Source organism: Bos taurus, chromosome 4 (genome assembly GCF_002263795.3).
Source record: "Bos taurus isolate L1 Dominette 01449 registration number 42190680 breed Hereford chromosome 4, ARS-UCD2.0, whole genome shotgun sequence".
Lineage (NCBI taxonomy): Eukaryota > Metazoa > Chordata > Mammalia > Artiodactyla > Bovidae > Bos > Bos taurus.
The window spans coordinates 119,609,367-119,752,240 of NC_037331.1; the positions used below are offsets into that span (position 1 = coordinate 119,609,367).

Here is a 142,874-nt window from a genome sequence, read left to right on the forward strand (position 1 = left end):
AGAGCCAGCCTGCTGTCCTCCTCCCCTCCCCCGGTTTGCTCCTGTGTGTCTGGCTCCTGGTCCACGGCAGCTCGGACGTTTGGCTCTCGACACAACGCCACCTGCAAAGTTAGGCAACTCCCTTCAGTGCGCTCTCGTTGCCCTGTCTGTGCAGGGCAGAAAAGGACCTGATTTTTAACATGACTGTATTTCAGATACTTTCACGTGTTCCAGGTTGACTGAGTAGGTGGGAAGGTGAAGGAATCCCATTTCACAGGTTGTAAATTGAGTCCAATTTGATGATTTGCTCAGGGTCAGGGCCACAGCTCTGGCTTTAGGGGCCAAACTTCCCAACCAAGCAACAGGGCCTCAGGTTCTGAAGGAAAAGTATTTTTGTGCTCTTTGTTTATTGAAAAAAGTTCACTGTGTTTGTAGACAATCTCATGTGGTCATGGCTTTCACAAGCTGCTTTATGAAGACACCCGAGGTGTTTGGTGTTAGCCCAGGATTTTCTCTGTCCTGCTGAGGAGTCCACACAGTGAGGTTGTATCTGTGGTTCCTGTTCCTGAAGAGGGAGACTAGCTAGTGTCCAGGTGGCTGGGATGGAACCACCAGCAGATCTTTCTGGGAAGGTGCTGAGTCAGCCTACTAGTGAAGGCTCTTTGGGAGGCCAGCCCCTCCCTCTTCTGGGGGTGCTCATGGTACCAGCTTCTCCCCCTCCCTGCCCCTCTTTCAAAGGGGGAGCCAGCCACATACACATGAGGTTAGTCCAGCCTTTCAGCTACTGAGGGGTGCTGTTCACATCTGCGCCTTTCTCTGGGCGTTTTCGAGGTGGGAGCTCCAGTTTGCCTTCCTCACCTGCCCTCTTCCCTGCTGCTCTGTGCCCCGCTCCCCCTTCCCTCCCCCCGCCCACCCCCCCAGCCCCTGTAATCGAGACCCAGAGCTTGGCTGGGTGAGCTGTCTGTAAGGATACTGTCCTTTCATTTAGCTGGGCCTTCCTGCATTCCGTTCCTCAGCAGGCCCTCTTTGTGTAGAAAATGCCATAACATCCTGTAAGATTAACCACAAATTAGCCACGACAGTGAACTGGCAAAGCTGTCTGCAGGACGTCTCACTCTACAGGAAGAGCCTCTTGCAGCAGCTGAAGGATTTAGGGGCCTGATTTTGGTTTCATTTGAAACGACGCTGTATTCACAACTTGCTGGCCCAAAATGTGTCATACTTCCTTGTGCTGAGTGAAGAGCTGCCTTTTGATTTAATTATAGAAGTGTGCATCTTAGAAAATTCAGCTCAGTTCTGTTCAGTCACTTAGTGTCTGATTCTTTGCGACCCCATAGACTGCAGCACACCAGGATTTACTGTCCATTACCAACTTCCGGAGCTTGCTCAAACTCAAGTCCATCGAGTCTGTGATGCCATCCAACCATCTCCTCCTCTGTCTAGAAAATTAGGAGGACCATTCATCCCAAATTCCTGCCCTGCGGGAACTGACAAGCAGGCGAGCGAGGCACCTGCCGTGGGCTGACCCAGAGACTCAGGCACGATGCCTTGGACGCCAGCTCCCGGGGCGCAGGGCTGTGGGCAGACAGCCAGGCCGGAGCACCCAGGTCTCCTGACTCCCAGCTTTGCAGCCTTGTGCTGTGGCTCTCGGTGGCAGAGGGGCCAGACCTCCCTGATGGCTCTCAGGTGGCCAGCCTCAGCTTTCAGCTGCCCTTTGCTAGGTTTCTACCAAGACACTGGGTGATGATCATCCATCTAGTCAAGGACTGAGGCACACTGTTGAGAAGTGATCACACCAATCCTGTCAGTAATGAAAAGAGCAACCCAACATCTGATGCAGCAGGAATTCTCGGCTCATTGGCCAGCTCCTCCTCTAAGCCTGGACTCAGCTTGGGGGGACTGGCCTCCCTGATGTGAGCCCTGGGCAGGAGGTCCATAGCCCCTGAGGGGCCAGGACAGCCCAGGTTGACAGGGGGACCAGCTGGAGTAATTCTGGTCTGGCAGAGTTTACCAAGACTCAGGCCATGGAAGCTTCTGGTTACTAAGACCCTAGAAAGGGCAGGACCTCTGTGGGACTGGCCCACGCAGGGTCTCAGGCCCCCCTCTCCCCCAGGAAGGGGTGCCATGAGGGTGGGGGTGGCCAGTGCACCCTGGGCTGGGGAGCAATACAGGCAGACATGGCCCAGTCTCTGGTCCCAGACGCTCCTTGGCCGCAAGTAACAGAACAACTTAGCTTAGAAAAGGAGGGTTTACTTATCATATGAAGAGAGGTCCAGGAGAGGTGGCTGCTGACTCTTAAAATCATCCCCCTGGAGAGCCAGCCCCTGTGAGAAACCCGTGCACTGGTGAACCAGAAGGACTGTATTGACTTGTTGATTTGTGCTCTGCAGCTGTGACTGGAGGTTTCATGCATTTCTTGTCTTGATTCTAGCCAGACCTGCCCTGTGATACATCTGCCAAGGGCAAGACCACCTTCACCAGCCTGGGGCAGGGGCTTCTCTCTGCGTGACCCGGACCTCCCAGCTCCCCTTGCTCCTGGGCTGCGGCCGATCCTGCCACTGTGTGGGGCTGTCCACACAGCAGTGACTCAGGAGCAGCCACAGCCCTGCAGAAGTGGGACGTCCCCGCCACACGTGAGCACTGTGGACCCATGCACCCGGGGGAGCTGGAGCTGGATGTGTGAGGGGGCCCCGCGTTCATGATTGACTGGGTCTGGATGATCCGAACGTGATGTATAAACCTCAGGCTGGAGCTTGCTAATCTGAAAATCAGCACCACAAAATCCTGGGAAAACCCTCAAACGGGATTTGAATGGAATAGAAACTGGTCACTTCTGAGGGCCTGCTCTCCTCAGACTTGGAGAGAGGAGGATGGAAGGAAGTGGCAGCGGCTGGGGGCGTTGGGCAGACCCGCCAACCCCTAGACCAGAGCCGACTCTGTGCCCGGCCCTGGACTTCAGACGCGTCCCAACGCCGGCTCCGCCAGCACTGAGTGGACCCATCCCCGCGTTGGCGGCAGAGTTAGGTGGGGACTGCAGGCGTGCATGCGGCCAGCCCGTGGACCCTCTGCACTGCGGGCCCGTCTCTGGCTGCCTTAGAGCTTGGGGACGTTCTGATGCCTCCACTGGACCCAGGCCAGCGAAGGGAGAGGGGCGGGCCTGGCCTCACACTGAGAAGCCCCACCGCGGAAGCCTGTCTGCAGCGGCTGGGCTGCCAGGTTCGGACCAAGTGTCTGCTGCTGTGTCCTGGAGGCCAGACTGCTGGGGAAGCGGGTGAGGACACTCAGCTGCCCATGATGGACGGGCCCTCCGGGCGCTGGTCGTGCACACTGCAGGAGAGCCCTGTCCAGCAGAGAGGAGCTGCAGGAGCTCCAGTGGAAGTCTCTGCGCACCTTGTCGGCCCAGTGCCTGGGGGCAGAGTGGGGCGCTGTCCAGGAGCTGGGGTGAGGGGGCGTCTCTGGGGGGGCAGAGTGGGGCGCTGTCCAGGAGCTGGGGTGGGGGGCTGTGTCTGGGGGCAGAGTGGGGCACTGTCCAGGAGCTGGGGTGAGGGGACGTCTCTGGGGGGCGGAGTGGGGTGCTGTCCAGGAGCTGGGGTGGGGGGCTGGGTCTGGGGGCAGAGGGGGGTGCTGTCCAGGAGCTGGGGTGGGGGGCTGTGTCTGGAGGCAGACTGGGGTGCTGTCCAGGAGCTGGGGTGGGGGGCTGGGTCTGGAGGTCCATCCCATCAGGCACACAGGTCAGCTGCTGGATGTCACTATTCTGTCAGGCTGCTGCCCCTCCATGGGTTTCCAGACGTCCTCCCCAGATAAACATCCCGCACTCCCCCTTTGTCTGGGGGTGTGCCCGGGGGGGACCCAAACTGAAACAAGCGTGGTCCGAGCCTGGGTCCAAACAGGCTCCCGTGGTGGGAGAACAAGGTCCCACTGCCCACAGACCTCACTGTCCTAGAAACGCCTGCCTGGGGAGAAGGAGAACCTGCAAGTCACTGCACGTCAAATCACCTTCCTTGAGGGACAGACACTGTGTGAGAGCAACAGCTGGCCTCTGGGAGGTCGCTCTCCCAGAACCCCTGGGGCCCCGGCAGACCCCCACCTCAAGGCCCCTGAGACCTTTGTGCTGCTGCTCTGCCTTCACGGTGCACCTGCAAACCCTCCCTGACTCCCTGGACATTTTAGACGTGGGCATCGGTCCAGAGCACGGACGCTGACAAGGCCCCAGAGGAGACCGGAATTGCTGGGGTGCCCAGGGGGCAGCTGGAGCTGCTGGGCATCAGACAGAGCCAGAAACACAGGGCCGGGCACTGAGAGCTGATGGTGAATGGTGTCAGATGCTCGATCTCCAAAGACAGCTTGATCACTCAAGAGCTTTTGTGTAGCAGTTTTATTAACGTGAGAAAGGGTCAGAGAAAGCCTCTGACACAGACATCAGAAGGGGGATGGAGACTGCCCCCCTTGCTAGTTTTAACAAGGGAGGTATATACTCTTCCAGTTAGCTGCTACAGTACATCAAAAGAATGTCTCAAGGCAGTAAAGGTCCTACCGGACCCACTTCCACAATTTACAGTTTGAGACAACAAGATTTGAACTAACAATAGAAAGATCTTACCAGACCCACTCCCATAATACACATTTTAAGGTGACAGGATTAGTCAGAAGGTTCTCAAGGAGGAGAAATAAGTCCTCAAGTAGGGTACACTGTTGTATATAATCATTGGTACAGATGAAAGGTTGTTGCTGAACAACACAAAGATGCCGGGATGCTTTGCCCCCGGATGAGAAGAATTTAATCTGGGGCCAGAGACGAGGCTTGATCACTCAGAGCTTTTGTGTAATAAAGTTTCATTAAAGCATAAAGGAGATAGAGAAAGCTTCTGACATAGGCATCAGAAGGGGGCAGAAAGAGTGCCCCCCTGCTGGTCTTCAGCTGGTTGTCATATAGTCACTCACAGTCTGTTAATGAAAGAAAGGAATGTCTTAAACTCAGAATGGCACCAGGGCCCTCACCTATAAGATGCATTTTGGGATAATCTTGACACCAATCTGGACCATAAAATGGTTAACTTGAATCTTGTAGAAGGACAGATTACCATACAAATAGTTTTGTTCACATAGATTAGGGGAACAATATCTGAGTCTAACATACTGGTTTGTCAAGTAGGTTCTGAGCCAAGAGGTGGAACCGACTTGAAGACAGAGTCTGGGGTAAATGCATAGCACATTAGCATAGCTTAAGACAAACATTCCCATAAGAAAAATGCGTTGGTTATCTCCAGGTTTGAGAATAGTTAACTTCAAGTGAAACCAGGTGTCATTATGGCAACACAGTGTTTTAAGAGAAACCTCCTTTTAAATTTGTATAGAGAAGAAAAAAATATTGCTAGTTTGTTTCTTCCTGCCACTTAGAAAGATAAAAATGTCTGACACTTGCAGCCTATTTCCTCTGTTTGGAGACCCCTGGCCTTCCTGCCTGTTACCCTTTCACAGAGTTCAAGATGAGCTGTTTTGTTGTGGTATCATCAGCTTTGGGCTTAAAGAAAAAATGTTTTATGGGATTAAGATGCAGGAATGTAGAAAAGAAGTTTGTCCTTTTCTCCTTCTTGAGAGCCCCAGACCCCTTTCTCCTCCTTGGGGACCCTGGACTTCTATCAACCTAAGAATTGACTCTCCCAGTTCAGTTCAGTTTCAGTCGCTCAGTCATGTCTGAGTCTTTGTGACTCCCTGGACTTTACCATGCCAGGCTTCCCTGACCATCACCCACTCCCGGAGTTTACTCAAACTTGAGTCGGTGATGCCATCCAGCCATCTCATCCTCTGTCGTTCCCCTCTCCTCCTGCCTTCAGTCTTTCCCAGCATCAGGGTCTTTTCCAATGAGTCAGTTCTTTGCATCGGGTGGCCAAAGGATTGGAGTTTCAGCTTCAGCATCATTCCTTCCAATGAATATTCAGGACTGATTATCTTTAGGATGGACTGGTTGGATCTCCTTGCAGTCCAAGGGACTCTCAAGAGTCTTCTCCAACACTACAGTTCAAAAGCATCAATTCTTTGGCGCTCAGCTTTCTTTATAGTCCAGCTCTCATATCCATACATGACCAGTGGAAAAACCATAGCTTTGACTAGATGGACCTTTGTTGGCAAAGTGATGTCTCTGCTTTTTAATATGCTGTCTAGGTTGGTCATAACTTTCCTTCCAAGGAGTAAGTGTCTTTTAATTTCATGGCTGCAGTCACCATATACAGTGATTTTGGAGCCCCTCAAAATAAAGTCTGCAACTGTTTCCACTGTTTCCCCATCTATTTATCATGAAGTGATGGGGCCAGATGCCATGATCTTAGTTCTGAATGTTGAGCTTTAAGCCAACTTTTTCACTCTCCTCTTTCACTTTCATCAAGAGGCTCTTTAGTTCTTCACTTTCTGCTATAAGGGTGGTGTCATCTGCATATTACTGTAGGAGGGAAACCAGACCAGTAACCAAATCACAGCCTCCCTGCCTCCACCTGGAATTACTCAGCACTGTATTTGCCTGGATTCTTTGCCAATAGATAAATAAAATATAGTAGTGTTTCAAGTATCATTTATTTTAGGTGCAACTTCTAAAAATAGCATGTGGTTGGATTTTGGTTTTAGATTCAGTTTCAAATTTATTCTTCTACAGAGAATTAACCTATGAATGATTTCAGGTTAGTTGCTCAGTTGTGTCCAACTCTGTGACACTTTGGACTGTAGCCCACCAGGTTCCTCTGTCCATGGAATTCTCCAGGCAACAATACTGGAGTGGGTTGCCACTTCCTTCTCCAGGGATCTTCCCAATCCAGGGATTGAACCTGGGTCTCCTGCATTGCTGGCAGGTTCTGTACCATTTGAGCCACCAGGGAAGCCTGGGAATGATTTAAAATCATATCTAATTTAAATACTCTTTCCTCATTTTAACTTAGGCTTGCATGCAGCTTCCTTCTTTTGATACTGGATTGGTATTTTCTTCTGCGTTCTCTATGTTTTACAAGCAATATGTACTATATTCAGTGCTAACTAGTGATTATTTTTAGTTTTTAATGGCATTCTTCAGCCGTATTTCCCTAATTAGTAGAGTCACTGGTGTTGACTTAAAAAAGATGCACAATTTGAGAGTTGTGAGTTAAGTTTTATTTGGGGCAAAATGAGGACTACAGCCCGGGAGGCGGCATCTCAGATAGCTCTGAGAGACTGCAGTGGGGGAAGGTTTTTGTGAAGGGGGAGTCCAATGCTGTGAAGCAGTCATTTTATGAAAGGTTTTTTGTTAGTCATGAGGATGTGATGTCACCCTGAAGGGATTTAGTGCTTCTCTAGATATGAGGAGATGCAAGGACTGAGATCATAAAATCTGTTCCTAAAAACATCCAACTATCTAAAGACCTGTCCCACCAGATTCCCTGGAGCACAGAGTGCCTCACTGTTAGGGTCGCCAGTGTTAGGGTCGCCAGCTAGCAGCATGGGGTTTGATCTCCGTGGGGGCAGATGGCAAACGCCTTTGTTGCTGAGTCATTGGCAATGCTCTTGGTAAGTGCCAATTTGCCATTGACACTGGTGACATGACCTGTCTTGAATCCCCTTCTGCTGAAGACGTGTTTGTAGAGCCCTCAGCTCTTCACACACGTGCTGTACGTATGTCCACTGCCCAGGATGAAGGAAATATCTACTGTTTTAAATGGCTATTGCAGTTATTTTATATAATCTTATGTCATGTAATTCAATATTGAGATTGCTTTTTACATTTTCATTTCATTTTAAAAGCAGTTTAATTATTTAGACCATCTCTACTTAGACTGATTCAGGGCTAACAGGTTTTATAATACCATCATTTCTCATTCTTGAAAATTTTTATTTTCTCTATTTGTTGAACTGTTGACATGCCATGTTGTTAAAAAAAAAAAAAAAAAAATTGGAGTTCCTGGGTGGCGTCTGAGTCCTGAGTCTGGCGTTTTCTGAGCATTTATGTCTTTTCCTGCCTTTACACATGAAGAGATCTGGCTGGGTATAAATCTGATGTCTAGGTTTGTAGAGAAATCTGACAGTGGCTTGATTTTCAGCCTTTATTTGTTTCAATGTTTGTAGAAGATTTTTAAATTACAAAAAAGTCAGAATATAACTTAGAAGAATAATTTGAAGCTCAATTACTACTGCCACACATACCTCCCACATACTTTGAATCTGAATTATCACAAAATCCACTTAATGGAAATCTGAGTTACATTATGGAGGCTTAGCCCTTTAGTTAATGAGCTTCCCAGGGGACTCAGTGGTAAAGACTCTGCCTGCAATGCAAGAAACATGGGAGACACAGGTTCAATCCCAGGGCCGGGAAGATCCCCTGGAGAAGGAAATACCAACGTACTCCAGCTTTCCTGCCTGGAGAATCCAATGGACAGAGGAGTCTGGTGGACCACAGTCCGTGGGGTCACAAAGAGTCGGACACAAGTGAGCACGTACTCACTTAGGTCTTTCAATTCCGTTCAGTTCAGTCACTCAGTCATGTCCAGCTCTTCGTGACTCCATAAACTGCATCACGCCAGGCCTCCCTGTCCATCACCAACTCCCAGAGTTTACCCAAACTCATGTCCATTGAGTCAGTGATGCCATCTAACCATCTCATCCTCTGTCATCCCCTTCTCCTCCTGCCTTTAATCTTTTCCAGCATCAGGGTCTTTTCAAATGAGTCAGCTCTTCGCATCAGGTGGCCAAAATATTGGAGTTTCAGCTTCAACATCACTCCTTCCAATGAACACCCAGGACTGATCTCCTTTAGGAGGGACTGGTTGGATCTCCTTGCACTCCAAGGGACTCTCAAGAGTCTTCTCCAACACCACAGTTCAAAAGCATCAATTCTTCTGTGCTCAGCTTTCTTTATAGTCCAACTCTCATATCCATACATGACCACTGGAAAAACCATAGCCTAAAGACTTAGGTCTTTAGGTAATAGAATAAGATGCTTTCCTCTTTTAAAGACATGTGCCCACAGTTCTACATGAAATTTAATATAAACAAAGTATTGCAAATAAAAAGCAGAAGTAAATACAGACATCATCGCTTCTAAAATCAGTGGAGAGCTTGTCCCTCTTTCCCCACTGAGCCTCTGCTGTGCGGGGCTCCCCTTATGCCCGGAGAAGGCCTCACACCCAGGGTGGAGGGGGGCTGCCCGGGACCCCAAGGCTCAGACAGAGGGCTGGTCCTGGCGAGGGTGGAGGACGCAGCCCGGGAAGGAATGTGTGGTTGTGTTAAAAAGCCAGCGCCTGGGGTGGAGCGCAGGTTCTGATGAATAAACTGTCTCAAGCCTTCGTGTGTGTGGTGTCTGACTGCTGGAGCTGCACCTCAGGGTGGTATGCTGACCTCAAAGGGCGGAGGCCCATGGCACACGGCAGGAGCGTGCTTAAGTGAGAAGGAACTGCCCGCAAGCCAGGTTTGTGGGGTCTCTGTTTCCACTGTTTCCTTCTCATCATAACGTCAGTGTTGGGTACCTCTGTCTTCACCCCCCGATGCTCCTGAGCCCCGAGACTGTGCAGAGACTGTGCATGGCATGACGGACCATCCACCTTCCTGACTGGAGCACGAGTCCTGGGGAGGCAGGGGTCCAATCCATCCACACGTGTTCCCAGAGCCCCACTGCGTGCAGTGCATGTCACACATGCTGGTGACGGGAAGGAAGGACAAGCTGATGAGAACGAGTGACTAGTGGCCCTGGGAGTCACCACTTTAATATTTTGTGTTTTTAATGCCTATCATATGAATTAAGGGCAGGAGGAGAAGGGGGCAACAGAGGACGAGATGGTTGGATGACATCACTCACTCAACAGACACGAGTTTAAGTAAACTCCAGGAGTCAGTGAAGGACAGAGGAGCCTGGCGGGCTTCGGTTCATGGGGTCACAAAGAGTTGGACACAACTTAGTGACTGAACAACAATAACAATATGGATTGAGGCTTCTACATACAGTTTAGGGTTTCTGTTTTCTCCTAACATCCTAAGCATTATCTTTCATCATTTCATCATCTGTATCCAGTGGTCAAATTATATCCCAGGGAACGGCACACTGCTATCTAGTCATGGCCTCAGGGCCCAGTTTTGTCCTGTGGGCATCCTTGTGCATAACAGTTGCTTAAAACCTTTGCCCCTTTTCTTGCTTAGGGTCGACTCCTGTGAAGAAGCACCCGTCTTTATTCGGCCGCCCCGGGGGGCACACAGCTCCTTTGCTGCAGGTGCGGGGTTCAGTGCCCTGACCAGGGGTGGCACTTGGGCCTCCTGCACTGGAGCCGAGAGTCCTCGCCTCAGGACCGCTAGGCAAGTGCCCCGGGATACAGTCTTCAGAAGTTAAGCTGTCAAAGTTTGTGAACATTTTTAAAGTTACTGCTGTCTTTACCAAATCGTTTTCTACAAGTTTTGGGTCAATTTAATCCTATCACTCACATTCCAGGTCCTGCCTCACACGGGCAGAGTTGAACCTCATTTGTTTCACAAGTTATTGTTAAGTGTCAGGAAATAAAAATGCGTCCCTTCACTCTCTTGTGAGACTGAACAAGCTCTGTACGTTTATCAGTCATTTTCATTCGTACTTGGCTTTTTATGTAACCTGCCTACATATTTCTTGGTGTCTTGGCAGGTTTCTTACTGATTGAACCTTAGGAATACTAACTGCTGTTTATAGTTCTTGCAAATATTTTTGTTTGCCTTTTAATTTAGTTTTCGGCTTTTTTGTTTTTTTGATGTGCAGAACTTTAAAATGTTTATGTGGTAAAATGGAGCATGTTTCTTTGGACTTAGGAAGAGTTTTCTCAATTAGTGATAAAAAAATTCACCCATATATTCTTTTTTCATGGACCTATATATTCTTGTACTATCTTTTGGTTTGGATTTTTAATACGTTATTAACTGTTTTATCTTTCCGAGGTTCATATTCATCCATAACGTGAAGTACTAGCATATGTTTTTCTTTTCTGGTTTTAAAATGAGCCTTTTTTTTTTTTCCTATTCTGAAAGGGCCCTTGAGAACCCCTGGTCAGGTGAGGTGTCTCCAGCTCCTGGATGCTGGTGGAACATGCGTGGTTCACGAGGAGCCCACAGGCACCTAGCCTTCCGAGTGGCTCAGACTTGCCCTCCCAGAGCTGTGGATGGGCAGGGCTGTGGGTGGGCCTGGCCCAGACCCTGGCCAGTGCGATGCCAGCCCAGGTCTCCAGCCCGGGCCTGGCTCGTGACCCTGGGGACAGCAAGCGTGTTCTCAGCACAGGGTGGCTGGGCTGCTGGAGGGAAACGTGGTCCGACCGTGAGGCTGGGAAACCTTTGCTTCGTTGACCTTGGCGCCAAATCAGGTCCGTCTGCTATTTGAGAACAGAACTGTCTTAATGAAAAGATCCTATCAAAACAAACCCAAAAATTTTCTGAGGAAGAACTCTGAAATTTCTGGACTGGTTACTTCTCATTCCACACTCGTTACTATGACAACAAGTATCTTTTGGTAAGGCAGATAGCTGGAGACAAAGCGACTACTTGAGAAAATCAGTTACTTTATTTAAACATTTTTTTTTTCCTCAGAGAAATAAATGCTGTCAAATGTAGTCCTAGGAAAATAAAGTGAAGGCCTATTCAGTCCTGGTCTCATCAGTCCAGGGCACCCCTGCCTGCTGACCAGGCCAGGCCGTGGGTGGGTTGGTTGCTGGGACGGCCATGTTCTCCCAGGCACCTCAGCGCCACAGCCACCCTCCAGCCCTCCTGGGGCTGCCTGCGACCTATCCTATCACCAGGGAAATTTTTAACGAAGTCCTGAATCTTTCACAGACCTCTTTCTTAAGTTACTACATCTGTGATCAACAAGCCTAAGGCGTGCCCAGGGGCTCCACGCTCTCTCTCTGCAGCTCGTCGGCTGCCTGCCTGGGGGAAGGACCATGGTTCATGCTGGCCCCCGGGGCCTGGGGCAGGGACCTCGGGGCCCGAGTGGAGGGCGTCCTTCTGTTTCAGGTGCTGCCGCCCAGCCCCTGATCACAGGTGCTGAGACCACATCCCGCAGCCCCGGGGGCCCCGGCTGCTCTTCTTCAGCCACCTGCTCTACTCACTGCCATGTGCAGATGAGCAGCACCAGATGCGCCTCGACGTGATGGATCCATAGGAGCTGGCTTGAGAATCACCTGATCTTTACTCCCTGGAGAGATCTAACACGTCAGCTCTCCAGGAATTCTAAGTTGAGGTTTTCTGCTTCCAAGCATGGAGGAAAGTCAGCAGGATAACGTCTAAGCAGTCTTTGGATGTTGCTGTCCATTGGAAGCACAGGAGACCCTCACCCATTTGATTCTTTATGTCCAGAAAATCTGCCTCCTGAGTTCACAAGTCCCAGGGATGTGGGCCAGAGGAACGACTTCTGCCCTGGGCCAGATCTCTGCAAGGAACACTTCTGTAGGCAGCATGCCCGCCTCGGCCATCACCATTAATGCAGAGCGAGTGAACAGGACCTGCTTTCTGCAGTGACGCCTCAGTCCTGGGGGGCAGAGGCGACCAAGACACCATTTCTCTTAAGAGACTTAGAGTCCAGATGAGAAGCGGCACGAGCGTGTTCACGGTGAGGCTGGTGCCAAGGGAAAGGTGGTGCCTCAGGCCCCTGGGGGAGTCCTCACTCTCAGCCACAGATGGGCACCTGCCACCCACCTCAGCAAGGATTGAACCAGGCGCCGCTGCAGCTGCCGACCCTCAACACCCCCTGAAAGGAGCTCAGGGTGGGGAGAGGAACGAGGCTCTCTGTGCTCCAGGAAAAACTGGCAGAACAGGTCATCAGATAGGTATTTTAGGAGCTGACTTTATGAGTCCAGTTCTTGTTATCACCTATCTAGAACACTAAAATCTTTCACGGTGATGACTGCTCCTCATGACTAGCAGAAACCTTCTGCACAAAAAATACATGCCCGATTGTATGTACGCCCCCTTCACTGAAATCACATGTATACTGACCTTCCCTCCTACTTCTTACGAACACTCTCAGAACTATCGGAAATGCTGTCTCCTGGGCTATAGTCCTCTTTTTGCCCCCAGTAAAACTTAACCTGCAACTCTCATGTTCTGCATTTCTGGTTAGCCCAGTCTGCCGGCAGGGAGTGCAACTGCTTTGTGGGGTGGGCTGAGAACCGGGGGTCACGGTGGTGAGGGTCCCCCAGAGCACAGTGTGACATGAAGTGCACATCAGGAAGGTCATCCTGTGGATGACTTGGGGAGAATTCGGGGGAGAAGCAGCACCAAGAGCCCAGCTAAGAAGCTGTTGGTTAACACCAACAAAATGAGGTCATAGAGGAGGGGGTGGGGGTGGCCCCCCACTTTCCTCCAGCTTCTCCATCACAAAGTCCTAAGCCTGTCTGATGAGGAGCAACCCTCCTCAGAGGGACAGAAGAGGAGGATGCTTTGCAAAGGCCCTGGGGAGGCAGCTGGGGGTGCCTCCCCGGAAATACTCCCTGACTGGCATTCACGAGTGTGTTTTGCGTGCGCACACAAACACAGAACCTGGAACTATGCTTCCAGAGATGGGCCTTCTACAGTGCCAAGAACAGAGAGTCCTTGGGTTTCAGAGCAGGCTGACAGTTTTGGGAAAATGCATTGACCCAAGCCCGGGAAAGTCTGCAGGGTGACGAGTCACCTTATCACGGGGTCTTACTATATTGTGTGACTTAAACCTGAAAGGGTTGTGATTGCATGAAGATCAGAAAACCACAAATTTTGCATATTCTGGATGCATGATCGCAATGACTGAATGATTAATACGAAAGCTTGTGTCGTTAGGCGTCCTGGGTTTACACGCCGCTTCTCATACTTTGTCGCCCATGGCATCCAGCACACAAGGATTTGTAAAACCCTAAATCGCCAAAGGTTTACCGCATGATTGCACTCATCTCACACGCTAGTAAAGTAATGCTCAAAATTCTCCAAGCCAGGCTTCAGTAATACGTGAAGAACTTCCAGATGTTCAAGCTGGTTTTAGAAAAGGCAGAGGAACCAGAGATCAAATTGCCAACATCCACTGGATCATCGAAAAAGCAAGAGAGTTCCAGAGAAACATCTATTTCTGCTTTATTGACTATGCCAAAGCCTTTGACTGTGTGGATCACAATAAACTGTGGAAAATTCTTCTATGGATGGGAATACCAGACCACCTGATCTGCCTCTTGAGAAACCTATATTCAGGTCAGGAAGCAACAGTTAGAACTGGACATGGAACAACAGACTGGTTCCAAATAGGAAAAGGAGTACGTCAAGGCTGTATATTGTCACCCTGCTTATTTAACTTTATGCAGAGTACATCATGAGAAATGCTAAGCTGGATGAAGCACAAGCTGGAATCAAGATTTCCGGGAGAAATACCAATAACCTCAGATATGCAAATGACACCACCCTTATGGCAGAAAGTGAAGAGGAACTCAAATGCCTCTTGATGAAAGTGAAAGTGGAGAGTGAAAAAGTTGGCTTACAGCTCAACATTCAGAAAACGAAGATCATGGCATCTGGTCCCATCACTTCATGGGAAATAGATGGGGAAACAGTGGAAACAATGTCAGACTATTTTTTTGGGCTCCAAAATCACTGCAGATGGTGATTGCAGCCATGAAATTAAAAGACGCTTACTCCTTGGAAGAAAAGTTATGACCAACTTGGACAGCATATTCAAAAGCAGAGACATTACTTTGCCAACAAAGGTTCGTCTAGTCAAGGCTATGGTTTTTCCAGTAGTCATGTATGGATATGAGAGTTGGACTGTGAAGAAAGTTGAGCGCCGAAGAATTGATGCTTTTGATCTGTGGTGCTGGAGAAGACTCTTGAGAGTCCCTTGGACTGCAGGGAGATCCAACCAGTCCATTCTGAAGGAGATCAGTCCTGGGTGTTCATTGGAAGGACTGATGCAGAAGCTGAAACTTCAATATTTTGGCCGCCTCATGTGAAGAGTTGACTCATTGGAAAGGATGCTGATGCTGGGAGGGATTGGGGGCAGAAGGAGAAGGGGAGGCCAGAGGATGAGATGGCTGGATGGCATCATCGACTCGATGGACATGAGTTTGAGTGAACTCTGGGAGTTGGTGATGGACAGGGAGGCCTGGCGTGCTGCAATTCATGGGGTCGCGAAGAATCAGACACGACTGAGCCACTGAACTAAACTGAACTGAAATCTCCCAAGGAGAGACTGGAACTGCTCAGCCTCCTTTTTTTGTGATTATATTCCAATAGTTTGCATCCCCTGTGGTGCAGTGCCAGTGGTTGAATATAAGCAGCTTTAACAACGATACCAGTGACAGCTCTGGGTCAGTGTTGGCACTGAGGCCTGTTGTCCCGGGCTCCAGTCAGGACGCCCCGGGAGGTGGGACTGCTGTCAGGAGCAAGGGGACCTCCGGCCACCTCTGCCCACTCCCCTGTCCTCATTAAAGCTTTAGAGAGGAGAGGAAGTGACAGGCTCTTTTCCTTCCATCTTCCAAAGAGCATGCTTCTGTATAAAAGATGCCCTAAATCCTTTGTTGATGTACACAAGCTGAGCGCGCTTCTTGGAGGGCTCATGGCCAGTGACGCAAACAGGTGACAGATGCACATCGTCCACAGTCTATGCTGAGTCTCGCCCCCGTTCCCAAGAATAAACACATTAATCTGTAAACTTTCAACAGGGCCTGAGTCAGGTAGGCCGGCCACCTGGAGCAGCGGCTGGCTCCCTGACGCCTGCATCAGTGGGTCGGGCTGAGGCTCAGGACCAAAGGAAAAGCTTTCCGTAAAGAAGAGATGCTCACCGTCCTCAAGACTGAGGACAGGCAGATTGGAGTGAAGAGAGAAGGGAAGCCCACCGATGCGTCAACCACAGCTCGGCCAGAGCGGTACTGCTCCCACCTCTTCCTGGGCCACGCCTGCCGGGAGCCCAGCGCATGCGCAGGGCCCCCGACTTCCGGGCCGGGTGTGCGGGAGTGCTGGCGCAGACGCAGAAGCGCTCAGACGCTCATGAGCGGGGTGGGGCGGGGTGGAATAAACGTGGCGTGTGTGCAACGGAGACTCACGCAGCTGTTAGGGGTGAGTCCGCACACATCTAGACAGGCAAGATCCACACACGTCTGACCCAATGGAAAGGCAAGTTGCAGAAATGTCTGTACAATATAACGTACTCTCCACGAGGAAGAGAAGAAAGAGTGTGAGAGAGGGAGAGAAGTTTGCATGGGCCCAGAAGAAAATGTCGGGAAAACACCACGCACTCATGATGGTAATATTGAGTTCCCGAGCGGTGAGAGGCAGATGGCGGATGGAATTCACAGCTTTTTCACTTTTTAGCTAATATCTGCCTCTGATGTTTGAGCTTTGGTAGCTCCTCTGAATAGCTTCTCTAGTCTGAAAATGGCACCACCGGAAAAAACTGCCGTTCTTGATAAGAAAGGAAGGCGCTGGCTGTTTTCGTCTATAGAGGTGGCGTCTTCTGCAAAGTGGCCCCTGGGCACACACCCGCCCCCACGGTGTGCGTTCATTTCAGTTCCCCAAGTCTGGGACAGACCTGATGCGAGTCCTCACGAAGGTCCTTCCACCAGCAGACATCTGACAGAGTCCTGTCACCTGGAGCCTGGGGCTCTTAGAAACCACCAGAGGCGGGTCTCCGCTCGTTTCTAAGTCTTCTCTAGCTCTGCCTCTGGAGATCGCAGGTGCGATGCCTTGGCACTGTGCGATATTCCCCTTGGAATGAGGCGGTTTGACTGAGCATGGGGTTTATTAGAAATAGATTTTGTCTATCTGTGGCACAAATGCCACAGTTAGGAGTTTGCTCGCAGAAGGCACGCACACACGCATGCACACACGCACACACACGAGAGCACGTGTGTGCTCAGCCCTGCCCTGGTGAGCAGGTCCCCAGGTTCCATGGAGCGGGGGTGTGTGTCTTGGGAGCGGCAGCCCCCTCCCCACGTCCAGGGGTGCCGGGAGCCCCTGCATGGACCAGGCCTGTAAGGAGCAGTCCCGACTGGTGCCAGTGCCCGGGAGGCGATGGCGTCCAGAGGCCTGAGCTGCCGTCCGCCCGCCCCCACCAGCCCACCCTCCGCCGGAGCTCCTCTTCACAGGCGGGAAGGCTTCCTCCGAACGTCCTCAGGATGTTGATGCTATCAGAGTCAGCCAGCAACAGACACGAAATGGGTTTTATTCAAGCGGCCACGCACGGCGGCTGGGGCACACTCCAGGCACACGTTTACAGCACTTTGCAATGACAGGTTGGGCGCTTCGGTCACCTCTGTCCTGCTAATGGGGAGTGACAGGCAGTCTCCCCCCTGCTCCCATTGGGCCGGACCACCAGTCCTAGGCTCGTGGCCTTGGCTCCGGCAGCTGACAGACCCCCGGGTGCTCATCCAGCACCCCCGCCATACGGCGGCCCTGAGAGGCTTGCTCGCTGTCTGAGCTGGGATTCCGCTGCCGGGCCCCCCGCGGCTGCCCCAGGCTCTGGGCCAGGCTCCTCTCACCGGGGGCCGGGCACACCCCCAGGGGGCCTCTGCTGGGTGACAAGCCTCCCAGTCTTGCCCAGGCTGTCCAGCCTACTCCTCAGCCCAGCCCTGCGCCCCGGCCCCGCTGCCCAGCGCCGGCCATCCTGACGACAGGCACCCACGCTCAGGTCTGTGATGCCCCAAGACAAAGGCTCCATGGCCTTGTTGGTAAGGGGGGCCTGATGTCACAGAGCGGCTGGAGAACTGAGCGCAGCAGCAGAGAGGCGAGAGTCCCGATGTGGCGTGAGCAGGGTGGGGCCGCGGGGCACCCAGGGGTGCGAGGCAAGGGGCCCAGCTGGGCTTGCAGGAGGCTCCCTGGAAGCCTCGGAGGGGGTGGAGGCCCACATGTCCCGCACCCAGCGGGGTGGACCGCCCCTGTGACTAGGGGTGGGAGACCAGCGGTGGAGGTCATGCAGAGACGGGGTAACCACGTCCCTGAGGGCCAGCGCCCCAGCTCAGGCCTGCGCCCCCCGAGAACTGGCGCTGAGATCAGAAACCCCTTCCTTCTTCCACAGTAGCTGGACCCAAGTCCTGGGTTCCACCACTGTGGTCTTTGTTAGTCTCTTTGGAAATGGGCCTGTCTGCCAAACGTGTGAAGTACAAAGTGCCCGGCTGCTGGCGTTTGACAATCGTGAGCTTTAAGTCCCGGGTGTTTTGAGGTCCCCCAGTCCCCCAGGGGCTCAGCTAGGCCCGGCTCCGGGGGGTCAGCGCCGAGTCCGCTCGGGCCCCCACTGAGGCACCCTTAGATGACTGAGGTCTCCGTCTGCAGCAGGGACGGGGCCCGGGAGCCGCGGGGGCCCTGCAGGGCGCCGTCGGAGCCGGTCCTGGAGATGGATGAGCTGTGCAGCCGGTAGTCCCGGGCAGAGGGCCGGCTGGGCCACAGGCCGCGCCACGTGCGTCTCAGCTCGCTCTGCACCTGGAGCGGGGCACGGCCACACAGGCTCAGCGGGCGGGAGCCGGGGGCCTGCAGCCCGGGGCCTGCAGCCCCGGAGCAAATCTCCCCCTGTGGCCCGCTTCTGGGTGTGGAAGCTGTGATATCCGTGGACGGAGTCAGGCGGGCTTGGGAACCAGGAGGGGACAGGGACTCGGGGAGTGCCAGAGAAGAGTGCTCTGACCTGGAGCCGGAGGCAGCTGAGATGCACGGGAGGGCTGAGCAGAGAGCTATGAGCACTGGCAGTGGCATTGACCCCGGCAGGATGACCCCCAGAAGGTGGGCCCACTCCAGATCTTTTCAAGTGAAGTCGGTCAGTTGTGTCCAACTCTTTTGTGACCCTATGGACTGTAGCTCACCAGGCTCCTCCGTCCATGGATTTTCCAGGCAAGAATACTGGAGTGGGTTGCCATGTCCTTCTCCAGGGGAGCTTCCTAACCCAGGGATCGAACCCGGGGCTCCCACGTTGGAGGTGGATTCTTTACTGTCTGAGCCCCCAGGGAAGCAGGTCCTTTAGGGGTGTTTTAAGGAATCCCCCACGAGCCGGGAGCCTATGCTTCCCTGGGAGGCCAAAGGACTCACCTCGCTGTTGAGGAAGCAGTAGAGAACCGCCACCACCAGGCCCTGAAAGGGAGAAGGTACTGGTCAGAGGCCACCGGTCCACCCCCCGCCACCCCCACCCCCGGGACTCGTGGCCCCGCCCGCCGCACCTGAAAGGATCCTAGGCACAACTCGAACAGAATCTGGTACTTGGAGGAGATGCGGATGGGAAAGACAGCGAACACCATGTAGTGGACTCCAAACAGCGGGATGAGCAGCAGGGTGGACTTGGCCAGCCTCCTGCAGCGGAGAGAGTGGTCATGCTCTGGGCAACCGAGGGCCTCCCTACGCAGCCACACTTCTGCCCATCCCAGGAGAGTGTGCAAAAGCAGGGGCAAGCACCACTCTGCCCCACAGAGCAGCAAAGCCCTCTTGGGAATCTTGGCCAATCGGAAAGGGCGGCACTGGTCTGAGCAGGTCAGACAGCCCTGTGTGTCCCTCGTTTAGAAGCAGGGACGGGGCAAGCATCCCCAGCATCCAGAGGATGGGGCGAATTTTAGTTTCAGATCCAAAGAGCAGATGCTGCAAGGCTGCCCCTGGGCACAAGTGAGACCGTGTCCCCCTGACGGCCATGGACAGGTCCTGCGGGCGACCCTGCTGTGGGGCCCAGACATCTGAGGAGTGGGAGAGCTTGGACCCTATTTCACTTCCCTGCCGGGGAGCTCTTACCCTCTTAACCAAAGAGCAGACTTTCTTCTCACTGCAGTGGTGTTGAAAGCAAGACAGCTGAACTCAGTCCTACCTGCCCCCAAGCCTGTCCCACGCCCCAACCAGGTACAGGTCATTTCCGCTAAGTCAGCATTTCCCAGGCCCCAGCACCGGCCCCGGCACCGCCCGAGGCCATGCTGAAGCGGGCCTCCTCCGACTCAGCGTCTGGGTCTCAGTGCTGAGTCCTTCTTCAAGTGCACAGAGGTGCTGCAGCTGCTGAGCGGAACCCCCTCGGAGAAACTGCTGTGAGCCAGGGACTCTCACAGCTGCACACAAGAGTCATCGGGGGGGCTCTTCAGACTTGGAATCCAAACTGCACCCCATCCAGTTACGTCAGGTCTCTTCGGGTGACCTGGCCTCTTCCCAGGGGAGTCCCCGTGGCTGTATCTGATGCAGTGACCCCACCACGGTCTGAGGGTCAGGAGCCCTGGGGTCACCGGGAGGACGGGCAGGCAGGCAGGGGCTGGGCCCCCTCATGACCCCAGCAACCAGCCACCACCCGGATGACCAGCCTCATCCTGGCAAAGTGGAGGGAACCAAGGGAGGGGTGCCTCCGGCTCCTCCCCACCTGCTCTGCTGGGTTGGCACCACCCAGTACTTTGGAAGACCCTGATGCTGGGAGAGATCGAAAGCGGGAGGAGAAGGGGATGACAGAGGATGAGATGGTTGGATGGCATCACCAACTCAATGGACATGAGTTTGAGAAAACTCCAGGAGACAGTGAAGGACAGGCAGCCTGGCGTGCTGCAGTCCATGGAGTCACAAACAGTTGGACACAACTGAGCGACTGAATTGAACTGAACCGAATACTCAGAAAGAAGTCACCACTTTGCTGACGTGTTTTGAGACACCTACAGAGTTCACAAGGGGTTTCCTTGTATTGGGTGATCTGCACAAGCTCTGCCCCAGCTGCACGCGTGACCAGGGCCTCGCTGGGCGGGGAGGCCTCAGGACCCCCCACCAGCATGTACAGGCCTGACCGTCTGACCATAGCACACGGCAGTCTCGCGGGCTTCAGCACCGCGGCCGGTGTCCACCCGGCAAGTGAGGCTGAGGTTCTGCAGGAAGCAGCCCATTAGGCAGATGTCAGAGAGACCTGCCTGGACTCCTGCAGTTGAGACTCTGCTGGTCTCTAGAAAGGGGGCTTAGAGGTGGGACTCCTGTGCCTGGGGATCTGCCACTTCTGTTATGAGATGGAGACAGAAAACACACCAAAATACAGCCAGGCGAGCATCACAGATGTGCTCTGCCTTTTTTGTTATTCTGAAAAAAGAGTAGATTCTATTATCCGCATCTTCGGGGTCTGCAATTCCCGCCCCCGTTTGCCTGAACCCAAGGCTGGACCAGCTGCACCAGCCCCTCCACACTGGACTAGTTTTAGTTACACTCGAGTCGCAGACTTTATTTTTCTTTATAAATTCTTGATAGATTTACAGAGTCTTCCAGTTCCTTTACAGAGTTCTCAGTCCTCGTTAATTAGCTGGATGAGGGTGGGTGATTACTTAAACTCTGCTCTCTTTCTAATGAGGGAGATGATATCCACCTTTCTGTTACCATTCAGGCAACAAACACCAGTTCAGTTCAGTCGCTCAGTCGTGTCCGACTCTTTGCGACCCCATGAATCACAGCACGCCAGGCTTCCCTGTCCATCACCAACGCCCGGAGTTCACTCAGACTAACATCCATCGAGTCGGTGATGCCATCCAGCCATCTCATCCTCTGGCCTCCCCTTCTCCTCCTGCCCCCAATCCCTCCCAGCATCAGAGTCTTTTCCAATGAGTCAACTCTTCACATGAGGTGGCCAAAGTACTGGAGTTTCAGCTTTAGCATCAGTCTTTCCAAAGAACACCCAGGGCTGATCTCCTTTAGGATGGCCTGGTTGGATCTCCTTGCAGTCCAAGGGATTCTCAAGAGTCTTCTCCAACACCACAGTTCAAAAGCATCAATTCTTCAGCACTCAGCTTTCTTCACAGTCCAACTCTCACATCCATACATGACCACTGGAAAAATCATAGCCTTGACTAGACAGACCTTTGTTAGCAAAGTGATGTCTCTGCTTTTCAGTATGATGTCTAGGTTGGTCATAACTTTTCTTCCAAGGAGTAAGCATCTTTTAATTTCATGGCTGCAGTCACCATCTGCAGTGATTTTGGAGCCCCCCAAAATAAAGTCTGACACTGTTCCCACTGTTTCCCCACCTATTTCCCATGAAGTGATGGGACCAGATGCCATGGTCTTCGTTTTCTGAATGTTGAGCTTTAAGCCAACTTTTTCATTCTACACTTTCACTTTCATCAAGAGGCTTTTTAGTTCCTCTTCACTTTCTGCCAGAAGGGTGGTGTCATTTGCATATCTGAGGTTATTGATAGTTCTCCCGGCAATCTTGATTCCAGCTTGTGCTTCTTCCAGCCCAGCCTTTCTCATGATGTACTCTGCACAGAAGTTAAATAAGCAGGGTGACAATATACAGCCTTGATGTACTCCTTTTCCTATTTGGAAACAGTCTGTTGTTCCATGTCCAGTTCTAACTGTTGCTTCCTGACCTGCATATAGGTTTCTCAAGAGGCAGGTCAGGTGGTCTGGTATTCCCATCTATCAGACTTTTCCACAGTTTATTGTGATCCACACAGTCAAAGGCTTTGGCATAGTCAATAAAGCAGAAATAGATGTTTTTCTGGAACTCTCTTGCTTTTTCGATGATCCAGCGGATGTTGGCAATTTGATCTCTGGTTCCTCTGCCTTTTCTAAAACCAGCTTGAACATTAGGAAGTTCATGGTTCACATATCGCTGAAGCCTGGCTTGGAGAATTTTGAGCATTACTTTACTAGCATGTGAGATGAGTGCAATTGTGTGGTAGTTTGAGCATTCTTTGGCATTGCTTTTCTTTGGGACTGGAATGAAAACTGACCTTTTCCAGTCCTGTGGCCACTGCTGAGTTTTCCAAATTTGCTGGCATATTGAGTGCAGCACTTTCACAGCATCATCTTTCAGGATTTGAAATAGCTCAACTGGAATTCCATCACCTCCACTAGCTTTGTTTGTAGTGATGCTTTCTAAGGCCCACTTGACTTCCCATTCCAGGATGTCTGGCTCTAGGTCAGTGATCACACCATCGTGATTATCTTGGTCGTGAAGATAATCTGAGTCGTTATTAAGTACAAGGCCCACATGAGGTGTTGCCTGGACCCTGTGGTCAGACAGGGAAGACAGAACCAAATATAAAATGCAAAGACGTGTGGCCAAGGAGAAAGGTCAGGGTACAAAAGAGGAGAGTGGACAGACACTTGGATACCCAGCTCTCCAGAGGCTGTGCACACTGGCGGCAAGGGAAGCACCCAGCCTGAACAATGGCCTTGGCGACGCTGCCCTTGGACAGGTCACTCCAAGTCTAGGGGTCCCTGTAAATTGGCCCAGGGCACACTCCTGTGGCTAAAGGAGACGACGTGGGGTCATGTGTGGGTCCCCAGGCCCCAGTTTCTCTGCTCTGCACACACGTACTCCAAGTTGTCAGGCCGCGTGCGGCTGCTGAGGGTGGTTCGGAGCTGGCTCAAAACACATACTCACTTGTACTGTGACTGGTCGTTGCCACCGACATCTGGGGACGTCAACTTCTGCAGTAAAATTCGTATAATGCTAACAAAAAGGATGAAATTGACCTGCACAAAAAGAGATGACATTTCAGGGTGTGAAGTCCCCCTGCAAGGGAGGCGGCGAGGCCAGGATGTCTGCAGCTCAGCCTCGCCCAAAATGGGGCTCCGGGCCCCACTGGCTCAGGAGCGCCAGTGCCCTGCCCAGTCGGGTCTGCTCCCCCTGCCCGCCCCCCAGGTCAGAGCAGGGCAGTCTGTCTGTGGCGTCACCTATGTGTTGACCCCAGGCTGCAGCAGTTTAGTTGAGAACATTAAGACGTGCATTCCACAGATGGAAATCCAGTTGAGATCCAAGGCTGCACACTTTGGGGAGCTGACTGTGCCCCCCTCCAAAGGTGCATCTCCCTCTTGCCCTCCCCTTCCTCCTGACGGTGGGCCGAGCCACCTGTGGTAGAGCTCAGCCTGGGATTCTTGTCTCGAGAGGCTGAGTGGAACGGGGCCGTCTGTATTCACCACAGGGCTCTCTGCCCAAGTGCAGCCTGGTGGTAACTCAGGTTTCCACACAGAAGTCACTTACTATAATAGAAATTAAAATTGGTGTTCGTATAACCCACCAAGGAACACTGTGGTCATTGGTATCCCAGCAACTATTGAAGAAAGAGAAGGAAAATCACATTATCACGGATTCCATCTACAAACAAAGCATAGGAGGATAACACAGGCCTGTGGCTGCACCCCTTCCGAGGGGCTTGCCAAACCAGCCGGCACCCCCCACCCCGCCACGATGAACCCCTGACTCACAGGTTTGTTGGGTGGTCCCTCCTGACCGCCACGCCCTGTCTCCGGGAGGAAGCTGGGACAGCAGGCTTGTACAACGCCCCCCGATTGCCTGTTAACTCACACCCCTCCCAGCAGAACAGACCCACCCTTGTTCTGGAGCCTGGCTGGTTCCGACAGGAGGGTGTGGAGTCCTGGAACTCAGTGTGGCCTGTCTAGACCTGCAGCCCCGGCCTCCCCTGCAGGTAGAGGCCCACGGCAGTGAGTGAGCAAGACTGAGCTGGAGAACTGCCCAAAGAGCCAGGGACAGAAGCACACCAATAAACTGGACCTGTGTGAGCGCCAAGCTTGGGGTGTTTGTTACTGGCAGGGGGCGGCTGGGAGGGGGCGGCAGGTGGACCCGGGCCTGCACGAGGCACAGCAGCTGCTGGGCTCCACGGTGGGAGCTGGGGTGCCTCAGGCTAGGCACGGCCTGCCCCACCGTGCACACAGCAGAAGCCTCTGGGCCTGGCCCAGCCGCAGGGCCTCAGAGGGCTGAGCCCGGATGCCCTCCTGCTGGGCTCCCACTTGGCTCCGGGCCACACCAGTCTCCCTGAGACGTGGCTCTGTCTCTGCCTGGCAGACCCCAGGCCCCGCTCCACGGCCAGCCCCCATTCAGCTCCACCTGCTCCGTGGCACCTGTCCGAGGTCCCCACCCTGAGTCGCCCCCTGAGCGTCCAGAGGCTGCCTTCTGCCTAGACACAAAGCTGCCCTCTGGCTCGCCAGGCCCTCTGTCAGCGGCGCTCCCCCTCAGCCACAGGCACAGCACTCACCCCGTGTCCTCCAGCAAGAGCCGAGCCACAGTCCACGCACCCGTGCAGACAGTGGGGATGCCTGCAGAGAGACACCCGGTCACCCCGGCCCGGCGCTGGCCACCTGGACCAGCCCAATGGGGACGCACACGGGAGCCTTCGTGAGCCCCCTGCCAGCAGGGACAAGGGCTTTCTGACGGACAGATTAATGGAAACTCTTCATAAATATGGAGAAGGCAATGGCACCCCACTCCAGTACTCTTGCCTGGAAAATCCCATGGACAGAGGAGCCTGGTGGGCTGCTGTCTACGGGGTTGCACAGAGTTGGACATGATTGAAGTGACTTGGCGGCGGCGGCAGCAGCTTCATAAATACACACAGGCTTACCCTCACGCCTTACTAAGCAGTGAAGATAATTAAATACGAGTTTGAAGGCTTCACAGGCCTGAAACGCATGTGTTTCTGGATGTTGGTACCAACGTGCTGGAGAGGCTGTGTCCCGACTTGGCAGAGACCTGAAGGGGCGCCCCTCACTGCGAAGGTGGGGCCCGCAGCTTCACCCCTTTCCGATTCCAGCTTAGGCAGAGCCCCACTGATGAGCATGTTAGGGGGACCTCGCTGGGGATGGTCTCCCTGCTCCTTCTCCCAGGCCCCTTCTTTCTGGTTCTCCCCTGACCCCCCGCCTCGGTTGGGGTTCACCCCAGGAATGAGAGTCACAGTGGTTTTAAACCAGGTTCTAGGGCTTCCCTGGTAGCTCAGCTGGTAAAGAATCCTCCTGCAATGTGGGATACCTGGGTTCAATCCCTGGGTCGGGAAGATCCCCTGGAGAAGGGAAAGGCTGCCCACTCCAGTAATACTTAGAATTCCATGGACTGTGTAGTCCATGGGGTTGCAATGAGTCCGACACGACTGAGCAACTTTCACTTTCATTTCCTGGCTCCCCAAACATTAAGGTGTTGACTCCCTTCCTCCGGGGCAGCCCAAGGTTTTTCTGAGCGGACAGCGTCTCTGTGGGTAGGTCCGAGCCAGGGGCACCTGGCAGGCAGGGGGAGTCCTCACCCCATCCGATCAGGAGGTAGGCCCGGAAGCGCCGGCCGGGGGCGAAGATGACGGCGAGCAGGGTGTGGAGGTAGAGCCCCTCCACCAGCAGCCAGTAGAAGTTGGCCATGATGCAGTACTGGAAGAAGACCAGGCTCAGCTTGCAGCCCACCTGCACGGGGAGGGGCCGCGTGAGCGCGCGCCACCACAGGCCCGGCTCCGGGCCCTGCTGTGCAAGGAGCGCGGAGGTGCCTCCCGGAGGCGCGAGCGTGTGCGTGTGCGCGTCCGGCGAGGCCTGCAACCTGCGGAGGGCGACACGGGCCGGGAAGACGCACACCACGCCCGAGGGGACGGTCACCCTGGGTGACGCGTGGGGCCCGGCCCCCCTCCTCCTGTCGCCTCGTCCCCACTAACCCTCCGCTCACTCCCACTTCCCTCCTCTCTCCCTCCTCACTGTGGACTCTTAACAAGAGACAAGAAGTAAAGGAAAAAACAAGAGAAACCACCAAACAAAATGTTTCCTCAGGTGTTTAGAAAGGGGAAATTTAGGCTTTAGGTCACTAAGCTTATATAAATGCACCGAAAACAACCCCCCAGCACGTTTATTATTCTGTATCTTTACAGCCTGCAGCCCAGATACATACTTGTGGACGGATGGGCTGGATACACTGAGACGTGCGGATAGACCCGCCCACGTGCACTTGGTGGGCGGGCAAGAAACGCCTGGCAGCCCTTCAGGCAGGCGCGGCTGCACATCTCCAGGCCGCTCGCTGCCGGTGCCTGGCACTAGGTTTCTCTCGCTCTGTTTCTTTCTAAGGCAGTTAAGCTTTACCAATGCCGAGTGTGGGGCGGGGGTCCGGCATGTGGAGGACAGCAGGGCTGGGCCCGGTAAGTGGAAAGAGGCACGCTAAAACCCATCGATGAGACCCCGGGACTGGCGCCCCTCGCTGGAACACTAACAGAGGCCGGCCTGGGTGTCGGGGAGAAGGAGCCCCCCATCGATGAGACCCCAGGACTGGCGCCCCTTGCTGGAACACTGACAGAGGCCGGCCTGGGTGTCGGGGAGAAGGAGCCCCCCATCGATGAGACCCCGGGACTGGCGCCCCTCGCTGGAACACTGACAGAGGCCGGCCTGGTGTCGGGGAGAAGGAGCCCACGCCCGAGGGTGGAGGGGCCCACGGTGAGCCCTGCTGGCCAGGGCAGGGGCATCCTGCACACGGGGCGCCCACGGCGACCAGCTCTGCTTGTTACAACTTAAATACACATGCCCTTCACTGCCTCCAGTCTCTCTCCAGTCCCCCCTGACCAAGTGGTGGCAGAAATAGAAACCAAGGTGTGTCTGTTACTGGCGGGATGGTCGCACAGACTACGTCACACCTTCCAGATTCAAAGTAAGAGACCCTGGGACCCTGGTAGACTCAGAGTTTCCAAGATACACTGTTGAAGGAGGAAAAAAGACAAAGTGTGTTTAACATGATTCCAATTCCTTCTTCTTAGTAAAAGGTTTAAAATGCCATGTCTGCACTTCTTCACTGCAGCTCATACGCCATCAACACACTCCAAGGGCAGAGGCTCTGGGGTGAGGGGCTGTCTGCTGACCTTCAGTCATGCGAAGGCCGAGAGGCCAGCGGCCAGGACTGCACCCTGCTTGGTTCCCAGCGGGTCCTTGGCCAGTCCTGTGCCGTCTGGGAGCCTCTACCACCCACGGCAGCCAGGCATGCAGGGCACTGAGCCCCAGGGCCTGCAGGAGGTCCTGCTGAAGGTCAGCTTCGGGTGGCCCTCGGGTCGCTTCTTTTCTCCAGACTGCAGCCAGTTTCCACGGTTTGGATGAAACCCAAGCCAAGGAGCAGCAGCGAGGCGCCCGTGTGTGGGCTGGCCTTGGTAGGGACGGAAGCCGGGTTCTGCCTCTAGGTCCACTTTATGAGCCAGTACAGCTGGCTTCTTTGAGGGCCAACCCCTTGCAAAGGACGAGAAAACTGCACCCACATCCACGACTGTCCAAGGCACAATCCGGGGTCACACCTGGGAACGCTTGCCTCTCAGGCTCTATGGGGACATAAGCAACTCCCTACGGTGCTGGGGAGACTTACAGCGTCCACAGGTGCTAAGAGCAAGCAAACAGGAGATCTTACTTAAACGTGTGGAAGTGACGGCTGCAGGGCTGGGGAAGGAGGCTTTGTCACCTCTGCGGGCCTGAAGCCCGGAGCCGTCACTGCTCAGCGAGCAGCAGAGGTGAGGGCCACGGCCACGGCCACTTTCGTGGTTTCTGGTGTCTTGTGTGCCAGCTGCCCCACACTCGAGGACGTGGGCTCCCCCAGCACCACTCAAAGCCCCTGTCTTCAGAGCTGTCCTTCCAGGGTTGGAGCCAAACTTTCTTGATGGGACAGAATGTGAAGAGTGTGTGTGTGCCTGGGTGTGGGCACACATGGCTATGTGTCTGCATGCACGTGTGTGAGCACACACTGCTGTGTGTCTGCATGCACATCTCTGAGCACACACATGGCTGCGTGTCTGCATGCACATATGTGAGCACACACTGCTGTGTGTCTGCCTGCACGGGTGCACCTGTGTGTGTTGACAGGCTCTGCTCACTTCCCTTCCTCCTGCTCCCTCTCCCCTCTCTGCCCCTCTATTCTATCCTGGGCTGTGGAGCCCAGGACCCTCGGCAAAGTCAGGCCCCCAGCCCAACCTCCTGCCCTCCTCTCTGGGAGTACCCCTGTTCAGATGTTTCAGACCTCTGAGTTTGCCCCTAACGCTCCAGGCAGGTGGGACTCGGGGCAGGGACATCCCAGTTCCCATCCCTCCATCCCCACCTCCCTCAGCCTGGAGCCGGCCAGGTCCTCTGTCTACACAGCAGGACAGCATACTGCTCAGGTCAAGGGCTTGGTGTCCATGGGTCCATCAGGGTCACTACATCCTTTAATGAAGGAGGAGCTAAGTAAGGAGGGCTCCTTGGAGCAGAGTTCTGAGTAAGGCAGAGAAGCAGCAGAAGATTTCTCAGCGGGAGGAGAACTGGGTCTCCCGGGTCCTGGCCTCTGGGGGACCCCCGTCTGTGCAGAGGAGACTCCATCCCGGGACAAGAGCCCAGGGCTCCCCTTCCACCTGGGGTGGGACGTCCGGGTGGAGGGCCGTGCTGCTGATTTTACTGTTGTAGTCAGTTCACACGCCTCGCGGAGGGACTGTCCCCAGGGTATATTAACCTGCGGGCTGGGAAACAGCTGCTCTAGTGTGGTAAAGGCTTTACTGTCTTAGAAAGACCCTGATTCAGAGTTCTTCAGTCCAGAGGAATGGAGTCAGCAGATGGGTCCATCCATGCCGGATGCCGGTGGAAAGCCGGCTCTGGCTCCGCGTGGAAGAGCCGACCTGAACGGGTGACATGAAGAACCCAGGACGAGGGAAGCACTGGACCGTGGCACGCTCCATGAATGCACCACACTGAGCTTCCTCCTAAAGCCCCACTAAGTCCACCGCATGCCCCGCCTGCACCGCACAAACTCCCAGTCCGGGCGATCCCTGCGCGGCCCATTCACCGCACTGTGTCCCGGGCAGGTGCCAGGGCCACGCTCCCCCAGGTGGTACCCGTCCTGCCAGCTGGAAGCATCCACCGCTTGGAATCCCGGACACAAGGGAGAAAATGGCGTCGCACGTGCCCACACGTGTCCCTTTCTTCCAGCTCCCAGCTGCTGCTGGTCCCTCCGGCGGTGCCCTCGAGCAAGTCTGGTTTTGCCCGCATCAGCGCTCAGGCCGTGACCTCCCAGCGGGCAGTGCCTGTGCCCCCACTTGCGGCACCTGCCGCCCTGAGTTGCTCTGAGCGCAGGCTGGACCCCACCCCACCTTGACCGGGGCCTCGGTGAAGCCGGCTCTGGACCTCATCACAGACGGAGGTCGGTGGCGGTCGGGAGTAAACAAGGCTGCCTAGAGGGCCCGGCCCCGTACAGCCTTACCCAGGAGGATGGCAGGTCCAGGCAGTGCAGCATCCCGGAGCTGGAGTACAGCACGTCGTCCTTGACCAGCACCGAGACGGCCCGCAGGATGAAGGACAAGAACAGGTTCAGGTGGATGTAGTTCCGGGTGCAGTGCAGCTTCCTGCCGAGGGGAGGTGGGGGGGGCGTGTGGGGGAGGGGCGGGGGGCGAGGAGGGCGAAGGGGAGGAAGGATGGGGGGAGGGGGAGGGGGGTGGGAGAAGGGGTGTGGGGGGGCGGGGGGCGAGGAGGGCGAAGGGGAGGAAGGATGGGGGGAGGGGGGTCGGGGGGTGGGAGGAGGGGGGTGGGGGGGCGGGGGGCGAGGAGGGCGAAGGGGAGGAAGGATGGGGAGGGGAGGAGGGGGGCGGGGGCGAGGAGGGCGAAGGGCAAGAAGGATGGGGGGAGGGGGCGGGGGCGAGGAGGGCGAAGAGGAAGAAGGATGGGGGGGAGGGGGGCGGGGGGCGAGGAGGGCGAAGGGGAGGAAGGATGAGGAGGGGAGGAGGGGGGGCGGGGGGCGAGGAGGGTGAAGGGGAGGAAGGATGGGGAGGGGAGGGGGGGCGGGGGGTGAGGAGGGCGAAGGGGAGGAAGGATGGGGAGGGGAGGGAGGGAGGGGTGTGGGGGGCGGGGGGCGAGGAGAGCGAAGGGGAGGAAGGATGGGGAGGGGAGGGGGGAGGGGTGTGGGGGGGCGGGGTCGAGGAGGGCGAAGGGGAGGATGGGGTGGGGGAATGGGAGTCATGGGAAGAGGGAGGAGATGGACAGTTAAACACTTCGACAGATGCCTGTGTGGGTTTAATCTTAAAGCTTCTTTTTTATGGAAGTGAACAATGTTGAAGACTCTTGAGAGTCCCTTGGACTGCAAGAAGATCCAACCAGTCCATCCTAAAGGAAATCAGTCTTGGGTGTTCATTGGAAGGACTGATGTTGAAGCTCCAATCCTTTGGCCACCTGATACAAAGAACTGACTCAGAAAAGACCCTGATGCTGGGAAGGATTGAAAGCGGGAGGAGAAGGGGACCACAGAGGATGAGGTGGTTGGATGGCATCACCGACGCAATAGACATGAGTTTGGGTAGACTCCAGCAGTTGGTGATGGACAGGGAGGCCTGGCGTGCTGCAATTCATGGGGTTGCAAAGAGTCAGACACGACTGAGCGACTGAACTGAACTGAACTGAACAATTTAAGTATTCCTTGTGTATTTAAGATGGTTTCTGCTTTGCATTACGGTACACATTTTTGGGTATCAATATTGCCCTTTATTTCTGACTTTGCGCCTTAGAGCAGAGTCCTAGAAACAGGGCTTTGGGATAAATGTGGACAGCACAGCCACGGCGCATCTGAGCCTGCAGAAGCATGCCCCACTTCACAGATGTGAACACCATGTGTCTCTGCAGCAAACTTCCTGCAAGACCACCTCAAAGGACCTGTCTTTGAACAACTTTATGTGGTATTTGCTTCTCTAAAACATGTTAAGAACATTTTGTTTATAATCATTTTACAACACTTAAATTCTGCTTTGGAGAAGACTTAATTAGATATTTGATTTAACTCTGACTTTTAATTGTTTGGAGACAAGCTGTTCCACACAAATGAACTTCCAAGATCATTAAAACATTAACTCCTTAAGTTGAAGTAGAGTTTACAAATTTGAAGGATATTAAAAAATATATTCTAAGCAGACTTCCACCTGTGGCTCCAAAGAGAAACTTATCTGACCTCTCTCCCATGTCATCCGTGATTTAAAAAGTTGTTTACAGAGCTCTGGAGGGCAGCTGAGGCGGCTGGGATCTAAAGGGCTGGGGCCCTGGTGAGGAGGGAGCATCAGGCACTGCAGCCTCCTCTCATCTCCTGGCTGAGGGTTAACCCAGGTTTTAGGGCACAGCGCTGATTACAGAGCGGAGGCCCAGAGCTTGTAACAGCGTCACCAGATGGAACGGATGACAAAAGACGTTAAGGGCTTTCAAGGCAACAGAGTGGAAAAAAGGAAGCCACAGGGAGCCTTAAATTCTGCAGGCAGTTACCTAAGAGATTTTCCTTCTCTTTTTTCCCATTTCCCAAGGTGTTCATTTGTTGGATGAGTAGAAGGATTCCTAGGTTTTCATCTGAAACCCCTAAAGGGCTGTGACTTAGGAATAATGACAAACCAGCCTTCAGAGAGCCTAAAATGCGGCCTTAGATTGACTCAGTCCCTGCCTGGCTCAGGCTTGTCTGCCCATCTTGCTAGAAAGAGTAAATCCTCTCTATGGTATGATACCATCTAAAGCCTCTATGATTTAATTATATGTAACTTCAATAATCAATTAATAAATATGCCAGAAATAGTACCAAATGATCAAATGCAGTTAAAAATGGAAAAACAAAAATAGAATAGATAGAGATCCAGATACTGGTATTTTAAGACATGACTATAAAATGGCTCTGATTAATATATCCAAGAAAATTAGAGGATGGTGCGCTAATAAATATTTCCCTTTACTTCTGACTTAGTGCCGAAGAATTGATCTTTTGAACTGTGGTGCTGGAGAAGACTCTTGAGAGTCCCTTGCACTGCAAGATCAAACCAGTCCATCCTAAAGGAAATCAGTCCTGAATATTCATTGGAAGGACAGATGCTGCACCTGAAGCTCCAATACTCTGGCTCCTGATGGGAAGAGCTGACTCACTGGAAAAGACCCTGATGCTGGGAAAGATTGAAGGCGGCAGGAGAAGGGGATGACAGAGGATGAGATGGCTGGATGGCATCACCGACTCGATGGACATGAGTTTGAGCAAGCTCCAGAAGTTGGTGAGGGACAGGGAAGCCCTGTGTGCTGCAGCCCATGCAGTCACAAAGAGTCCGACACAACTGAGTGACTGAACTGATACTGGCTAGAGGATGGAATTAATTGTAAAAATCAAATGGAAAATTGAAAAATTTAAAAAACCCATGAAATTAAGAATTAAATAGCTGGGTTTAAATATTAGATTAGACACAGTAAAATAGAGTATTATTATAAGTTGGAAAACAGATTGGTAGACTGTGTCTAAAGTCCTGCATGCATGTGCACTTAATCGTGTCTGACTCTTTGCAACCCATGGACTGCAGCCTGCCACACTCCTCTGTCGATGGGATTTTCCAGGCAGGAATACTGAGCAGGTTGCCATTTCCTCCGCCAAGGGATCTTTCCAACCTAGGCATCAAATCTGTGTCTCTTGTGTCTCCTGCACTGACAGGATTCTTTACCACTGAGCCAGCTGGGAAGCCCATGTCTAAGGTAGAGAGAAACGAATTAATGGAACATAGAAAGAAATAAGAGGAAGTATACAGGAAATGTTGAAAATATTTATTATGTGAAAATGGTGTTTCAGAAAGAAAGGAGAGAGAGAATAAGGTAGAGGAAATATTTGAAGAGCTGCTGGCCAAGAATTTTTGAAACTGATAAAATATAATAACAGATTAAAGGAATTCCACTAACCCCAAGAAGGAGGATTACACAGAAAACCACACTAAAGCCCATGACAGCAAAAGTGCTAAAAACCAAAGACAAAGAAAAAAATCTTCAAAGGACCCAGAGAAAAAGACTCATCCTTCAGCAGCATTATGGTGAGACTGGAAGCTGACTTTTTCAAAAGAAATAACGATGTATATCTTCAAAGTGATGAAAAAGAGTAACTGCCAACAAAGAATTCGGTCCTCTCAAAAATATCCTCAAAAGTGAAGGCAAAATTAAGATGATTTCAGGCAATCAATAGCCATGAGAATTCATTGCTAGGAGGCCTGGTCTCCTAAAAGGAGATCTTCAGGGAGGAAGTTGACCCAGATGGAAACGTGAAGATGCAGGAAGGAAAGACAGACAGATGGGCAATTCTAAACAAATACTGAGTTTGAAAATAACAAAAATAGTGATCACGCATGTGGCATTTAAAATATGTGCACAATTAGAATACATGACAATGACGCAGAAGTCATGAGGCTGAAGGGAAGGCTTGAGTTACCTGGAAGAGATGGAAATAGTAACTGGAGGTTAATGCCTGTGAGACACGGATGCACTTTGTTAACATGAGGTGGAAACCAGAGGAAGAAGCACTGAATATACGACTAACGATCCAAAAGGGAAACACTGGAATAATAAAAACACTTGACAACTTAAAAACAAACACGAATAGAGTGCAGGGGCCACAGAACAGCTGAGACAATAGCGAAGAGATGGAGGCAGACTGAAAGTGCAGCTTGCCAGCAAGCAGTCGGAACGTGAGCGGGAGACACTGTGTGCATGACTAAAAACAGACTGGAAGTAAAGAACAAATCTCAATTAAGTGGAGCTTACAGAACACGCAAATGTAAAATAGGGATGAATCTTGCAGATATCAAAGAAAAGAAGGCAGACATGGCTACACTAATGTAGACTTATTTTTAAGGCAAGGCGCGTTACTAAACATGGACAGCTTACAGGAAGACAAAACATGAAACGGGGGTGCCCCTAACAACACAACCTTGAAGTGTGTAAAGCAAACAGTGAAATAAATAAATGGAGATATAGTTAAGTCCACAATTATAGCTGGAGATTTTAATACACGTCTCTCAGTGACTATAGAACACGTGAAAGTGTTAGCTGTCCAGTCGTGTCCGCCACTCTGTGACTCCACGGACCATAGCCGCCGGGGAAGTAGTTAAGCGAAACAGTAAAATTTAGAATATTTAAATAACATGATTGATAAATGATGGAAATGATATATGTAGCACACAAACCAGTAACTGTAGGATTTGCACTGTCTTAAAATGAAAATGAAACTTTGACTAAAAAAGACCAGATTCTGAGTCACAAATCAAATCTTAACAAATTTCAGAGGATTTAATTCATGTGGTATGGTCTCTGATTACCACAAGTTAAGCCAGAAATCATTAGCAAGCTGAATAGAAAACTAATAACAGATTGGAAATTAAACTATAAAATTTTATAGTTAAAAGATAATCAAAAGAAGAGCTTAGAAAAACTATGACTAAATGATAATGAAAAACACATCTTTAAACTTGAAAGATGGGAATGAAGCAGATCTGAGAGGGAAATTTGTAGATATAAATAAAAGCAGTTTAAACAAAGGAAGGCTGAACATCTAACTTAACAAGCTAGAAAAAGAACACCAAATCGAAACCAGAGAACACAAAAGGAAGGAAGTAATGAAGATAAGAGGGCATGTCAGTAAGTTAATAAATAAGCATACAAGAGAAAAAAGTCAAAAGCTGGTTCTTGGAAGACACTGATAAAACTGATAAAACTTTATACAGTATGATTCATCAAGATACAAAGAAGGAAAGTAACAACGACCAGTGTTCAGTGTCTGACTCTTTGCAACTCCATGAACTGCAGAACACCAGGCTTCCCTGTTCTTCACAATCTCCTGGAGTTTGCTCAAACTCATGTCCATTGAGTCGATGATGCCATCCATCCATCTCATCCTCTTCACCTCTTCTCCTCCTGCCCTCAATCTTTCTGAGCATCAGGGTGTTTAGTCAGCTGTTCTCATCAAGTGGTCAAAGTATTGGAGCATCAGCTTCAGCATCAGTCCTTCAAAAGAATATTCAGTGTTATTTCCTTTAGGATTGACTGGTTTGATCTCCGTGCAGTCCAAGGGACTCTCAAGAGTCTTCTCTGACACCACAGCTCAAAAGCATCAATTCTTTGGTGCTCAGCTTTCCTTATAGTCCAACTCTCACATCCATATATGACTACTGGAAAAACCATAGCTTTGACTATACGGACCTTTGTCAGCAAAATAATGTCTCTGCTTTTTAATATACTGTCTAGGTTTGTCATAGCTTTTCTTCCAAGCAGCAAGCGTCTTTTAACTTCATGGTTTGCTGTCACCGGCCACAGTGATTTTGGAGTCCAAGAAAAGAAAACCTGTCACTGTTTCCCCATCTATTTGTCATCAAGTGATGGGACCGGATGCCGTGATCTTAATTTCTTGAATGTTGAGTTTTAAGCCAGCTTTTTCACTCTCCTTTTTCACGTTTATCAAGAGGCTTTTTAGTTCCTCTTCACTTTCTACCATTAGAGTGGTATCATCTGCATATCTGAGGTTGCTGATACTTCTCCTGGCAATCTTGATTCCAGCTCGTGATTCATTCATTCCAGCATTTTGCATGATGTACTCTGCATATGAGTTAAATAAGCAGGGTGACAATCTACAGCCATGATGTACTCCTTTCCCAATTTTGAACCAGCCCATTGTTCCATGTGCATTTCTAACTGCTGCTTCTTGACCTGCATACAGGTTTCTCAGGAGGCAGGTAAGGTGGTCTGGTATTCCCATCTCTTTAAGAATTTTCCACAGTTTGTTGTGGTCCACATAGTCAAAAGCTTTATCATAGTCAATGAAGCAGAAGTAGACATTTTTCTGGAATTCTCTTGCTTTTTCTGTGATCCAACAGATGTGGGCAATTTGATGTCTAGTTCCTCTGCCTTTTCTAAATCCAGCTTATACATCTGGAAGTTCTTGGTTCACGTACTGTTGAAGCCTCATTTGAAGGATTTTGAACATTGCCTTGCTAGCATTTGAAATGAGTGAAATTGTGCAGTAGTTTGAACATTCTCTGGCATTTCCTTTCTTTGCGATTGGAATGAAAACTGACCTTTTCCAGTCCTATGGCCATTACTGAATTTTCCACATTTGCTGGCATGTTGATTGCAGCACTTTAAAAGTATCATCTTTTAGGATTTTAAATAGTTCAGCTGGAATTCCATGACCTCCACTAGCTTTGTTTGTAGTACTGACTCCCATGGCTCACTTGACTTCACATTCCAGGAGACGACTCTACACATGGACATCACCAGATTGTCAATAGCAAAATCAGATTGATTATAATCTTTGCAGCTGAAGATGGAAAAGCTCTATACAGTCAGCAAAAACAAGACCTGGAGTTGACTCTGGCTCAGATCATGAGCTCTTTATTGCAAAATTCAGGCTTAAATTGAAGAAAGTAGGGAAAACCACTAGGCCATTCAGGTATGACCTAAATCAAATCCCTTATGATTATACAGTGGAGGTGACGAATAGATTCAAGGGATTAGATCTGGTAGAGAGAGTGCCTGAAGAACTATGGACAGAGGTTTGTAACACTGTACAGGAGGGGGTGATCAAAACCACCCCCAAGAAAGAGAAATGCAAGAAGGCCAAATGGTTGTCTGAGGAGGCCTCACAAACAGCTGAAAGAAGAGAAGCTAAAGGCAAGGTAGAAGGGAATGAAATACCCAAGTGAAGGCAGAGTTAAAGCCTTCTCAAGTGAGCAATGCAAAGAAATAGAGGAAAACAATAGAATGGGAAGGACTAGAGATCTCTTCAAGAAAACTGGGCATACCAAGGGAACACTTTATGCAAAGTTGGGCACAACGAAGGACAGCAAGGAGCTAACAGAAGCAGAAGAGATTAAGAGGTGATGGCAAGAGTACACAGAACTGTAGAAAAAAGATCTTAATGACCCAGATACCCATGATGGTGCGGTTACTCACCTATAGCCAGATATCCTGGAGTATGAAATCACGTGGGCCTTAGGAAGCATTACTACAAACTAAGATGACCAATACCAGGAATGAAAAAGGAGGTATCAGTATAGCTCTTATGCACGTGAAAATATAAGAGATATAGATGAAATGAACAGATTCCTTGAAAAATACAGCTTATAATTAACATAAAGAGAAACAGAGAATTTGAATCATCCTATGTCTGTTTTTAAAAAATTGAACCTAAAAATAAAACCTTCCCACATGACAGTCCTCCACCCAGATGGCTTTCCTGGTGAATCCACAAACGCTACAGAGGAAGCAGCGCCTTAGTCAACCTTCACTGTCCCACAGAATAGGAAGGACGGCACTTGCTCATTCACTTGTGGGCCAGCATAACCGTCAGAGCAGAGCCTGATTTTACAAGAAAGGGAGTTATAGATTAAATTCATGAGTGTAGACACAAAAGCCCTAAAGAAGACATTAGTAAACTAAACCCAGCTACATAGTAAAAGGATAGTACATAGAACAACCAAGTAGGAATGAAAGGGAGATTTAATATCAGAAAATCTCCCTATATAATTTTCACATTAAATGAACTTAAGAGAAAAAATCACCTACTTATGTCAATATATGCAGAAAAATTATCACAAAATTCATAACCCATTCATGATTAAAAATTCAGAAAACTGGGAATTGAAAGGAGTGTTCTTAATCTGATAAAGAGTATCATCAAAATATCTGTAGTGAATTTCCTGCTTTACAGTGAAATACCTAAAGCTCCCACTGTGAGCTCAGAAATAAGGGCAGGGGCTCTGCTACCGTCACCTCTAGTCACCAAGACATGAGCCGCACATGGAAGAATCCAGATGGATTTACCTAATAAGTATAAAATTCATAAATTAAGCAAGGCTGCTGAAGCAAGATTAACACACAGAAATCACTTCCTTTTCTGGAAAGTTAATACACACATGTATACAAGAGCATAAACAAGGACTTTGGCATGACTATCAAAAGACGTCCAAGACATTTACTCAGAAGACCACAGAAGAGTACTGAAAGAAATTAAGAAAGCCCAAACCAAGGGAAGGAGCTCCTAGAGTCATGGCTGGGTGATTTAAAATGGTGAAGGTGTCCAGTCTGTCCAAGCTGATCTACAGATTCAATGCAATCCAAAATGAAATCTCATCAATTTTTTTTTAATGGCTACTGACAAACTGATCGATTATGGAAGTGCAGATGACCAACCTCTTCGTAATGAGAAACAAGAGTTGACAGGCGTACATTGCTGGAAATCAGGGCTCGTTATAAGGCACAGTGGTTACAGCCATGCAAAAATGGCAGGGGAGAGAGGAAGGGGCAGACAGGACAGTGCGCAGTCCTGCTGCCGCCGCCGTGGTGCCCTGGCACAGGCTGGCTTTCCAGGCAATGGCCTTGGAGAAGCTGAATACACACACAGAGAAAGCACATGAATCTCAACCCCTACCTCACACCACCCACAAAAACAAACCACCCGTGGATCATAACCCAAACACAAGAGGTTAAACAATAAAATTTCTAGATGGTAACAGGCTTAGGAAGCTCTGACCATAATGACAAATAGTCAACAGACTTGATTAAAATGAAGAACTTTCACTGATCAAAAACCTCATCAGGGGAGTATAAAGTTGAACCACAGTGCTGGAGATACAATCTGTAATTCCCAGGGCTGACAAAAGGCTGCACTTCAGAACTCCTAAAAATTAACTTAAAAAAAAAGAGAGACAGCTGAATAGAAAAATGAGCAAACACTTGAAATGGTACTGCAAAAAAAAAAAAATTAAAAAGTTTCCAAACATGATATCATGATCCACCAGGGAAATGCAAATTAAAAACACAATTCTATATTATACAGACCCAACTGCATGGCAACAGCTTTTAAAATTGGGATAACAAATGGTGTGGGAGATGGAGTAGAAGGAATCTTCACTCAGCAGGTGTGAGTGTGCAGCACCCGGAGAGAAAGAGTGTGTGCATGGCTATGATCAGGCACGACGTATGATTATAAAACAGATGGGAATATAAGGGGAGGCGTGCACACACTCACACACCTGAAGAAGTGTCTACATGCGTGCAGGAGACGGCACATGCTGTTCACGGCAGCACTGCCTGTCGTCAAACAGCTGCCCCGAGCTCCATGAACACTGGATGAGTAAGTGAGCCGTGTCATCTTCACACAGGACAACCACGTGCAACAACGCGGGTCCATCTCCCTGCAAAGTGCTGAGTGAGGAGCCCCGAGACTGCGCATGCCTCCCGTGAGTCCTAAAAGAGTCAAATTAGCGCTGCAGTCAGAGCTCTGAGTCGCCATCACCCGCTGGGAAGTGGGAGCTAACGGACAGGCGGTGTCCCAAGCCCGGCTCTGGGGCTGCTCCTGCTGGGCCGCGGCCTGGGCGCTGAGCTCGTGGGGAGATGGGTCTCAGCGTGGGGAGCCCTACCCAGGCCCTGCTGCAGGCTTCACTCAGGGAAGGCTGTTCTCTGTGTAACAGACCACAGGGGCCTCAGTAGTGAGGTGTGCTCTGCGTGTGCAACAGACCCATGGGGCCTCGGTCGTGAAGCCTGTTCTGTGTGTGTAACACGCCCGCAGGGCCTCAGTAGTGAAGCCTGTTCTGTGTGTGTAACATGACTCAGTAGTGAAGCCTATTCTGCGTGTGTAACACGCCCGCAGGGCCTCAGTCGTGAAGTCTGTTCCCTGTGTTTGGCACACCCATGACTGTGTGAACAGATTCCTGAAGGTGAATGGGGTGCATGTGGCTGTGGATCCGACCCTGCCATCCCCTGTTCAGCAGCAGGGCCTCCTTCTCAAGTTGCTACAACTGGGATCAAGAGCACTCACCTGGTGGAGGTGTTGTAAGGACCAAATTATTAATAACGACCCTGATGAAACGCACAGCACGGGCTGGAGCAATCACCGCAGCTGCTCCTGGGCCCGTGAGTAAAGGCCCGTGAGCACATGCTGGACCCCGGGACACGGTCAGGAGCACAGCGACCGACCGCCCACGACTCCCGCGCAGAGCTGGGCCCTGCGCCGGCTCCCAAGTCTGCACGCCCCTGGACAAACGAGACGCTCCCTCTCTGTCTGCAAAGTAACGTCGTGGTGGCTCGGTCCTTTCTCAGCCTCTGGGCTGTTTTGGAGAACAAATGTTTGGTGACCGCAAAGAAGTCTGTTTCTTGGGTGTGGTGACCAAGACAATGGGGCGTGTTATTTTTATAACGTGGGTTTTAGACTCAGCTGTCTCACAGCTCTCTGGGGGTGGCGTGACCAGGCGGACAGAAACCCAGACGGAAGGCGGAGCCCAGCCTGCAGCTGTTCCTCACTGAGCCAGCGGTGCAGTGACTGCCACTGCAGGAGTGTGCTGCCCGTAACCAAGCATCTTCTCCTGCAGAGAAGATGGTGTTTGATATGCATAAAGCCACCTGAGATCCTCCTCACGGGTCATGACCGTACTTGCAATAGTTAAATAGGCCGTGAAGGACAAACCCGAGGGAGACTGTTGATGTCAGTGTTAGTCGCTCAGTCGTGTCCGATTCTTCGTGACCCCACGGACTGTAGACCGCCAGGCTCCTCTGTCCATGGAATTCTCCGGGCAAGAAAATCAGAGTGGATAACCATGCCTTTCTCCAGGGGAATGTTCCTGACCCAGGGATTGAATTTTACCAGCTGAGCCACCACGGAAGCCCCATACTGATATCAAGTATATGGTTTGCTCGAGATAGGAGCTCTGAGTTTTTTCTCATTCAAGTTACCCTGTGCCAGCTTACCTCCTTAAATTTTTTTTTCTGTATTAACAATTTCTATATTTTAAAATGTACAGTTAAATATAGAAGATAGCAGAGCAAATAGTAATAATATTATATCAGTTTCTTAAAAGTGTTTTTTATCATATACAACGACAGGTCTTCCCTACACTTTTCAAAGTGCAGTTCTGGATTAAAGGCACTGCCTCATTCTTCTTGAGAATGATCAGCCACCTGTCACACCTGAGATGCCTGAACGGAGAGAAGCACCAGCCAACAGCTGCTGGGATCTCGTCTACACGCTCCGTTGCCTCCACTCACTCATTTTCTTCCAAGAATGGATCTCCTAATTTTTAAAATTCTCCATTTGCTATGCCACTGATGTTATCTGAAGGCTGACCGACACCTGATCTACATTTTAGCAGAGAGAAAGAAGACATGTGGTGTGTGGAGGAAAAGGAAAAGGAGGGAGTCTTGCCAAGAGAGCACCCACACGGGGCTGGAGGCCTGGAGGCAGTGGGCCGCCCACGTCTCAGCCGACGGAATCTGAGCTCTGACCACCTACTGTCTGACAAAGGTGCCCAGAAGGTCTGCACAGTGTCCCCGAAATCAGGCGCTTGTGGGCCCCCGACCCTGAACAACTCGTCACAGTCTACGCCATGACGACACCATTTCCCTCTGTGTCAGGGCCAGTCCCAATTCCTGCCAGACGTCTTTAACAACCCGCGGCTTCTGCCTTTACCAGCCTCCAGCTCCTTCTCCTCCCTGGAACCCTCTCAGGTTTACCTGAATCTGTGTCTCCCAAGTTGCAATTCCTAAGACCCCCAAATAAAGCTCTTTGTTGTCTACAGATTATTTTTTGACAGGTGATCAAAACCCTTTAAAATAAGCTGGGGAACACCCATTTTACTAAGGCTAGTGATGCTTAAGACATGGATTTAACCTGAAAGTAAAAGCTTTTCTCAGGTGGAAGCGTCTACACCTCCTTCACACCCCACCACCAGCCACAAGACGTCTGGCGTTAGCTCCAGAGACAGTGAGGGTCCGGGCGCAGGGGAGGAGCAGGCTGAGTAGGGAGCGCCCCCTACACGCGGCGTGGGTCCGTCAGCCTGTGTACTTCACAGACGCACAGAGAGAAGGCAGTCTGCTCCGCATCACGCCGCTGCTATGAGACTGGCCCGGATTTGAACCTGTCCTCCTGAACACATGACACTGTCTCTCAACAGAGCGCCCCCACAGCTTCAACCCGGGCGGTGTTCTGAGCGGGGAGGGGAAGGCCAGGCTGCGTCTGTTTTCAAAGCGTGGCATCAGTAGGGGCTTCACTGGCGGCTCAGCTGGTAAAAAATTTTGCCTGCAACGCAGGTGACTCAGGTTCCATCCCTGGGTCAGGAACATTGCCCTCGAGAAGGGCATGGTTACTCACTCTGATTTTCTTGCCTGGAGAATTCCAGCACTTGAACTGCATTCTTATCCACGGTCAGCATTGTCTCCTCAAATGAGACGTGCAGATCTCAGCGTCAGCATCCTACTGTACCTTTCAAGGGAGTCTGGCCGGCTCGGCACAGAGGAGGGCGGGGGCGTGGTCTCTGCCCCCCTCACGGGCTGAGACAGCTCAGATGGATGCTTTCCCATCTTGTTTTTGGCAGAATCACTCATTTCTGCTGCTTACCTGAAGAGGCAAAGAATTATGCTTCCTGTTGTAAGGGAGATCAGAGACACGCTGTAGCCCAGGGTGTAAATGGCCTTCACCAGAATGTAGAACGTGATCTGAAAGAGAAGGAGATGCGTCCGTGAGCCGCAGCGGGGCCTCCTCCTCGGGAGGGGCTGGGGGGTGCTGCTGCTGGCATGACGGAGCAGTAATGTCCTGGAGCTCCACCTCCGCCCTGAGCCAGAAACGACACTCAACGCCCACCTGTTCCCTTCCATGGCACCGTGAACCACTTGGCCTGGTCTCCATAAGGCAAACCTGTCTGGAGGGTGCCAGCTGGGGAACCTCAGGAAGCCAGGACGGTGGGCGGCACCTTTGGAGGTAAGCACCAGGCCTGCCCAGAGCAGTCAGCCCTCCAGACGCAGGGACCCATCTCTGCAGCTCGTGCTCGCCTCTGGGGGGAGAAGCCCACCCCGGTGGGTGCTGCGCCCAGCCCGTGGTCTTCCCCGAGGTCACCCTGCCCACGGAAATAGCCACTTTCAAGCAGAACCGGGCGGGTCTGACCCGGGAAGACCAGCCTGAGGCAGGATCCTGCCTCCATGGCGCGTGGCTCCCGGCTCCCACAGCGGACCCCTGGTGTGATCTGGGTTAAGTGAATGGGACGGCAGAGGTAAGCGTGAGAGAAACGGCAGATCCTGCCTCCAGCGACCCCGAGGCTCACGGGTCAGCGTGTGTGGGATGGTCACTCTTTGTGGCCTCGAGCTGCAAGGGAGGAAGCAGGGATGCACTGGCCTTCACAGCATCCTTGGAAACCCGCACTGGAGGTCTGCCCCCTTGTCGCCCTGACGCGGGGTCACAGGCAGGACGGGCCTGTTTGGAGCAGCTGCCACCGTGTCATCTGCAGTTACAGTGCAGGCGGGACCGTTGGAAAATGACATATTTCAAGCCCACGGAAAGCACAGAAAACGAAGTGATGAGCACACACACTTGCAAACAGACCCCAGAAGCGAAGCCACAGCTGAGTAAAACCAGGGGGCGCCCGGGACCCTCCCCAGGCGTGAGGCCCGCAGTGTACCTATAACACACGTGGTCTGCTCTCGGGTCTTGGCGGGGTCGCGGGCGGTCTCCTCTCCTGTAGCCGCCTCCCTGCTGCTTGTCCTCCGCGCCCCATCGCGCTGTTTGCAGTTGCCCCGCCTCCTTTATTATTGTTCAGTCTCTGCTGCGTTTTCCCTTCTCCGCCTTTTTCTCACGTTTCCTGACTCTCAGTGCCCCCTCTGCTTTCTGCGTCCCCGGAAGCACACTCCTCAGGCTCGTCTGATGGGTCTGTGGCCGTGGACCCATCAGGCTTGTTTTCTGGACCGTCTCTTCCCCCTGCGTTTCTGAGCGCACTCTGTGCTGGATCCCGAGAGTCCCAGGCGCGGGCAGAGGCCGCGTCCGCGCGGTCTGCGGTGGGCAGCCTGTCTCAGACTCTCAGCGGCTGGGTGCTTTCCGGGCTCACCGCAGCTGCCTGGCTGGGGATGGCCCTCTGTCCACGGTGCCTGGGTGGCGGGGTCTGTCCCTCCTGCTGGGGCTCCGATCACAGTGACACTGCCGCTCATCCCAGGACCCTCCGCGGCCTGCCCCCTCACCCCTCTGTGGTGTCCTGGCAGTTTCTTTGGACTTTTCTTCCCTGTTCCAGAAATTTCTTTTCATCTGTAACTGATTTTGCTCTTTGATGAATCTACTTGAGTTTCATTTTAAAACTGAAGTGTAATTGATTTACAGTGTTGTCTTGGTTTCAGATGTACTGCACGATGACTCAGTTACACATACATGTTCGTTTCCTTTATAGGTTATTACAGAATACTGGGCATGATTCCCCTGTTGTCTGTTTTACAGACAGTAGTGTGTGTCTTAGTTCCAAGCCTCCCCCCGTCTGCTTTGTTAACCATGTTCGCCTTCTGTGTCTGTAAGTCCGTTTCTGTTTCGTAAATAAGTCCATCTGTATCATATTTTACATTTCACATACAATTAATACCACGTGACTTTCGTCTTTTCTGACTTCACTTAGTATGATCATCTCCAGGCGCCTCCGTGTTGCTGCAAATGGCATTATTCCATGCTCTCTGAGTGGCGTTCCACTGTACGTATGCACCACCTCTTCTTAATCCGTTCACCCACCGGTGCACAAACGTGTTTCCATGCCCTGGCTACTGGAGACGGTGCTGTGATGAACACTGGGATGAATGTTTCTTTTCTAGTCAGAATTTTCTCCACATACATGCCCAGGAGTGGGATTGCTGGATCATATGGTAGCTCTATTTTGGCTTTTAAAGGAACCTCCACAGTGTTCTCCATTGTGGCCGCACCGACTTACACTCCCACCAACAATGTAGGAGGGTTGCTTTTTCCCCACACTCTCTTCAGCATTTATTTTTTGTAGAATTTTTAATGATGGCCATTCTGACCAGGGTGAAGTGATGCCTCGTTGCACTTTTGATTTCCATTTCCTTACTAATTAGCGATGTTGAGCGTGTTTTCATGTGCCTGTTGACCACCCGTATGTCTTCTTTGGAGAAATGTCTAGGTCTCTTGCTCATTTTTTTATTGGGTTGTTTGTCTTACTGTTTTTGGGTTGCATGAAGTATTTGTATATTTTGGAAAGTAAGCCTATGTCAGTCTCATCGTTTGCAAATATTCTCTCCCAGCCGTAGGTCATCTTTTCATTTGGTTTATGCTTTCATTCACTGTGCAGAAGCTTATAAGCTCAAGCTCCACTTGTTTATTTTTACTTTTGTTTCTATTGCCTTGGAAGACTGATCTAAGAAAACGCTGCAATGATTTATGTCAGAATGTTTTGCCTATGTTCTCTTCTAGGAGTTTCATAGCATCCTGCCTCATATTTAAGTCTTTAAGTCATTTTGAGTTGATTCTTGTATATAGTATGAGGGAGTGTTCTAACTTCATGATTTATATGCAGCTGTCCAGTTTTCCCAGTCCCACTTGCTGAAGAGACTGTTTTTTCTCTGTTGTATATCCTTGTCTCCTTTGTTGAAGATTAATTGGCCATCGATGTGTGGGTCTATTTCAGACTCTCTGCCCTGTCTCATTGATCCATGTGTCTGTCTTTGTGCCAATACCATGCTGTTTTGATTACTGTAGCTTTGTGGTATTGTCTGAAGTCTGGGATGGTTATGTCTCAAGCTTTGTTCTTATTCTTCAATACTGCTTTGGCAATTCTGGGCCATTCATGGCTCTATATAATTTTTAGGGTTATTTGTTCTAGTTCTGTGAAAAATGTCATGGGTAATTTGATAGGGATTGCATTAAATCTGTATATTGCTTTGTGCAGTATGGTCACTTTAATGATAATTTTCCAATCCAAGAGCATGTGGTTTCTTTCCATCTTTAAAATAATGTTCACTTCCTTCGTTAGTGTTTCACAGTTTTCAGCGTGTGAGTCTTTCACCTTCTGGGTCGGTCTTTGTTGCTGTTCAGCCTCTAAGTCATGAATGACTCTTTGTGGCCCCATGGACTGCAGCACACCAGGCTTCCCTGTCCTTCACCATCTCCTGGAGTTTGCTCAAAGTCATGTCCATTAAGTCAGCGATGCCATCCAACCATCTCATCCTCTGTCATCCCCTTCTCCTCTTGTCTTCAATCTTTCCCAGCACCAGGGTCTCTTCCAATGAGTCAGCTCTTTGTATCAGGTGGCCAAAGTATTGGAGCTTCAGCTTTAGAACCAATCCTTCCAGTGAATATTCAGAGTTGATTTCCTTTAGTATTGATGGTTTTAACTCCTTGGTGTCCAAGGGACTCTCATGAGTCTTCTCCAACACCACAGTTTGAAAGCATCAATTCTTTGGCACTCTGCCTTCTTTATAGTCAACTCTCACATCCATACATGACTACTGGAAAAACCATAGCTTTGACCGTATGGGCCTTTAATACACTGTATAGGTTTGCCATAGCTTTTCTTCCAAGGAGCAAGTGTCTTTTCATTTCATGGCTGCAGTCAATTTCTGCAGTGATTTTGAAGGCCAAGAAAAGAAAATCTGTCACTGTTTCCATTGTTTTCCCATCTATTTGCCAGGAAGTGATGGAACCAGACACCAGGATCTTAGTTTTTGAATGCTGAGTTTTAAGCCAGCTTCTTCACTCCCCTCTTTCACCCTCATCAGGAGGCTCCTTAGTTCTTCTTCACTTTCTGCCATTAGAGTGGTGTCATCCGCATACCTGAGCTGTTGACATTTCTCCTGGCAATCTTGATTCCAGCTTGTGATTTATCCAGCACAGCATTTTGCATGATGTACTCTGCCTAGAAGTTAAATAAGCAGAGTGACAATACACAACCTTGACATACTCCTTTCCCAATGTGGAACCAGGCTGTTGTTCCCTGTCCGGTTCTAACTGTTGCTTCTTGTCCTGCATACAGGTTTCTCAGGAGGCAGTAAGGTGGTCTGGTATTCCCATCTCTTTAAGAATACTCCACAGTTTGCTGTGATCCTCAGAGTCAAAGGCTTTAGTGTAGTCAATGAAGCAGAAGTAGATTTTTTAGAAGAATTCCCTTGCAGTTTCTATGATCCAGCATATGTTTGCAATTTGATCTTTTGTTCCTCTGTCTTTTCTAAATCCAGTTAGTACATCCGGAAGCTCTCAGTTTACATACTGCTGGTTAGTCTTATTCCTCAATATTTTTTTTTTTTGATGTAATTTTAAAGAGGTCATTTAAAAAATTTCTCTTTCTGATATCAATATTTCATTGTTAGCATAAAGGAATGCAATAGATCTGTATACTTTGCTTTTCATTATTTTAGTTCTATTTTTTCCCCCTCAGAGCAGGTCCTTTTTGGAATATCTTGTCTTTGGTTATTTTCAATTTCCTCTTAAAAAAAAAAACATTTTAAAATGAACTTATTTGTATTCTGTGCTTGATGAATCCACTGTCTCCAATGCTGGGGATATGACTTCACTGTGTGTGACCTGCTGACTGGTTCACAGTGCTTTCTTCTTTGCGTGCGTGCTAAGCCACCTAGTCATGTCCGACTCTGTGCAGCCCTATGGACTGTAGCTGCCAAACTCCTCTGTCCATGGGATTTCCCAGGTGAGAATACGGGGGTGAGTTGTCATGCTTTCTTCCAGGGGATCTTGCCAACCCAGGGGTCGAACCCGTGTCTCTTGTCTCCTGCGTTGGCAGGTGGGCTCTTCACCACTGGTGCCGCCTGGGAAGCTGCTTTGTGCAGTTTGTACATTTAGGCGTGAGCTCATCTTTGGGGTTGGTTTACGGGAATGTGGGAGGCCTGGGCAAGGATTTCCTTCCGGGAGAACCTGTGTTTGCATCTGCCAGGCCCCTCAGTGCTGCTGATCAGGAGGGCTCTGCCTGCATGTCTCAGCTCAGAGTCTCCTTAGTGAGCAGCATAACAAGAAACCACCCTGCAGGAAGGCACAGCTGGGGTGACATCCCGGGGAAGACGGGCATCCAGGAAGGAGGACAGCCCAACAGCGAAGCTGGCAAAGGAATCCTATGGGGAGCCCGAGTCCACTAGGATCAACCAAGTCCAGTGGAAATAATAAGATAACTTTTTTTGTTTACAAAATTGGTGATAACTGAAAGAATATGAAAGTGCTGGTGAGGGTGTTCGCTAAATCACATCCATTTCCAGTGAAAATGCACATCAGCACATTTCAGGGAAAGCTGTTTGACAACATAATTAAAAACATCCTCTTCATACTTCACATCCTTTAACCAAGAATTTGAGATTGGCACCCAGATTTGTTTCGTTAAAGTAGTAAGATATTAGAAACAACCTAAGCTATGAACTAAACTCAGCATATTTATAAAACAGAATATCACACTCCCTTAACAATCTTGTTTTTGAAGGATGTTGACTGACTTCAGAAAATGTTCATGATATATGATACTTTGTAAAACAGAAGAAGCCGGGTGTACATTAGGTACAATGGCAACGTTGAAGTAAACACATGAGCGCCGGGAAGGCACGGGGGTGGGGACTGCCCACGCCTTCCTCCTGGAGGGCCCCTCCCTGTTCACACTGCCGCACCGTGCAGTAAGAGGAGTAGAAACAGGAACGGTTGCACGCTAACCACACGCATAGCAGAGGCTGCTCGGAGGTCGGTAATGGGCCGCCAGTCTTCAGTTCCCAGCAAAACTACTGGCAAGCTCCCAAGGGAGAAAATACCTATTTTCTGTCATCTGTAACACCTATAAAGAAAGACAGTGAAGTCGCTCAGTCGTGTCTGACACTTTGCGACCCCATAGACTGTAGCCTACTAGGCTCCTCCATCCATGGGATTTTCCAGGCAAGAGTACTGGAGTGGGGGTGCCATTTCCTTCTCCAGAGGATCTTCCTGACCCACGGATCGAACCCAGGTCTCCCACATTGTAGGCAGACGCTCTACCATCTGAGCCACCTTTTAACACCTATAATCTGCACCGCAAACCTCATGAAACAGAGCTGAGCACAAATACTTGGGGGAAATGCAACGAGTCCAGTGCTCACCCCCCTTCTAATACCTCTGAAATTAGAAGGCCTTGCTCCCCTTCAGGGTGAGGGACCCATCTAAACGCTCCTTTGTAGTAATTTCTTGATACAGAAAAGATTCATTCTACATGACTGGCTGAATTTAATATTCATCTGTGACACAGTCAGGATAATAGGATGACACCCTTTCCAAACTCATTCTTATGAACTGTGAATTTATAGAAGTCTTACAACTAGACATCTAGTCTAGTGATGTATGAAAAGGATGTTTTTAATTATATTGTCAGTTAGGACTTGTTTTCCTGAAGCCAATGAAAGGTGATAAAAGAACATGTAGGATACTCTGCAGTTCTTAACTCTTTTCTTTGTAACCCTTTGGGCATCCACTAAGCTTGTGGTCCGTGAAAAGTCAGCTCAGAGAATACACTACTTAGCTGATGTTTGATTGCATGGGGTTTGGAGTCAGACAGGCCACATCTGGCTACACTGTTGATGAGCCTGGTAGTCTCTGCCAGCTTCTGTCTGCACACACGGCCTTTGCAGACCCTTTCAAGTGTTCAGAATTGTGTATCACCCTAACCTGCGCACTGCACACGTTTGGACCCTTGTGGTGTCATGGGCAAAAAGCCACGGAGGGCATCTGCTGCAGGTTTTGCTGTTTTCCCTGCAGTCCCAGTAAGCTTTTCACTGTCGCCTAGCAGAAAACCTTTACGTGTGACCTGCAACGGTGTTTATGCAATTTTATGCACAAGTTTATGCAATTGAGTTTCAGACTTGACATCACATCCCCTAATCTTGACCAGGGCATCTTAGGGAGGAAGGTGACCTCTGGGGCTTTCTCTGAGGCTTCTCCAAGGGGTGTTGGAGTGAATATTGGGGTGAACAGAGAAAACTCATTAAAAACAGCAGATGAGCCTTGCACACAAGAGCCGTGGCCTGAGCCGTCCTGTGAAGTGACCGCTCTGTTCCCCTCCATGGGCAGACGTTGCTCACCGTCTCAGGGCATCTCTCGGAGGACCGGTGAGGGGGTCAGGCTGGCCCGGCTGTGGTTCTGCTGCTGACCGTGTCCAGCACGGGGCCCCTGCTGTCCGTCAGCATGTGGGTCAGAGGCCACTTTACCCTGAACCGTTAAAACCCTGTCATCCCGAAACAAGGGCGCAAACCTAAAAACCCAGTCAGGCAGCTAATTCAGCCACAGCCCTCGGTCAAGTGGCTGCTCCGCTTTGTTTTCCCTCTGCTGAATGGATGGAGTGCACGTGTTTCTGAAACAAGGGAAGGCCTGAGTTCTGGCTGCCAGTACCGCCCTGGAACAAAGTGACCTCGCCTGGCACAGAGCGGGCGCCAGGGGCCGGGGACCCCCGCGTCTCCACCAGTGATGTGACTCAGCCCAGGGAGCCCGGGAGGGCAGGCGGGTCCCTGCTGGGTCAGAGCCAGGGCCCCTCCCGAGTCAGGGTCCCCGTCCCTCCGCTGGAGCATCTCCTAGTGTGCAGACAGTAGGAAGGGAGGCCTCAATGCATCCCATTCGTATTCAATGCTGTATTGTTCTTTTCCCAGAGAGCCCTCAGATTCGCGAAGCTTGAGGCCTACAGGATGATTCCTGGGAGTGGAGAGCGGGGAGAACTTTGCTGGGGGCACCTGATCTTGAGGGGCTGAAGCTGCAAAGATGACTATCAGGGAACAGAAAGGTCAGTCCCAGTGCGGCCGAGGTGTCCCCCAGCGGGACACCCAAGGGCAGGTGGGGGCCACGTTTCCAGGGCCTCAGCATGAGCAGTACACATGTCTGCACGACTCGACCAGGGGAGATGCTCCAGTGTCACATGAAACAGGCACGAGTGTGAGACTTCAATTTACTTGGGAAAACGCTCTACAGCGTGTCACCGTCATCGCATGATCAGGCGGTGGGGGGAACACGCCAGGGAGCTTGCCCTTCTCGAAGCTTCGGGGCCTTGGCGGGGCGGGCTGCAGTGGGCAGCGGGGATGAGACCCTGCACGCTGGGCCGTCGAGGCCCTGCTGGGAGGAGATACCGCCCCTTCCCCCACCGTCACCCGGGGCGGCCTCCCGCCCCCCAAGTGCGTGGGGCCAGGTGGCGAGTGAGTCCCCCGCAGACCCCGCTGTCCATGCGCACCCGCCGCCTGGAGCTGCCGGCAGAGCCCTCCCCAAGGCGCCCCGTGGCCTGGCCTGTGTGTGCAGACGCAGAGCCCTAACTGTGCGACGCAGCCTCTGCTCGACCCGCCAGGCCTGCTGTGCATCTGCTGTCCCTGGGACTATTAATAACTCTCGTTCTCTCCTGAGAGCCCAGGTTTGGCCAATATTTTATACAGCCACCCTATTTATAACCCAGTCGTGGGTTATGCAATCAATTCCGAAGGTGACAACCAACACTTAAAAGAAGGCAGCACGGAAAATGTGGCTTTGTGGAGTGTTTGTGTTGGCTCACAGTGTGAAACGCATTTCTAACTGTGGATGTCAATCAGCAGTCGAAAGCCCCGTGGCTGGACCAGAGACTTGATTCGGGAAACTTCTGATTACAGCCTGGCCCGGCCCGTTGCCTCACCCCGCAGCTGAGGCACAAACACCCTGACGTGTTCTCTTTTGAACCTGCGGAAGCCCCGTGCTTCAGTACCTTTGTAACACAAAAGCTAATTCATTTCCGCAGACCTTTTGGTAATGATTAACCTGTGTACCTGGGGCCCTGGGAATGCAAAGGAAACCACCGTTGATACTCAGTGTCTGTCTGGGACAGGAGCCACTTGATTAGAAGGCACAACCCCTGTCTCTGGGGAACGTAGGACATACAACGTCCTGTTGGATGAACAAGACTAACACAAACCCTGAAAAATGGATGAGTAGGCGCTGACCTGCGCTTCTAGCTGCAAACTCAGACCGAGCGGCCAAGGCACAGCAGGGGCCAGAGGGGCAGGGACCCCTGGTGGCTGGCAGGAGGCAAGGGTGGGTGGGGGGCTCGAGGTGGGGGGCGTGGGGTGCTGGGGACACCGGGATGTTTCTGGATGGGGGCCGGGGCCGTCCAGGCTCCATGCAGAGGCATCAGTAGTGCACGACACTCACTCCGCTTGGCAGCTGCTCTGAACACGCCGGTCCTGCTGGGTCTCCCAGCTCCTCTGAGAAGGCACCGCAGGGACCCACGCACGCTGTCCTGTGGGGCGGCAGGTGGAGGGCGCAGTGGGCAGTGTGTGCTGCCCACGGCAGGACACAGAGTGGGCTGGCCAGCCCGGGCCTCTCCTCGTGGTGGCTTTGGCGCAGGGCAGGATTTTGGAGCCTGTGGACCAGCAGCAGGGCCAGGAGGTAGCCTCTGTCTCCCGTGCAAGGAGGTTCCTATTCTCACGTCAGAGATGGAAGCTGGGGGCTTCTTCATTTTAGAGGCCTCCAGAAACACAGCCCCGCCCGTCTTCAGGGCCTGTGGTCCAGGCTCAGTTCCAGCTCAGGATTCGCTGTGAGGCTCACTGTCACGCTGGTAACAATCTTACCGTTGAGTTTTTCTTCCTGAAGGTTGTTGGCAAATATCTTTTAAGATCCACCCATTCTGATTAGAAGATTCTAACTATAACCTAATCATGATGGTGCTTTGCAATTTACAGAATGTAGCACAGAAGTTAATTCATTCTCTTCTTCCAACGGCCTGTGAAGGAGCAGACGTGTTCTCGCCACCCTTCTCTTACTCAGGTGGGACCTGAGTCCGGGGAACAGTCGTAAAACGCGGGGCCATCGAGGTGCAGGGTTGAGACTCCACTCAGACCCTAGTGTCTTCTCCCTCCAGAGGCTCCTCCCTGAGGGCAAGTTACCCAACTGTTTCAGCTTTTTCCTTTAAGAGGAATCAGTCAGTTCTGCAGATAAGGACGTGGATGTCACCACTCTATCCAAACAAAGAGCAGAACTCTGAACACACAGGAAGTCAACGGCTCTCCTTTGGTCCACAAGAGAAGGGAGGACACAGGACAAACAGCTGTCCCAAGACTGGGGGGGACCAGGCAGCGGCAGGAGCTGGGGGCTCCCCGAACAGAACCGCGAGGCTGCCTGTTAAGCTGCAGGAATCAGACACTGGCGCGGCGGAAAGGACAGAGAAGGACGTCAGCAAGCAGGACAGAGCAGAGTCCAGTCCGCGTGATGGTCACTGGTCTTTGACAAAAACTAAAGGCAGCACCCTGGGGCAAAAGCAGTCTTTCCAACAAACGCTGCTGGGACAACTGGACATCCACACGCAAAAGAACGAGCCTAGGCACACCCATATGCTGCTGCTGCTGCTGCTGCTAAGTCGCTGCAGTTGTGTCCGACTCTGTGTGACCCTATAGACGGCGGCCCACCAGGCTCCCCCGTCCCTGGGATTCTCCAGGCAAGAACACTGGAGTGGGTTGCCATTTCCTTCTCCAGGCATACCCTTATATTTTCACAAAAATTAACTCAAAATGGGCTATAGCCGTAAAGAAAGTAGGAAGGCGCACAGTCCTATCTAACTCTTTGTGACCCCATGGGCCATAGCCTGCCAGGATCCTCTGTCCGTGGGATTCTCCAGGAAAGAATACTGGCGAGGGTTGCCATTTCCTCCAGGGGATCTTCTTGACCCAGGGATCAAACCCAGGTCTCCTGCATTGCAGACAGATTCTTTAGCATCTGAGCTGTCAGGGAAGCTCCTATAGATGTAAAGGTAAACTGCAAAACCATAACTCCTAGAAAATAACATAGGAGAAAACCCAGATTCCCTTGGGTTGTGATGCTTTTTAAAATACAATGCCTGTATGTATACCTATGGCTGATTCATGTTGAGGTTTGACAGAAAACAACAAAATTCTGTAAAGCAATTATCCTTCAATAAAAAAATAAATTAAAAAAAATACAGTGCCGAAGGCACCCTTCATGAAACAAATCATTGATAAGCTGGACTTCAATAAAATTAAAAAATTTTACCCTGTGAAAGAATTTTAGAGAATGAGAAGACGGGCCACAGACAGGGAGAAAATATTTGCAAAAGACATCTGATAAGGATTGTTATTCAAGACACATAAAGAACTCTTAATACTCAACAATGAGAAAACAAACAACCCAACTAAAAATGGGCCGAAGACCTTAAAAGCTGCCTCTCGAAAGAACGGATCCAGGTGGCAAACAGGCCAATGAGAAGATGCTCCCAGAAAGCACAGGTCAGGGCGTCCAGGTGGACAGAGGCCCCAGGAGCCTGCAGACTCGGTGGTGAGCAAGCGTGTGCGGACTCTGCACTCACCGGGGACCCCGGTGGTGAGCATCCCTTCGCTGTGAAGCGGTGATTAAAGGCAGAGCTCTCCCTCATGGGCTTGTTGGGGGATTTAATGAGCCAATCCATGTGAGAGCTGTAAACACTCTCAGTAAAAGCCCGAGACGTGATTTATGGCGCTTGGTTTGATTTTATAATAAAGACCGTTTTTATTAGGAAAGAGATCCTCGAGGTTGTTAATCCAGCACCCCTAGTCCTCCTGGGTCAGGCTCCGTTTGCGCTCACTCTGCTTCATGGAGCACCTGGAAACACCCACCGCCTCCCCACGGGCAGCGTGGTCCCGCCTCCCGCACGATCACCAGCATCGTGTAGGAAGGACTGGCCGGCGCGCTCCTGCTGACCGAAGCTCCTCCTCCCGTCTGGGGGGCTCAGAGGCGCCGCGCACCCAAAGGGGAGACACAGGTCCCCGGCTTTGTGCTGGGCCCCTCTGGTCTCTGCTGCAGCCTTCGGGGCCTCTGAGGAAGTGGACCTGAGCCCAGCTGGGCATCCTGACAGCACTGTCCTGGGAGGAAATGACCAGACCCCTGTCCCGGCAAGTCGGGGTCACCTGGGGACATCACGTCGCCCCCGAGGTCACTGTCCTCCTGAGGATGAGCAGAGGCTTCAAGAAGGAGACGGGGGTCCAGACAGTCCCCACGACTAATGCCCCCTCAGCACAGGCAGACTCCCCATGGAGACTGCAACCCTGAGCGGCCGGCAGCCTGGCCATGGGTCGGGGGGCAACCCTCCAGAGGCGGGGGCCCTGGGGTCCTGGGATCCTGGGGTCCTGGGGGCCCCATGGCACTCCAGAGACAAGGGTCCTGGTGTCCCGTGACCCTCCAAGGTGGGGGTCCTGGGGTCCTGGGGTCCCTGTCTGCACAGCTGTCAAGACTGTGGCCCAGCTCCCTGTCTTCAGTCACCGCAGGGACCGCTCCTTTGTTGGTATGGACTGGTTACAGGAGAATGCATTTTCTTTTAAAACCCAAATGTGACATTTCTGAGGTTAAAAAAAAAAGTGGTAGATATTTTTGAATGTTTTCTCCCACTGACACCTATTTTGAGCACAGGGTTTATGCTAAAGAAAAGGCAACAGAAAGAGAGGTCGGGAACCTGTGCTTTGCCACCAAGCACCCTCACGCTCAGTGGGGAATCCGGACCTGACCCTAGAGACACCAGGCAAAGCCCACAGGGAGCCGGGCTGAGGGGCGAGGCCTCCAGCACAACGAGGGAAGGACAGAGAACGGCTGGGGCGGGAGAGGCTGGGTCACTCCACCAGAGCCGCCCTGGCTCCTCGGAGGGACGCGCCCTGGGCAGGGGACACAGACAGCAGTCAGGGAGCAGCTTCGCAAAGACGTGCGGTGCTGGGCTTACAGCAGGGCTGCTCACTCCTGAGGCAGCGCGTGTGTGTGGCCAGGGGTCTGCCGCTTGCCCCCCAGGCCTCAGAGGCTGCAGGACAACCAGCCAGCCGGGTTCCTCGAACCACTCCTGCAAGAAAGTCGCCTCCAAACAGGCCTCAGGAAATGCTCAACAGCAGGAAATTTGACGGTTGAGTCTCCACTTGTCCTGACAGAGTCCGGGTGGAGGCAAATGTCACTGAGAGATGATTTGTCAAACAGCAGAAATTTGTTCTGAGGGGTCTTAAAACTATTTGAATATAGAAATAACGTATTTGCTGACTTCTGAAGAGGTAGAAAATATAACCAAACCACTAAAGGGAACACGCAGCTTCACTGTTTCCGGTCCTTCATCCACGTTTCCGGGCGTGCAGTCTCTTGCTGCCCTTGTGCAGCTCCTGAAATGCCCACGTCCCACCCCAGTGGCGGGTGGTACCACCCTAACAGTGAGGAAGGGAGCTTCTCCGAAAGCCTGTCCTCTCTTCCTAGGTCTGTAACAGATCGCAAATACCCAGTAAAACAAACATTGTTAATTTCCATATTTTCTTCAATTATCTCTTTGGACTACAGACTTTCAGTCCTGAAATCTGTATGTCATGTGGAGAAACAGACAGGATTATCCAGCGAATATCCTGGTTGCCCCCATCCTACCCTGGAGCAGCGCCTCCCTTCCTGAGGGTCTGGTGAGTACGGCTGGGGCTGATAGGCACCCAGCCCTGCTGGCAGGGCTCCCCATCCTGAACCCACCCCCCGCCTGCCTCACCTCCCAGACGCAGTGCCGCCCCGTCATCTGATGAGCAGTCCATGCACTGAGCGTGCCCTCCCGTGCCCTGAAAAAAACCCTGGGAAGCTTCCTCCCTCCACTTGATGCAAAGTGAAGCACAGACACCACCCTTGGTGCTTGATTGGAGGCGGAACGGGATTGGCCACCGTAACAGAGCTGACTGTGGGCCCCCCTGCACCTTTAGGGCTCCAATCCTGGCCTCCGCCCCCTGCAGGCCATCCCTGCTGAGCCCCTCACCCCACCCCACGCGGGGACATCGTGGTCCTGCAGGGCCTAGGAGTGAGAGATGGAAGGCATCTGACGCGGAAGGACCACGTGCTGGGGACGGGGACCCTGGGGGAGGCAGCACTAGCGGTCAGAGTGAGAGTTGCTGCGTGGTCTGAAAGCTGAGAGGAGGCTGCAGAAATATTTTTAGGAATATGGCATAACATGGAAGAAATGTGTCTGCTTGAAGCATGGGAAGGTTGAAATGCCAAACAGCTCTCTTGGCTAAATTTAGCAGAAGTGCTCTTTATTTAAGACCTATGTTAGCAAATATATAATGTGGGAGATGTATGGAGTGCCTGCCGTGGCGTGTCCACTCAGCACAGGACGCCAGCCTGTCTCTGGGACTGCTGTCCTTGGGAGGGGCTGTGGGCCAGGCACACGCAGTGACTGAGTCACACCTGGTGGCCGAGCGGGGTACAGCCCTGGGGCCCTTCACCTGGGCGGCTCTCGATAACAGGGGAAAGGAGACCTCCTGGGCCCACAGAGACTCATCACAGCCTCCGACTACAAGCTGCTGGATGTTTTGCCAGCTCTCGGGTGGGACACTGGGCAGGAGGTGGGAACCAGAGGCAGGGAGGCTGGCCAGGACACTCTGACCAGGAGCCTCCAGATGGCCTTCAGCGGAGGAGGGAAGTCAGGAGGACAGGGTCTGCCTGACGTGCTGTGGGGGCGCCCCTGGGCCACAAGAGCCCCTGGGTCTGGGGCAGGACTGGTCGGGGGCTTGGTGGGGGGGCAGGTAGGCAGGCAGATGACATGGGGTGAAGTGCCCAGTCCTGGCTGGTCCCTCCTGAGGCTGAGGCTATGGTGCAGGATAAGCTCCTTGGCTCCAGAGACCTTCAGCTCTCAGGGAAACCCTGGGCTCCCATGATAAGGGTGGGACTTCCTTAAACCTTCTTAGTGGTATTAAGCCCTTTATCCAAGGGTTAAAAGAGAAGAAGTTTAAGATGAAGATACGCAGGCCAGGCTGGAGGTGACTTTTGCTGGGAGAGGAACACAGACAGGGGAGACCTCGTCTGTGGAAGCTGGGGCACAGTGAGAGGGTGTCCCAAGATGAGCAGGGCTGGGTCAGGGTTTTGAGGCACCAGGAATGCAGGCTTAGACCACTGAGCGCCCCCCAGCCCCTCGCAGCCTCACAGTCACGGCTCCGGCTGTCATCCAAGGGCTTCTCTGGGGTCTTCAAGCCCGTGTCTCCTTCTCAGGGCTCCCGCTCCCCGTTACTTTACCTCCTGATTCCCTCACCATATGTGGCTTATGTGGAGACTGTTTTTCCCCTTGAATTTAATTAACTTTGAAACCAACAAAGGTTGCACGCGTGGCACCCAGGGTGGAGTTTGGCTCCGTGACAGCAGGAAATCCAATTACAACTGTAGAACTGGGGAGAAAGATGGGCTGATGAGACGCGGAGTGATGTATTAGCAGGAGCCCATGGAAGGACGGTGGGCTGAGGCTCTCGCTCCCCACCAGGAGGGCCTGTCCTGGCCTCGCTCGGGCAGCCCCATGCCTTGAGGCTCTCATCCTCACGGACTCGCTAAACAACCAGGCATCCAAAGCATGCGAGCGTGGGAGCTGCAACCAGGGAGAGAGTTACTCATCCTGGCTTTGTGCCATTATTTCCTTCACTTTCTCATATTAAAGTATTTTGAGTTTCTAATCCATTAGTAGGGAATATGCACTCATGATACTTGCAGAGTCTCTGAAATGTTTAACTGAGAACAAAAATAGCTTTGCACACTGGATAGAAAGGCAGTGGGAAGTCACAGGCGCCCCATCCTCGAGGGGTCTGAGCCGACGCGGTTCCCACAGGGTGTCCTCTACAGCCGTGTCAGTGCTTCGTTGCCTGAGGACAGAGGGGAATGCCGGGGTTCCTGGAACATTCATGTGTGACGTGAGCACAGGCTGTGCTTCCCCCCATGGGGTCCCGAGGCCTGGGAGGTCCACATGCTGGGCTGGCTGCGGCGGCGGGCAGGAGCTGTGGGCAATGGTAGGTGGGTGTTGGAGCCCCACCCGCCCTCCACGCTCAGGAGGCCGGGCGCTCCCCGGCTGCACCCCTGGCCTGTCTGGGAGCACGTGTGAGGTGACAGGGGCCGGGCCACTGTGGGGCTGTCCTCGCTCCTGGTCAGAACAGGGCTGGGACACTCGTCTCTACAGGGACGGTCCTCAACCTGGGGTCAATGCTACGCAGTTTAAGGCTCCCTCGTAGAACACCGACAGGACGTCTCCCAGTTTGGACACGTTACATCATAGAACAGCAGTCTGGGGCGAGTCCGGAACCTGAGATGGCTCACAGGCCCGTGAAGAGGCGGTTGGCCTGAGTTCCCTCCGTGGTCTCTGACCCGCCTGGGGGCCCGGCCTCCAGCGAGCCCACGGGCCATGGCACCCAGCCTGTCCTGGGTGGCGGGGCTGACAGTGGAGGCGGTGAATGCCGCCCAAGCCGCAGGCTCAGCACCGGGGCCCCACCTTTGTGCTGCAGCCACGGGGGCCATGGGGGCCTTCCGGCCACCCCTTCTCTGTGGGGTCCCTGCAGAGCACCCCAGGGCGCAGGTCCAGGTGGGTCTGTGGATGGGTCAGCAGCCCTGGCTTGGCTGCCCAGGTGGGTCCCACTGCATCTGGGCAGCTGCCCTTGTGTGGGGAGCGGGGGCTCGGGAACTGCCCCCGAGGAAGGGTCAGACGGACTGACTCTCGTCAGAATGGCAGGGTCCCTGGCTATGCCACACTGTTCCTCCAAACCTCAGTTTCTCCATCTATAAAGTAGGCTGTCACCCAGTAAATGAGGTGCGGGTGGGCAAGTGGCTGACGAGCACACACCTGCAGTGATTGGAGGAGTAGGCTCGGGGCCTCCCCAAGGCGGATGTGAGGGGCTGTGAGCCCCCACGCCCGGCGCACGCAGGAGAACCTCACACCTGTCAGCGAGGCGCACACAGCACGGATGCCCAGCCGCACCCCGGTCACCCTCCCTGACTGCCAGTCACGCCTCACCAGGCTGATCTTCCAGTTAGAGGGGTACACGCAAAAAAGGTGCTTCTTCTCCAGGGTTTCCTGATCCTACAGGAGAGGAACTGGCTTTAAATTACAGACCTTGGTGAAGAGAGCAAAGGAAGCCCCTCGGTCATCCAGGAAAACGACGGGCAGCAATGTTCCCGTGGGTCTCACCTGGGGACTGACATGGGGGACTGGCGGGAGGGGGGCCTCAGCCCACAGACAGGCTTCTGCCAAGGTTCTCTGGGCTCCTGCTTGGGTGGCAGGCAGCCCCCAGGCTCTTTAAATGAGCCCCACACCCAATGCATGGACTGTGTGGATCACAACAGACTGTCGAAAATTCTGAAGGAGGTGGGAATACCAGAGCACCTGACCTGCCTCCTGAGAAATCTGTATGCAGGTCAGGAGGCAACAGTTAGAACTGGACATGTAACAACAGATTGGTTCCAAATAGGAAAAGGAGTACGTCAAGGCTGTATATTGTCACCCTGTTTATTTAACTTATATGCAGAGTACATCATGAGAAACGCTGGGCTGGAGGAAGCATAGGCTGGAATCAAGATTGCCAGGAGAAATATCAATAACCTCAGATATGCAGACGACACCACCCTTATGGCAGAAAGTGAAGAAGAACTAAAGAGCCTCTTGATGAATGTGAAGGAGGAGAGTGAAAAAGGTGGCTTAAAACTCAACATTCAAAAAACTAAGATCATGGCATCTGGTCCAATCACTTCATGGCAAACAGATGGGGAAACAATGAAAACAGTGACAGACTTTATTTTCTTGGGCTCCAAAATCACTGTAGATGGTGACCGCAGCCATGAAATTAAAAGATGCTTGCTCCTTGGAGGAAAAGCTATGACCAACCTGGATAGCATATTAAAAAGCAGAGATATTACCTACAAAGGTCCATCTAGTCAAGGCTATGCTTTTTCAAGTAGTCATGTATGGATGTGAGAGTTGGACTATAAAGAAAGCTGAGGGCCGAAGAGTTGATGCTTTTGAACTGTGGTGTTGGAGAAGACTCTTGAGAGTCCCTTGGACTGCAAGGAGATCCAACCAGTCCATCCTAAAGGAGATCAGTCCTGGGTGTTCACTGGAAGGACTGGTGCTGAAGCTGAAACTCCAACTTTGGCCACCTGATGCGAAGAACTGACTTACTTGAAAAGACCCTGATGCTGGGAAAGATCGAAGGTGGGAGGAAAAGGGGACGACAGAGGATGAGATGGTTGGATGGCATCACTGACTTGATAGACACGAGTCTGAGTGAACTCAGGGAGTTGGTGATGGACAGGGAGGCCTGGTGTGCTCCAGTCCAAGGGGTCGCAGAAAGTTGGACACGACTGAGTGACGGAACTGAATACCCGAAGCTGGCAGGGAGCACACGTCTGAAGCAGGCCCAACCTGGGGCTCCTAAGGCTCATCCCTGTCCACACAAGGTCATGGCCTTAGTAGCAGGGCCCAAGGGGAGACAGTGGGCTGGTTTTTGGTAGTAAACAAAACAACCCCCGTCACGGGCCATGGCTTGGTGAGCGTGCCGGCACTGGGGAGTTTACAGGAGGCCCGGGGCAGGCTTCAGCAGAGCCGCGGTCGTTCCTGGAGGGGGGGCTCTTCTCGCCCCTCGCCTGCCCTGGGCCAAGTCTGGACCCAGCCTGAGAGCATCACCAGCAGGCACTGAGCCGGGGCAGCCCCGGCCAGGCACGCTGGCTCTATGTCTGCAAAGATGCTCCAAGCTTGGTCCCGTCCCTGCGGCTGGCTCAAGGCTAAGAAAACCGCTTCACAGCTTCTGAAGAGCCTGTATTGTGGCGACATCTCCAAGGGAACAAGAAACCCTCACCGCAGAAAGGACACGCATTACAGCTGGGCTCAGCAAGCACCGCCACTCTGGGGTCACCTTCCAGACACAGCAGGCTGGCGAGGCCTCCCTACCCCAACCTTACAGAACCGTCATGATTCCTAAGCCCATGCAGCTGGGCTGAAATACGGGCCCAGCTGGATTTGACCGGAAGTGGAAGGAGCAGCGAACAAGGTGCTTACCTTACTCTCATCCTCAGGGTCGCTGTAGCCACACGCGTCCATGAAATCCGGGAATGTCTCTGACCACCCGTCACTGGTGCAGTTCTTGCTTATGTTTCCTGGAAAGTGAACGCCACGGGTCTGATCTGCGTGTTCACCGCGTGCACCTGCGCCTCGGGGCCTCTCGCTCCCTCTGCCGGTGAGGGTCAGGGCCTGGACCAGGGCGCCCGCTGCTCAGGGCCTCCTGACCCCTGGAACCCGGGCAGTGGTCCTGCATTTCAGGGGGCCTCGGTGGCTGGAGGGAGCAGGTTCTCAGACAAAGCACGGGCACATGATGGTCGTCACGTGGGATGCAGTTAACCGTGTGCTCGGATCGCCACAGAGCAGAGTGGAAGTAAACAGGGTGTATCCTGTCAAGTGAGAAGGGTCTGCAGCCAGACCCCGATCACCGTGTTCTGCTCTCCAGACCCCGATCACCCTGTCCTGCGGCTGGAGTCGGGAACAGAGAAGAGCGATGGAGGAGCAGGGTGCGGGGCTCTTTGTAACTCATGCAACCCTGACGTCTCACGAGGAGGCCCTGCGACGATCCCTTGTTGTGGACAAGAAACCTGACGCTTAACGAAGGTGGCCCACCGGCCCAAAGCTCCACAGCCGAGAGCAAGTGGCCCGTTTCAGGACGGGGCAGTCAACTCCTCAAGTGCACAGCACGCTTGCGGCCCACCTGCCCTTGGGACAGTACCCTGAGGTCTGGAAGGCCAGGGGGCGGGGCGGTGAGGGGAGGGCGGAACCGCGAGGGGCGGGGCAGGGGGCGGGGCAGAGAGGGGGCGGGGCAGCAAGGGGATGGGCCGTAGTGATGCGCGGGGCAGGGAGTGAGGGGCGGGGCAGTGGGCGAGGCAGTGGGGGAAGCAGGCGCACAGTTAGAGGGTCTCCGCACCAGGGTCTGTGAGAACCTTGCTCTCCGGGGGCGTCAATCGCTGTGGGACCTCCCCCTGCTGTGGGGCCCCCTTATCTCCAGGCCGCTCCCTACTCTGGCCGTCTTGAGTTGCGGTTCATGGCGGGGGTCTCAGTACAGTGGTGACAGGCCCCCACCATAGTCCCCCCAAAGCTGACTGCACACCCTTCATGGCTCAGAGGGCAAAGAGCCTCCTTCTGTGCAAGAGACACAGGTTCGGTCCCTGGGTGGGGACGATCCCCCAGAGGAGGGCATGGCAGCCGGCTCCGGCATTCTTGCCTGGAGAATCCCATGGACAGAGCAGCCTGGGGGTCACTACAGTCCTTAGGCTGTAAAGGACTCAGACACGACTGAGCAACTAGCACTTTTCCCACGCTTTTCCTTGCTGCTCAGTGGATGGTTGAGCGTGACTGTCCCGTAGGGGCCATGGTCACAGCGTCTGGTCCTGAGCACTGACAGCTGGGCTCAGACCCTGCTCCGGAGGGTCCTGACTTGGGGGTGAGGCTGGAATGGTGGCGGCCTCCACAAAGAACCAGCCCCCGGGAAGAGCTCTCATCCAGGGTCACGTTCAGGCTCGAGTCAGGGGCAGGTCAGAGCCCTGCAGCCCTCTAAGGACCAGCCCCGTGGCTTCTAGAGAGAAGCGGGCAGAACGCAGGGCTGGGCCCTCTTGCTGCTGGATGCAGAGTGCAGCACCTTCCCCGAAGGGGGAGACCCCCCTTTGTCCATGAGGGCCTTTGTCCATTCATCAGAACAGATCTCAGAGTCCTTGAATCTGGCCCTCCTGCACCTGGAGGTTTGACACCACTCCTTTCAAAGACCTGCCTCAGAGCAAAACCCAGCCCAGCTCCCCACCCAGAGGCAGAGTCTCCTGCGGCTCGTTCCCACCCCCATCCTAGCCCTGCTTGGGGGGACCTTCTGCAGCCCCAGGGCCCACTGGCATGGTTGCTATGACAACGTGCACCAATGTCTGGAGAGACCACCCCCCCCACAATTTCCCACCTACAACTTTTTAAAAAAATAAAAAACAGGTGTATTTCTCACACATCGGGTTTTCACGGTCTGTGTGCAGAGCAAGCCCCAGGAAGAGGCAGCCCTTGGCCCCATGAGCGCCTCCTGCAGGTGTTCAGGGGCTGAGAACCCAGAGTCAGTCCAGGAAGGGAGACGTTTCCTGTGAGGGAGAGAGTGCGTCCTAGGCCAGCAAGGGACACCCTGGAGGACATGCTCTGAGGGCCATGGGCGCCCAGGTGAGGCAGGTGTTCCTGTTCTCCTCCTGCCTGGTGCCCGCAGCCCCTCGTCTGCACTGGACACCCATGTGCCGGGCTCCTGCTCAGGGTCTCCTGTCCGAGCCCTCCGCGTGTGCTGTGGGTGGACGGCCTGGCAGCAGGCATTCTGTCCTCCCAAGCTCTAAGGTCAGGTCAGCACAGCTGCTCCCTGACCCACCAGGTCGTGGATACCGACGCCCTGCTTCTTGTGCCTCCATGGAGAAGTCGATCCCTCTGACCAAAACCCCCAAAAAGCTAAAAAATGACACAGCGGAACAGTACCTGGTTTGCTGTAAAAATTGCTGAACAGTTTTGGACAGGGCACCGTGACGGTCTCGCCAACATCCGCGGGGCGCCAGCAAGTAATGTTGTCCCAGATGCCGCTGCAGGCTGCAGGGGAGACAGGGGTGAGCGAGGCCCACGGCCCACCGCAGGCAGCTCCCTCCGGCCCGCACTTGGCACCCAGAGATGGGGCCAGATCTGCTCTGAAACTTTGCAAATAGACAGCCTATCAGTTAGATGATTATACTGCAAATCATTCTCCTGTGAAACAAAGTCGCACCACGATATTATTGAGAACATGCTTGGCACGGGTTCACTGTGATCAGCTTTGCAGAAGTGAGTGAGTGGGAAGGGATGAACCTGAGGCACCCAGGGTGCACTGTGCACTTTTGAATCTCAGCAGAATCAGTACTTTTTCCTGATGATATGCTTGCCCCTGTGACACAGTGGGCACCACCCGGTATCTGTGTAAGTCTTGGAGATGAGGGTCCCCTGAGGCACACACCCTTGTGCTTTTATGGACTCTGACTTCAAGGACAATTTGTAAATTTAAATATTTGATAAGATTTAGTTGATTGCAGCAGTCAAGATGATATACTGGTGGTGAAATTTTAGGCTACCTTCGTGGAGTTATCTAATAACTTAATTAGCACAGTGTTAAAGCCTAAAACATTTTTCAGATCTCCTATTTTGTGTAATAGCCCCCCCCATGAGGGTAATTCATGCACGCATTGCATTAATCATCTTACCAGCAAACAGCACTGAGCCTCAAACAGTGCAAGGACCTCTCACGTCAAACAAACAGAAAATGAATCCTTGAACCCAGGGATTTTTTACTACAAGTTCAAGGTGTTTCTACTATGTTTTGTGACCTCTAAAGTTTTGCATTTCAGTTAAACTTCGGTATTGGAGGAGCAGTGTGCTGGCTTCAGTTAAAACAAAGAAACAACACTTCTGCTCTCTGACATGCCATCCAGATCTGTACGATAACTGTGATATAGTTTTGGTTTGACCACAGGAATGTTTTACTTCTATGAAAACAGATAATGAAAAGTTGGCTCCAAACCAAGTTTTGCAAAAAAGTTGAAAATATCTTTCTAAAGGCTTTTATAAATAAAATGAAAATATGTGTGCTTAGTCACTCAGTCTTATCCGATTCTTTGCAACTCGATGGACTGTAGCTCACCAGGCTCCTCTGTTTGTGAAATTCTCCAGGCAAGAATACCACCCCTCATGGGGTGGCTATTACTCAAAATAAGAGATCTGAAAAATGTTTTAGGCTTTAACGTTGCACTAATTAAGTTATTAGATAACTCCATGAAGGTAGCCTAAAATTTCATCACTCATATATCATCTTGACTGCTGCAATCAACTAAATCTTATCAAATATTTAAATCTGCAAATTGTCCTTGAAGTCAGAGTCCATAAAAGCCATTTCCTTCCTTAGGGGATCTTCTTGACCCAGGGATCGACCCCAGATCTTGCATTGTGGGATGATTCTTTACCATCTAAGCTGCCAGGGAAGCCCCAAAATGAAAATACACTCATCCTACAAACTGCATTCCATACCAAAGATTGAGCACAGGAACGCACACTACAGTAGCTCACACAAGTAAAGAGAATGCTGCTTTCTGAAAAATTAACTAGAGTAAATCATCAAGGACAAAGATGTCGGTAGAAACACTCTCCCAGTTGGGTGGACAGTGTGGCCTGTGGGCCTGGGGGTGTGTGGGTGAGCAGGGGGCAGTGGTGGGGGGTTTACCTGCGCAGTGAGTCTGAGCACAAGCCACAGATAACGGGGAACATATGCGCTTCTCTCTCCACCTTCCAAACCTCATGAAAATGACAGTCGAGAAATCAGAAAGGGCAGTTCCTAGAAAACTTTATGGCAGTTCCATAAAACTTTGAAGACAGACAGCACGTGTGTTTTAAAGACTCAGGCAGAGCAAAGGGGGCACAGAAGAGCCTGCAGGAGAAGGGAAGTGGGCAGTGCCCTTGAAGGGCCCTGGACCCCAGGACCCAGGGCTCGGGCTGACTAAATTTGGAAGAATCACACTGAGTGTGAATTCTGAACTCTGGGAACTCCAGCCTCCCCCAGCCTGCCAAGTGTCTGGAAGCTCTGCTTAGGCCACCTGCTGGAGCAGCGCCCAGGGGAGGCCCCAGACAGCCAGGCCACCTGAGACAGGCAGAGTCGCTCTGAGAACTGCAGTTGGGGACCACCCGGTGTTCATCCCGAGAGAAGCTTGTCTTGTTCTGCTGCAAAGTCTGATGCTAACTGTTGAGAGATATGGGGCTTCCCAGGTGGTGTTGATGGTAAAGAGCCCACCTGCCAATGCAAGAGACATAAGAGATGCGGGTTTGGCCCCGGAAGACCCCCTGGAGGAGGGAGTGGCGACCCCCTGCAGTATCCTTGCCTGGGGAACCCCATGGAGACCGGAGCCTGGCAAGACTTTGTTTTGCAAAGCCAGATTTCCAGACATTCCCAGCCATCATTCTCACCTCTAACTCTGTGGCTGCTTAGCAACTCACTTTCCTCGTTTTTCCAAAGCACACCAACTGGTTTTCCCAGAAACAAGTGCCTTTTGGTATCTGTCAGCTTACATTCTGTTTAACTAAGCTGGTGGTTGAGTAGCAGATGTGGGTGGTGACGATACATTGTAAGCTCGGCAAAGTGGTCCCAGAGGTTGCAGGGAGGAGGTGGCGGAGAGCCTTGAGCAAAGAGCTTCCCGCCAGGGTCACCAGAAAAGAAAGCATAGGAGCCCAGTGGACACTGGTGCTGGGCTTCCTAAGCTCCTCTTGGGAGGGCAGTTTAGTTCCCTGAAAGCAGCCTTCCAGCCCAAGTGGTTCAGGAAAACTGACCTGACGCAGTGTGCAGCCTCCAGACATCCCCGAAACTTCACGGCATCTCATACAGAACATACTGGAGGCGCTGATGAATGGTGTAGGAAGGGCCACGATCGGAACACGTACCTATAAATATGCTGGAGCTCCAAGGGGACAGCGGCAATTCACTCGCCAGACAGGAGTCTTAAGCGGGGGGTACCCACCATCATGGAGAGAACCCTAATCCCCTTGTTCCCAAAAACCCACTTTCTCTCCAAGCTATCTCCGGGCAGGTCACACTACCACAGGTGGGGTACTGGTGTTGTTTTGAGTCCTGGATTTATTTTCTCATTATTTCAATGACATAAGCATCACTTTCCAGAAAACCATGTGAGTCTCATCACTCAGGTCCTGCGGTTCCTCTTGGCAGAGCTTTCACAGGCACCGCGTTCCCTGCCCACGGGTGCACACAGGGCGGTCGGGGCCAGAACCCCATCTGGCCACCACCGCCCTGACCCCTGAAGGCCATGTCCTCACTGGTGGTTTGTGGTCGGAGCCCTGGACACAGAGCCAGAGGTGCGTCCGAGTCCAGGTGAGCATGTGGACAGAGGACGGCCCTGGGCACTCGCCCGGGGGCTGAGGGCTGAAGTCTCAGGTAGGCTCTGACCACACGGACACGGCTGCCCTCTCTGGGTGAGGCTCCTGGGGCGTTCCCAGCAGAGGCCGGGCTCTGCTCCGTCCTTGTTGTCACTGGGAGAGGAATCCATTACCCAGCCAACACCAAGGCAGAGAGAGAGAGCACAGCAGTGGGACCGCGGGTACCCAGGGACCCTGGCAGACCGGAGGTGCCCATGCAGCAGGGAGGTGCCCAGCGGGCAGGCAGGCACGGGGTGATGGAGGAGCATCCCAGACCCACCGGGAGCTCCAGGGAGTGGCTACACTCCTGCAGCCTGGCAGACCAGCAGGGGGCAGAGGGCCCAGCACCCCAGCACCCCCGGGTCAGCTTGCTCCAGACGGGGTATGGGGCAGGAGCTGCAGGAGCAGGGACGTGGGAAAAGAAAACGCAACACACCCATTCCAGCACAAAGGCGCGAGGTCTGGCAGCAGCTGGCAGCGCCAGCACCACCTTCCATTTGTAAGTTTAAAGTTGAAGTTGCGAGCGGCCGGAATCAGATGCTGCAGGCATGTGCTGGACGTGCCCCCGGGCTCTGAGGCTGGAGCTGAGCTGGTCGCTGGACCCCAGCCCACAGACGGCAGGGCCCACGAGGCCCGGGGCGTCCCCACAATGCGCTGATCTTGCTCAGGAGAAGCCAGAGAAATGGCAGCCTTGCTCTCTGGCCAGGCCTTGTGTGCAATATACACACGCCTTGCGTGGGACATACTGTGGCCAGAATGACAAGGTCTCCAAGGCTCGCCTGGCCGCCCAGGGAGGAGGCTGCAGCTCTGGGGCTGCCCTGCGTGTGCCCACGGATAACACCATCAGAGGGCAGGTCTCCCCTCGGTCCAGGCTGGCAGTGGGGCGGCCGAGGGGCAGTGACAGCATGCCAGGTCCTTCCCAACTCCCCACCCCCACCCACCCCCTGCCCTGGGACCCGCTGTTAATGCCCACACCCAGGGTCCTGCTTTGATTCTCCCTCTGGCGCGGCTCAATTTTTAAGTTTCCTGGAGGTTCTCACAAGTACCCAGGGCTCAGACCGACTGTCTTGCAGGGCAGGCGCCAGGAGGGACCTTGAGGTCATTAGTGTGGGTGTTGATGAAGGTGCTGGGGCTGCTGTCCCTGGGAACTTGTCAGAAAGTTCTTGGGTCCCATCCTAGGCCACCAAGCCAGAGACCCAGGGTGGCCCTGCAGTCCCGAGCTGGTGCTGAGCAGTTCAGGGGCTGAGGCGGCCCCATTCCCGCCCAGCACAGGAAGGGGGTGGGTGTGGAACTCCTGCAGCTCAGCAAGCCTGGTTTCCGCTGTAAACGGTGGGGCGGCGGCAGGCTGGGGGGTGAAGGGGGGAGCCCTGGTGTGCCCACGTGGCAGGTGCCAGGGTCTGTGTGGCCCAGGGAGCCCAGAGTGGCCATGGGGCACCTCCTGGGGTGACAGCAATGCTGGAGGGCCATCACTGCTCCCCAACTTGATGGCCCCCAACACCTCCACAGACCTGGGGGGCTGTGCCTGATGACCACCCCATCACATGAGCCCGCTGGGGAAAGGGCTGCTCAGGAGGAGTTGTGAGAGCAACAGGGGGCAGGATGCCACCCCCAGGGGCCGGCTCTGCCCTCAGGAGCTCATTTTATCCCCAGACCCAGGCAGCAGGGCGGGGGTGGCTCCCCAGTCTCAGCTCATGGATATGGACGTGCAGGCCAACATCTGCTGGATCATCGAAAAAGCAAGAGAGTTCCAGAAAAACATCTACTTCTGCTTTACTGACTATGCCAAAGCCTTTGTGTGGATCACAACAAACTGTGGAAAATCCTTCAAGAAATGGGAATACCAGACCACCTCACCTGCCTCTTGAGAAATCTGTATGCAGGTCAGGAAGCAACAGTTAGAATCGGACATGGAACAACAGACTGGTTCCAAGATGGGAAAGGAGTACGTCAAGGCTGTATATTGTCACCCTGCAGGGCTCCAAAATCACTGCAGATAGTGACTGCAGCCATGAAATTAAAAGACGCTTACTTCTTGGAAGAAAAGTTATGACCAACCTAGACAGCACATTAAAAAGCAGAGACATTACTTTGCCAACAAAAGTCCGTCTAGTCAAAACTTTGGTTTTCCCAGTAGTTATGTATGGATATGGGAGTTGGACTATAAAGAAAGCTGAGCAGCAAAGAATTGATGCTTTTGAACTGTGGTGTTGGAGAAGACTCTTGAGCATCCCTTGGACTGCAAGGAGATCCAACCAGTCCATCCTAAAGGGGATCAGTCCTGAATATTCATTGGAAAGACTGATGCTGAGGCTGAAACTCCAATGCTTTGGCCACCTGATGGGAAGAACTGACTCATTTGAAAAGACCCTGATGTGGGGAAAGACTGAGGGCAGGAGGAGAAGGGGACCACAGAAGATGAGACCATTAGATGGTATCACCAACTCAATGGACATGAGTTTGAGTAAGCTTTGGTAGTTGGTGATGGACAGGGAGGCCTGGCGTGCTGTGGTTCATGGGGTCGCAGAGATTCGGACACGACTAAGTGACTGGACTGAGTGATGTGGCGGGGCCCCCCGGCCCTGCCTGCAGTGCTTCTATGTGACCTGTCTGGGGTGGGGCAGGGTAGACACCCAGCAGGCGTCCAGCTTGGTGATGCTGCTTTTGCCCTGGCGGTCAGTGGCAGCACCGGGCTGGTGGTCTTGGCCTGGGCCAGGTGGAGGGTCGCTGACCCACCTGGGCCTCCTGGGTGGCGAATGGCCCCCAGGGCCCCCGACCCTGGCACTCCTGTGGGGCCACCCCCGTGAAGGCCACAAGCCCACCGCTGGGCCGAGGATGGGAGACCGGCTGGCTGGTCGGTGCTGCAAGATGGCTCTGGTGTCGGGGCCCTCTCCTCCCCTGAGTTCTGGTCTGGGTGATTCAGGCCACACTAATTACTAGACCCCTCCCAGCGGGAACAAAGCACGTTGAGAATGACTGCCACGATTCCTCACTGTGCCTGCCATTCTCCTCGTGAGCCTTTGAAAATCAGTGCCAGGGCTCTGCCTGGAGAACAAGGACTGTGGGGCAGGGCCAGCTGGGGCTCACTAAGGGGACCCGAGGACATCAGAGCTGGGAGGACCTGCTGAGCCCTGGAGGCCCTCTGCCTCACACCCGGGGGTCCACGCCTAGAGTCTCAGGAGCTTTGAGGCCCACGGGACGCAGGCCACTTCCCATGACGCCAGCCTCTGTCCACTCAGAACGTCTCAGCCATTCATGGAGACGCCCTTACAATCCTACAAAACCTTCCAGGTGTGCAGTCTTAAGCTACGGGCGCTGCACATGTGCTGGGTGTGTGTTTGCACGGGCGTCAGTCCAGGTGCGGGGAGATGTGCGCGGCGCTGGGAGGCCATGCCTGCTCCGGTTAGTTCCTGGCTGACGGCACGTCACGGCCCCCATGGCCCCTGCTCCAAGGTGTGGCCTGGTTCCTAGTGGACGCGCCTCCCTGACCCCGGCGCACTTCAGGCCAGTGGCCCAGCGTGTGGGGCCACTCTGCTGGTGGAGCTCTTCTGGGCTCCCCTTAGGATCCAGCACCTCCACTTCCCACAGCCCAGAGGCTCCTCGCCCCAAGTGCTGGCACTGACCCCTCCTGGACCCTGCTCTGGGGGCCGTCCTCCCCGGCAGAGGACGGTTACAGACCCAGAAGACCTCCCTGCCACCTGCAGCGGGGCAGCTGCCACTCACCTCTCATACCCACGTCCCCTGGGACTGGGGGCCCTCCCTTCCCTCCACAGTGGGGCAGAAATCACAGAGTATTCCAAGGTCTCTCCCCAAAGACACCTGATCCCCAAACAGTCCTGCTCTTTTGCTTCTGTGCTGTGGGTGTTGAGGAAACACCCCTCTGAGTGGCCTCCTCCTGGCCACTCATGGGCACCTGGTTCTGGCTCTCTTCGGGGCCTGAGAACATCCTATACATCGGCCTATACATCCTATACAACAGCCTGTACAACAGCCTGTACAACACCCTATGCTGCTGCTGCTGCTAAGTCGCTTCAGTCGTGTCCGACTCTGTGCGACCCCATAGACGGCAGCCCACCAGGCTCCCCCGTCCCTGGGATTCTCCAGGCAAGAACGCTGGAGTGGGGTGCCATTGCCTTCTCCAATACAACACCCTATACGACACCCTGTACACCCTATACAACACCCTACACATCCTATACAACGTCCTGTACTCTGCACCACGGACACAGAGACGTGACATGCTTTTCTTTCAGAAAAACAGGACGCCCTGTATGCTGTCTTCTTTGCTTTCTCAACAAAACACGTCTCATATTTTCCTGTTCTTTCTGCGGTGCGCCGCGTTTTTAATGGCTGGCTAATAGATCAACATCCACTTACTTGTGACACAAAAGGAGTGGTGACCCAAGTGTCTGATCGGAACTCTGGGTGGTAAGGCCTTAGTAGGTGCCCCCCAGGTGACTGGACTTGTTTCCTGTTCTTTTAGAAGGAACTGCAGTTCTTCCCCAAATGATGAGGAAAAGCTCTTCTTTACAGAGAATGCTAATTGATACGTGCAAAGAATGGTTAGAACTTTAAAAGCTGACATTTTGGACCCTGAGACAGACTGATTCGAGTGTGAATCAGGAACAGGGTGGGGGGAAGGCTGGGAAAGAGGAGCAGCTCCAAAGACCACCAGCCAACTGCAGGGAAAAAGGACTTGGTGTTCAAGATCTGGAGGCCACTTATACTCAAGTGGCCAGACAGCATAATGGGATACTGAGGGACATATCGATCACCAGTATGGGGACCCCACAGAGCACACACATGACCTGCATCCGCTCTTCCCAGAGGGTCTGATCTGAGTCTCCTCAAGCCTTCATGTCCAAGCTGCTGTAAGGAGACATGGGCTGGAAGGACACACCGAAACGCACCCGGAATATGGGACACTCTGTGAGGTGACTGATCTGCTGCTTACTGTCTGGGGGTGCAGGCGGAAGCACCCCCAGGGCCAGGGCCCACAGCTCTGTGGACATGTCCACGGAATGTGTCCTGCACAAGTCGGCCCAGCAAGTGCAGAAGTGCTGACAGCTGCTGAACACCCAAAGCCTCCTCTGCAGCACCTGACTACATGGATGTTCAGTCACACAGAAAGGGCAGCCTCGCTGCGGGAAAACTGCTCATGAAGACAGTAGGGGAAAGCCACGGTCCCTTGGCCTGCAGAGTGAGGTCCGGCCCTGGAGTAGCTGGGGCAACGTGGGATCCTGGGCCCTGGCTGGAGAAAGGCGGCCAGGATGCCCTGTGGGGGAGGCCGTGCCAGGCCTGGTGCGCCTGCCACTGAGCCCACGAGCAGAGTGCACAGGGACAGAGGTTAGCTACAGCTAAGCCTCCAGGAGAGGCCTCTGGGTACTCTCACGGGAGCAGTCTCAGAGCCGGGAAGTGCAGCCGGCTCTGGTGTAGCTTACTTATTCTTATTCCTTGAAGGTGAGGACTCTGCATTCCCACAGGAAAAGAGAAACTGCCAGACAAACCCTGCTGGGGTGGCAGCACAGATGTGGTCACCGCCGGCTGGGCTGACGGTGAGACCGCCCTGTAAAAACAGGACTGCAGCCGCCCTGTGCAGACGCAGCTTTGCAGCACACGCTGCAGGGGGCTGTGCTGACCCAGTAGGTTTGCCAGGGGTCCTCTGTGCTCTGAAACTCTGATTTAACAGTTTTAAAGAAAGGAGTTATCTTCATTTTAGCCCTCAGAGCCACTGATCTGCTTCTGGCTCCCAGCAACCCCCGTCTATTATCAGTGTAAATAATTGAAAGCTAGATGGATCGTCTCACCAACTGAAGTTGGGAAAAATCCTTTTTAAAGTGGGTTGGCCAAAATGTTCATCTGGGTGCCCCCCTGGCCAGCTTTAACTTGAATGAAATTCTTGGCCAACCCAAATAAAAGGGTTTGTGCTTCCCTGTGAACCTGCTCACCTGTTCTGACCTGAATTACCGAATAGGCCGCTTCCCACTTGCCTGCCGCCCGAGGGCCCCACTCTGGGTGCAGGGTGAGCGCCTGATTTGCTACTTTCTGCAGGTAAATCCAGGCCAGCCTTGAGACCCCCGGGGTCCGGATGACTCTGACCAAAGGGCTTCCCCAGGCCAGTGGGCACCCAGGATTCGAAAGAGGCCACAGAGGCAGCTGGGGTGGCCCAGAGCCTCCCACCTCTCCCAGGGCACGGAGCATAGCGCTGCCAGACGTGGCCATCCACGGGGCCTCTGTCTCTGGTCAAATCTGCTGTGTGCCCACGACCAAACCTCCATGGAGGCTCCAGGCTCAGCCCTGGTTGAGCCTGGCCCCTTCCCAGGGCAGCTGCAGTCACGACCAGCAGAAACATCCCCACATCCTCACTGCCGCCTCACCTTGACTGCCTGCCGAGACCACCTCTCAGAACGCTCCCACCCTAGACTCTCAGGCCACACAGCACAGGAAGGACCCCAGGGTCTGCCTCCTGAATGCAGGGTGTGCAAGGCTGAGATGCGGAAGGTACCCCCAGGGAAGCAGCCTGGAATGCCCCATGTTTCAGCCCCTACGCCCAGCGGTCTTAGCGTGCACCAAGGGAGTGGATGTGATGCTGAGTGGGTTCAGACCCCCAGCCCCGCAGATGGTGACGTGATCCCTGGGGATCCCGTGCACTGGACCTGGAGGCTCTGAGACACTGGCCTGCCAGCCCCTCCCTCAGTTTCGGAGTCACCCTTTGGGCATATTCAGTGCGACCTGTCCAGGTGTCCAACTACAAATGCCCTGTTTCCCGACGTCCTGCAGAGAACCCAGTTACCCTGAACACTAACAGTGGTGACCAAGCTCTCCCAGATGGAGGCCTCCTCCTTCTGTTGTTCTAAGGATGCATATTTACACCCTTTGTTCTCAAAATACTTGCAGTGGCGTAAGGAGTGCTATTTCCACGCATTTCCTCAGCTGGACACGGAGCCAAATGTCTTTTTAGAAATGCTGTCATCAGGGATGACAACAGTACTTGCCAAGGGTGGACACAGAGAGGAGAGGCGCCTTCAGAGGGGACAGCCCCTCAGAGCAAATAACAGCCATGTTGGGAGGTGCACTTCTCAGACATGTCATTGACATTGACACTGAAGTCGCTCAGTCATGTCCGACTCTTTGTGACCCCATGGACTGCAGCCTTCCAGGACCCTCTGTCCATGGAATTTTCCAGGCAAGAATACTGAAGCGGGTTTCCATTTCCTTCTCCAGGAGATCTTCCCGACCCAGGGATTGAACCCGGGTCTCCAGCATTGTAGGCAGACGCTCTACCATCTGAACCACCAGGGAAGTCTCAGACATGTCAGTGCAGGTGAAATCAGCCACGTGCTGGGAGCGGGCCGCTCCAGTCAGGACTCGGAAGGCACTCACAGCACAGGCTCAGGGCAAGACGACAGCCCCTGCTCGTGCACGCGGAGATGGAGCATTCATCTTCCACAAACGGACTGGACCTTCTTCATGACTCAGCACAGCTCTGGGACCAATGCAGCCTCGGACCCTTCACACCTGTAGTGATGAGTGTTCATGTCCCCCCAAAAAAATATTCACTGAGGGTCACTGGTCCTGAGGCTGCCCGAGGGGCCTGATGGAGGCGCTGGGCCAGGAGGGTCTCTCCAGGACTTCCTGAAGCAGGAACACCACAGATTCACAAGCCAACAAAGGCACCAGCTTGGGGCTGGCTCTTCCGAGTCCACACTGCAGGCCAAGCCTTCGGGCCCAGAGAGAAACCATCGGGCGGGTGTGGACCATGACCCAGAGCCACGCTGCTTCCTAGGCCACCTGTGCAGGAGCCTGGACTTTATACAGGAGCGAACCCAGGCTCCACAGCAGTGCTGCAGCTCTAAACACGTTTCCAGGGCTGCAAGGAATGTTTTACGGGGAACTCATTCTTCAGACACCTCCTGGATATCCCAATAGTCAGTATAATTAGGGTGCTACAATGACCCCAACCTTGGTAATTTGGAGGCAAACCACAAACCAAGGGCTGGGAAATGCCATTTTGGGCGACAGTGCCACCAGATGGTGTCTTGATCCAATCACTTTGGAATTTCGAATATGGAAGTGGCAAAGTTTCATTTCAGTTCAGGTGGATTCCATAGTTGGGAGTCATATTCTGGGACCTGAACTAATGCTAAACAAAGATTCAAAACCCGGAACTAATCAAAGCTGTTAACTGAACAAAATGATTTTTTTTTTTAAAGGAATGTACAGAAGCCCACTTTGAAACTATTTTAAAAATACGCTGAATCCAATCAACCCCAAATATCAAAATGTCCCCCACACTGAGCTGAGCAAATGCGGTGCCTGTGGTGGGTGTCCCAGCAGGCACGCCTGCCTGAGGGCTGACTGGAAATCCCCCTGAGGCAGGCGTCTCCCCACAGTACCAGGACCGGACCGTCGGGAGACCCGTGAGGCCCCGCAGCGAGTCAGCTCAGAACTGATGGAGAGCTAAGCTTGTGCAGACGCCACACCTTCACCTGCCGTCCTCTGTACAAATCCTCAAGAACCTTCCCTCCGAGGGCAGTGACCCCTTGGGACGTTGTTGGTGCCGCACAAGCTCCCGGGTGGGCAGAGTCAAGCCTCATGGCACGGGAGGCCGGACTCAGCTGACGGGCTGGGGCTGGAGGATGGTGGATCCTGCCATGTTACTCCCAGGGCGATCTTCCGTGGATTTACGAGCAGCACTTGGGCGCCGTCCCGGGATGGTCCCGGGACATCCATCTCGCAGTGTTATGACAAGACATCTTCACACGGGCCAGCAGCCGCTCATCCGAGCGTGCCCCCGGGGGCTGGACACCCGGCTGCGCAGACCAGCCTCCCGCAGGGCCGTCCTCCTGGCTGTGGGCGTGGCCGGGGCCAGGGGCGTGGCCGGGCGCCTCGTGCGTCCACAGGCCGCTGCCCGGGTGCACATCCTGTTGACCTCGCAGCCCGGGAGCCCCCTCTCCCTGCCCTCCTCCTTCTGGGTCACACCCTTCGGGCCGGCCCTCGGTCACTCCTCCTGTCTCTGGGGCCCATGGCCCCGCACGATCCCACCTGGTGGGCAGCCTCCAGCCTTCCTCCCGTCCCGTCCTCTCTCTCTGCCTGGCCTCCGGGATCCCCGCTGCCCCCCAGGGAGGGGCTGGATCCTCTCACCCTGCCGGTCTGCAGCTTCAGGCCTTGCGGTGCGTCTGCCTTCCGCACTCCACCCGCTCCCTCCACGCGCTCCACGGCGGCGTGCCCAGCGAAGTGGCCTCTCTGGCGGTCCGCCCAGCTCTCCAAGCTCGGGAACAAGCCTGACGCCTACCTGCCTGCCACCTGCCTGGCGACCTTTGGTGCTTCACACAAGGCGGGTCAGGAGCAGAGGGACAGCAGGGGACGCGTGCTGTCCTTGTCACGGGGCGGCAGGCCCCTGGGCAGCCTGGCCTCACCCTCCCCGTCCACTCAGACCAGCCTCAGTCCTTTCCTCTCAGGGAAGGAAGGAACTGTAAGAAGTCACAGATGACTTGAGAAGCGGGAGCAGCCCTTCCCTGGGGTGGGAAAGAGGCGACTTGTCGGTCAGTTCTCGGGCTGTGGGAGCCCCTCACAGCTCACAGCCAGGGTGGTGTCCAAGGGTAGGCATCTGGGCTGCCCTGGGCCCCGGTTCAGTGCCTGCGCTGTGGGGTCTCCGCCTGCAGCTGAACCCCAGTGGCCTCCAATGGCCCCTGTGGACACGCAGAGAACCGGGCATGTAGTGAGGACAGCCAGCCAGGAAGGACTCACCAAATCCACACACTGCCCTCAAACCCCAGCAGAGCGATGTCACTGTGAGTGGCCAGGGAGGGTCCTCCATCCCAAGGGGGTGCCTGAGCAGAGGTGCAGATAATAGATGAACAGAGGCAGCTGTGGGGGTTCAGAGGGAGGCCCCTCAGCTTTGAAGCAGGCTTGGGAGGGAAGAAAACTCTGGTCTAAAACACACCTCGCTCACTACGGTGCCAAGTACAGTTTTATGAAAAGAGCACTGGACTCAGGGTCCAGGGAGCCAGGCTCTGCCACCAGCTTGGGCGAGAGACTGAGGGTCCTCTCTTGTGTCCTCACTTCGGGGAGGTGGCTGAGGGCACCTTCAAGCATCAAGACTGGAAAGCCCTGTGCCTCCTGGGTGGACGTCGCCCTCCCTTGTCCAGAGAGAGGACTCTCGGGGCCTTCCGTCTGCCCGCCAGGTGGGGTCTGCAGGTCTGCTTCTGGGTCAGCAGACGGGATGGCCCTTGGCAGACGCCTTGGTGCTGGGAGGCTGGGGGTGTGCAGACAGGGCCCGCCCCAGAACAGCAGAGGGTGCGCCTGGCCACCCCCAGGAGGGTGGCAACACCAAGTGCTGGGCAGGACCTGTGGCTGCAGGGACAGCGGACAGCGCAGCAGAGGGGCCAGCAGCCCACGTGGGAGCCACTGCTGGAGGCCGCGGATGGCCACCCTGCGGGGAGTCGCCCCTGAGCTGGGGACAGGCATGGGCGCCTCAGGAGGGGCACGGACAGCCTTGCCCCAGACCCTCCCTGAGGACAAGTGCAGGGCAGCGAGCTTGGCAGTCGGTGCATGGCCTCAGGGCTGATCGCCATAATGAGAGGGTGTCTCTCGTGGGGCGGAGGACAGGCGGGCAGACCAGCGTCTCCCGCGAACCTGGGGTTCCCCAGCTCAGGGCTCCTCAGGCAGGACACACTGCCCCAGGCCTTCCTCTGCGGCTCGTGGGGGTGAGGGCAAAGGGCACCCATGGGAGTGAGAGCACGTTGCCCACAGCCTGCTCTGCCTGGAGCAGTCACCTACAACGACCAACCTGCCAAGGCCTCAGGATGAGCCAGGACCTCCCGCTAGCTCGAAGGGGCGCAAACCCAAACCCGCCGTGGCTCTCGATGGGTGAATCAAAATCAGTCCAGTATCCTTAGAAAAGTCGAACAGCGGGAAGCTTGCTAGTCCAGCACCTCCTGGGGACCTGGTTTAAGCTACTGCTTGTTATCAAAGCCTCCATAGCCAGGAACCTTCTTGACACGGCTCAGACTGTGGAGCTGCCCCATCCCCTCTCCCAAAATTAGGGCAAAAATGATGCAAAGTCACGGGGAAGGTCCCAGGTGCCACGGGCACAGGCGGGGACGCAGGCAGAGAGGAGCGTTGACTCAGGGCCTCCCACTGTGGTCGGCGGTGCAGGCAGGGACAGAGCTGCTGTGAGCTTACTTCCAGGCATCCGTGGCCTGAGCCTCACGGGCGGGACTAGGTCAGTCTTAGTGCTGAATCAATATTAAGTCACAAAGCTCTAAATATCTCTAAACACCTCCTAAACTTTTCTGTTTTACAAAGTGAATCCGTTAAAGAGCTTTAGAACTGAAGTTGGCTTTTCTCTAGATTTCTGTGTTGGTTTGTTTGTGTTTGTTTTAGATCCAACATGTAATAAAAAGGATTCCTTGTTAGACTTACACAAATTACCTCACCAGAATTGAAAGCTAGTGTTTTCTTTTTTTTTTTTTTTTGCCACTTCGGGTGCTGTCTCACGCTGCTTTCTCGCAGCTCCTACAGACCCTGTGTCTCCTGATGTTCACTGTGGATATGGGAATCCGTCTCATCTCACTTGGCGAGAAGGCCTTCGCTCAGCTCCCGGTTTACCTCGTCTGTAGTATCTTTATTCTGGTAACTCATTACTATTTATATCCTTGGTATTCAAGCCACACACATTTCAAAGAGCAACAAGGAAAAGATGGGAATTCAGAACACAAGCTGCTTCTCTCTGCAGAAAGCGGGGGTGCCCGGCAGGCTACCTGGCCGGCCTCCCTCCTTGGGGGCGGAGCGCTGCCCACAGGCTCTTCCTGTGAGTCAGGGTGAAAGGGCTCCGGCAGGTGTTTTTGCTGTTGAGCTAACAGTGAAATAAGAGCCTTTGATACAAGGAAACACTGAAGGACTGACGCTTGTCATTGCAGAAAGACCGAGTGACACCTTCCCCTGGCTCCTCTAACTCTCCCACATCCTCTCTGCTCCGGCCGACGCCAAGTCTGCACAGGCTGTGCCGTCCATGCTCCCGGCAGCATGTCCAGCGGGCCCTGTGAGGTCACTCTGAGGAATGCGGAGCCAGACAGCAGAGCCTAAGACAGCTGAGCCCTGAGGAGTGCTTTAAACATCCTGGCCCATCTCTGCACCATGAGCAGCTCTCCGAGGAGGCCGGCCTGGCCTGCGGTCCCTGCAGAGCAGCCTGGCAGCTCAGGCAGCGTCTGCACGGCAGCTCTGCCTGCTCCCATGGAACGTTTTAAAAAATACTGGTTGCAGACTTTTAAGAATTGGAGTATTTTCACCAACTCCATGGACGTGAGTTTGAGCAAACTCCAGGGGACGGTGAAGGATAGGGAGGCCTGGTGTGCTGCAGTCCATGGGGTCAGTCGGACACAACTGAGCGACTGAACAACAGGGACCTAGAGTTTGCTTTTCTAACGTTTGGTGCCCGCGTTTCTTCACAGCAACAAGTGGGTGGTGAGGGACATTCCCCCAGGCCCCGTGGCCAAATGTTACCCTGTCCAGCGGCGTGGCCCCGGCTCACACTCGTGAGCTGTTGGCCAGGGACCAGGGACAGACTCGAGTCTTTGGAACGAGAAGCACGAAAGGACAAGCCTTCACACTGCTTATGGCCACACTCCATCCACCTGGGCCGACCAGAGGTGAAGAGTCTCCTTATGAAAGAGAGCCGACTGAGGACCGTGCCTCCTGCCCCACAGTGGACGCGCTCACACCGCTCTCCTGGTCCTGTGTCCGTCAGGGTGATCACCGGCACAGACCTGCAGGCACCCCTCCCGACGCCCAGTGACCCTGGCCAGCTGGGAGGGGTCTCCATGAGGGAAAGTCACGGCCAAAGCCCCTCTCCTGAAAGTAAATGCTCCCTGCCTCCTGTTGGGTCGGCTTCCTCCTGTTAGCAAAATGCTCTTGGTGAGCGTGGGGGATGAAGAGTGTTAAGGAGGAAGCACGAGGCCGGCGCTTCAGGAGCCGTCCCCGAACAGAGGGGACAGCGAGGGGCGGGAGGGGCCGCCCCGGGTGACTGCCAGGCAGGCTGGGGCAGAGGCTTTATCCATGGTGAAAAACTGACTCCAGTTCAGTCTGCCCCTGTGTCAGGGGTCGCGTCCTCCCCGTTCCCGCGTCGGGAGTGCCTGCTGTATCAGGCCTGTGGCGGGGGCCTGCCAGCAGTGAGGGCTGCAGGACCTGGAGGCATCGGCCTGCCCTCTGAATGCTGGCTGATGCCTGCGTGAAGAAGGGGTTCTGTTCACAGCTGTCCCCGGTCAGTGCCAGGGAGTGGACGCCATCTGGGAGCAGCCTCAGAGCCCAGCAACCTGATGGCCCAGTGATGACGGCATGAGGGGGCAAAGGCCCACCCCACGGAGCCCGCCCACGCTCCCCACGAGGGAGGCCTGGACCGAGCGCCGTGCTGGCCGGACCTGCTCCTGCCGTGACTAGATGCTTCTAGGGTTTCGGCTCGCCTCCTATCCGCTTTTAGCTCCCCTAAGTCTCTTAATTTCCACCAAAAGGACAGAGCTCAGTGGCTGTGGCAGCTGTCTTGTCCTGAGGCTGACATGACTGGCAAGACCCAGCCTCATGGATCCTAGTAGCTGGTTAGCGGTCACATGTGGCTTTTACAGGACAACTCCTGAGTTCATGTTTGAGTCACCTGTTTTGCCTTCCTCCAGACAGAGCTTGACCAGACCTTTTGGAAGACATGGCTCTCAGGACGCTGTGTGCACTGCAGAACCACAGATCTCAAAGGCTGCAAGGAGCCCTTGGACCAGAGTCCTTGTTTTTTCAGCTGAGGAAGGGGAGGGTCCAGGGAGACAGGAAGGGGCCCGGGAGAGCTATTTTAGAACTGGTATAGAGCCCCTCTGGCTGCAGACCACCTGTGAATACCTGAAATGTGTGGTCCAAATTGTGATGCACTCTAAGTGTGAAATGCATATTGGGTTTCCAAGACAATATACAAAAAAAGCAAAATCTCTCCTCAATATTTTATATTGATCACAAGTTGAAAAAATAGTGGTTTGGGTATATTTGGATAAACAAAACCATTGTCAAAGTCCTAAGTTTCTTTTCGCTTATTTTAAAATGGCCACTGGAAAACTCAAGCTGCCCATAAGGCTCGCATCCCGCTTCTACTGGGAGGTACTGGTCTAGAGCAGCACCCACACCTGGGGCTTCCCACTCGCGGTCCTCTGCAGGGCACCAGGCTCTTAACACATGGCTGTACTTTGACTTTAATTTTTTCTTGAATAGACTAAAATGATGACACAGAACAGAGAAAAAGAAGAAAGCTGAAGGACGAGAGGTTTTTGCCACTGTTTATGATCTGGGTGTTATCCCAGAACCTTCAGAGTTTACAAACAGGAAACGGTACCCAGGGCGGGAGCTCATCATCCCAGCTTTGCTTCTGGGAGAAATAAAGTCAGTAAGCTCACTGTCCTCATAACTGGTCTGTTCTTCAAGAAAGCAGAAGTTTCAATTTCCTGTTTGATTTCTGATAAATTCCCACCGTTCTTAACTGGATCTAAATCATCTGTGATGTAACTAAAGATTTAAAATGCAAGAAATCAGATAAATAGTCATGGGAAAAGGAGTTGCCTTTGCAAAGTGTAACAACCGTCATAAATTATTTTAATAACTGTTGCTATTGTCTCAAACCATGGAAACTATTACGTAATAGTTTGTGAAGGACCCCCTTCCCCTCTGCCTTTCCCAACACACATACCCCACTGCCCATTACCCACAATGCTATAGGATTTTTGCCAGCAGTTCATTAAAAAACATTGGAAGCAGACTTTTTTTTAAAAAAAAGACACAAATGACTGTAAACACCAGTTTTCTGAGTGAGGTGCAAGCTACTTGCAAGTCCGCCTGTCCATCCCAGGGACAGTCTCACCAAGCATCATCTGCCTTACCTTTGTGTTTTTCTGTTTGAGTGCTCAGAAGCTCTGCACATCTCGTTTCTTCCTCCTGAATTTCCAGATGAAATCGGCATTCTGGGTGAACACTGCTCACCTAGTCGTGGTTAAAAGAAAGGGAAAATTCCACTGTAATAGGAAAGGCAAGCAAAAACTACATAAAAGCCCCTAAACCTCACAGTTCTAAACTGCTTCCAAACTAACACTCATTTAAAAGCAATAACCTTCATATTTTGGCATGGCTATTTTTTAAAAAAGCCTCACTATTTACTTTGTAAAGGAATTAGTAAACAAATAAGAAACTTGATATAATTTTTTTTTTTCTGGGCAGGAAAGCAAACTAACGCAATACATCGTATGTTATCAGCACTAATTTGGCAGCAATAAAGCTCTTTAATCCAATAATCTTTCAATATTCGAGTCCTCCATTTCATAGCCCTTGATTTAATCAAAGTAAATACATGTTTACTCATCAGCCCGTTCTTAATGGCTGCACACAACCCCAGACGCCAGTGTGCTTCATCTAAGGCCAGCCTCCGCCTTCACTGGAAAGCCCTAATAGAATAACTTTATTTTTAGAGGCTGCAGGTCACATTCAAAACTGAACTTTGGAATCTGGTATGAACGAACTTTTCAAAAAGATGAGGGGTGAGCAGGGAGAGGCCTCGGGCAGAGTCACAGCAACGAGGCAGTGGGGGCCTTCTCGTAGGCTTGATTACGTGAATCAAAGATGTGATAAGCACCGTCTGTCAATGTGTGCAAAAGACAAAGCTGAACACCGCTTGAGTCTTGGAAGGTAATATTCTCTGGTCTTTATTTTCACAAAGGTCCAGCATTCTCTTTTTTTTATTACCATCTCCAACCCCTGATAAGTAGTCACACGGTAGGCTGGAGCTGTGAGGCCCACTCTCATGTCTGAACAAAACTTTTGTTTTACTGAAGAGAATCATACTCTTGCATATATTATGGCCGTCTATATTTAATTGGGCTTCCCTGGTGGCTGAGGAGTAAAGAATCTGCCTGCAATGCAGGAGACAGGTTTGGTCTCTGGGTAGGGAAGATCCTCTGGAGGAGGGCATGGCAACCCACTCCAGTATTCTTGCCTGGAGAATCCCCATGGACAGAAGATCCTGGCAGGCTACAGTCCACAGGGCTGCAAAGAATCCTACCACTGAAATAAGTCAATAGAATTCTAACCAGAAATAACATTTCCCAACAGTGTTAAGGGGCTTCCCAGGTGGCTCAGTGGTAAAGAATCTGCCTGCCAAGGCAGGAGATGCAGGAGACTCAGGGTCCATCTTCCTGGGTTTGGAAGATCCCCTGAAGGAGGAAGCGGCAACCCACTCCCATCTCAGGTCTCCAAGAATGCCTGGGAAATCCCATGGACAGAGGAGCCTGGTGGTCTAGAGTCCACAAGGCCACAAAGAGTGGGGCACAACTGAGCATGTATGCAACAGTGTTAAGAGCAGAAACTTAATGCTGAATGCTTTTGCCACATTTACCCTCATTTTGGGCTTCCCTGGTGGCTCAGAGGGTAAAGCGTCTGCCTGCAATGCAGGAGACCTGGGTTCGATCCCTGGGTCAGGAAGATCCCCTGGAGAAGGAAATGGCAACCCACTCCAGTACTCTTGCCTGGAGAATCCCATGGACAGAGAAGCCTGGTAGACTACAGTCCATGGGATCGCAAAGAGTCGGACACAACTTAGTGACTTCACCCTCACTTAAAAAAATAAGACGTGAAGCATGGTCTTTTTTTTTTTTTTTCCCTCCCCATGGCTCATCACGGGGCAACAACCACTGTACGAGCTCCTGGTTTCAACCAGGTTGTATTTTTCGTACATGAACAAGTCAATACCTTAAATGTCAGAATTAGGAAAATTGTATTGACTTAAAAAATGGATTTTTGATAAGGTACTAAAAGACATCACAATACCAGACTTTCTTGGAATATGCACAGTGATGCCTTATTTTGGGATACCCTAGAAGTTAAAGCAGCATTAAGCGTAACAATTTCTGCAGCTATTTCATGCACTGAAATGATCAGGCAGGCTCTTATCCCCACAGCATTCCTCTGAGGGAGGAAGGCATCCTTCGCCTTCACTCTGAGGAGGGGTTGGCCCCTCTGAGGGGTGGGCTAGGTGCAGAGGAGAAACACCCTCAGCACAGACGACTTTCCCTAAATAGCTCCATCCCTGGCTTTGCAACCTTAAGAGGGGATATGAGTCAATAGAGACGGTGATCTGGCCGCGGTGTGAAGTGCGTAAGCTCGCACACCCAAACTGGCTCCAGGCTGCGGGAGGGAAGCAGGAAATGGGGCTTACGGTTTAAGTGTCTTCGCATAAGAGGAAGAATTAAATAGTCTATAAATGCATTCATTCAACAAACTTCCACCCAGCATATGACCTCCTCCGGTGCTCTTAAATAATGGTAACAAATCAAAGCAGTCTATTTCCAAAGGAAACTTTGGTTAGCCACATCACGTCTCCCTGACACACACTAAAACAAACAAAAAGCATAACCGGTACTAGCAGGTGGAAAGGAAAGTGTTTTATGATAAGGCAAACTCCAATTTCCCTCTGAAAGGAGAAGCCTGCGCAGGTGACCGCAGCCCAGTCCCCAACTCCAGAGGGGGCGCCAGGGCCCCGGACCCGCTCCGCTACGAAGGGCGTCGAGCAAGGCACTGGGTTCCGGTCCCAGCAAACCCGGGACGCCGGAGCAGACCGTGCGAACGCATCTTCCCAGCCGGGTCTTACACCGGGCCGGGCTGGGGCTTCGGTTCTTCGCGCTCTGCGGGGGGATCCAGAGTCCCCGGCAGGCTTGTGCCCTCCAGCGAGCTCGGAGGGCGGGTGGAACCCCCGGGCCAGCCGCGATCCCCGCGCCTCCGGGACCAGCCCGATCCCCGAACCCCCGGGACCAGCCCCGATCCCCGAGCCCAGATCCCCGAGCCCCGGGACCAGCCCCGATCCCCGCGGCCCCGGGACCAGCCCCGATCCCCGAGCCCCGGGACCAGCCCCGATCCCCGAGCCCCGGGACTAGCCCCGATCCCCGCGGCCCCGGGACCAGACCAGCCCCGATCCCCACGGCCCCGGGACCAGCCCCGATCCGCGCGCCCCCGGGACCAGCCCCGATCCCCGTGCCCCCGGGACCAGCTCGATCCCCGCGCTCCCGGGACCAGCGCCGATCTCCGCGCCTCGGCCCAGCCCCGCGCGGGACCCGGAGGTGCAATAAAGCCGGGCGCCCGGGGCGCTCCCTCCGGGGACGGTCGGCGCGGCGGGTCGTGAGGGCGCGGGTCCGAGCGCACTCACCGGGGCGAGCAGCCAGCCGCAGCAGGTCAGCAGCGCGGGCGGCAGCAGCGCGGGCGCCCTCATCCCGGCTCCGCTGCGCGGACATGGGCCGGGCCGCCCGTGCGCAGCGACGCGGCCCCAGGGTCGGCTCCGCGCTCCGAGGTCTGTGCGCGGGGCCCGGCAGCGGTCTCCGGGTCGGCGGTCCGCCGAGGTTGCGCCCGGCGCCCCGGCTCCGCCCCCGCTCCTTCCCCCAACTCCGTCCCCACCCCGCGCCCCCCGCCCCCGCCTCTCCGTCTCTCCCCTCCCCTCGCACTGGCTTCGCCGCCTGGGTCTCCGCCCCACGTTCCGCAACCGCCCCCCGCCACCCGCACTCCTTTCGGCCGCCCGCCCCCAGGCGCTTGTACCCACTTCCCCGCGCCCCTGCCTCTCCCTGGCGACCCCCAGCCTTCGCTCCCTCCACCGCCTCTAATCCGCGGGTGACGGGTCCGCACAGGTGGAGTCCCTGTGCGGCCCAGCTCCCAGCGGAGATGCCAGAGGAGCGACTCCGGAGCGACCCACCTTATCGGAGACCCGGGCTCCCGGCCTTTGCACCTACTGTGTCCTCCCTGTTAAACAAGACCCTCGAGAAGTTGGCAGAAAGGGCAAGTGGGTTGGTTGGGGCAACTGAAAAATCAGAAGGCATTTGGAGGGCGTCCTGATGCCGGGAGACCCACGTCAAGCTGGGTAGGTCATTCTTTGCCCCCTCCCGCCGGCCCCCTCCCCTCAGCTGCTGGGGCCGCAGAGTTGGACGCTGGGCAGGAGCGGCCGGGGCCTGAGATCCCGCCTCATCCCACACCTGTCTCAGAACTTCGCAAGGAGCAGCCGAGCCTAAGAGCTGGTTGTTACTCAGCAAATGGAAAAGCGCTAGAAATGAAAAATGAAGCCGGGAATTTTCTTTTTTTCTGTCCTCCGCCGATCATCTATCAATCGTCGTCTGTTGGTCATTATCACCTACTGTCTGTCCTTCTGTCTGTGGGGGGTGGGGGGATCAGTAGTAGAGACAGGATCTGGACTCGGGGTATGCAGCTTGGGATCTGGAAACTTAACCATTCTGGATCCAACTTGACAGACATTTTTTTACTCACTATTTGAAGCTGGACAAGCCGTGAACTTTGGACCAAGTGCCCTTGTAAATGAGAAAGCTGACACCTGCCCCTCACCTAGAGGGTTGCTGAGAATGTAGACCATTTATGGGAATGTAAATACCATGCTGTAAACATTAACTGCTTCTGGTGCAAGCAAGACACATGGTCTCCCTCTGCAGGAGTTTGTGGTCCAGAGAAGGGGGGGTTGATGTGGAGAAAAAGTGTGATAAGTACAAGATGCAGACAAATGGGAGGAGGAGGGGCCCAGAGAAGTGAATGTGAAAATGAAACACAGTGGAGAGTGAGAGACAGGGATGGTGGGGCAGGCATCTCCATCGCAGGGAGCGCCTGGGCAGAAGCCTGAGGCCCAGGGCTGTGTAAGGAAGAGGGTCACCTTGGGAGGCCTGAAGGCCTGAAAAACAGTCTTCAGTCCGTGGATAGTAAAACCTGAATCACACAGGACTGAAAATGTTAACACGTTGCGAACGCACAGCACTAGGTTCTTTATATTCTGACTTACTGTTCTTGTTCAAAACTGATGTTGGGATGGGTGGTACTTACATATGTCAGTTGAAGGTTACTCTGTTTCTCCTGGGTGAATGCCCATTCTTTCAGGATTTTTCTCACTTCCCCTTGCAGGGGGAGGTCTGTGTGTCCTCAGGGCTGGTGGGCAGAGGGGCCCCTCTGTGGGTGTCTGATGCGGTGGGGTGGGTGGTCCTGTCTCTAGACACCTGGCACTGGTGCCCTGAGGCGTGGCAGCCCCCTGGCGGGGCTATGCTGATGCCCATGGTCTCCTGGGCCCTGGTTTCCAGGACCTGACCCATGCCTCCCGACTTGGACCACGTGGCTCGGAGCCCCGGCACCTGCTTGCCTGTGTTCTGAGGCCCCAGGAGGGGCCAGGCCAGTGAGACCGTTTTCAGTTGCCTTCCCCACCCTCCTGCCTGGACACCTTTGCCTGTCACCACTCCCACTCTGCTGCGTCCTTGGGTGTCCAGGCTGAGCTTTGTCTGTTGGTGGAAGCTAGCTGGCTCCTGGTGTGCCAGCCTGCACGCCAGAAGCCTGGAAACCTACTTTTTCAGTGAGGGAAGCTGCAGGCCTTTGCAATCAGGAGCAAGTGGAGTTGCTTCAGAAATATGTGCCACGCTGTTACCTTATATTTTGTTCAAAGGGGGGGGGTAGAAGCTTCGCAACCACGTGACTCTCTGAGGCCGCCTGGTCCTTCTGTTCCATCTAGATCTGCTTGGGGGGAGGGGACACGCCCCCACCCCCAGGTGCATTTTTAACTCGTACCTACAAAGAAACGTAGGGGTCACCTGCGTCCCTCTTTTTCTGTCCTTTGAAAGCTGGGAGACTAGACTTCAGTAAAAAGTTTACTTCTTCCTCCTGCTAAAAAAGCCAGGGGAGTCGAAGATGCTGCTGGCTGGAAGTCTCTGATCAAGGTGGCAGGGAGCACTCTCCGGAGCTTGGCCCCTGGCCCATGCCTCCTGGTTTCCTGGAAGCAGACTTAGAGCATGTTTCTTTGCTGCGTCCTGGTTCCCGTAGGCATAGGGCACCCCGGCTCCCGGGTGCCACAGCAGCACGGCTGCCTGCAGCACAGAACGGGTGCTGCATGTGTGCTTATAATGTCAGACTGAGTTAGATCCCCAGGCTCTGGTCGAATTCCTAATATGTGCTCAGCCTACTTCTCAAAATGCTGGTGAAGATAAAATCAAATACCAGCCCGGGAAAGCCTTCACACACATTTTCCAAGTATATAGATGTGACGTGCTGCCTCGGGGGTGTGCCCCTGTGACCCTGTGGGGGCTCTCTGCTGCCCAGGCCAACACTGGCAGTCTGCGCTCAGGCCTCAGGACAGGTCAGGGACCTGCTTGACCGGCTCATTTGCCCCGGGTGGTTTCCAGCCCCTCCTGTTTTCAACCATAACCGAATTGTCCTGTGAGGGGATTAATTAGGCCAAGCTCCCTTACAACTGCACCCCTGCCACGATGTCTGCAGTCCTGGGCCCTTTGCTGGTGATGCTTTCCTTTCCAGCTATGAAAAAGCCCAGCACTTGGATGGCAAAGTGCCCCACTTTCTTTAGATTCAAAAGTCTCTCCTGCAGCCCGGTTCTGGATCAGGCCCCGAGCCTGAGGTTAGGGAGCTTTGTCCTCTGTCGGCGGAAGGGAAGGCTCTGAGTCTGGAGGAGGGCCGGAACGCAGACAGAGCGCTGGGCAGCAGTGGGCAGGGTTGGGGCGGGCGGTGTCTTTTCTTTCCTGCTTCACCTCTGCCCATTTTGAGGCTTGGGGGTCCCCCAGGCTCAGACGGCGGGTGAGGGGTCAGGCAGCCCCACTTCCTGGCAGAGCTGGGGCCCCTCCTGACCGGCGCCCCCGTCGGCCTGGAGCGAGGCCGCCTCTCAGGACGCCTACTACTCCCAGAGGCTGTCCTTTGGTTGGGATCAGCCTCCCTCCCTAGACGGTCCTCTCAGGCAGGAGACTCTCAGATGGTCCTCCTCAGGCTAATGAGGACACAAGCCCATCCTGTGCTTTGCCAAACGGGGAAGCGGCGGCTGCCAGGACAGCGTCCTCCGGGGACTCTGCGGGCGGGCGGCCAGGCTCAGCCGGCCTGCCCCCGCGGAGGACGAGGGCTGAGCTCCGCTCGGTTTGCGGTGCGGAAGCGCTCCAGAGTCCGTCCTGGAGAAGGGGGTGCTGAACCCCGGGCCCCTCACCTCTGAGAATGCCTCCCTCGGGCCCTGCTGCGACTCAGCCCGGAGCTGGGACTTGCACGGGCCTCGGGGTCACACACCCTGCAGATGGTCCAGCCCCTCGATTTAAACACGGGGACTTGATCAGAGCTGTGTTGGTCTTTGGGCTCACACACTGACGTGATGAGCTGAGCTGTCTCCGATGTCTGACGTCACTCTCAGCCCTGTGGCCAGGGGGCCTTTAGAAACATCTGGGGAGAGACCTGCCCTCGGGTGTTCCCCTGGAAGGTTGTGGTCTTGTAAACAGACTTTATTTTTTAGAGCCGCGCATGTTCATAGGGAAGTACAGAGTTGCTATATGCGTCGCGCTTCCACACACTTCCCTGTGTTAACACCTCGTTTCACGGTGGCACGTTGTTAAAACTGAGGAGCCCATGTCATTGTTCACTGACGTTCGTGGCTCACTGTCATGAGTTTCGCCTTTCCCAGAATGGCATGAAGTTGACTCAAAGAGTTTGCAGCCTCTTCAGATTGGCTACTTTCACTTAAAAACATGCATCTAAGGTTCCTCCATGTCTTTTGGAGGCTTGACCGCTCATTTATTTTTAGAGCTGAACAATTCCCAGTATCTGTACCACAGCTTACTTCTCCACTCACCTACTGAAGGACGTCCAAGTTTCTTCCCATCGTGAACAAAGCTGCTAAAACAGCACAGTCCTACTGCGAGGCACAGGAAACTACAATGAATAGAATTGTAATAAATTATAAGGAGAAAGATAAGAAAAAGAATATATGTATGTATGTATAACTGACTCATTTTGCTGTACACCAGAAACAAATACAACAATGTGATTAACTATACTGCAAAAAAACAAAAACCTGCTAAAAGCATTGCTGAGCACGTTTTTATGTGGACATAAGTTTTCCCCTTATTTGGATAAATACTGAGGGGGGTAGCTGCTGAATTGTATGGCAAGTCTATATTTGCTTTTATAAGAAACTGCCAAGTTCTTCCAAAGTGGCTGCACCATTTTGCATTCTTGCCAGCAATGAATGAGAGTTTCTGCTGCTTCACATCCTCGCCAATGTTCAGTGAGGTCAGTGCTCTGGATTTTGGACATTTTAATGTTTGAATGGGCTTCCCAAATGGCTCAGAGGTAAACAATCTGCTTGCTTATGCATAAGATGTAGGTTTGATCCCTGGGTTGGGAAGATCCCCTGGAGAATGAAATGGCTACCCACTCCAGTATTCTTGCCTGGAAAATCCTGTGGACAGAGGAGCATGGTTGGCTACAGTCTATTAGGTCAGTAGAGTCAGACACAGCAACTAAACAACAACAACATTTGTATAGTAGTATCAGAAAGGGAAGAGGAACTCAAAAGCCTCTTGATGACAGTGAAAGAGGAGAGTGAAAAAGTTGGCTTAAAGCTCAATATTCAGAAAACAAAGATCATGGCATCTGGTCCCATCACTTCATGGGAAATAGATGGGGAAACAGTGGAAACAGTGTCAGACTTTATTTTTCTGGGCTCCAAAATCACTGCAGATGGTGACTGCAGCCATGAAATTGAAAGACGCTTACTCCTTGGAAGGAAAGTTATGACCAACCTAGATAGCCTATTCAAAAGCAGAGACATTACTTTGCCAACAAAGGTCCGTCTAGTCAAGGCTATGGTTTTTCCAGTGGTCATGTATGGATGTGAGAGTTGGACTGTGAAGAAGGCTGAGCGCCGAAGAATTGATGCTTTTGAACTGTAGTGTTGGAGAAGACTCCTGAGAGTCCCTTGGACTGCAAGGAGATCCAACCAGTCCATTCTGAAGGAGATCAGCCCTGAGATTTCTTTGGAAGGAATGATGCTAAAGCTGAAACTCCAGTACTTTGGCCACCTCATGCAAAGAATTGACTCATTGGAAAAGACTCTGATGCTGGGAGGGATTGGGGGCAGGAGGAGAAGGGGATGACAGAGGATGAGATGGCTGGATGGCATCACTGACTTGATGGATGTGAGTCTGAGTGAACTCCGGGAGTTGGTGATAGACAGTGAGGCCTGGTGTGCTGCGATTCATGGGGTCGCAAAGAGTCGGACACGACTGAGTGACTGATGTGATCTGATCTCGTTTTTTTAATGAATAAAGCCTGTGGAGGTGATGGGTTTCCAGCTGAGCTATTTAAAATCCTAAAAGATGGTGCTATTAAAGTGCTGCAGTCAACATGCCAGCAAATTTGGAAAACTCAGCAGTGGCCACAGGACAGGAAAAGGTCAGTTTTCATTCCAATCCCAAAGAAGAGCAATATTAAAGAATGTTGAAACTACCATATGATTGCAGTCATTTCACATGCTCATAAGGTTATGCTCAAAATCTTTCAAGCCAGGTTTTAGCAGTATGTGAACTGAGAACTTCCAGATGTACAAGTTGGATTTAAAAAGGCAGAAGAAGAACCAGAGATCAAATTGCCAACATTCGTTGGATCATAGAGAAAGCAAGGTAATTCCAGAGAAACATCTACTTCTGCTTCATTGACTATGCTAAAGCCTTTGACTGTGTGGATCACAATAAACTGTGGAAAATTCTCAAAGAGATGAAAATGCCAGACCACGTTACCTGCCTCCTGAGAAATCTATATGCAGGTCAAGAAGCAACAATTAGGACATGGAACAACTGACTGGTTCAAAATTGGGAAAGAAATACAACAAAGCTGTATATTGTCACCCTGCTTATTTAACTTCTGTACAGAGTACACCATGTGAAATGCTGGGCTGGATGAATCACAAGCTGGAATCAAGATTGCCAGGAGAAATATCAACAGCTTCAGATATGCAGATGATACCACTCTAATGGCAGAAAGTGAAGAGGAACTGAAGAGCCTCTTCATTAGAGTGAAAGAGGAGAGTGAAAAAGTTGGCTTGAAACTCAACATTAAAAAAAAAACTAAGATCATGACATCCGGTCTCATCACTTCCTGGCAAATGGAAGGAGAAAAAGTGGAAACAGTGGCAGATTTTATCTTCTTGGGCTCCAAAATCACGGCAGGTGGTGACTGCAGCCACAAAATTAAAAGACGCTTTCTCCTGGAAGAAAAGCTATGACACACCTAGACAATGCATCACAAAGCAGGGGCATCACTTTGCTGACAAAGGTCCATATCGTCAAAGCTGTGGTTTTTCCATGTGTGGATATGAGGGTTGGACCACAAAAAGAAGGCTGAGAGCCGAAGAATTGATACTTTCAAATTGTGGTGCTGGATAAGACTCTTGAGAGTCCCTTGGACTGCAAGGAGATCAAACCAGTCAATCCTACGGGAAATCAACCCTGAATATTCATTGGAAGGACTGATGCTGAAGCTGAAGTTCCAATACTTTGGCCACCTGGTGAGAAGAGATAACTCATTGGGAAAGACCCTGATACTGGGAAAGATTGAGGGCAGGAGGAGAAAGGGGTAGGAGAGCATCAGATGGTTATAGAGCATTACTAACTCAATGGACATGAATCTGGACAAACTCTGGGAGATAGTGGAGGACAGGGGAGCCTGGTGCACTGCAGTCCATGAGGTCACAAAAGGTCTGACATGACTTAGAGACTGAACAGCAATAATTTCGTTCTTTTAATTTGCATTTCCCTGATGACATAAAAGGTGAAATATTTTTTCACATGCTTATTTGTTATCTGTCTAATTAAACTTGGTGAAGTGCTTATTGCTATCTTTTATTGCTTTTTAAAAATTGCTTCATTTGTTTTCTTATGGTGAATTTTAAGAACCTTTTGTAAATTTTAGATTCTAGTCTTTTATCAGATAAGTGGTTTGCAAATATTGTCTCCCAGTCTTCTCATTTTCCTATCTTCTCATTTTCTTAACAGTGTCTTTCTCAGAGCAGAAGTTTTTAATTTTAATAAAAACTCACTTATCAAAATTTTCCTTTCTTGATTTATGCTTTTGGTGTTATGTCTAAACTGAAGGTTACCAAGATTTTCTCCTATTTATCTCCTATAAGTTTTATAGTTTTGCATTTTTCATTTACATCTATGATCCATTTTGAGTTAATTTTTGTGAGAGGTGTAAGATTAGCATCCAGACTCACTTTTTTTGCCTGTGGATAGTCAGTTGTTCCAGCAACATTTGCTGAAAAGACTAATATGAATTGCTTTTGCTCCTCAACTGTCAAAGATCAGTTGACTGTATTTATGAGGGTCTATTTCTGGGTTCTCTATTTTGTTTCACTGATCGATTAGTCTATTTCTTTGCCAATATCATGTGGTCTTGATTACTGTAGATGTCTAGTAAGTTGTGAAGTCTGGTGGTATTAGTTCTCTGATCTGCTTCTTCTTTTTCAATATTGTGTGGGCTGTTCTGCATCTTTTGTTTCTCCATATACAGATCTTATAATCAATTTGTCCACATCCAGATAATAATTTGCTGAGATTTAAATTGGGATTGCAGTGAATCCATAGGTTAATTGGGAAAGAACTGACATCTTGACTTTATCAAGTATTCCTATCCATGGACATAGGATATCTCTCCATTTATTTAGTTCTCCTTTGGTTTCATTCATCAGACTTCAGTAGCTTTCCTCATACAGATCTTGTATATATTTTGTTTTGATTTATAGATTTACATCTAGTAGTTTATGGGTTTTTTTTGTGCTAATGTTAGTGGTATTTTGTGTTTTTATTTTTCAGTCTCAATTGTTTGTTGCTGGTATATAAGAAAACAATTGAGTTTTGTATACTAAGCTTGTTTCCTGTAACTTTGCTGTAATCACTTATTGGTTTCAAGAGATCTTTTGTTGTTGTTGATTCTTTGGGATTTTCTACATAGGCAATGATGTCATTTGTGAAAAAGACAGCTTCATTTATTCATTCCGAATCTGTGTTCCTTTTCTTTCCTTGTCTTGTTGCATTAGCTAGGACTTCCAATATGATGCTAAATAGGAGTGGTGAGAGGTGACATCCTTACCTTGTTTCTGATCTTAGCAGTAAAGCACCTAGTTTCTGACCAATAAGTATAATACTGGCTGTAGGTTTCTTCCCCCCAGGTTTTCTTTATTAAATTAGGAAGGTCTCCTGCATTCCTACTTTGTTGAGAGTTTTTATCATGAATGGGAGTTGGGTTTTATTAAATACGTTTTCTGCATCTACTTTATGTGAGAATGTAGTTTTTCTTCTTCAGCCTGTTGATGTGATTTGTTGTTATTGTTTAGTTGCCAGGTTGTGTCCAAGTCTTTTGTGATCCCATGGACTGTAGGCTGCCAGGCTCCTCCACCCGTAGGATTTCCCAGGCAAGAATACTGGAGTGGGTTGCCATTTCTTTCTCCAGGGGATCTTCCCAACCCAGGGGCTGAACCCACGTCTCCTGCAAGACAGGTGGATTTTTGCCTCTGAGTCATTGGGAAAGACCATTGATGTGATAAGTTACATTGACTTATTTTCAAATGTTGAACAAGCTTTGTATACCTGGAATAAATGTCACTTTTTTGAAGTGCATAATCTTTTTATATACTGTTGACTTTCATTTGCTAATATTTTGTTGAATATTTCTGCATCTGTGTTCATGAGTGATCTTAGTCTAATTTTCTTTACTTACAATGTCTTTATCTAGTTTTGGTATTAAGGAAATAAATGAGTTAGGAATATTTACTTTACTTCTATTTTCTGGAAGAGATTGTAGAGAATTTGTAAACTTTCTTTCTTAAATGATACAATTTACCAGGCAACCCATTTGGACCTGGTGCTTTTTTGTATTAGAAGAGTATTAATTATTGATTCAGCTTATTTAACAGATATAGGACTATTTAGATTATATGTTTCTCTTTATGTGAGTTTTGATAGATTGTGTGTTTCAAGAAATTGGTTCATCTCATCTAAGCTATCAGACTTGTGGGCACAGAATTGCTCCTAGTATTTGTTATCCTTTTAATGTCCATGGAATCAATAGTGATGTCCCCTCTTTCTCTTCTGATATTAGTAATTTGTGTTTTCTCTCTTTAGTTAAGTCTGAGAGTTAACTTTCCCTGAAGTTTATCAATTTTATTGATTTTTGCAAAAAAAAAACAGCTTTGGAGTTTCTTTGATTTTTTTCTATTAATTTCCTATGTTCCATATCACTGATTTTTGCTCTGATTTTTTAAAATTAATTTTTATTGAAGGATAATTGCTTTACAGAATTTTGCTGTTTTGTGTCAAACCTCAATATGAATCAGCCATAGGTATACATATAACCCCTCCCTTTTGAAACTCCCTCCCATCTCCCTCCCATCCCACCCCTCTAGGTTGATACAGAGCCTCTGTTTGAGTTTCCTGAGACATACAGCAAATTCCCATTGGCTGTCTATTTTACATATGGTAATGTAAGTTTCCATGTTACTCTTTCCATACATCTCACCCTCTCCTCCCCTTTCCCCATGTCCATAAGTCTATTCTCTATGTCTATCTCTCCATTGTTGCCCTGGTAATAAATTCTTCAGTACCATTTTTCTAGATTCCACATATATGCATTAGAATACAGTATTTATCTTTCTCTTTCTGACTCACTTCACTCTGCAGAATAGGTTCTAGGTCATCCACCTCATTAGAACTGACTCAAAGGTGTTCCTTTGTATGGCTGAGTAATGTTCTGGGTGTATATGGACCACCACTGCTTTATCCATTCATCTGTTGATGTTCTGGCTATGCTAGATGTTTCCATGTTCTAGCCGTTGTAAATAGTGCTGCAATGAACAATGGGATCCATGTGTCTCTTTCAATTTTGGTTTCCTCAGGGTATATGCCTAGGAGTGGGATTGATGGTCATATGGTGGTTTTATTCCTAGTTTTTAAAGGAATCTCCATACTGTCTTCCACAGTGGCTGTATCAATTTACATTCACACCAACAGTGCAAGAGTGTTCCCTTTTCTCCACACCCTCTCCAGTGTTTATTATTTGTAGACTTTTTGATGAGGGCCATTCTGACTGCTGTGAAGTGACATCTCATTGTAGTTTTGATTTGCATTTCTCTAAGAATGAGTGATGTTGAGCATCTTTGAATGTGTTAGCCATCAGTATGTCTTCTTTGGAGAAATGTCTGTTTAGGTCTTTTCCCCACTTTTTGATTGGGCTGTTTGTTTTTCTGGTATTGAGTTGTATGAGCTGCTTCTATATTTTGGAAATTAATCCTTTGTCAGTTGTTTCATTTGCTGTTATTTTCTCCCATTCTGAGGGTTGTCTTTACACCTTGTTTATAGTTTCCTTTGCTGTGCAAAAGCTTTAGTTATCAACAGGCAGTATATTTTGTATATTGTTATAAATACATAATATAAATATATTTACCTAATTACAGTTTGCCTAATTAGGTATGGGTATAAATAAAATATAATTAAGTATACCTGATTCTGTTTATATATCTATACTTAATTAATTTGTATATAAGTTAATATGTATACTATATATGCATATTATATATATACTGTATAATTAAATATATATTGCAGTAATATAATGTGTGTGTGGCTGATATTAATTGGTGTGGATTGATGTGCTGTGATGATATATGTTCTATATACTGTATAATTATATTATATATGTGTGACATGTATTATTGCAGTACATTGGTTTGTGTTGGTTGGTATTAGCTGTGTATGTGTTGTATTGCTGTAATATATATTAATTAATATTTTAATTATAAAGATTAACTCAAGTATATTGATTTATATATATTATATGTCAATAAGTTTATACTTGTTGCCATATATAAATACATATATAAATAAATTTTGCATTTATGTATATCTGTATACCAAAATGAGATAAGGAGGTTATACATTTATTATTTAAATTTATACAGAGACATAAACTAAACAATAGACCTAAATTACCATATGCCTAAATTTATGTTGTTAAAATGTAAATTTTAAAAATTTAAAAAATTAAATTGACAAGTACTTGACAATTCCTTTGCCATAAAACCCCCATAGGTGTAATTGGGGTAGCCAGACAAAAAATTGGTTTTATGGCAAAACGGCCCCCTAAAATGGGTCCATGTCCCCGCCCAAGCTAAAAAAGTAGCGGCTTCTTTTCCAGGATTGATAGCTACTTTGATATTAAAGGAAAAAAGGGGACCATTGAATTATTTGGTAAAGAGCCATCAGAAATTGTAATTCCATATAATAAGGAACAACTTGATGCTCTTCTAATGTTTGATGAAAATTGACAGATTGCTATAGAAAACTGTTGTGGTCAAATTTTTGCATCATTTACCCTCCAATGTTTTGTTAAATTTTATATCTAGACACCCAGTTATTTTCCCTGTTAGATACAAACAGTTCCCTATTCCAGATGCCAAAAATTTTGTATAAAATTTCAAATAAAACATAACACGGGCATCCCTTATTATCCCCAGGGACAAGCTATAGTAGATAGAGCACACCAAACATTAAAAATACAAATTCAAAAGTTAAAGGAAGGGGAATTTAAGTATAGTTCCCCCCATCAGATCTTACAACATGCTCTCTTTGTAATAAATAACCTAAATGCTGATTCATCTGAAACAACAAGATACAAAGCCGCTGGTGAAATGGAAGGACCACCTCTCTGGACAATGGAAGGATCCTGACCCATTATTAACTAGTGGTGGAGGATGTGCTTGTATTTTTCCACAGGACACAGATTCTCCAATTTAGATCCCGCACAGGCGGATTCGCCATGTTGCTGTCCCCCAGACATCCGGTTCCCCTATTGCTTTGGTCACAAAAGAGGAGGGGCCCCTGCCCTCGGAGCACGGAGCAGCTGCGCGTGGGGAGCCGCGGGCAGGACCAGCATGGCTGCCGGGGCCCAGCGCACAGCGCTCGCAGCTGGTAGCCCCGCCAGCGTCTGTCTGCGCTCGCTTGGCCGCCGCTGAGCCCTAGGCCAGTTCAGCGAGGGAGCGGGGGCGGTGCCCGCCGGCAGGGGTGGCAAGATAAACATCGAGATCCCAGCTAGACTGATGGGGCTGCTGCAGCGCGGACTCCAACCAGAAAATAATTCTACTTATTATGTTTTAGCTTGTCTAACCTCACCTTATGTTTTTCTTTTTACTAATGACTCCAAGAAACTCAATGTACGTATGAATTATTCAGGTGGATCTAATGTAGTGACTTGTGAACAATGCATGCTCTCATCTTGTTTAAACCCTCAATATAATGTTTGCTCCTTTGTAGTGTTACAACGTCCACCTTATCTTATGATGTAACCACTTATTGATATGATAATTTTGATCTTGCTGTATAACAACAACTGCAGGATTTAATGCGATCGCGAGGGTTTGTGGGCTTGCTTATCCTGGGAATAGCAGCTTTAATAGCAGCAATTACTTCTGTTACTGTGGCAGCAATGTCATTGACTCAACAAGTGCATACTGCCCAATATGTTGATACCATGTCTAAAAATGTTTCTCTAACTCTAGCAACACAGGAAGCTATAGATAAAAAGTTGGAGATGAGGGTAGATGCCTTGGAAGAGGCAATAATGCATATTGGGACTGAGTTACAGGCTTTAAAAGTGAAAATGGCTCTGTCATGCCACGCTGATTACCAGTGGATATGCGTGACATCTTTGAAGGTAAACGAGACAGATTATGAATGGGAGAAAATTAAAAATCACACTTCAGGTGTTTGGAACAGCTCTGACATTGGCCTGGACTTAAGGAAACTTCATAATCAAATACAGACCTTGGAACACTCTCAACTGGATTTTACTGCTGCTGGAGCAGCTATTGACTTTCTTCACACCTTCTCTAACTTTATTTCTGGAAAAAAACATTCTGTCTAATCTTCTCATAATCATTCTTTCTTGTATTGTCAGGATTCTTTGGCAGAACATTCAGAAGCTCGTGACTGAGCTGCATCTGGCTGTTTTAAGAAATTAATAAGAAGGACATGCAGAGAGCCAGCGTGAGGAACTCCGCCCATGGCAAAGGTCATGAGGAAGGATGCTGGGCATACGCAAAGGCGGGATCGAGCCTCAGGAGTCCCCCTGGAAATTCTCGAGCATCTACCCCCAAAACCAGAGTCTGCCTACTTTACTGCTTTGTGCTCTCACCTACACCTCCGACTTTACGGGGGGCTGTCCCCCACCACCTCTCTCTGAAAAAGAGTTAAATTACAGCTCCAGTTAATAAAGTTCCTGGGCGTGATGAGAGTGTTTTAGTTCACAACCGTGAGAGGCATGAGATGTTCTAAACTGTTTGAATACAGATTCCTTTGAGCAGTTAAAAGATTGATTAGAAATTGTATTGGTGAAGGGTTTTTCACTTGTTGGGCCAATGTTTGCTGCTAAGTTTCCATATCCCTTACTTGCTGTGTCCCTGGCAGTGTATTGATTAATATAATTGGTGTATAGGAATGTAAATAGTAGCTTTAATGTTTGTAACCTTGGACCCTTGAGTTAATTCTTTTTCTTGTTATAGCCCACCACACCTTTGCTCTGTAGGAATGCAACTTTATCTAATGCTTTCAGAGGGTGGCGCCTGACTTTAGAATAATCACCTTTAGAGAAAAATAAGTTTTCTGAAGAAAGGATCTTAAAATGTTAACAGGCCTCCTGGCCAGAAGATGATGCAAATCACCTAAACTTTTGCATATGGTAAGTTTGCAGGAAGAAAGCCTGGCTTACTGCTGACTCTACCCCTTCCCCCATTATCCTCTATGCATAACTTAAGGTATAAAAACTACTTTGGAAAAAAAAAGTGCGGGCCTTGTTCACAGAAGCTTGGTCTCGCCATGTCGTTCTTTCTCTCACTTTCCGGCTAAATTCCCATCTTGGACGTGGAGGCTCGTCAAGCCTACTAATTATGCCTGGGCTTCTAAGATCTGACCGGGGAGGCCTTAGTGTCTCCTCTCCTTCAGGAGAATGGGAGGACGCCTGCAGCCTACGTAGGTGACACAAATTCCTTATTTTAGAATTTTATTAGCTTTCCATGTAAACCAAGTTATTCAGCCTCTTTTCTCCACTAAATTTTCTCACTGAGCTATCCTTATTTAACCACTCTTTATATCCTTAATTAGCGTTTAATTAAGCAATTGTTTCCTGATCCTCGCCGACGCCGTCCCTGCTTCGAATTCCCTGGATCCACTGGGGCCGGACCCCGGCAGGTCCCATTTGTTTGCTTTTGTTTTTATTTTCATTACCCTAGGTGCTGGGTCATAGAGGATTTTGCTTTGATTTATGTCATCAAGTGTTCTGCCTATGTTTTCCTTTAAGAGTTTTATAGTTTCTGGTCTTACATTTAGATCTTTAAGCCACTTTGAATTTATATTTGTGAATGGTGTTAGGAAGTGTTCTAATTTTATTCTTTTACATGTAGCTGTACAGTTTTCCCAGCACCATTTATTGAAGAGGCTGTCTTTGCCCCATTGTATATTCTTGCCTCCTTTGTCAAAAATAAGGTACACATAGGTGCATGGGTTTATTTCTGGGCTTTCTTTCTATCTGGTTCCATTGGTGTGTATATCAGCATGGTACAGCAGTAGCATACTGTCTTGATGACTGTGGCTTTGTGGTATAATCTGAAGTCAGGAAGGTTGATTCTTCCAGCTCCATTCTTCTTTTCTCATAGCTTTTTTCGAGTAGCTTTGGCTATTTGGGGTCTTTTGTGTTTTCATAAGAACTGTGAAATTTATTGTTCTAGTTCTGTGAAAAATTCCATTGGTAATTTGATAGGGATCACATTAAATCTGTAGATTGCACTTGGTAGTATAGTCATTTTCACAGTATTGATTCTTTCTACCCAGCAATATGGAACATCTCTCCATCTGTTTATGTCTTGATTTCTTTCATAACAGACATATAAGGAGAAATTGATAGTAACACAATAATAGTAGGAGACTCTAACACCCCATTCACACCAATGGACAGATCATCAAGATGGAAAATTAGTAAGGAAACACATGTCTCAAATGATACATTAGATAAGACAGATCTCACTGATATCTTCAGGACACTCCATCCAAATGCAGAAGAATACACCATCTTCTCAAGTGCACAAGGAACATTCTCCAGGATAGACCACATCTTGGATCACAAATCAAACCTCGGAAAATTTAAGAAAATTGAAATCATATCAGGTATCTTCTCTGAACACAATGCTATAAGACTAGGTATCAATTACAAGAAAAAAGTGTAAGAAACACAAAAACATGGAGACCAAACAAGCTGTTTCTAAATAACCAACAGGTTACTGAAGAAATCAGAAGGAAAATAGAAAAATTTCTGGAAACAAATGACAATGAAAACATGACAACTCAAATCCTATGGGATGCAGTGAAAAGCAGCCCTAAGAGAGAAGTTTATGGCAATACAATCCTACCTCAAGAAACAATAAAAACATTGAACAGACAACCTAACTTTACACCTAAAACAACTGGAAAAAGAACACCCCCCCCTCCCAATTAGTAGAAGGAAAGAAATCATAAAGATCCAAGCAGAAATTAATGAAAAAGAAATGAAAGAAACAATAGTAAAGATGAATAAAACTAAAAGCTGGTTCTTCAAGAAGATAAACAAAATTGACAAAGCTTTAGCCAGACTCATCAAGAAAAAAAGAGAGAAGAATCAAATCAACAAAATTAGAAATGAAAAAGGAGAGGTTTCCACAGACAGTGCAGAAATACAAAGGATTATAAGAGACTGTCATGAACAGCTATATGGCAATAAAATAGATACCCTGGAAGAAATGGACAGATTCTTAGAAAAGCTCAATCTTCCAAGACTGAACCAGGAAGAAATAGAAATTATGAACAACCCAATTACAAGCACTGAAATTGAAGCTGCGATCAAAAATCTCCCCCAAAATCAAAAGCCCAGGACCAGATGGCTTCACAGGAGAATTCCATCAAACATTTAGAGAAGAGCTAATGCCTATCCTTCTAAAACTCTTTCAAAAAATTGCAGAGGAAGGGACACTTCCAAATTCATTCTACAAGGCCACCATCACCCTGATATCAAAACCAGACGAAGATAACACACAAAAAAGAGACCTACAGGCCAACTTCACCGAAGAACATAGATGCAAAAATCCTCAACAAAACTTCAGCAAACAGAATTCAGCAACACATCAAAAAGCTCATGCACCATGATCAAGTTGGGTTTATTCCAGGGATGCAAGGATTCTTCAATATACACAAATCAATCAATGTGATACACCATATTAACAAATTGAAAGATAAAAAGCATATGATAATAGAAGCAGAAAAAGCCTTGACAAAATTCAGCACCCATTTATGATTAAAACTCTTCCAGAAAATAGGCATAGAAGAAACCTACCTCAACATAGTAAAGGCCATATATGATAAATCTACAGCAAACATTATTCTCAATGGTGAAAAACTGAAAGCATTCCCCCTAAGATCAGGAGCACGACAAGGGTGTCCACTTTCACCAGTATTATTCAACATAGTTCTGGAAGCCCTAGCTACAGCAATCAGAGAAGAAAAAGAAATAAAAGGAATCCAGATCAGAAAAGAAGTAAAGTTCTCACCGTTTGCAGATTCCATGATACTGTACACAGAAAATCCTAAAGATACTATCAGAAAATTACTAGAGCTAATCAGTGACTTCAGCAAAGTTGCAGGATACAAAATCAATACACAGAAAGCACTTGCATTTCTATATACTAACAATGAAAAATCAGAAAGAGAAATTAAGGAATCAATCCCATTCACCATTGCAACAAAAAGAATTAAATATCTAGGAATAAACTTACCTATGGAGACAAAAGAACTGTACACAGAAGATTTTTGCTCTAATTTTCATATTTTCTTCTTGTGCTTATTTTGGGTTTAATTTGTCCTTCCTTTTCCAGTTTCTTAAAGTGGAAGCTTGGATGACTGGTTTTAGATCTTTCTTCTTTCCTAATGTATGCATTCAATGCTATAAATTTCCATTAAGCACCATTTTCCCTATATCTTGAAAATTTGTTTAGTTGGATTTTATGTTCACTTAGGTCAAAATATTTTTAAATTTCTCACAAGACTTCTGTTAGATCCACAAATTATTTAGAAGTATGCTGTTTAACCTCCCAGGATTTGGGGGTTTTCCAACTCTCTTTTGTTACAGATCCCTAGTTTACTTTCTCTGTGAGGTGAGAACGCACACTGTATGATTTCTATGGTTTTAAATCTGCTAAAGTGTGCTTCGTGGCCCAGAATGTGGTCTGTCTTGGTGAATGTTGCTGGTAAGGCTGAGAAGAGCTCTGCTGTTGCTGAAGGGCGCAGTCCATAGACGTCAATTAGATCCAGTTGGTGGATGGTGCTGTTCAGCTCAGCTGTCTACTAATCACCTGCCTGGTAGATCTGCCAGCTGCTCACTGAGGAGTGTTGAAGTCCAGCAGAAATAGCAGATTCAGGCTATTTCTCATGCAGTTCTATCAGCTTCTGTCTGATGCATTTTGGGGCTTTGCTGCTTTGCACATACACATTCATGATTGTTGTATATTTTTGAGAATGTACCATTTAATGATTATGTAGTGCCCCTCTTTATTCTCGATAGTTTCCCATGTTATAAAGTCTGCATTGTCTGAAATTAAACTAACTACTCACACTTTCTTCTGATTCCTGTTAGCATGAGATATATTTCTTATTTCCTTCCTCTTTAATCTAGCTGTGTCTTCATTTAAGGTGAGTTTTTTTGTAGACATCATATAGTTAGGCCTTGTTTCTAATCAACTCTGACAGTTTTGCCTTATAACTGGTGTATATTAAGATCATTGATATTTAAAGTGGTTACTGATATAATTGGATTAATCTACAATTTTTGTTACTGTTTTCTATTCATTGCCCTTTATGGGTATTTTTTTCTTGTTTGTTTTTTCATCGTCCTGCTCGTCTTTCTTCTCTGGTTTTAGTTTATCTTTTTATGTGATTTAATTTTATCATCTCTAAGCATATTAATTGTATTTCTTTAAAATGACTTTTTTTTAGTGGTAGCCCTTGAGTTTGTAATATACATTTAAGACCAATTCATGTCCACTTTCAAAGGAAACCTCCCTGCAAAGATGTAACCACAAGACAGGCAGAACACAAGGAAAAAGAAAGCACTGAAGTCAAGAGCTTTGGGTTTGCATCTGAAGACTGGCATTCCTGGGGTCCCTTCTGCTCAGGCTTTGGCGTCTTCATCTGTAAAATGATAAAGCTGGCTGAGACAGTCTCTCAAGCCTGACTCTGTTTCCAACACTTTGAAATTTTAACAAGTCTTTAGGGGAATATGTTGAAGTATAAAGTGTCCTTTTGAGTAAGTTTTATTTCGCAAAGTTAAAAAAAAAAATAACAAAACCAACACTAAACCACTAGTAACATAAGTACCTTATAACAGAGTACCCCGATAAATCCTAATGTTCTTTATGTCATTCAATGTATTCATCCATCAGCTATAAAAAATGTACCATTTCTTTTACTATGTTGAGCAAAGTGTCATGTGTTAGATCAATTAGAAATAAAAATTTAAAAAAATTATTTTACCTTCAGTTATACCTTCCTTAACACTCTTTTTTATAGAGATACAGATTTCTAATCTATGGCATATTTCTTTTTTCTGAAGAGTTTATTTTAACATTTCTTGCAAGGCAGAACTATTTGCAACAAACACCCTCAGTTTTGCTTGTCTGAGAAAGCCTTGGATATTGGAGGCTAAAATTTCTCATGTTCGTGGTTTTCCTCCTCTGTTGTCTCGGTTTTCTCTAGAGATGACTTCTTTTTCTTGTTTAAAGCTTTGAGGTGCGCAGGTCTTGCAGTTTATTTCCTTGTTGTGTCCAGGAGCCCTACTGATGTGGCAGAGGGGAATGTGGGGAGGGGGTTCTATAACCTGTGAGAGGCCTCAGCCTTGAGGCCTTGTCCTTGGACTGAACTTGCCAAGTGCTTCCCAGGTTTTTCTTCCCCTTAAGCAGACGGATGGCCGGGGGTGCTGGACTTGAGTATTTCCCTGCCCCCAGTAGGTCAGGCGATTGTCAATCAGCTCCCCCAGAGACAGGCCTCAATAGGAACAGAGCACTCTGGAGTGTTTCAGTTCAGTTCAGTATAGTCACTCAGTCGTGTCTGACTCTTTGTGACCCCATGAACCGTAGCACGCCAGGCCTCCCTGTCCATCACCAACTCCCGGAGTCCACCCAAACCCATGTCCATTGAGTCAGTGATGACATCCAACCATCATCCTCTGTCGTTCCCTTCTCCTCCTGCCCTCAATCTTTCCCAGCATCAGGGTCTTTTCAAATGAGTCAGCTCTTCTCATCAGGTGGCCAAAGTATTGGAGTTTCAGCTTCAATATCAGTCCCTCCAATGAACACCCAGGACTGATCTCCTTTAGGATGGACTGGTTGGATCTCCTTGCAGTCCAAGGGACCCTCAAGAGTCTTCTCCAACACCACAGTTCAAAAGCATCAATCTTTGGCATTCAGCCTTCGTTATAGTCCAACTCTCACATCCATACATGACCACTGGAAAAACCATAGCCTTGACTAGATGGACCTTTGTTGGCAAAGTAACGCCTCTGCTTTTTAATATGCTGTCTAGGTTGGTCATAACTCTCCTTCCAAGGAGCAAGCGTCTTTTAATTTCATGGCTGCAGTCACCATTTGCAGTGATTTTTGGAGCCCAGAAAAATAAAGTCAGCCACTGTGTCCACTGTTTCTCCATCTTTTTGCCATGAAGTGATGGGACTGGATGCCATGATCTTAGTTTTCTGAATGTTGAGCTTTAAGCCAACTTTTTTCACTCTCCTCTTTCACTTTCATCAAGAGGCTCTTTAGTTCTTCTTCACTTTCTGCCATAAGGGTGGTGTCATCTGCATATCTGAGGTTATTGATATTTCTCCCAGCAATCTTGATTCCAGCTTGTGCTTCCTCCAGCCCAGTGTTTCTCATGATGTACTCTGCATATAAGTTAAATAAGCAAGGTGACAATGTACAGCCTTGACGAACTCCTTTTCCTATTTGGAACCAGTCTGTTGTTCCATGTCCAGTTCTAACTGTTGCTTCCTGACCTGCATATAGATTTCTCAAGAGGCAGGTCAGGTGGTCTGGTATTCCCGTCTGCTTCAGAATTTTCCACAGTTTATTGTGATCCACAAAGTCAAAGGCTTTGGCATAGTCAATAAAGCAGAAATAGATGTTTTTTTTCTGGAACTCTCTTGCTTTTTTGATGATCCAGTGGATGTTGGCAATTTGATCTCTGGTTCCTCTGCCTTTTCTAAAACCAGCTTGACGTGTTTAAAAATGATTTTTTCTCTCCACCCCTGTTGCAAGCACAAAGGGATTTTCACTATGAGAACCTGGTCACTCCTGGAGGTAAAAGTCATGAAAATGTGAAGCCATCTGGGTTCCCCTTGGATTTTTAACTCTTGAATTTGTCCACAATGAACCTCCATCAATTAATAATTACAAATTAGGTGTTCCAGCCCTAGGCCTGGTTCCCACAATGGTCTCGGCTTCTGGTCTTTTGTCTGGAAAGCTGTGGTTCTCTGCAACAGTTGTCTGTCTCTCCAGTTTGGGGGGAATGGTTTTCCCTCTGAACTCAGTTTTCTGATATGTCTAAGTGAGTTTTTGGTCTCCAGGTTGTTCAGCTTTTTCTTGCTGTGAAGACAAGACTGATGGCTTCCAAGCTCCCCATGTCCTGAATTAGTAACTAGACGCCTAAGGGAAGTCAGGGGTGAGGTAGAATATAGCATGATACTTCTGTAAATATACTGGATTACTTTTTAAAGGACTTGCCAGATTATAAATCAGATGGACTCCAACATTTACCCAATGTTTGGTAAAATCCAGGGAAAACAGATCAAATGATTAACCGATCAGCAGATTAAGTGATAAAACAAGATTTTATGTACTTTTTGAAGATCAGGAAAGCCTTGTTGTTGTAGCTTTAATGTTTCAAATGGCAGGCTGACTTCCCAGAGTGGATAAACTCAAAACAAAAAGCTGGAGATTATCAGCCTGGAGAGCGTAATGACCTTGACGGAATGGGTTGAATCCTCATTCCCAGAAGAGGGGAAGGGGGAAAAGAGAGCAAGCCTTCCAACACACCTAACTCTGTTTGGTTCCCTGACCCGTGCTCTGCAATCTGAGCTGCTCTACTTGCCTCTTGATGAAACCTTCCCTGCACGGTGGGTGCTGTGACTGGCCCCTGAAGACGCCTGCTTGGTCCGAGCTGACATCAGGCTGGCAGCCTCTAGCGGGACCCTGGGAGCTCAGAGGGCCTTTCCTGCTCCTGCCTTCCAGGTCACTGACACACAAAGCAGCTGCTTCCCCATTGAGCTGGAATCTCCTCAGCTTTTCTTTCAAAAACCTCACCAGTGACATCTAGTGTTTTTGATGCCCAAGTCACAGGTATTTCTGTTTCTGTGACTGAGCATGCACACACACACACACACACACACACACACACACACACAAGGTACCAAAGCAGCCAGCAAGGATTCAGGGCTGCTTCTGCTCAGGTTGCTGGGTCCAGGGGGCAGGACAAGCCTTTGGGATGCTGATGTCCTTACAGGTAGAGCTTGTCCTGCACACCTGCCCTCCCCCAACAGTCTTCCTCACCCCAAGCTCAAGGGTCCACCCTGGGAGGCAGACTCTGCTTCCTACTGGCTGCCTCCATCACCAACTGACTGTGAGTGTAGGAGGCGTGAAACCGGCCCCAGGCTACCAGCAGTCTCAGGTGGAGCTGTCCCTCCTGGGGTTTGTGGAGCAAAGAAGGGGCTTGTGAACATCAGTGAGGCCAGGTGCACAGCATTCTGAGATGTAGGCAGCTGTTCCTCACCTTAAAGATCTACCCTCCAGACCTGTCAACAAAGCCACCTGAGAGGCACAGCCTTAGGTGGAACCTCACAATCAGCTTAGAAAGATGAGATCTAGTCATGTGGGGATTTCCCCCAAAACCATTGTAAGATGTAGGGGACTGACGGTGTGGTCCAAGGAAGGCATTATGCAGGGCACACCCGTGGTCAGGGCCATGGAACAGGAGCGTGGGGTGAGCCCAAAGTCCCTGCAGAGCTCAAGGACAGCCCTGATGATGAATTCCTTGCAGTGACAGGGATGGAGGGTCAGGGTATGCCACAGATACAGGCTCTGGTGAACAACCACCAAACCCGCTTTTAAAACGCAGTGACCATGACACCTCCCTGCCCAGAACCCTCCTATGGCTTCCGCTTATACACCTTTCAGCATCACGCCGAGTCCGCCATCTGCTTCACCCACCACCCCAGCAAGGCTATTACCAGTGTTCTTGCATTCCACCTGCAATGCAGGAGACCCCGTTCAATTCCTGGGTTGGGAGGATCCCCTGGAGAAGGGATAGGCTACCCACTCCAGTATTCTTTGGTTTTCCTGGTGGCTCAGCTGGTAAGTAATCTGCCTGCAGTGTGGGAGACCTGGGTTTACTCCCTGGGTTGGGAACATCTCCTGGAGAAGGGAAAGGCTACCCACTCCAGTATTCTGGAGAATTCCATGGACTGTATAGTCCATGGGGTGGCAAGAGTCAGACACAACTGAGTGACTTTCACTTTCACTTGCATTCTCAGACCTGTCCTGGTTTGGACCTTTTCCATGGTCACCCTACACTTGAGGCCACAGGTGATCTGACCCCTCCTTACCCCCTTCTCTCACCACTTGCCTGAGTTTGTGGTGAGCAAAACTTGCTGTCGCTCCCAACTGGACAACTCGAGATTCTACAAGCCTAAGGTGGACACTCTCACCTTTGGCCCATCTCCGGAAGCATCTTGTTTTCCTTGCTAAGGGAAACATGGAGACCCTCCACCCATCTAAGTAGAGTTTAGTGCCAGGCCAGGCCGGGGTTCTCACCCAACAGAGCCAGGAGCTGGGCTTGAGCAGGCCCCGGGGAGAGCAGCCTGGGGGCTAGGGCTCCCTCCCCAGGCTGGGCGGAACCAACAGAAACAAATCCAACAGCTCTCAGGAGGAGAAGCTTGTCTTCTAAACCAGGCCCCAGCTTTGGGGCGCAGGTGACAGGTTTTAAATCATGCACGTTTAACACGAACTGGTAACTCAGACCCTTCATCTTTGAGAAAAGTCTGGGCAGAGAGTGCCCTGCGGTGGGCCTGGGGAGGAGGGGCAGTGGGGAAGGAGGGAGGTGTGGCAGGATGATCCTTGCTCCCTCAGGTCCTCCTCCAAAGTAGACCCAGCCTTGCAGTTGTCATGCGCCCAATTCTTGCAAGACCAGGGTCCTTCCCTCAGAGCTGGCTGGTGGAGGAGGCAGGCTGGGGTGCCCAGAGGACGCTGAGGGGGTGACTGGTCCAGAGAGGAGGAGAATCGGGGGTAGAAGGGAGAGAGCCAGAGGGCAGAGATGCAGAGGCCTTGGGGCTGGGGCTGAACGCCCCGGTGGAGCATGGGACAGGGACGGGGGACTGATGTGGAGGGCCCAGGGTGGAGGGACGGTATCTGCTGAGCCCCGTTGCACAAGGGGCCATTAACAGTTTTGAGAAGGGTCCCATCCGGTGTTTCTTTCACAGGGCAGCCCTGACCAGTGGCGTGGACAGACATCACACACAGAGGGTCCGAAAGACCCTTTTCAATGTCTTGTTTCTGTTTTTTTTAGGGAGAAGAGAAGAAAATGAACAAGTTTAAAGGAAAACAAGATAAAGAACAGTTTTAAACCTCATGTTCAGCGGTCCAACGCGGTTAGTCACCAGTCGGCACCCGGAGCGTGTGGGGCCGCGCTGGACCTTTGAGGACCAGAGCCTTGCCCCGGCCTCCGGGGCGCAGCGCCTGCAGGGACACCGCCTCGGCGATGACAAGAAAAGCCGTGTTGTCATCAGTGCTTTGTTCTGATAAACTCAGCCGGCTGATCACAGAGAACGCAGAGATGATTACACATGAAATAAACAGTGAGCTTTAGCTCAAATGCCTTTATGAGTCAACATAAAGTAAACACGTGGAGCTGGACGCGATGTGACTGCACAAGAGAACGCTCCCTCAGGCCCACGCGCGTCCTGAGGCTGTGCCTGGCTGTAACCGAGAGCACTTCGCTGATCCCTTTAGGGTGCTCATCTCCCGAACACTCACTTCCTGCTTGGATTCTCTGCGCCGGCAGCTCTCCCTGCAGCTTGTAAAACACGAGACCTGAGGAGCCGGAACCGGAATGGAAGTGGGAGAGGAAACCGGAAGAGGACACGGAGGCTCGGTGTGGGCAGCATGGACAACCTGCCGGCCTCTGGGCAGGAGTGGGGGTCGGCGCTGTGAGTGGGGGGCTGTGGCTGGACTGCGTGGGCGGGCAGGTGTCATGAGGTCTGACGCCCTCACCTGGGCGCGGTCCCTGGGAATCTGCAGCTTGGATCCCGACCCCCAATCCCGCCCTCCCTGCCCCCGCACTGCCAGGTGCTCACAGCCCCACTCTGCACCCCAGGCAGGGGTCACATTTTCTTCCCTTTGAATAATAATAATAATATAAAAAATGTTTCTTTTAATTTTCCCATTTTCCTTACGGTTCTGTTTATGAAATGGTCTTTTGAAAATGCAATTTTAATGCCATCTTCTTAGAATTTAATTTCTAAGAAGATAGAAAAATAAAGTGCTGCATCTCCGATTGGAGACCAACACTCGGGACTCAGGAGATGGGTGTGGTGACGACGGAGCAACGGAACCAGGGAGCCCTGCTGGCTCTTGCTCAGATGTTTACCCAAAGCAGCATCCCTCAGCGCCAAGAGCTGCCTTCTCTCTTCTCCTAGTTTCTCCACCAAAAGACACATTTTTGTTGCCTTCCCACTCAAACACTTTGCTCAGTCCAAATAAAAGCAGTGTATTCGCACAACTCTCTGGAGCCATTTCCCATACTGGGATTCCTTCTTCACTGTCCCTTCTTTAGTAATACTCAAGACCACCCCATCATGAACAAGCCCACCTGGCAGTCACTTCTGCTCTTGTCCACCCTATGTATCCCAGGCACTTATAGCCCAGAGAAGTGACCCATTAAGCCAGGTCTGAATGAGCTCAGTAAAGCTCCATGCAATAAGAAATTATTTAGCAGTAAATTTAGAAACCAATGAAATTGTAACATTTTTGAAGTTAAAGTTCATGATGTTATAAGTTATAAGATGGCAGTTATAAGATGGCAGAGTAGAAGTACATGTGCTCATCTTCTGCAAGAACTCCAAAACTGCAGCTAGCTGCTGAACATTCATCAACAGGAGAACGTTGGATTCCACCAAAAAAAGGTACTCCACACCCAAGGGCAGAGGAGAAGCCCCAACAAGACAGTAGGAGGGGCAAAATTGCATTTAGAATCAAACCCCATACCCACCAGAGATGCTTAGAGGACTCAAATAAAACCTTGTGCACACCAGGACCCAGAGACCCCACAAAAGACTATGCCAGACCTGCCTTTGAATGTTTGAGTGTCTCCTGTGGAGGCACGGATCAGCTGTGGCTTGCTGCAGGGACAGGGGCTCTGGCTGCACCAGACCTGGGACTTGTGCCATATGGCATAAATCCTCTTGGAGAAGGTTGCTATTAGCCCCACCATAGAAAACCAAGTAGACAAGCCACAAAACTGGAGAACAATGATATCAAAGAAGTTCTCACACTGTTGCAAACTTCTAGGGCCCACAACAGATTCCCCAACCTGGGCATCGATAGAGGGGCTGAGACTCTCTAGGGAATTTGACTTTGAAGGTCAGTGGGATTTGATTACAGAGTTTCCATAAGACTGGAGAAACAGACTCTTGGAGGGCACAAACAAAACCATGTGTGCAGCAGGAGAAATGAGCTGTGACCCCACAAGAGATGAGCCAGACTTGCCTGTGAGTGTCCAGGAGTCTCTGGCAGAGGCATGGGTCAACACTGGCCTGCTGTGGGGCCAGGGGCACTGACTACAGCAGTCCTGGGAGCCATGGGGCATGCTGGTATAAGTCCTTTTGAAGGATGTCCCCATTACCACCATTACCCCTACCATAGTTTGGTCCAAGGCCAAACTACAGAGAGGGGACACAGCCCCACCCTTCAACAGAAAACTGGATGAAAGATTTACTGAGCATGGCCCACCTATCAGAGCAAGACCCAGATTCCCCTACAGCCAGTCCCTCCCATCAGGAAGTTTCCACAGGCTTCTTTTTCTTATCCATCAGAGGGCAGACAGAATGAAAAACACAGTCACAGAAAACTAACCAAACTGATCACATGGATCACAGCCTTGTCTAACTCAGTGAAACTAGGAGCCAGGCCATGTAGGGCCACCTAAGGTAGACGGGTCATGGTGGAGAGTTCTGCCAAATCGTGGTTCACTGTAGAAGGGAGTGGCAAACCACTTCAGTACTCCTGCCTTGCGAACCCCATGAACAGTATGAAAAGGCAAGAAAATACGATGCTGAAAGATGAACTCCCCAGGTGCCAATATGCTATTGGAGAAGAGTGGAGAAATAGTTCCAGAAAGAATGAAGAGAGAGAGTCAAAGAGAAAACAACGCCCAGTCATGGACGTGACTGGTGATAGAAGTAAAGTCTGATGCTGTAAAGAGCAATATTGCATTGCTAAGGGTCCTGCATTCCAGGACCTAACCTGGAATGTTAGGTCCATGAATCAAGGTAAATTGGAAGTGGTCAAACAGGAGATGGCATGAGTGAACACTGACATTTTAGGAATCAGTGAACTAAAATGGACCAGGATGGGTGAATTTAAATCAGATAACCATTATATCTACTACTGTGGGCAAGAATCCCTTAGAAGAAATAGAATAGCCCTCATAGTCAACAAAAGAGTCCAAAATTGCACAGTACTTCTGTGCAATCTCAAAAATGACAGAATGATCTCTGTTTGTTTCCAAGGCAAACCATTCAACATCACAGTAATCCAAGTCTATGCCCCAACCAACCACTAATGCAGAAAACGCTGAAGTTGAATGGTTCTATGAAGACCTACAACAGCTTCTAGAACTAACACTGAAAAAATATGTCCTCTTCATCATAGGGGACTGAAATGAAAAAGTAGGAAGATGAGATTCCTGGAGTAACAAGCAAGTACTTGGCCTTGCAGTACAAAATGAAGGAGGGTAACAGAATTGGTTAATAGAATTTTGCCAAGAGAATGTACTGGTCATAGCAAACACCCTCTTCAACAACACAAGAGGCAATTATACACATGGACATCACCAGATGGTCAATATTGAAATCAGATTGAAAGGAGCTGACTGTGGCTCAGATCTTGAACTCCGTATTGCAAAATTCAGACTTATATTGAAGAAAGTAGGGAAAACCACTAGACCATTCAGGTATGACCTAAATCAAATCCCTTATGATTATACAATGGAAGTGACAACAAGATTCAAGGGATTAGATCTGATAAACAGAGTGCCTGAAGAACCATGAACAAAAGTTCGTAACATTGTACAGGAGGCCATGATCAGAACCATCTCTGAGAAAAAGAAACACAAAAAGGCAAAATGGTTGCCTGAGGAGGCCTTACAAATAGCTGAGAAAAGAAGAGAAGTGAAAGGCAAAGGAGAAAAGGAAATATACAACCATCTGAATACAAAGTTCCAACGAATAGCAAGGACAGAAGGATCTCCTAGTTTCACTGAGTTAGACAAGGCTGTGATCCATGTGATCAGTGTTGGCTTCATTGACTACACTAAAGCCTTTAACTGTGTGGATCACAACAAACTGTGGAAAATTCTTCAAGAGATGGCAATCAGTCAGTTCAGTTCAGTCGCTCAGTCGTGTCTGACTCTTTGAGACCCCATGAATCGCAGCACGCCAGGCCTCCCTGTCCAGCACCAACTCCCAGAGTGCACTCAGACTCACATCCATCGAGTCAGTGATGCCATCCAGCCATCTCATCCTCTGTCGTCTCCTTCTCCTCCTGCCCCCAATGCCTCCCAGCATCAGAGTCTTTTCCAGTGAGTCAACTCTTCACATGAGGTGGCCAAAGTACTGGAGTTTCAGCTTTAGCATTGTTCCTTCCAAAGAAATCCCAGGGCTGATCTCCTTCAGAATGGACTGGTTGGATCTCCTTGCAGTCCAAGGGACTCTCAAGAGTCTTCTCCAACACCACAGTTCAAAAGCATCAATTCTTCAGCACTCAGCCTTCTTCACAGTCCAACTCTCACATCCATACATGACCACAGGAAAAACCATAGCCTTGACTAGACGGACCTTTGTTGGCAAAGTAATGTCTCTGCTTTTGAATATGCTATCTAGGTTGGTCATAACTTTTCTTCCAAGGGGTACAAGACTGCTTTACCTGCCTCCTGAGAAATCTGTATGCAGGTCAAGAAGCAACAGTTAGAACTGGACATGGAAGAAGAGAGTGGTTCCAAATTGGGAAAGGAGTATGTCAAGGCTGTATATTGTCACCCTGCTTATTTAACTTATATGCAGAGTACTTCATGTGAAATCCCAGACTGGATGAAGCACAAGCTGGAATCAAGATTGCTGGGAGAATTATCAATAAGCTCAAATATGCAGATGACACCTCCTTTATGGCAGAAAGCAAAGAGGAAGTGATGAGCTTCTTGATGAAAGTGAAAGAGGAGAATGAAAAATCTGGCCTAAAACTCAAGTTCAAAAAACTAAGATCATGGCATCTGGTCCCATAACTTCATGGCAAACATATGGGGAAACAATGAAAACAGTGACAGAGTTTATTTTTGGGGGCTCCAAAATCACTGCAGATGGTGACTGCAGCCATGAAATTAAAAGATGCTTGTTCCTTGGAAGAAAAGCTATGACCAATCTAGAAAGCAGGTTAAAAAGCAGAGACATTGTTTTACCAACAAAGGTTTGGCTAGTCAAAGCTATGTTTTTTCCAGAAGTCATGTATGGATGTGAGAGTTGGACCATAAAGAAAACTGAGAGCCGAAGAATTGATGCTTTTGAGCTGTGGTGTTGAGAAGACTCTTGAGAGTCTTCTAAGGAGATCAAACTAGTCCATCCTAAAGGAAATCAGTCATGAATATTCATCAGAAGAATTGATGCTAATGCTGAAGCTCTAATACTGATGTGGCCACCTGATGCAAAGAGCTGACTCACTGGAAAAGACCCTGATGCTGGGAAAGATGGAAGGTGGGAGGAGAAGGGGATGACAGAGGATGAGATGGCTGGATGCATCACTGACTTGATGAACATCAGTTTGAGCAAACTCTGAGAGTGGGTGATGGACAGGGAAGTCTGTCCATGGGGTCGCAAGAAGTCGGACACAACCAAGCGACTGAACTGAACGGTAAGTTCATGAAATAATTTTGCTCTTTAAATTTTTATTCACTGTATTTTTATACTGTCTGCCAATTTGTCCTTAAAAATCAACTCTGACTTTTTAATGTTTAAGATCTGGGTTACCATGGTTTCCACCTGGTTCTCCTGGGACACTCCATTGGGGAGCCGACAGAGGCCATGTGAGGAGTTACCCTGAGCCATCCGCAATGATTTGGGTCTCTGTTCCACACCCAGAGAAATCCCAGGAGTAAGCTCTCAATGGGCATCTGGCTCCAGGGCCTGTCGGTGGCCAAAATTGGCCTTCTCTGTCCACCGAACGAGAATGAAAAATACAGGGACAGAGTTTGGAGGAAATAGAAAGGTGGCTTTAGTTCTCAGTGGACTGAGAGGGGAACCCAGTAGGCGCGTGCCTCAAGAACTGTGCCCCCCCACCCCCCATGAGGAGTCCAGGGGCTTATAGAAGGCAGGGCTCGCAGGCAGGAATCAGTGATGAGGAACAAAGGGGATAGGATCTTTATTTCTGCCTCTTGCATTGTTTCAAAGAGTCATAGGCTGTCAGGAGTAAGCTGTCGTTGGGTCTGGAAGTTTGGTGGCTCTGCACCTTCTTTCTGGTATGTAACTCCAGGAGGCAGAGTGGTGTAAGGGTGAACACCAGGTAGGGGACGCACTTAGCACAGAGTCAAAGGAAAGTAGGTGCGAAGTGCAGCTTCTGCAGAGCTGGGGGCAGAAAAGCAAATTTAGTTATAGACATACAGCGTTAGGTGCAGTTAAAGTGAAAACAGTAGGACCGTTCAGGCCTACTCACTGTTCTCTTTACATTCTTTGTTCTCAGGAAAGGGAAAGAGAAAAACTCATTCCTCTTTTAGTCGCTCAGTCGTGTCTGACTCTTTGTGACCCCATGGATTGTAGCCCACCAGGCTCCTCGGTCCATGGGATTTTCCAGGCATGAATACTGGAGTGGGTTGCCATTTCCTACAGGCCCCCAAACAACTGTGGCCTCAGCTGCCAATGGGGATAACTACATTAAAGACCCTAAGTGAAAGGTGCTCAGCCGTGCTCCTACCAGATTCCTGCCCCCAGCTCTGTGTAAAAGCAACATCAAGTGCTTGTTTGAAGCCCCTAAGGTTTGAAGTAATTTGTTCTGCAAAAGCAGCTAAATCTTCGTGATGTTGAACATCTTGCAGCTGCAAAAGAAATTTGACAGATGATGTCTTTCCTCCTCTGACCCTCCGGGAGGGGTCCTGCTAGGGCTACAGACACAGAGCCTCCAGGTGAGCAGGGACCCAGCACCTTCATCGGGTCAGCCTCTGATTCAAATACAGCCCAGAAGATGTCATCCTCATGCCTCAAGCTAGAAGTCATTAAAAAGAAGACTCGCCTGTAAGTAGACCCATTGGTTGCCAGGATGTCATTGATCAAGGCCTTCACTGCACACGTGTATCACAGTCTCTAAGGGGGAAGCTGAAAACCTCGGTCTTCACTTTGCTGGAGGAGCTGATGGAGCCCACAGCTGTCCGATCGGAGGCCCTGCTCAGCTCCCACGATGCCCACTCCTGAGGCTTATGTCACTTATCACAGGAGGAGCACAGGTGGTAGGATGTCACTGAGCCCCAGGCGGAGATCTTAATGCCTCTTCTGAGATGAAACCAGTGGTTAGGTGTCTGTTCCCTGCTGTATTCTGCATTCAGAAAAGCACTTGGGTGGACAGCGCCCCACCCCACCACAGCATGTTCTGGTTATTTACTGCTCTGTAACAAACCACCACAAAAGTTAGGGCATTAACACCGCTGTTTTCTCTTGCATATGGCTCCAGGTCAGATGTGCAGAAGGACAGGCCGCTGTCTGACCCTCTTGGCTAAGGCCAGAGGAGCCACCACTAACACGGCTTCTCACCCATGCGTCCGGCCTCTCTGTCTCTCTTGGGGTCTCTTCTGCTCACGGCCTCTTCGAGCCCTTGAGCTGGGGGTGGGTAATGCTGAAAGTCTTGCCTGGAGGAATGGGTCCACCTGGTGCTGCCTGGGGCAGAGAGGAGGGAGGCCAAGATGCTTCCCCCAAAGCTGCTGGAGTTAGAGATGCATGGACCTTTCTACAGCCCATCACACATGCCCTTCAGGTTCACATCGGCCAGGAGCCTGCTCTTTGTTTCTCTTTGCTTCACTGAGGGGATAATCCACGTCAGGCCTGTCACCTGTCCCAGAGGTCACTGCAGGAATACACTGCATCACAGGGAGGTTGTGTCTGGACAGCAAGGTGCTCTGGAAATTGGAAAAGAAGCTGTTTTCTGAGAGACAGGTGAGGCGGGAGGGAAGCAGAGGCCCCATGTCTGTAAGTCAAGTGCGGCAGCCACAAGCTGTGAACTCCTCCACAAGAGAGTCCCTGCGCCCTGCACACCCACGTGATCTACCACAGTCACGTGCTGACAGGACGCAGACGACTGGAGCGAAGGCTGTGCTGTCAGACCAGGCTGAGCCATTCCCAGGCAAGCTCTCAAGGGTGGGTTTCAGCGGCTCAGCATTTATGATCACTCGGACACAGGACGGCTCACTGTCAGGTTATTAGCCTAAGAATTTTCAGGGTGACATTCTTGAGCAAGGAAATTCATTTTTGAAACTTTCAGGTAAATTTTGAAAATGAAATGTGTTTGACATCTATTATTTTTCATGGACCATTTTTGTTGAGGGCATAATGATACCACTTTAAAGGCAGAATGTGAAGAGGAACTAAAGAGCCTGTTGATGAAGGTGAAAGAGGAGAGAGAAAAAGCTGGCTTAAAACTCAACATTCAAAAAACTAAGATCATGCCATCCGGTCCCATCACTTCATGGCAAATACATAGGGAAGAAGTGGAAACAGTGTCAGATTTCATTTTCTTGGGCTTTAAAATCAATGCAGACAGTGGCTGCAGACATGAAATTAAAAGACGCTTGCTCCTCAGAAGAAAGGCTGTGACAAACCGAGACCACTGCAAAACCACATCTTTGCTGGCAAAGTGATGTCTCTGCTTTTTTGCATTGTGTAGTTTGTCATAGCTTTTCTGCCAAGGAGCAAGCATCTTTTAATTTCATGAAGTGATCTGAGACAAGATGGACATGAGTTTGAGCAAAATCTGGGAGATGGTAAAGGAAATGGAAGCCCGGCATGCCACGGCCCATGGGGTCACAAAGAGTCAGACACGACTTAGCGACTGAACACAGCATAATGTAATGTAATACTATTTTATTTAGAATTAAAGCCACATGTTCTTCACTTGTTTTCAAAAGAGGATACCCAAGTGGCTAATAAGCATATGGAAATGTGATTAAACTACTTACTTATCACTATTTATCAAAGAAATGTTCTATATACTCAAAGAAATGGCTGAAATTAAAAACACCAACAGAACCGAGTCTTAGCAAGGAGGTGGGGTAGGGAACTCACGTTGTTTGTTGGTAAGAGTGTAAGTTGGTACGAGCCACTTGGAAGACCACTTGGAGAGGCTACTGAAGACCAAAACCACGTCTGTGGGTAACGCACTGGCTCCATGCACGGTGGCACCCGAGATGAGTGTGTGTGCGTGTGTCCACCGTGGCACATGGACAGTACTCTTAGCGGCCTTTTGATAGCATCCCCAAATTAAAAGCAATCTCATAGCATGAAGAATAGGAGAGAGAGGATGCCTGTGCTGTTGTTGACCCTGGGATAATCTACAGCAGCAAAGAGGAGAGACGGCTGACGTACACGATGTGACGAACGGGGAGGAAACCAGGCCCCAGACTGCCCACCGAGGACGAGCCCAGAGACACCAGGTGTGAGAACAGACGATGCTCACTGAGGCAGCAGGGGTCAGAGCTGAGGCCTCTGAGGGTCGGGAATGCCAGAAAGGATCTGTGTGTTGATCTGGTAGTTGGATCCAGGGGGATGTGTGTGTGTAAAATTCACTGAGTCATATACTTAAGTTTTGCTCAACTTATGTGCGTCAGTTTTCCCCATAAGTTTGAAGCAGGGATTTTTTTTTTTTTTTTGCCACACAAAAGTGGCTTCATCTCCCAGACCATGGGGTCCCTCAAGGCCACCTGGAGAAGCACTGAGAACTCTAACATTTAACTTCTTGAATACTTTTTGGTCAGTTAATTGGATTTTTAAAATATGTTTATGTTTTATATATTCTTGGTGGCTCAGATGGTAAAGCATCTGCCTACAATACGGGAGACCCAGGTTCAATCCCTGGGTCGGGGAGATCCCCTGGAGAAGGAAATGGCAACCCCCTCCAGTACTCTTGCCTGGAAAATCCCATGGACGGAGGAGCCTGGTGGGCTACAGTCCATGGGGTCGCACAGAGTCGGACACGACTGAGCGACTTCGCTTTCACTTTCATACATTCACATGGTTTTGAGTGACAGTGAAAATGCTACAAAAGCCAATCAAAAAATAGCTGGTACTGATGAAGCTATTTGAAGGGCAGGAGTAGAGACACACACATAGACAGCAGACTGCGGACACAGCAGGCGAAGGAGAGGGTGAGCTGAATTGTGAGAACAGTGCTGACAGACACACACCTCCATGTGTAAAGGAGACAGCCAGCGGGAGGCTGCCCTGCAGACACAGAGCGGTGTGAGGCTGGGGGAGGTCCAACAGGGAGGGAGCGTGTACACTCAAGGCTCATTCGCGCTGTTGCACGGCAGAAGCCAACAGTAGTGTAAAGCAATTATCCTCCAATTAAAAATAAGCTTTTTTTAAAATTAAAAGCTTTGGGTTAAAAAAAAACAAAACAGTCCTTGAAGAAAATAGCAGGCACTGTTTCTTAACAACACCCTTCTTGGTTCATCAGTAGGAAATTATAGCTTTTTCTCTCTGTCACAAATAACTCTGCAGCTAACTCTGAGCAGCCAGTTTGTTTGGGAGGTGGCCCCGGAGTTGTTGATGGCGTCACAGGGAGGAGACACAGGGAAGAGAAGGTCATTAATAAGCAGATTATTGTGGTGAATGTCTGGGGTGTGCCCCAGAATTGCCCCATCCCAGGGGCATGAAAGCCAAGGCCTCCAATCCTTCAGTTCTCCTGTGCTGCTGGGGCTGCCTTGAGGTCTCCGGTGGAGGCTTGGAATTGCCTGGGGTGGGCGTATCCAGGGAGAGGCGCTGAGGTCACAGGAGTGCTTCCGATGCACCTGTGTTCAGACACCAGCTGGTCACCCAGATTGACTCCTTTCTCTTCATCATTTTTTCTTTAGTCACAGATTAGGTGTTTGAAACTAAGATGAAATGAAGATAGTTACTCAGGTATTTCAGGCACTATTTCTCTATCCCTGATGTAAAAAAGAGTTTGGTGCAAGTGAAGCCCTTTCCTGGACATCTCACTCACTGGGGGTCGTAGGGGGTCTTCTTCCCCCTTGGGGTCTTCCTTCCACTCAGAGTTCCCAGTGCCTCGCACAACAAGGGGAAACCATTAAGGCTCAGTGAAGACCTTCTCCCAGGCTCGAGTTTTATTTATTTCCAGGAGAGGGAAACATTTTGAAAATTAAAAAGAATTTCTTTCTGTTTGCTCTTACAACCAGAACTCAGCTCAGGCTGCACGCCCCCGCCGCGTGTAGAGCACGGCCCCATTGCGGGACGCCTGGCAGGGATGGAGGCCAGGACCGCCAGCGCTGCCAAGCTTCCCTCTCTCAGGCCAGTTCCCAGAAGGTGTCTGAGGGGCTGGAGACTGCAGGGAGGCAGCTGTTGGCACACTGCCTGCTCCCAGACGGACATCACGTCCTGGGATCAACTTAGAGGGAGCACACAAAGCTCCCTTCCATCCCCTAAATGAAACCAAGGATCTGATGCTAAGCCTGGTACTTAAGTCTATTTTCCTAGCGATCGAGATGGATTTGCACGTGGCTTTTCTTATAGCATTGGCTGTGACTTGGCTGTGAGTTTCAGTGTCATTGAGAGCCATTAATAAAGATTTGCGCCTGGGAGACGATAGTCTGAGGAGTTGGCACTGGGGAGAATCATTGCATTTGCCTGCCTTGGCGATGCAGTGGAGCATGCCTTTTGGCCCAGAACATAACCTGAGTTTATCCAATAATATCTGGTCCCTGTGCTTTGCCATGGACAAGGCAGAGGTCCTGGGCTGCAGAATGAAAGACAACAATAACATCATTGGCACAGGCTGCTGTGAAGGTTAAACAAAATGAAGCCTAAGTAAGAACGGTCCAGCACAGAGCAAGGACCGGCGGGCGTCAGCAGCTGTGGACGCGGGTCTGGCTCCTGTTGACAGCCCTGCTCTGTCTCCCTACCTGCATCCTCGCTACCTGCTCCAGGACTTCTCCCTGGATCTTCCTTATGCTGAGCCTTTCCCAAGCATCCCTCAACTAGGCAAGCTTCAATCCAACAAAATCTTTAACATCAAGCTCTTAACGGTAGTCACAGTTTAATACCAGCTTTCAAGGCTTTAACCTAGAGCAGTGAGTTTTAAAACTTAAAGTCCGAGCAGGCAAGTACGGTAGTCTTGCTCACATGTTAAGCTTCAAGATTTCACTCTGATCTTAAACCTCCTCCCGACCAGCCTGGCTGAGTCAGACAGTCTCTGCTACAGGGCAGATGTGAGTCGACACGGTCTCTGCTGCAGGGCAACTGTCTCGGCTTTCAGGCCTGTTGGCCGAGTTGCGCTTGTGGAATGCAGTGCCCTCCGGCTTCTCATCTATCAGATAAAATGACCAGAGCTGGACAGGCCCGCACGCCTGGAGGATCACAGAAAATTATTTCACCTCTCTGGGCCTCGTCAACAGAGCAAGGGACTTGGCTCTGCTGGGTTCCATCTTCCCTGAAAAGCAGTGCATTTCTGGAAGCCTCGTCTAAGCCAGACACTGCTACACACCAAGCCAAAGAGAGTGCTTCTGAACTTCCTTTGGGTGAACTGACATGCACAACCAGGATTTATGATTTTATTTTCCAGACAGAAGAAATTCTAGCTTCACAACATTTGCAGATTTTTCATCCAAGAAAGCAGGAGACTCTTGATTTATTGGAGTCAGTCATGGGCGCACTTTTGAGCAGGTCATCATGACTTCTGGCTCTGTGCCTTTCTTCTCAGAGCTGCCTGGGACCCCTGTGTGGGCTGAGCCACCTGGGGCCTCAGGGTGTCCCCAGGGGAAGCCCACCCTGCCCTGCATGTTCCCTCTCGTCTCTCCAGGGTCCCACCAAAGCTCTTGCCTCCTTAGGAAATTGAGGAAATTGAAACTAGGCTACTAAACATTAGAGCGGAGTCGCTTAGTCATGTGCAACTCTTTGCAACCCCATGGACTGTAGCCTGTGAGGTTCCTCCATCCATGGAGTTTTCCAGGCAACAGTACTGGAGTGGGTTGCTGTTTCCTTCTCCAGGGGATCTTCCTGACCCAGGGATCGAACCCCAGTTTCCAGCATTGCAAACAGACGATTTTACCATCTGAGCCTCCAGGCAAACTCCTGGTGAGGAAACTGGGACTAGTGTACTAAAGCTCTGCAAAAGCACGCGTTGCCGAGACGTAAGTGTCTGTAGTGGCTTCCCGTCATGATTCTGACTGAGCCTCACCGGGCATCAGCCAGAGTGACTTACAGTTTCTCTGCCTGCTTCTTACCATGTTAATGTAAGGACATTTGAACCATGAGCAGGTGGATCACTCTCAGTCCTCAGGCCCTGTCTTGCAGAGGCTGCGTCCTTGGCAGGGGCAGCCGACCACACAGGCGCCCTCGCCCCCACTTCTCAGGCAGGGCTGTGTTTCCCTCCCTGGGAGGACGAGCTGCCCTCGCCGGCAACTCCTCCTGCACCACATTGCAGAAGCCTCTCCCCCTCGGCTCCCACCTGGAGGAGGGAAGCCTTCCCCGGCACAGCAGGCTGAGCCTGGGGTCCACACCCCAGCTCCCTCATTCCCCTCGGGGCTCCCACTTGCAGAGCATGCGTGACGCTGCAGGAAGAGAGGTCGGCTCTCCACCCCTGCGCTGGTGCAGCGGGACTGGCGGAAGGCAGGGCACGATGCACAGGAGTCCCGCCCGCGGGGCACAGGAGCCTGGAGGGCCCCTTGCCAAAGCGGAGTCAGTAGCCATGGGGGTCTGGGCAGGGGGAAGCTACGAGGGGGCTGGTAGCGCCACAGTGTGAGCAAGGCGGCAGAGCCTCCAGAAGCTTCTCAGATGACCCGGAGGGAAGGGGCGAGGTTGGGTGCCGGCAAGCAGCCCGTGTTGCGAGCAGCAGACATGAACGCATTTCCTGGCCACACACAGACCATCACCAGGGCAGCAGTCACACCGGGACGCGGGCCTTGTGACCAAAACTGACCAAGTTGCTCTGACCCAGGGGTAACTCCTAGGGAGCCCGGCCTGTGAGGGACAGCAAGGCAGGCCTGGTGGCCTGGAAGACCGTTCAGGCCTCCCACCGTGTCCCTCAGGAGAGGTCAGCAAGGAAAGGCACAGGCTGCTGCTCTCTGGATGAACAGGAGGCAGAAAAGGTAAGCTTAGCGAGCTGCATTAGCTGCCTCTGAGCCCCAGTCATGTAACGTGTTAAAGGGTGAAAAATGTCACTGACTTAAACACAGCCGTTGACCAGAAGGTGACCTGGGCTGACCCAGAGGGGAAACTTAGGCAGCCAGACTAGAAGATGGCGGAAATCTGGTTGGAGATACTAGGGGTTGCACTCGATGTTCAGGGGCAAGCTGGTGGGGAGACAGACTTTAGGGAACTGGCTCAGCCAAGAACAAGACAAACCACCAAGCAAACACCACCCGGAGGTGAGTCAGTGTGCGGTTGCTACAGTGTATTATCTGAGATCCTCTGTTTTTAACCAAAAGTTCTGAGATATGCAACAGACAGGAAAGTGTGGTCCATACACAGGGCAAGAGAAGAAAAGCAGGCAAGAGAAACTGCCTTTGAGGCGCCCAGAGTGTAGACTTAGAGACTTCAATGCAGCTGCAAGAAACATGTCCAAAGAACCAAATGGAACCCTGCCTAAGAAACTCAAGCAGGATGACAATGTCCCATTAAACAGAGAACATGAATCAAGAGAAGTCATTGAAAAGAATAAAGTGAAAATATTGGAGATGAAAGTGATAATAACCAAACGAGAACGTCCCTGAAGGCTCACCGGTAGGTCTGCACTGGCAGAAGGAAGATCATGAACGATCATGCAGAGCGGGGATGCAGAGGCGTTTGAGGCTTGGCTAGGCGCATAGCATAAGTGCAATGGAAACAGTAGAGGAGAAGAGGGAGAAAGTGGGATATTGTTCAGAGAGAGAACTAATAGCTTCCCAAACATGATGAAAAATATTGATCTACCTGTCAGAAAAATTAAAGGCAAAGAAAGGATAAAAACCAAGAAATACACGTGTAGCTATATCACAGCCAAAATGTTGGCAGCCCAAGACAGCCTCAAACTTGAAAGCAGCCTTAGAAAGTCTGCTGCTGCTGCTGCTGCTGCTGCTGCTAATTCACTTCAGTTGTGTCTGACTCTGTGCGACCCCATAGACGGCAGCCCACCAGGCTCCCCCATCCCTGGGATTCTCCAGGCAAGAACACTGGAGTGGGTTGCCATCGCCTTCTCCGTCAGAAAGTCTACTCACCCTAAAACATTCAGATAATGCTAACATCTCTTCAGAAACAGTTGAGGCCAGAGGAGGCAAAATGACACATTCAAAGTATGGAAACTAAAAGAAGTTCAGCAAAACTAGCTTTAAAATGAAGTCAGGATATAGACCTTGTTAGATAAAGAAAAATAGGCAGAATAAGACCTGAATAAGACTTTTCTCCAAAAGAACATACAGATGGCCAGTAGGCACTTGCAAAGCAGTTCAACCTTGCTAGTTATTAGAGAAATGCAGAACAGAACTGCACCGACACGCCACCTCACACCGGTCAGAAGGGCTTTCATCAAAAAAGCCACGAACAGCAAGTACTGGAGAGGGTGCAGAGAGAAGGAGACCCTCCCACACTGTTGGTGGGAATGCAGACCGGACAGCCGCTCTGGAGAATGGTGTGGGAACACAAAAGCTGCTGGTTTCTCAAGGGGACTGTTCTGTCTTCCCCTTTCCTTATCTGCCCTTTCTCATGCTCTTAAGATAGATACCTTGGCTGACACATCGCCTCAGCAGACGCTCTGCATACAGAACAGACTTCCTTATCTTCAAAGCTTTACTATTGCTTTGCTGAGCTCCGTTCCTGAATGTCAGATAAGTTCTCAGTAAGTCCGCACTCAGCATTTTCTCAGGGAGTTGCTCTTTCACGAGTTCTCCCTGAGTTGTCTCTCATAATGCTGTGTGTTTGTGAGAATTAAGTCAGGGTGACGTGGCCACAGAACAGTAAGGAGATTCCTTGAAAAATGAAAAGTGGAGCTACCATATGACCCTACAATTCAACTCCTGGGCATCTATCCGGAGAAAAACATGATCCAAAAGGATACATGCACTCCAGTGTTCATTGCAGCACTGTTTACAGTAGCTAAGACATGGGAGCCACCTGAATGTCCATCAACAGAGGACTGGATAAAGATGTGGTATACATTTATGACAGAATGTTACTCAGCTGTTAACAAGAATGAAATGATTTCATTTGTAGCTACATGGATGGACCTGGAGAGCGTCACTGAGTGAAGTGAGTCAGACAGAGGAGGCCACTGCATGACTCCCTTATACAGAGGACGGCCACTGCATGACATCCCTTACACATGGAGTCTAAGCGGAAACGATACAAATGAACTGACTTATAAAACAGCAAGACTCCAAGACTTAGAGAATGAACTTAGGATTGCCAAGGGGAAGGGATAGTTAGGAGACTGGTAAGGTCGTGTACACACAGCTAAATTCAAAATGGGTAACCAGCAAGGACCCATCAACACTGTGTGCCAGCCTGGATGGGAGCGGGCTTCGAGGGGGACTGGATGCACATATGTGTGTGGCCGAGACCCTTCCATGCTAACCTGAGACCACCACAACAATGTCAATCGGCTATTGTTGTTGTTCAGTTGTTAAGTCACGTCCGACTCTTTGCAACTCCATGGACTGCAGCATGCCAGGCTTCCCTGTCCTTCACCCTTCTCAGAGTTTGTTCAAACTCATGCCCATTGACTCTGTGATGCCATCCGACTGTCTCATCCTCTGTCACCCACTTCTCCTCCTGCCTTCAATCTTTCCCAACATCAACTTCTTTTCCAATGAGTCAGCTCCTCACATCAGGTGGCCAAAATATTGGAGCTTCAGCTTCAGCATCAGTCCTTCCAGTGAGTATTCAGTGTTGATTTCCCTTAGGGTTGACTGGTTTGATCTCCTCGCAGTCCAAGGGACTCTCAAGAGTCTTCTCCAGCACCGCATTTCAAAAGCATCAATTCTTTGGCACTCGGCCTTTTTTATGGGCCAACTCTCACATCCATACATGACCACTGGAAAAACCACAGCTTCAACTACGTGGACTGTACTCCAATACAGTAAAAAGGTTTAAAGCTTGGAAAAAGTTTAGATTTAAGAATATAAAAGAAAGCTAAAACTAATTTATGTGTTGCTGCTGACTTTAATCTGAAAAAATTTAAAGACAGAGAAGGATAGAAATTCCTGTTGAGTTGAAAAAAATACCATATAAAATTTAAAAATTTTATTGTGGTAAGAATACTTAGATAATAGGTCCCTGTGGCTCAGACAGTAAAGCGCCTGCCTGCAATGTGGGAGACCTGGGTTCAATCCCTGGGTCAGGAAGATCCCCTGGAGAAGGAAATGGTAAGCTACTCCAGTATTCTTGCCTGGAAAATCCCATGGACAGAGGAGCCTGGTGGGCTACAGTCCATGGGCTCACAATAAGTTGGACATGACTCAGTGACTTTAAGAATACTTAACATCTGTCCTCTTAAGACAGTTTTCAGTGCACTTACGTTATCTTTGACTACACACGCAATGTTGTATAGCAAACAGAAAGCACTTTTTTTCTGAAAGGAAAACTTACTATATGGCTGAATCAGAAAATAGGGACATTGTTAACATAAAACCAAAGAGACAAGTGGTCCTAATATAATATTTTGTTTTGTTAAACCAAGACCTCTTGTTCTCCAGTCATTTAAGGGAAACAACCCATAAAACCTGACTGAAGAGCAGCTTAGAGACCCCTCAATAGGAATCCCCTCTCTCACCTGGACAGCAGTTGAAGACTCCAAGGTGAGACCACCCAAGGAATCGCTCAGCAATGAACTCCGTCTAGAACAGACATACTCTGATCACCAGTACGTTTTCACTTGGATAAAAATAGAATTCATTTAGCTGGAAATGTAGAAGAGAAGCAAAACTCACCTATTTAAAGCATACGGGCTGAAATAAAATGAGAACAGACAACCACAAATCTGTCAGGAAAGCGGAATGAAATACAAGGGCTGCTCAGCCAACCAGACCTGGTTGTGTCGAGACCCTGCTGTCCCTTCCGCACCAGCTTCGCTCTGTCTTCCGACCACGCTGCCCCTGCTCTGTCGAAGCTTTGCGGCAGAGGGTGCCCAAGCCTCCTTCCTCTAACAAGGAACACACAGAGCAAGTATTGGTTTGGTTTTGAAAGAGGAAGATTTTCACAAAGGCCTCATTTGCTTTTGAATTTTTCCAGCCAAAACAGATTAATACATGAACTGCTCTTTCGTATCTATGTGAACCCATTCCTTCTCATGAGCAACGGTAAACTTGAAAGAGGTCACAGATATGAGACTTGAAGGGACAGCAATTGTTACAGCTTTTTCCACTTTCCACATTTTCCCACTCTTACAATTCTCCAAGGGGCTGTAAACACCCAGGATTTCAAGTTGGCCGATGAGCGAGTCTCTCAGAGGACCATGGAGGGCGGGGGGGCACGTGAGCTCAGCTGAGCATCTTGACTCCTCCTTACCTTCCCTCCCTGCTGGCTCCCTTCCCTCCTCTTCTGTGGGTTCACTCATCTCTCCTGAGGCTTCAGCATTCTTTCACTGTTCGCTGTTACCTCAGGCTGTTAACATGTTCAAATGATTTACATCCGGGGGATAAATAGGAAGTCAAATGCATGTGAAACACTCTCAACTGTCCTCTCAGCCTGGTTGCTTTCTACCCTTTCTCGCTGCTTCTCAGCAGAGCTCCCAAGAGGAACCAAACTGTCTCTTCCCCTTGTCACACGTGTGTTTCCTCCAAAGTTTTTCCTGTGGTTTTCTTGCCAAAGTCAACAAGCCCCCAAGACAGCCTTGTAGGTTCCTCTGTGACCTCCATGCGGTCCGTCCGCAATGCTCAGATGTGGTCAGCTTAGCTTTGCGGGGGCCTGGCCTGGGGGCACCACTGCCCTCCCCACCACGTTGGTTCCTTTTCTTGCTGCAATAACAAACCCTGGGCTCGGTGGCTTAACAACACACATTTGTGTCTTACAGGTCTGAATGCTGACGTGTCTGGCGAGGACCTGCTTCCTGGCTTGCAGAGGCATCTTCCCTGTGTCCTCATGTGGAGGCAGGAGCCAGGAGCTCTTGGGTCCTTCTGGAAGGCACCGTTCCCACCACGAGGCTCTGTCCTCCTGGGCTAGTTGGTCCCACACGCCGTCCCAACGAGGGTGAGATTTCCACAGTCAGATGAGGAGGGGGACAGACATTCTGCAGCAGCTCTTTGCCCTTCGTGCCTGAGCCTCACCCTCCTCCTGGGCTGGTTCTCACTCATCCCAAGGATTCCTTCCCTGCTGGTGTCTCCTCAAGGGTCCATGTTTCCGGGCTTCTCTTCGCAACCCCCTTCTTCCTCTAAATTAGTTCCCTACACATTCTTTCTCCCTATGCTTCTTTTAATCGTGTACATATTTCCTGAACTACTGTAAGGTCATTTCCCCCAATTAAGCCACTTGATCTGAGCTACTTGAGGGGAGGCTCTGTGCCTTGTCCCTGGGTCTCCAGGGGACCGGACATGTAGGAATTCACTTGGGACCCCTGTGACTTCAGTGGCGGTTTGTAGCTCAGGGATGTTGAAGTCTGCACCGCAGTTCAGACTTCTCACGGGCAGCAGACTGCACCCTGTGCTGCTCAGCAGAGAGGTGAAGTGTGTGCCGATCGAGGGCGAGACCGCCCTCAGAGCCCGTGTTCACGCTGCAGTTCCGCGAGGACCCATCCCCCGCCTCGGTTTGGACCTGAAACCAGGGTGGAAGAGCACCGGGTGGGGCCGGGCTGTGGCGCTGAGGACGCAGGGCACTCAGAGCGCAGCCTGTACGGACCAGCTGGCACCTGCTGCCACTCTGATTCTCCCTGGGGTGTCTCGGCCCCAACTCATCCAACGATGATTCCTCACCTGCGTTCTGGGCACCAGGACTCCAGCCTGCCCACCCCGTCTCCCATCACGCACAAGTGTTGCCAGCCCTGCCTGTCTGTCCTCATGGTCTCAGCCTTGCCGCAGGGACCCTCGGCTCTCATCTCCCTAGACTCTGAGAGCAGAGCTCCTTGCCTGGTTTTCAGGTTCTAAACCATTCCCCACTCTGCACCTGGATGTGCTTCCCAAAGCAAAGCCCTTGTCCTCCCTCCTCAACTTAAGTCCTACAGCGGCTTAAGTCACCTTCAGGATAAAATCCAAGCTCAGCGGCACATGTGAGGACCTGCCTTTCTCTGAGCCTCAGTCTCAGCTGAGCCCAGGATTCACAACTTATTCAACAGGAATGGGTTCCTCGCCTGCCAAGCGAACACCTCCTCCTCTTTCAAAATCTATATGCTAAGGACTACAGCCTGAGGAGTCCATGAGCTCACCCCACCCAAGACAGACTGGGTCACTCCTCTCCTTGAACCGCTCTTTCCTTGGAATGAACCATCTTCATTACTATTTTGAGGTCAGATCTGTACAGAAATCGTCTTTTTATATCCAGTGTTCCACATCAGACCTAGCACAGCGGTCCCCAACCTCTGGGATCTAATGCCCGATGACCCGAGTTGGAGCTGATGTAACAATAACTGAAATAAAACGCGTAATGCGTGCAATGCCCTTGAGCCATCCTGAAGCCACCCCCACCAACCCAGTTCATGGGAAAACTGTCTCCCTCAGAACCAGCTCCTGGTGCCAAAAAGGTTGGGGAGCACTGATGTAAAACATAGCAGGTACTTACGACTGAAAAAAATTATTATGAAAATAACTAATATTAGTAATGCTTAGTAACTGAAGCCATTTTCTACTGCGTTAGGCCCGATTTAGCCTCCTCTCCATTTCAGTCTCCAGGCTCTCCCCCGTTATAACTCTGGAAACTCCCATGCATCCAGGGAAAAGCCTACAGCGTCTGGAGGGTGGGCTCTGGGTTAAGCCCAGGGCCTCCTTCCATGAGGGGTCGGGGGAGTCCTGCTCCCACCACACACTAAGCTCCCAGGGCCTCAGAGCCTGGAAGGACAACCGGCAGTTAAATGAGGCGGGGCTCAGACAGGGGGAAGCCTGGAGCCTTTGTTCCCGCAGCCACTGGACTAGCTGCCCGGGGGCGGGGCGGGGCGGACGAAGCCCCAGGACCGGGTGTCTGCATCACCTCTGCTGCCCGCACCAGCCAGCGGCCCTCAAACAGCCCCAGCTGCGCGCGCAGGCCCACTGGGCAGCCGTGTGCTCGGTTAACCTCTGGAGTAAGAGAAGGGGAGGGTTCTGGGGGAAATGGGCTCTGTCTCAAGTTACTTTGGCTGGCTTTATTGAACAAGTTGACAGTAAATTTAAGATAGGGTATTAATGTCTACCTACAAAGGCAGTGCTTTTCACAACAAAGTTCAAAATTGCGTCCCTTCATCGCCCAACGAGCATTTTCGTATTTTGGTGTGCTTGTCAAAAACTCCATGAAAACAACTGTTGCGTCTGTTCTCGTCCTTCACGCAGATTCCACGACACACAAACCCCGCAGGCTGTGTGTACAACCGAAGGCAGTCACCGAGGAGAAAGAGGAGAAGCTAATCAGTTGAGATACAGCATTGTCTGTGTGCTGATAATTTCCAAAATAGGCCATTTCACACGTACCAGCGTTTTTTCATATTTTTTTGTGGCAACAAACATTCCACTTTTTCCTAGTCATTTTTTTTAAAATGTCTGCAAGAGACTTTTCTGTGGAAAAGCTTCAGCATATTTTATATGGAGAGTTGGCTTTCTTCTGGCCCCTTTTCCACAGTTACCTCTAGTAATGGGAAATTATGCTTCAGAGTAAAATTTATAAGCAGAGCATTTTCTGCCTGCATCTCTCAAGCCAGGTTTCCCTTCATGAACTTTTCTTCCTGGAAAAAATGCAAACTTTTCTAACAGATACTTTCCCCATCTGGCAATGTAATGATAAAACCTGTTGGAAGGGTACAAAAAATGTTTAAATCATAATTTTCCTCTGCATCAAACACTTTGGTTTGGTTTCTGACTTCCCAGTGGCAAAGATTCCACTGACTGTTTTTCTTGTTTTCCAGTTTTCCAGTTCTGTTTTCCAGTTCTGAGGGATTTTTTTGAGTGATTTTCCACACCATGATCTGGAAATCCTTCATCTCAGTTCTCAAACTCTTGACAAGTGTGTTAATGCAGAGCACACTAGAATAAGCTGACTCAGGTGGCAACTCACGGCTTGGATCAGTCCTTGGATGACTTCAATTATCAGAATAATTAAATACTTACCATTCTTTGTAGGGTCTTCTCTGATAGCTCAGTTGGTAAAGAATCCGCCTGCAATGCAGGAGATCCTGGTTCTATTCCTGGGTCAGGAAGATCCGCCAGAGAAGGGATAGGCTACCCTTCCAGTGTTCTCAGGATTCCCTTGTGGCTCAACTGGTAAAGAATCCACCTGCACTGTGGGAGACCTGGGTTCAATCCCTGGGTTAGGAAGATCCCTTGAAGAAGGGAAAGGCTACCCATTCAATTATCTGACTTCAATTATCAGAATAATTAAATGTTTATCAGGTTCATTCTTTGTAAGTTTTCAGCAACTAGAATCCAGTCATTTTGCCTTCTTTTCAAGGGCGTGTCCAGTCACATACCAACAAAGTCTTCCAGCCACATTCCCCCGCTGGTCCTCAGCTAGAATCCTGCTGCTTGTTCTACCACTTTGGTCAGATACCTGGTCGTGAATACGTCTTTAATCTGCTCATTGCTTCATTCCCTCTTTTTTTTTTGCATATGTAAATCCTATCCCTCATTCAAGGTGAAGCTGAAATTCTTCATCTCTCACTAAAACTTCAAATAACTCACAGGCCCCTAATTGCCTCCTGTGAATTTTAATATTACTTATGATTTATGTCACTTATTTGGTAATCACCAAGTCCCATCTTTTGTTAGATATTCTTTTAATTAATGCATGTAGATAACCTCCCTGGGGCATTTTAGGCACAAGTTACAGAAATCAAGAGAGGCTTAAGTAAGACAGCTCTTTACTGCTCTGCAACATCCCAGGAGTCCAGAAGTGGACAACTGAACGTTGCCACGATGGTCACAGGGACACGGAGCCAGGCGCCTCTCATTCTGCTGTGCTGTCCTGGAGGACTCCACTGCCAAGGCCACTCCAGAGTCTAAGGCGGCTGAAAGGAGCTCCAGCCATTGCTTCTCCAGTCAGATAGTAGCACAGGAGCAGAAATGGAAAAGTATGTGTCCTTTCCTTTCAGGACACTGCCTGGAAATCACACGCATGTCCCATTTACCAAACAGTACTCAAGCACACCTACCTCTGGGAAAGACTTGAAAAATTAGGTTATGTTTTAGGTGGCCATATAACCATCAAAAGAGACAGATGTTCTATCCATGGAAATTAAAGGGCAAATGAATATTGACTGTCTCTGTCACAAAGGGCAAAAGTTGTGTTTTTTCAACACTGCAATGTGGCTAATTCAGAATCTTATAACTAATATAATAACAATGCAATACATTTGGAAGTTTCCCGAGTTACATTTAAAAGTTATTTTGGGGGAATTCCACTTCTGTTAGTGGTAGGCTAGGTGATAATGAAAAGCCTCCTGACAACAACTAGAAAATCTGGACAAAGATAAAAATACTTTCTTGACTTCCACTTATTTTTACAGTAAATTAGAAAAAAAAAAAATACTTGCTTGAAAGCCTCAGAGAGCCAAAGATATGGGGCCAAGGCTGGGAAAAAGGAGGTAATCCAGTGATGTTTTTTCTATAGGAACATTTTCCTGATTCTGAGACGGCAAAGGCAAATGAAAGACTTTGAAGCTTAGCAGAGCCTTTAAGGGAAAGAGGGGTGAAAACTGGAATATAGTGTCTGCCAAGAAAATGAGAGAAAAAGGGCTGAGGACAGATTCAAATCCTCTCAATCCTTAGAAATACATTAAGGTGCTCTGGAATTGTTACAGCTTTTAATCTAGCTGACTGCTAAAAATAAAGAAAAATTCTCCCAAGATATGTTTCATCCTATATGTTTTTTTCCCATATAAAATACACATCCATAAAAAATAAACTTGTTTCAAAAAAAATAATAATCTTGTCTCAAGGAGACAAATAATGTGATTGAAAAAATAAAAGAGATAATACACAATAACTAGATATGCACGACTTTAAAACAGCCACCTCATAATAAAATGATAATAAAAGACAAGGTTGATATTTTGGCAGAGAAATGGAAGTAAGACATAACCAAAAGGAAATTCTAGAACTAAAAAGTACTATAACCCAAACTAAGAAATTAATGGATGAGATTATTAATAATAAAGACAGAGCTAAAGAGACAATTATGGAATTGAGAGACATTTTAGAAAAAATAAATAGAATGAACAAAAAAAATATGGAATATAGAAAAAAGATTAAGAGTCATAAGGGAAATAATAACAACAATAAAAATCTAACATGGCTATAATTGTAATTGTGGAAGGAGAGTGGAGAGAGAATGAAGCAAAAAGAGAATCTAAAAAATATTGCTAAGAATTTTCAAAATATGTTCAGTTCAATTTAGTTCAGTCTCTCAGTCGTGTCCAACTCTTTGTGACCCCATGGACCGCAACATGCCAGGCCTCCCCGTCCATCACCAACTTCTGGAGTTTACTCAAACTCATGTCCATTGAGTCGATGATGCCATCCAACCATCGCATCTTCTGTCATCCTCTTCTCCTCCTGCCTTCAATCTTTCCCAGCATCAGGGTCTTTTCAGATGAGTCAGTTCTTCCCATCAGGTGGCCAAAGGATTGGAGTTTCAGCTTCAGCATCAGTCCTTCCAATGAACATTCAGGACTGATTTCCTTTAGGATGGACTGGTTGGATCTCCTTGCAGTCCAAGGGACTCTCAAGAGTTTTCTCCAACACCACAGTTCAAAAGCATCAATTCTTTAGCGCTCAGCTTTCTTTATAGTCCAACTCTCACATCCATATATAACTACTGGAAAAACCACAGCTTTGACTAGTCAAACCTTTGTTGGCAAAGTAATGTCTCTGCTTTTTAATACGCTGTCTATGTTGGTCATAACTTTTCTTCCAAGGAGTAAGCATCTTTTAATTTCATGGCTGCAGTCACCATCTGCAGTGATTTTGGAGCCTAAAAAAATGAAGTCTGCCACTGTTTCCACTGTTTCCCCATCTATTTGCCATGAAGTGATTGGACCAGATGCCATGATCTTAGTTTTCTGAATGTTGAGCTGTAAGCCAATTTTTTCACTCTCCTCTTTCACTTTCATCAAGAGGCTCTTTTGTTCTTCTTCACTTTCTGCCTTAAGGATGGTGTCATCTGCTCATCTGAGGTTATTGATATTTCTCCTGGAAATCTTGATTCCAGCTTGTGCTTCTTCCAGCCCAGCATTTCTCGTGATGTACTCTGCGTATAAGTTAAATAAGCAGGGTGACAATATACAGCCTTGACATACTCCTTTTCCTATTTGGAACCAGCCTGCTGTTCCATGTCCAGTTCTAACTGTTGCTGCCTGATCTGCATACAGATTTCTCAGGAGGAAGGTAAGGTGGTCTGGTATTTCCATCTCTTTAAGAATTTCCCCCAGTTTGTTGTGATCCACACAGTCAAAGGCTTTGGCATAGTCAATGAAGCAAAAATAGATGTTTTTCTGGAACTCTCTTGCTTTTTCGATGATCCAGCAGATCATCGAAACTAATGTTAAGAAAAAAGTCTCCAGTATTCTTTCTGGGAAAATTTCATAGACAGAAGAGCCTGGCCAGCTGCAGTCCTTAGGGTCACACGACTGAGCACTCATGCATAAGAGAGATGATGGGAGGTGGGTTGGTAGCAACAAACAGAGCAACAGCAAAAAGTCTTTCAAGCAGTCAACTACTGAGACAATATTAAATGGAATGATAATTAGAAGATACTTTATCTCTCAGGGGAAAAAAAAGTCCAGAGCAAAATAGAATGTTATTGCTAAATGTGAAAAGAAAAAAAAATACCAAGCTGAAATTTTATATTCAGCAAAATATTATTTAATAATAAAGAAACTTAAATATTAAAACTTCTTTGACAAACAAATTTGAGAGATTTTTTACAAGAAGAGCTAATTCTCTAAAGGAAATATATAAAGTCTGTTTAAATATTTCAAGTAGAAGTACAGTGATACTAGCTAATAGCATCTCAGAACTTCAGGGAAGAATAGACAACAGTGAAAAAGAGTGTGTATGCGTGGTAAATCTGCATGAGGATGATTTTAAAAATAACAACAACAGCAATAATGTATGGAGAGTTTCAAAAAATATATGATAGGAAGAGCATATGATTTGTGAGGTGGCAAATGAAGTAAAATTATTCAAAATTCCTTCAAATTTTAAGAGGAAATATACTAATTTAAATTTGAATTTTCTAACTAAAAGACGCTGGTGGTAGTCTCAAGTGTACTCAGAAAGAGAATTGTAGTAGAATCTATAATTACTAATAGTTAAAAGGATAAAGGTAAAGAACAAAAAAATAATCTTATGGAACATGAATAGAGAAAAAGAAGAATATAAATCATATGTGACAAGTTGAAAGCAATTAATAAGTCAAATAAAATGTATCAATAATTACATTACATGTAAATAGAACAAATATTTAATTATAAAATAAAGTTAAAACCCCAAACTTACATGCTTCTCCCAAGAGACATATACAAAATGTAAAGATAATGCAGGTTGAAAGTGACAGGATAGGGAAGAATTTGGTGCAAACCTAAACCAAAAGAAAGATTATGTAGCTGTATATCAATGTGGACTTTATGGAAAAATGCGTTTCTTGAGATAAAGAGATGGACTTCTTTCTTAAATCATTTTATTTGTTTATTCATCTCTTCACTTTTGGCTGTGCTGGGTCTCGGTTGCTGCACAGGCTTTTCTCTAGCAGCGGTGAGGTGGCTGCTCTTCACTGCGCTGCTCGGGCGTCTCCTGTGGTGGTTCTCTTGCAGCAGAGCACGGGGCTGCAGGGCCCACGAGTTGCGGTAGTTGCGGCTTCTGCGCTGAGAGTGCAGTACCTGTGGCGAATGGGCTTGGCTGCTCTGTGGCATGTGGGAGTTTCCCGGATCTGGGATGGAGTGCACGTTTCCAGCACCGGCAGGTGGATTCTTTACCACAGAGCCACCAGGAAGCCCTAGACCTCTTATGTAAAAATATAGTTCACTGGTTCACTCTAGTAATTACAAATATGAATGCCCCAAATAACATAGATTCAAAATATATAAGGAAAAACTACAGAACTACAAAAGAAAAAGCCCAAAAACCTGTAATAATATTAGTAAGTTTTCAAGTACCTCTCTCAGTTCCTGATAGAAGAAGCAACCTAAAAATATTAGAATATAGTTCAATAAGCTAAGCTTAATTAACATATTTTAATTGGAAAATATTTTGAACTAAATGAAAATAAAAATAAGACATGTAAAAACTTATAGGATCTGGCTAAAGTGAGTGCTAGAGGGAAATTTTCCAGCATTAAATATCTATATATATATTTAACATCTTATTAGAAAAATAGAAAAAATTCATCTAGGAAAAAAGAACATTAAACACAAAGGAAGACAAAGGAAAAATATGAAAACAAAAATCAGTAATATTGAAAACAAAAACAATACAGAAAACCACTGAACTCAAAAGCTTATACTTTGCAAAAGGTCACTGCAATAGATAAACCTCTAGCTGGACTGTTCCACAAATAAGAAGACAAGACACAAATCATCATTATCAAAACTTAATAAAAGGATATTTCTAAAGAACCTAAAGACATTAAAAGGAAAATAAGGGACTACTATAAACATCTCTATGCCGATACATTTGACAATTAGGCTAAATAGACCAATTTCTTAAAAGATACAAACTACCAAAGCTCATTGGAGAAGCAGCAGGCAGTCCGTCAACTTGGACTGCCACGTTCAACAGTCTGAAGGATTTGCGTTGTTCGTCCTTCCCTCCTGAGCGGTTACTTGCGTAACGGGCTGAAGCTCCTTTGAGGCAAGGACTAAGGAAATCAGAACCATGTTCTCCTGCGACAGTGTATCCCATTCTTTCCTACTGGAGGACTGGTGACTCCTTCTTATAGTGGGGTTTGCCGTCCCCAAACTGTGGTTCAAAAGTGTTCACTGGGGGCATGGACATGCTTGACTTGAACTCACAGTGCCTCTGCTTAGTGCCTTTGCTGACTGTCCGTCTATTTTGCGCGTGAGGACCCTCCTCTGCCACAATCCCGCTGTGAGTCGGGCTCTCCCCACTGCCCCTCCGGCTTGCAGATTCCGAGCGCTGCCCTTGGCTCCTGAGGGTGGCGTAAGCCTCCTGGCCTGCAGTATTCAGGGTCCAGTGACCCCACTGCTGTCGGAGAGCCCAGTTCAGCTGTGTCTGCTCTCATCAGCCCAGCCTGCTCAGAGGGCCACCACTCTCCCTTCCACCAGCAAATTCCTCTGAGCTTTGGTCAGTGGGGTGTCTTTGGGTGCTTTCCATTCGAGCGAGCCCAGCTCTCCTAGCCCACGCATCCCTCCTTCACCATCTCTAAGGCAGTTAGGGCGTTTGCACCTCCTCTATGGCAGGAGTGGGCAGAGGGCAAATCTGAGCTGGGACACAGTCTCAAGAGGCCTCAGCTGACCACACAGAAGACGCTGTGGCTGGGGTGGCCCTTTGCAGCGGCCCCTCGTGTGGGACTTTTACCCCCATCTGGATCCATCAGGGGTTGTGAGGTGCCCCGGGTGTTCCAGGCCAGCCCTGTGCAGATCATGGCTGTGGGCCCTCTGCCGACAGCACTCCCAGAGGCTGGGAGAGTCGAAGCAGGAAGGACATCTGAGTGGATCATCACAGCACACGCTAGTCAGGCCGGCCAAGAAGCCAGACCCAAAGGAGTGCACGGGGTCCGTTCCACAGGGTTAGCAGCCAGGCAACGCTGCACTGGTGCTCTCGGACCAGGGAGCAGCTGCCTTGCGGGAAAAGGGCAGGGGCAGTCGCGGGGGCAAGGACGGGGCAACCGCCTGGTTTCCGCGTGGGGGATGCTTGCCTGAACGGCACATCTGTGTTTTGTACACTTTTCCATTTGTGCTCTACTTCAAACAACCTGAAATTACTTGGGAGAGGAGGAGTGTTTCTGAGATCTGGCAAGCACGGTTGTTTGAACTGCTGCTTACCTCTTGTAGATATTGACACAGCCTGGAATTTCCTGGTTTGCTGGTTGAGGAATACTTTTTCCAGGTGCAACACATCTGCTCTCACTTTCCAGTCGTTGAATTTGGATGATTCAGATGCTAAATTGGACTCTTTTCCTTTATTTTACTTTATTTTTTTCTGGTTGACATGAGTAAAGCAATGTGTGTGTTGTTTTTAGAATGGAAAGCTTTGGCTAACTGAAACTAAAATCATCCCTTTTAAATCACAGGGCAAATTGCTTGCATGCTGTAATAAACTTACTATAAAAGTTTGGGTATGCATCTATGTAGAGTAATTTTGCTTTGGGATGAATCAATATAATGCCTTGTTTCTGATATTTTAGAAAGCTCTTCATAGCAAGAAGGAATTTGCTGACTTTGGCATGTGAGCAGTGAGGGTAAGATGTTTCAAAATTATTCAGTTTTAGTAATTCTAAGAAGAAGGTTTCTAGTACAAGGGAAACAAAGCCCATGTCAAGTGTTCCCAAGACACCATGGGAGCCTGAGTTCCTGTGCGTTTCGAGAATGCCGGTTCTAAGGATCAGTCTCATTCCCCAAGCAGACAGAAGAGCATTGCAAGGAGCCCCTTGACACACAGCCTCACCCTAGACTTGATGCCTCAAACCACACGATCTGATCCAGACCTTTCATTCCACACTTAGGAAAAATGCTTTAAAAGCCAGTGACCTTGGCCAAGCTAACATGTCCGCTGCTTCTGTGCACAACTTGAAAGATAACTGAAACTGTGCATGCGACAGTGCTGCTCGTTTTCACGGAAAAAGTGAAAAAGCAGGGTGGCACCAGTAGAGAATGTAGACGAGCATCTCCAGACGGGACATCTGGGACGTCATCCTGGACACAGCAAGAGAGTTCTCAAAGAAGCCCAGAAGTGCTGTTGAGAACAGCAACTCAAGTTACCTTAAGGACATTGAAAACATCATACAATGGGAGCAGATATGTGGACCATATAATCAACAAAGGATCAGTATCTGGAATTCCAAGAACTGCTTTTTTTTTCTCATTTTATCCTCTCCCTTCTCTTGTGAGTTTACTCACCAGCACAGAGCAGGACTCTGAGAAGCCACACCATGGAACTACATCTACACCCCGAGAGGGAGTGACCACCCCTTCTCAGAAGTGGAAACCCAGTGGCCCAAACACTGTTTTAAATCAATAAGAAAAGGACTAGTTATGTCCAAAAGCAGCAGCACGTCACAGAAATGTACACAAAAGACATGAATGGGAATGCTTAATGTGATAACAGAAATCTGGAATGACCACCAACAGGAGAATAGGTAAATTGTCATATATCCCAACTGTGAATTATTTTTAACACCCTAAATTAGGCAAAATGCTGGGCTGGATGAAGCACAAGCTGGAATCAAGATTGCTGGGAGAAATATCAATAACCTCAGATACACAGATGACACCACCCTAAAGGCAGAACATGAAGAAAAACTGAAGAGCCTCTTGATGAAAGTGAAAGAGGAGAGTGAAAAAGTTGGCTTAAAACTCAACATTCAAAAAACGAAGAACATGGCCTCTGGTCCTATCTCTTCATGGCAAATAGATGGGGAAACAATGGAAACAGTGACAGACTTTATTTTCTTGGGCTCCAAAATCACTGCAGATGGTGACCGCAGCCATGAAATTAAAAGATGCTTACTCCTTGGAAGAAAAGCTATGACAAACCTAGATAGCATATTAAAAAGCAGAGACATCATTTTGCCAACAAAGGTCCATCTAGTCAAAGCTATGGTTTTTCCAGCTTTCATGTATGGATGTGAGAGTTGGACTATAAAGAAAGCTGAAAGCTGAAGAATTGATGCTTTTGAACTGTGGTGTTGGAGAAGACTCTTGAGAGTCCCTTGGACAGCAAGGAGATCCAATCAGTCAATCCTAAAAAATCCATCCTGAATATTCATTGCAAGGACTGATGCTGAAGCTGAAGCTCCAATACTTTGGCCTTCTGATGTGAAGAAGTAACTCATTGGAAAAGACCCTGATGCTGGAAAAGATTGAAGGTGGGAGGAGAAGGGGACGACAGAGGATGAGATGGTTTGATGGCATCACTTACTCGATGGACATGAGTTTGAGCAAGCTCTGGGAGTTGGTGATAGACAGGGAAGCCTGGCATGCTGCAGTCCATGGGGTCACAAAAAGTCGGACACAACTGAATGACTGAAATGGACTGAAATTAGGAACCGCAGATGTATGAATTTCAGCAATTTGGTTTTGAGTGCTAAATGAAAATCCCCAAAGAATTAGAAACAAGTAAAACCAAAGCCACATGTATGTAGGCTAGAAATACATGCACAGAAAGGAAGTAGCACCAGATGACATCTAAGGGGAGAGTGGACTGGGGGCTGTTAAGGCTGAGGTAGTGTGTTATCAAGTCTGCATTTTTATTTTGGGTAGTACTTTTCTGGACGTTTGCTAAATTATTTAAGTAAATTAATTTTAAAAAGTAGGCATTGCATAAACAATAACGAGAATATGTTAGAAACTGAAGGTTCAATTAGAAGGAAAAAAAAAACAGGAAAAGCTGACCATGTGATTGAAGTAGTCAAGCAGGGCAAAGTTCACTGAAACATGGGAAAACAGTGAAGACCAGAAAAGTGAGCAGGACAGTGTAAGGTGAGTATAAAGTTGGCTCGGCTGTTTTGCTGAGGACCAGCCCTGAGACACATGCTCACTCTGGTCAAATTCCAGAGAAGCTGTTTTTCTAAACAACTTTATCTCCTTTTGGGAGGGCTTGAAGTTGCAGGTTCCACCTGCAGAGACACGAGTTCTCTGCTTGCTCCTCGGGGTGTAGGTGGCTATGAAATCCCTGAAGAGGTTAAAGGTTTTCATCTTGGCTGCTTGCCCAGGGTTCGCTTTAACGGGACTAGGAAATGGTACTTTCACAGTGTATTTCTGGAAACTTTCATAAGGTAATAAATCAGCAGAAAAATTCACACAGCCTGCTCCCTCATAGCACTTCTGTGATAGACAGGGGTTTCCATGAATAGTTCATGTGGAAATTTTAGTCTAAACATGACACTCTCGAGTATTCTACAGAGAAATGACCTGTCACTAACGGTGGTGGTTTAGTCTCTAAGTCACACGGACAGAGGAAGGCAGAAGCTGGGCGAAGGCTTCGGATCCCGTGACTGTGGGCACCCCCGTCTCAGCCCACCTCCTTGGCCAGGTGGGGACCGCCGGACACGGCTCCAAGCGGCAGGGCCTCAACTCAGCCCGTGGCGTCAGCCTCGTGTGGACCGTGTGGAGAGCGGCAGGTTTGCAGAGGGTGTGGCCTGCTTTGCTGTGGGTAGGTTAGGAGGAACAGCCTGGGCCTGCTGGGACGATCTGGAGAAGGAGATGGCAACCCACTCCAGTGTTTTTCCTGGAGAATCCCAGGGGGAGCCTGGTGGGCT

The 142,874-nt window shown here is 50.0% G+C and overlaps 1 protein-coding gene and 1 long non-coding RNA gene across 5 annotated transcripts; both read right to left on the reverse strand.

The window, feature by feature from the left end:
- Positions 1–17,095: 17,095 nt before the first annotated feature.
- On the reverse strand, positions 17,096–86,277 carry VIPR2 (vasoactive intestinal peptide receptor 2). 3 transcript variants are annotated; one of them, NM_001206781.1, is made up of 13 exons: positions 86,083–86,277; positions 82,775–82,874; positions 64,410–64,517; positions 61,935–62,032; positions 42,773–42,870; positions 29,831–29,972; positions 25,908–26,058; positions 24,870–24,930; positions 23,858–23,927; positions 23,258–23,349; positions 19,095–19,224; positions 18,967–19,008; positions 17,096–18,369 (listed from the first exon to the last, which is right to left on the reverse strand). In NM_001206781.1, exons 1-13 carry the CDS (start codon positions 86,143–86,145, stop codon positions 18,196–18,198), a joined length of 1,329 nt encoding a protein of 442 aa, NP_001193710.1. In that variant the 5' UTR covers positions 86,146–86,277; the 3' UTR covers positions 17,096–18,195. The 3 variants fall into 3 exon arrangements, with proteins under 3 accessions (NP_001193710.1, XP_059741770.1, XP_059741771.1); XM_059885787.1 differs by lacking the exons at positions 17,096–18,369; positions 18,967–19,008; positions 19,095–19,224 and adding an exon at positions 21,068–22,880; XM_059885788.1 differs by lacking the exons at positions 17,096–18,369; positions 18,967–19,008; positions 19,095–19,224; ... (2 more) ...; positions 82,775–82,874; positions 86,083–86,277 and adding an exon at positions 21,068–22,880 and having other exon boundaries at positions 61,935–62,027.
- A 29,050-nt stretch (positions 86,278–115,327) lies between these two features.
- LOC104972309 (uncharacterized) lies at positions 115,328–129,850 on the reverse strand. Of its 2 annotated transcripts, none has more exons than XR_009494319.1 (3): positions 128,838–129,850; positions 128,104–128,472; positions 115,328–116,729 (listed from the first exon to the last, which is right to left on the reverse strand). It is a non-coding gene; the product is annotated as an uncharacterized lncRNA (long non-coding RNA). The 2 variants fall into 2 exon arrangements; XR_009494320.1 differs by lacking the exon at positions 115,328–116,729 and adding an exon at positions 118,411–121,237.
- Positions 129,851–142,874: the final 13,024 nt, after the last annotated feature.

Coding starts and splice junctions, on each gene's coding strand:
- VIPR2 (XM_059885787.1), bottom strand. CDS start 86,145: ATGAGGGCGCCCGCGCTGCTGCCGCCCGCGCTGCTGACCTGCTGCGGC. Junction 62,033..64,409: donor CAATTTTTACAGCAAACCAG/GTACTGTTCCGC, acceptor TTCACTTTCCAG/GAAACATAAGCAAGAACTGC. Junction 22,881..23,257: donor AACGACCAGTCACAGTACAA/GTGAGTATGTGT, acceptor GTCTGACCACAG/GGTCCAGGCAACACCTCATG.